The following is a 144,179-nucleotide window of genomic DNA, read 5'->3' on the forward strand; positions in this document are numbered from 1 at the left end:
CAAGAAATTGTTGTCTTCCCTTGTACCTCTAGGCTTTGTGCAGGTTTGCATGACTTGATCTCCTATGGATCCTGAAGAGTGGAGATGCTATGGCTATGGGTAAAACAGTAGTGGATGAAAAAAGTATTGACATTCACATTTTTACAGTAACATTCTAATTCCTATAAAATTGCTAATAAGAATGTGTCCATTATCCGTCCACTGTGTCCGCATTGTGAGCAGATTTCCTAGTCCCTCCTTATATGCAAGTTATTTGACAGATATACTTTCAAAATAATATATATGTTGACACATATTGATGACATAAGTCAATGGTGACACCTGTCAATGATTTTAGAGGGCAGAATAATGATGATTGAAATGATTTCACAGTCCAGGTCCATCGAAATCAGATCGTAATGATCACATTTTTTGACAGGTGTAGACAATCAAAAGACACTTTGCCTGCATTTACACAGGCAGCCCAATTCTGACCTTTTTTTTCTATTTTTTTGGTCTTTTGAACATTCAGATCAGCTCTAAAAAGTATCTGATGTCAAAAGATGCGATTGGTCAAAAGACCAATTAGAGGAAAGAAGTTCAGAATTGGGCTGCCTGTGTAAACGTAGCCAACATGTCTTTTGATTTCTACACCTGTCTAAAAAATGTGTGCATTATCAGAATGTGGACAAGGTTAGGACAAAGAACACATGTTAGAACCAGTTATAAACAGGGCTTTTCTCTCTCTCTCTCTCTCTCTCTCTCTCTCTCTCTCTCTCTCTCTCTCTCTCTCTCTCTCTCTCTCTCTCTCTCTCTCTCTCTCTCTCTCTTTTTTTGACTAGGGTCAGCAAACATTCTCCTGTGCTTCCTCATGGATGCAATCCAGGCTGAAACACCACATATGCTAGGTGGTTGGGAAAGATGCTGACGGTGGTGTAAAAGCACGGAGCCCTGTAGAGCACATCTGTGATTTCAGACCTCTACGAGGCCATGTCACACCGCAAAAACATTCACCCACTCAAGTCATCATGCAAACTGTATAAGCGGTTTTTATTAGTTTGTATGCATTGTCAGATACGTTTTTTTAATGGTTTATTGAGGATTTGATACACTTGTAATAAGCCAATTGTAAGCCAAACTTTGATTTAGATAAATGAAACTTAGCAAGCTAGGAAGGAAGTCAGGCATCCCCAAAAAATGTACAAATACCGAAATCTCTTTGTGTTTCATAATTTTCCTTTAATTAGCAAGAGGCTGAATGACTGTATCACACTGGAGAAAGCATCCCAAGCGAGCGAAACAGCTCCCCTCTATCTCAGTATGTGTAGCCCATCTATCTGATGCTGTCTGGTCAAAAAGAGCATGACATTGTTGCCGCCGGGAGCATTGAATGCAAGTGATGCCAGTAAGAATTTAGCCTCCCTTTATATCGTTTTGTAGAATAATAGCCAATCAGCATTGAGCTCAACTGTGAATGGCCTTGGCACACCCCAAAAAATTGTTACGGGAAGCCAAGTTTGTATTTGACATCATACCAATCTCATCACATCAAAAGCAAAACGTCATTGACAGAAAACACTTGTTGCATCTCAGTGTGTCTAGGGCAACAAAAGCTAACAGTATGTACTGTATGACAGAGTCATAGACCATTTCGAGAATATGAAAGAGAGGAGGATGGCATTGGCATCTCTCTTCAAGTAAGGTGAGTCAACATGTTTTTTCTACTTGCACGCACACACGCACACACACACACACACACACACACACACACACACACACACACACACACACACACACACACACACACACACACACACACACAGATAAATAAGAACCATGGACAGCTACACCATGTTCAGCTGATGTTGATTGGACTAAATAGTTTTTGGTATCTTTTATTTGTCACTGTATTAGACTAAGCATAAGTGATTTGATGATGTTGAAATGTTGAAGATGGTGCTGGAATAGTGCAGGCAGCTCCTCCCGGTAACTTTCTGTGGTTCTAAATCAATAGTTGTTTCGTAGTCTGAAAATGTCTGAAACATTTCCTTGCTTGTCCATGCTGTAGGTTATGTAACTGTTTGTTACATGCAAAATGCTTTGTGGAGTTCACTGGACAGATGTTGCTCTCTGGTTTTGTGATGAAAATAAGGTGTGGTTGAATTTATTCTGCCAGTGTGTCTTCTTATTGTCTCGGCCATTGGCCTATATTTCACGGTGGCAAGGCATATTAACTAACAGGTTATAGAGCAAATAATTATCCCAACACAGGTTGTAGTATGGCTTTTCCTTCTGGCTCCACTTCCCCAGTGATTTTATTCACGCACCACTACTGCAGGTGAATAGCCCAACATTTAAATGACACTTTAGACCACTGTGGACAAAATGTACGCCATATTTTGCCTGCCTTTCCCTTGATTAGTATGCAAAGTGTTTGTCTGTCTTTCCCTTGATTAGTATGCAAAGTGTTTGTCTGTCTTTGGCATGTGCTGTGTTATTGCACCCTATTAGAGTGGGACCACTTGTCTTGGGGAGGGAATGAACAGAACTTAAGCCAAGCACCCTGCAATTCAATTTAGAGGCGGGCAGGATGTCTGAAATTCTCAGCACACTCTAAGGTAAAGTCTCATCAATAAAGAACAAAATCACTATTAAGCCATTAGATGTGGTACTATCAGTAAATGAGTGTTCCTGGCTGTGCATGTGCATTTTGATTGTGACTGATTTGACCATAGCTGGCAGTAAAAGCATGCAGATGTAGTGGAACATGCATACCAACTCATCTCAACATCGGATATTAGATACAACTGAATGTTCATGGTCAGTACTGCAACATTTTACAGAATGGCAATCTCTTTTCAAATGTAGAAATGCTGTTGTCCATTCTCGTTATGCTCTAATGTATATAAATGGATAAACTGTAACTGAACTATAGTGTAATCATCATTGAAAGCCCTCACCGTAACCATTCTACCATGATATTGTGTTAGGGTTGAGGCATTGTTCATTCAATACAATTGTGCGGGACTATGAGCATGGGATGTTTGCCACTACTTAATTGATAGTGTCATTATAGAGATAGAGCAGCTTATTTGGTTTTCATTTCGATAACGCCCCCATGAAAAAAAGTAGCTGATTATGACTTTTTCTTCCATGAGTCCACTCTATGTGTTTTAGGCACTCAATGTCTGCTCTCTCTAATTAAATGAGGTGAAACAGCCTTGTGTTGCACTTTTATGTTTCAATTTTGTCAGCATCTTTCCAAATGCACCCATCTGAATTTCAAGTGATAAATGTAAATATAAAGTCTACTCTCAGAGAAGCAATTACATTAAAGGCTACATTATGGAAATAAAGACAAAAACCTACAATGTGTAATTTCATTCCCTGCATTTAGTTCCTCATAGGGATATGAAGAAAATAACATTTATTCAATTTGCTAATATTTAAGTCCTTAGACTTCCCTGAAAAACCACATTATTGCTGGAATAAATGAAATATTTGCACTGTGCATTTTTAGATTTTCTTTTTTTTACTACAGTTATTACATTTGAATCGAGGATACCTCATAGTTTTGAATTGGACTTATTTTAACATTAACCTTATGACCTCAGACAGGATAATATTTCATTTTTTTGGCAAATATTTAACCGAAGGACTGTAGTTGCATGTAGCCTTGTAAAAATTCTGTCAAATTAACTCCTATTCCTCTTCGGTCTAACAGCGAATTTAACTTGCATGTGATTCCCAGGTGTGTCAAAAAATTTTGTACAACTCATATGTTGCTGAAGTTCATTAATAAGTTGATCGTTAACTTTATTACCAAAGATCCATAAATATTGGGAAACTCATTCCTAAAGAGTTAAAAATGCTTGGGAAAATATAACTGATAGCATTGGCTGACCAAAACCTCTCTAAGATACAGAAGGCGACCTGTCAAAACAGATGAATGAAATTCAGACACATGACTGAATAATCTGTAAATCATACTAGAAGCCATTCCTAGAGATAATTTTTCCATGCATGGTTCCAACAGCGTTGGTATTAGCGGACATATGGATCACAGCCTGCAGGAATGCTTCAGTCTCACTGCAGAATCATTACATAGATAAACGGAACCAGGTTACAAATAGGCTCATAGAGTTCTTGGGTGGCTCTCTTTTTGTTTCCAGACACCCTTTTGTTTTATTGATCTGAATCTGTGTAGCCATAGCTGCATGTCCTAAGCAAGGGACATGCACTCCAGTTCTCCAGTTCTGGTCTACTGCCTAGTACACCAATTTCAAATTATAGCACATTCCAAAACTATCTAAGTGATCAGTTTGTACTTGTGCTGTCTAGCTGCCAGGGACACTTTATGAATGAATCATTTGATATAGGCTCATAGAGTTCTTGGGTGGCTCTCTTTTTGTTTCCAGACACCCTTTTGTTTTATTGATCTGAATCTGTGTAGCCATAGCTGCATGTCCTAAGCAAGGGACATGCACTCCAGTTCTCCAGTTCTGGTCTACTGCCTAGTACACCAATTTCAAATTATAGCACATTCCAAAACTATCTAAGTGATCAGTTTGTACTTGTGCTGTCTAGCTGCCAGGGACACTTTATGAATGAATCATTTGAGGTCACTATGAATACAATATACACTGATGCATCTAACAGGCTATGCAGTATGCTTAACGTCACTTCACTATTTCCACCAGTAAATGTTAACACTGACTTGTCCTTCAACTGCAGGTTCAGAGAGCAGTCAATTGTGTTTAAGTACAATATCTGCTCAACATTTGTTTGAAAGATAACTTGCATTTGCTAAACAACTAAGGACAAACTTAATTTATCGCAGTTAGTGGACTTCTAGTCTACGTATTGCTCAGTTTTTTGTTTTTATGTTTGAAAGATAACTTGTTCTGATCTGTCTTTTATTCCTTTACAGAAGATAATTCATTCTGACCAATATTCGACAGCTGAGAAGTTTGACCTTGGGCCCCAACTGTACAGCTATGTTTGCAGTTGGTGTAAATAAACACCATTCTAATCTGACGTGCATAGAACCTGAACATCTGCCTGGCTTATCAGAGGCACTCCTTATGAGAGAGAGTTGTACAAATGACCTGATAGTGTTCACTTGTTGAATATCTTCTGGGATAGAAAGTGCAATCCCTGCTTTACCTAACACTAACATCCTTATATACATATTGGAAATCCATTCAATGAGTTCAATGACAAAACAGCTTGACATCATACTTGAGGATGAATCCCATTGATGTGGCATTTGAGCAACGAATAAACCAATAAGCGAGACTAATTGGGTAAAAGAAATCGACACGTTAACATACATTGGAGTGGAGGTCTTTGGATGGGCACTGCAGGGAATTTGGGCATAATTGGGAGGAGTAAGTCTGTCTGTATCCGTCAGTCAGCAGCTGAGTGGAGAAGCAAAAGGTAGAGCTCACAGTGTCAGAGAGAAGTGCTGAGGAAAGTCCCAGGGTCCCCTGGGACATAATTAGGTCTAAAAAGGCTAATCATCTGATGTAAAATACAACCTTTCTTCCTGTAATTCCACGTGAACTCCCCTAGCTACATGGGAACAGGGATCACTCAGTCGCAATAATAATTTTGTTCTGTGTCAAATGGGTCTAAAAGAAAGTGCAAGAACATCCATACCTGTTAATCTCAATCAATTATTTTGATGTTGTCACATTAAACTTTTTTGAAAGTGTTTGAAATGCTCGCACCGGAGTGAAAATGTCAATGTGAAAAAATTGGCATTAGGCAGGTTATTCTACTCCTAGGGCAGAATAACCTGCCTAAGTATGAGAGGAAGGATATGTTTGGATTTTCCAAACTTGTGCGTAGGTCCAGTGGATAAACATTCTTAATATTAGCCCAATGCTGAGGTAACAGCCTGGGTTTAAACTGAAATTCTCATGCAGTTTCACAGCCTCTATCAGTGTCTGTTTACGTTGTAGGAAACTTCCCTAATATCTTTCAGTCTAATTAGCTTGGCTTGCGAGCTTGTTCTCAATGCATTTGGACTGAGATCTGACACAGTTCTATTTGAGTGGTCCCTCTGCTCCCATTGAAAAGGAAGTATCAACCAATCAGCTCACAGGGGTGTCTTTGGTAAACCTCCCACTGGACATCCCACTTAAAAATGGATTTACTTTGAGGGTGAATTCAGTTGATAACCTTGATCTTCATCTACACATATTGTTTTAGGGAAATGAAGCTTTCAAGTTGTCAGAATTACCTGTAATGTGATGTAAGATGAACTATAAAATTAGGAACACCTGTTCTATGACATAGATTGACTAGTTAAATCTAGGTGACAGCTATGAGCCCTTATTGATGGTACTTGTTAAATCAACTTTAATCAGTGTTGATGAAGGTGACGAGACAGGTTAAAACTTCTTGCGGCTGAAATCCCGTTAACGGGATCGATTTGACAACAGCCAGTGAAAGTGCAGGGCACCAAATTCAAACAACAGAAATCTCATAATTAAAATTCCTCACACATACAAGTATTATACACCATTTTAAAGATAAACTTGTTGTTAATCCCACCACAGTGTCCGATTTCAAAAAGGCTTTACAACGAAAGCATACCATGCGATTTTGTTAGGTCAGTAGAGATAAAGAAATAGAGATAAAATTAATCACTAACCTTTGATGATCTTCTTCAGATGACACTCATAGGACTTCATGTTACACAATACATGTATGTTTGGTTCGATAAAGTTCATATTTATATCCAAAAATCTCAGTTTACATTGGCGCGTTATGTTCAGTAATGTTTTGCTTCCAAAACATCCGGTGATTTTGCAGAGAGCCACATAATTTTACAGAAATACTCATCATAAATGTTGATGTAAATACAAGTGTTAGACATGGAATTAAAGATATACTTCTCCTTAACTTTTTATGGCTGCAGGGGCAGTATTGAGTAGCTTGGATGAAAAGGTGCCCATTGTAAACGGCAAGGTCCTCCGTCTAATTTGCTAATATATGCATATTATTATTATTATTGGATAGAAAACACTCAAAAGTTTCCAAAACTGTCAAAATATTGTCTGTGAGTATAACAGAACTGATATGGCAGGCGAAACCCTGAGGAAAATCAAAACAGGAAGTGGCTTTTATTTTGAAAACTCCATGTTCCATAGCCTCCCTTTGCTGGATTTAAAGGGATATGAAGCAGATTCCTTTTCCTATCGCTTTCACAAGGTGTCAACAGTCTTCAGACATAGTTCCAGGCTTTTATTTTGAAAAATGAGCCAAAACGATAACATCGCGTCAAGTGGTCACATGAGTTTTGCTCGCGCAACAGAGTTTGGATAGGTATTGCCTTTCCCTCTCCTACTGTGAAAGACATTTGCGGTTGATATATTATCGATTATATATTTTAAAAACAACCTGAGGATTGATAATAAAAAACGTTTGAAATGTTTCTGTGGACATTATGGAAACTATTTGGAATTTTTGTCTGCATTGTCGTGACCGCTCTTTCCTGTGGATTTCTGAACATAACACGCCACATAATCATCTTTATGGAACAAAAGGAACATTTGTCGTGTAACTGGGAGTCTCATGAGTGAAAACATCCGAATATCATCAAAGGTAAACGATTCATTTGATTGCTTTTCTGATTTTCGTGACCAAGCTACCTGATGCTAAGTGTACTTAATGTTTTGTCGTGCAATCAATAAATTTACACAAATGCTTGGAATGCTTTCGCTGTAAAGCATAATTTCAAAATCTGATACGACAGCTGTCAGATTAAGGCTAAACTGTGTTTTCCTATATTGCACTTGTGATTTCATGAATATAAATATTTTTAGTAATATTTATTGTGTGTAGCGCTATGCTATTCAGCGGTTGTTGATGACACTTATCCTGTTAGTGGGATTGCAGCCATAACAAGTTAATGCAACCGCTGTGTCAGATTTCAAAAAAGCTTTATGGAAAAAGCACACCATGCAATAATCTGAGTACAGCGCTCAGGCACCAAAACAAGCCATACAGATACCAGCCATGTTGTGGAGTCAACAGAAGCCAGAAATAGCATTATAAATATTCACTTACCTTTGATGATCTTCATCGGAATGCACTCCCAGGAATCCCAGTTCCACAATAAATGTTTGTTTTGTTCGATAATGTCCATCATTTATGTCCAAATATCTCCTTTTTGTTTGCCCGTTTAGTTCACAAATCCAAATTCAATATAGTGGAAGCCTTAGGAAGTGCAATGAGACCAAAGTTTACACTGTATATTGGATAGGCAAAGACTTGAAAACCTACAATCCTCAGATTTTCCACTTCTGGATGTTTTCTCAGGTTTTTGCCTGACATATTTGTTCTGTTATACTCACAGACATCAGAGTGTTTTCTATCCAAATCTACTAATAATATGCATATGTTAGCTTCTGGGCCTGAGTAGCAGGCAGTTTACTCTGGGCACCTTATTCATCCAAGCTACTCAATACTGCCCCCCAGCCACAAGAAGTTGATTTTTAAGCCTTGAGACAACTGAGACGTGGATTGTGTATGTGTGACATTCAGAGGGTGAATGGGCAAGACAAAATATTTAATTGCCTTTGAAAAGGGTATGGTAGTAGGTGCCAGGCACACTGGGTTTTTCGCGTTTAACAATTTCCCGTGTGTATCAAGAATGGTCCACCCCCCAATGGACATCCAGCCAACTTGTGGGAAGCATTGGCGTCAACATGGGCCAGCATCCCTGTGGAATAATTTCGACACCTTGTAGAGTCCATGTCCCAATTAATTGAGGCGCTTCTGAGGGTAAGAAAAATGCAGTATTAGGATGGTTTACTTAATGTTTTGTAAACTCACTGTACAGTTTTTTATATATATATATATATATATATATATATATATATATATATATATATATATATATATATATATATATATATATTATTGTGATATTTTGGAATCGTGTGTGAACTCTGTTTCAGCACAGCAGGGCATACATTAAATGCACTGGCTGTTACATCTTATTGCCTTGTCAAGACACATACCCACTTTGCAATCAATTATCCCACACTCTAAATTTAATTCTGCACCTTTTTTTCTCCTTTGAATGCTAGGGCAAAATATCAACTTTACACTAATGCGAGTTATTTTTTGCAGACATCTGCATGACTTGCAGATAGCAATTAGATTGGGGGATATGTCTGCCTCGGTGTCCACAATAGCAATCCTCAGGTTTTAATCTTAAATCTACAACTTGTTATCAAAAGAGGAAGGTAAATACCAGGCTCTCTATATTGTCCTTCCTTTCTCTCTCTATTTCTATCTTCTACCTCTGCCTCTCAAAATACAATATTTATCCCAGTCTGTTTGAGTTCACTCACCCTGATCATTGGGTCTACTCGCTCTGGCTCTCAGGTGGATTAGTATAGGACTCATTGACATTACATTGATCATGAAATATGCATGACACTATCAACGGCGAGGGGAGAGTGAGGCTGCATCTCAACAAGAGCTCTCAGCCCGAAGTTGATGCAACTCATTCAATAATAAAGAACTCGGAACCATGCACTACTATGGACTACAATGATAAAGATTGAGCCTTTCTAAAAATCAGAAAGGTTAACACACTTTTAAATGTATGAATTAATTACAAGTGTGGCACAAGAACTATTGATTTTGTACAGCGCTTTCAGAAATTATTCACACCCTTTGACTTTTTCCACATTTTGTTGTGTGACATACTGAATTTAAAATGGATTTCATTTAGATTTTTGCTCAATACCCCATGATGTCAAAGTGGAATTTTGTTTTTTGAAATGTTTACAAATTAATTAAAATTTTTAATTAAGAGCTGAAATGTCTTGAGTCAAAAGGATTTCAGCCCCTTTGTTATGGCAAGGGTAAATAAATATCAGGAGTAAAAAGTTGCTTAACAAGTCACATAGTAAGTTGCATGGACTCACTCTGTGTGCAGCATGATTATGTTTAACATGAATATTTAATGAATACCTCATCTCTGTACCCCACGCATACAATTATCTGTAAGTTATGTCAGTCAAGCAGTGTATTTCAAATACAGATTCAACCACTAAGACCAGGGAGGTTTTCCAATGCCTCACAAAGAATGAGACTTATTTGTAGATGCACAAAATTAATATATTTTCCTTTAAGCGTGGTGAAGTTATTAATTACACTTTGGATGCTGTATACACCCAGTCACTACAATACACCCAGTCACTGCAAAGATACAGGCATCCTTCTGAACTAAGTTGCCAGAAAGGAAGGAAACCACTCAGGGATTTCACCATGAGGCCAATGGTGACTTTAAAACACTTACAGTTAAAAGCTGTGATAGGAGAAAACTGAGGATGGATCAACAACATTGTAGTTAATCCAAAGTACTAACCTAATTGACAGAGTGAAAAGAAAGAAGCCTGTACAGAATAAAAATGTTCCAAAACTAATTCAAATTGCAAATAATGTGGCAAACACATCACTGAGTAGCACTCTTAATATTTTCAAGAGTGGTGGAGGCTGCATCATGTTATGGATATGCTTGTCATTGGCAAGGACTAGGAAGTTTTTGATTATGAAAATAAACGGAATAGAACTAAGCACATGTAAAATCCTAGAATAACCTGGTTCAGTCTACTTTCCAACAAACACTGGGAGAAAAATTCACCTTTCAGCAGGACAATAACCTAAATCACAAGGCCAAATATACACCGGAGTTGCTTACCAAGATGACATTGAATGTTCCCGAGTGGCCAATTTTCAGCTTTGACTTAAATCGGCTTGAAAATCTATTGTAAGACTTGAAAATGGCTGTCAACAACCAATTTGACAGAGCTGTGATGAATAAAAATATATATAACGCGCAAATATTGTACAATCCAGGAGTGCAAAGCTGTAATCTATCTAATCAAGATATATTAGTGCTTTATTTTTCAAACATTACGGGTTTTTAAAAAAGTTTTCTTTCACTTAGACATCACAGAGTATTTTGTGTGTATTGTTGACAAAAACAATTACAATCAAATCCATTAAAGAACAGATTGTCAGAATTAATGCCTTTGGTATTTTCTTCCATTTCGGGTGAACCTGTAATGGCAGATTTCCTCCTCTTCGTCCGAAGAGGAGTAAGGATCAGACCAAGATGCAGCGTCGTAAGTGTCCATGATGATTTTAATAAGAAAAGCCTGAACACTATGAAATACAAAACAATAAACGGTAACGTGAAATAAACAAACCAAAACCGTCCCGTGTGGCACAATCACTGACACAGGAAACAAACACCCACAACCCAGCAGTGAAACCCAGGCTACCTAAATATGGTTCTCAATCAGGCACAATGATAAACAGCTGCCTCTGATTTAAGAACCATATCAGGCCAAACACAGAAATAGAAAAACATAGAAACACAAACATAGACTGCCCAAACCAACTCACGCCCTGACCATACTAAATAAAGACAGAACAAAGGCAAATAAAGGTCAGAAAGTGACAGTACCCCCCCTCCCCAAAGGTGCGGACTCCGGCCGCAAAACCTGAACCTATAGGGGAGGGTCTGGGTGGGCATCTGTCCGCTGTGGCGGTTCTGGTGCGGGACGTGGACCCCACTTCACCATAGTTCTAATGCGCCTCTTCGCCCGCCTCCGTGGCCTCTTTGGAACAGCGACCCTCGCCACCGACATTGGACAGGGAACCCTAGACATGGGTCCCGAATGGACGGGGGATTCCGGTAGCGCCGGACAGGTGGGAGACTCCGGCAGCGCCGGACAGGCGGGAGAATCCGGCAGCTCCAGAGTGAAGGGCGATTCTGGCATCGCCTGGCTGACTGACGGCTCTGGCAGATCCTGGCTGACTGACGACTCTGGCAGCTCCTAGCTGGCTGGCGGCTCTGGCAGCTCCTGGCTGGCTGGCGGCTCTGGCAGCTACTGGCTGGTTGGCGGCTCTGGCAGCTCCTGGCTGGCTGGCGGCTCTGGCAGCTACTGGCTGGTTGGCGGCTCTGGCAGCTCCTGGCTGACTGACAGCTCTGGCAGCTCCTGGCTGACTGACAGCTCAGGACAGACTGGCGGCTCTAGCAGCTCAGGACAGACAGGAGACTCTAGCAGCTCAGGACAGATGTGAGACTCTAGCAGCTCTGGACAGACGGGAGACTCTAGCAGCTCTGGACAGCCAGGAGCCGCCAGAGCCGTCAACCAGTCCGGAGCTGGTGGGGGGGGGGGTACTGTCACGCCCTGACCATAGTTTGCTTTGTATGTTTATATGTTTTCTTTGGTCAGGGTGTGATCTGAGTGGGCATTCTATGTTGGATGTCTAGTTTGTCTGTTTCTGTGTTTGGCCTGATATGGTTCTCAATCAGAGGCAGGTGTTAGGCGTTGTCTCTGATTGGGAACCATATTTAGGTAGCCTGTTTTGTCATTGTGGGTTGTGGGTGATTGTCTATGTTAGTTGCTTGTGTCAGCACAGTTCTTATTATAGCTTCACGGTCGTTATTCGTTTATTGTTTTGTACAGTTTACTTTGTGTTTTTCGTCATCTATTAAAATGATGCATTCACACCACGCTGTGCTTTGGTCCGCTTCTTACAACGATCATGACAGAACCGCTTAGAAATTACAGCACTTCTTGTACATTGTCCCCCAATTTTAGGGGACAAAACGTATTGGAACAAATTCACTTATGTGGATTAAAGTAGGAAACAAGCTAAATATTTGGTCCCATATTCATAGCATGCAATGACTTCATCAAAATTGTGACTCTATACCTTTTTGAGATGCATTTTCTGTTTGTTTTGGTTGTGTTTCAGATTTGTGCCCAATCGAAATTAATGGTAGATAATGTATTGTGTCATTTCAGAGTCACTTTTATTGTCAATAATAATAGAATATGTTTTCAAACACTTCTACATGAATGTGGATGCTACCATGATTACAGCTAATCCCGAATTAATCGTGAATAATGATGAGTGAGAAAGTTACAGATGCAGATGCACTAAAATATCATACCCCCAAAAATGCTAGCGTCCCCTGTTATGGTAATGGTGATAGGTTAGCATGTCTTGGGGGTATGATATTTGTGCATCTGTAACTTTCCACTCATTATTATTCAGGATTCATTCAGGATTATCAGTAATGGTCCCCCAAAATGGGAGGACGGTGTACAAAAAGTGCTGTAATTTCTAAACGGTTCACCGATATGGATGAAAATACCCTTTAAATTAAAGCTGACAGTCCGCACTTCAATTTTATCATTTCAAATCCAAAGTGATGTAGTACAGAGGCAAAACAACAACAAAAATTGTCACAGTACCAATACTTTTTAAACTCACTGTACTGTATATCCGGAACACTCTACCACCGTACTTAGACTAGTGTCCCTAGTGTTACCTGGAATCCCATAAAGATGACGTAATTCCTTGTCAACCTGACCAACCAGTTGGATCTCTCCAGTGGGGCTCGTGCATGATCTTTCTAGAGATAAAATAAAGTCAATGCAAAGAGAGTGTAGGATTCAATTGATGGAGTTGGATCAATGTCTCAATTTAATCACGGATGGTGTGAGGCATCTTATCTTCGTCAAGTTGATAAAATATAGTGACAGCAAGATGAACTAAGTTCTGTAAATAAAAAGTAGTTAAATCTTTTGTGGTTTGGGCCACGGACCCACCCTCAGTCATTTAAAGGGCTCTTGAACTGGAGTAAGTGCTGCAAAAGAGCTCTGACCAGACACTATTGATTTCCAGCATACTGCTCTTGTGAAGTGGTCGAGCTATATATCTGACTTGCAGCAAAAACTGAGACTGCTTGCTTTATATCTCTCCCCATCTCTTGTGGATTCGATCAGAAATGCATTTCAATTAACAGGTGTGCCTTGTTAAAAGTTAATCTGTATAATTTCTTTCCATCTTAATGCGTTTGAGCCAATCAGATGTGTTATGACAAGGTAGGGGTGGTAAACAGAAGATTGCCTTACTTGGTAAAAGACCAAGTCCATTTTATGGCAAGAACAGCTCAAATAAGCAAAGCGAAATGACAGTCCATCATTACTTTAAGACATGAAGACCAGTCAATCTGTAAAATTTCATGAGTTTCTGCAATTGCAGTCGCAAAAACCATCAAGCGCTATGATAAAACTGGCTCTCATGAGCACCATCACAGGAAAGGAAGACCCAGAGTTACCTCTGCTGCAGAGGATAAGTTCATTAGTTACCAACAGTGGTGGAAAAAGTACTCAATTGTCATACTTGAGTAAAAGTTAAGATACCTTAATAGAAAATGACCCAAGCAAAAGTGAAAGTCACCCAGTAAATAGTAAAGTAAAGTAAAGTGCAGATACCCCCAAAAAACTACATGAGTAGTAATTTTTTGTTCTTAAGTACTTTACACAGCTGGTTGCCAGCCTCAGAAATTGCAGCCAAATAAATGCTTCATAAAGTTCACATTTTATTTTTATTTAACCCTTATTTAACTAGGAAAGTCAGTTAAGAACAAATTCTTATTTACAATGACGACCTACTAAAAGGCATCCTGTGGGGACGGGGCTGGGATTTAAAAAAATATATATAAATAAATAAATATTGGACAAAACACTACATGAAGAGAGACCTACGACATGGCAGCAATACATGACAACCCAGCATAGTTCTCGTTGTCTGGTCCTCTCTACATATTCGTCGTCGAACCCACTGGCTCCAGGTCATTAACAAGGCTTTGCTAGGTAATGCTCCTCCTTATCTCAGCTCACTGGTCATCATAGCAACACAACACCCACTCATTTGACTTCCGGCGCCTACAGATATGGCCGCCTCACTTTGCATTCCTAGGAAACTGTGCAGTATTTTGTTTTTTAAGTGTTATTTCTTACATTGGTACCCCAGGTAATCTTAGGTTTCATTACATACAGTCGGGAGGAACTACTGAATATAAGAGCAACGTCAACTCACCATCATTACGACCAGGAATATGACTTTCCCGAGGTGGATCCTGTGTTCTGCCTTCCACCCAGGACAATGGATCGGATCCCAGCCGGCGACCCAAAACAACGACGTCGTAAAAGAGGCAAATGATTATCGAGATGTGGTGTGATCATAACAACATACAGGAACTCAAGTCCTTCTGTTGACCTGACTTAGAATTCCTCACAATCAAATGTCGACCGCATTATCTACCAAGGGAATTCTCTTCGATTATAATCACAGCCGTATATATTCCCCCCCAAGCAGACACATCGATGGCCCTGAACGAACTTTATTTGACTCTATGCAAACTGGAAACCACATATCCTGAGGCTGCATTCATTGTAGCTGGGGATTTTAACAAGGCTAATCTGAAAACAAGACTCCCTAAATTGTATCAGCATATCGATTGCGCAACCAGGGCTGGTAAAAACCCTAGGTCAAGCAGGTTTTCCTACTTACAAAGCATGTAGAGGACTGTCATTTTTATCATAGGTACACTTCAACTGTGAGAGACGGAATCTAAAACAAAAATCCAGAAAATCACATTGTATGATTTTTAAGTAATTAATTTGCATTTTATTGCATGACATAAGTATTTCATACATCAGAAAAGCAGAACTTAATATTTGGTACAGAAACTTTTGTTTGCAATTACAGAGATCATACATTTCCTGTAGTTCTTGACCAGGTTTGCACACACTGCAGGAGGGATTTTGACCCACATCTCCATACAGACCATCTCCAGATCCTTCAGGTTTCGGGGCTGTCGCTGGGCAATACGGACTTTCAGCTCCCTCCAAATATTTTCTATTGGGTTCAGGTCTGGAGACTGGCTAGGCCACTCCAGGACCTTGAGATGCTTCTTACGGAGCCACTCCTTAGTTGCCCTGGCTGTGTGTTTCAGGTCGTTGTCATGCTGGAAGACCCAGCCACGACCCATCTTCAATGCTCTTACTGAGGGAAGGAGGTTGTTGGCCAAGATCTCGCGATACATGGCCCCATCCATCCTCCCCTCAATACGGTGCAGTCGTCCTGTCCCCTTTGCAGAAAAGCATCCCCAAAGAATGATGTTTACACCTTTTATTGCATGACATACAGTAAATTTTTGATACATCATTGGGATGGTGTTCTTGGGGTTGTACTCATCCTTCTTCTTCCTCCAAACACGGCAAGTCGAGTTTAGACCAAAAAGCTCTATTTTTGTCTCATCAGACCACATGACCTTCTCCCATTCCTCCTCTGGATCATCTAGATGGTCATTGGCAAACTTCAGACGGGCCTGGACATGCGCTGGCTTGAGCAGGGGGACCTTGCGTGCGCTGCAGTATTTTAATCCATGACGGCGTAGTGTGTTACTAATGGTTTTCTTTACTAATGGTTTTCTTTGAGACGGTGGTCACAGCTCTCTTCAGGTCACTGACCAGGTCCTGCTGTGTAGTTCTAGGCTGATCCCTCACCTTCCTCATGATCATTGATGCCCAACGAGGTGAGATCTTGCATGGAGCCCCAGACCGAGGGTGATTGACCGTCATCTTGAACTTCTTCCATTTCCTAATAATTGCGCCAACAGTTGTTGCCTTCTCACCAAGCTGCTTGCCTATTGTCCTGTAGCCCATCCCAGCCTTGTGCAGGTCTACAATTTATCCCTGATGTCCTTACACAGCTCTCTAGTCTTGGCCATTGTGGAGAGGTTGGAGTCTGTTTGACTGAGTGTGTGGACAGGAGTCTTTTATACAGGAAACAAGTTCAAACAGGTGCAGTTAATACAGGTAATGAGTGGAGAACAGGAGGGCTTCTTAAAGAAAAACTTACAGGTCTGTGAGAGCCGGAATTCTTACTGGTTGGTAGGTGATCAAATACTTGCAAATTAATTACTTAAAAATCATACAATGTGATTTTCTGGATTTTTGTTTTAGATTCCGTCTCTCACAGTTGAAGTGTACTTATGATAAAAATTGCAGACCTCTACATGCTTTGTAAGTAGGAAAACCTGCAAAATCGGCAGTGTATCAAATACTTGTTCTCCCCACTGTATATACTGTACTCTATATAATCTACTGCATCTTTATGTAATACATGTATAACTAGCCACTTTAAACTATGCCACTTTGTTTACATACCCTACATTACTCATCTCATATGTATATACTGTACTCTATACCATCTACTGCATCTTGCCTATGCCGTTCTGTACCATCACTCATTCATATATCTTTATGTACATATTCTTTATCCCTTTACACTTGTGTGTATAAGGTAGTAGTTTTGGAATTGTTAGGTTAGATTACTAGTTGATTATTACTGCATTGTCGGAACTAGAAGCACAAGCATTTTGCTACACTCGCATTAACATCTGCTAACCATGTGTATGTGACAAATAAATTTGATTTGATTTGACCCGTAGCACGCTCTCGGGCAGGTATATTTCACTGGTCATCCCCAAAGCCAACACTTCTTTTGGCCGCCTTTTTTTCCAGTTCTCTGGAACAATGACTGGAACGAATTGCAAAAATCACTGAAGTTGGAGACTTATATCTCCCTCACTAACTTTAAATGTCAGCTGTCAGAGCAGATTACCGATCGCTGCAGCTGTACATAGCCCATCTGTAAGTAGCTCATCCAACCAACTACCTACCTCATTCCCATATTTGTTTTTGTTTTTATGCTCTTTTGCACACCAGTATTTCTACTTGCACATCCTCATCTGCACATATCACTCCAGTGTACATTGCTAAATTGTAATTACTTTGCCACTATTGGCTATTTATTGCCTTACCTCTTTACTTCATTTGCACACACTGTATACAGATTTTTCTAATGTGTTATTGAATGTATGTTTGTTTACCCCATGTGTAACTCTGTGTTGTTGTTTTTGTCGCACTGCTTCGCTTTATCTTGGCCAGGTCGCAGTTGTAAATGAGAACTTGTTATCAACTGGCCTACCTGGTTAAATAAAGGTGAAATAAAGAAATACATTTTTTTAAATAGTAGCAACACAATATGACAACAACATGGTAGCTACAACATGGCAGCAGCACAACATGGTAGCAGCACAAAACATGGTACAACCATTATTGCACAAAGACAACAGCATAAAGGGCAAGAAGGTAGAGATAACAATACCTCAGGCAAAGCAGCCACAACTGTCAGTAAGAGTGTCCATGAATGAGTCTTTGAATGAAGAGATTGCAAGAAACTGTCCAGTTTGAAAGTTTTTTGCAGCTAGTTCCAGTCGCTAGCTGCAGCGAACTGAAAAGACAAGTGACCCAGGGATGTATGTGCTTTGGGGACCTTTAACAGAATGTGACTGGCAGAACGGGTGTTGTATGTGGAGGATTGGGGCTGCAGTAGGTATCTCAGATAGGGGGGAGTGAGGCCTTATTAATAAGGTTTAAAAATAAGCATCCAAAAGTGGTTCTTGCAACGGGTATACAGAGATGACCAGTTTACAGAGGAGTATAGAGTGCAGTGATGTATCCTATAAGGAGCATTGGTGGCAAATCTGATGGCTGAATGGTAAAGAACATATTGCCGCTCGAGAGCACCCTTACCTGCCGATCTATAAATGAAATCTCCGTAATCTAACATGGGTAGGATGGTCATCTGAATCATGGTTAGTTAGGCTGCTGGGGTGGAAGAGGAGTGATTATGATAGAGGAAACCAAGTCTAGATTTAACCTTAGCCTGAAGCTTTGATATTTGCTAAGAGAAGGACAGTGCACCGTGTAGCCATACTCAAAAGTAGTTGTATGAGGTGACTACCTCAATCTCTAAACCCTCAGAGGTAGTAATCACACCGGTGGGGAGAGGGGTATTCTTCTTAAACAAACCATATGACTTTTGTTTTGGAGGTGTTCAGAACAAGGTTAAAACCACTTACAGATAGGGGGCAGTATTTCCACTTTGGATGAATTGCGTGCCCATAGTGAACTGCATCAAAATCTGTATTTCTGTTGACTCCAACATGGCAGAGAAATATTGCTACGTCTGAGCGCCGTCTCAGATTATTGCAATGTTAGGCTTTTTCCAAAACGTTTTTAAAAAATGTGACACAGCGGTTGCATTAAGAACCAGTGTATCTTTAATTATATGTAGAACATGTATCTTTAGTCAAAGTTTATGATGAGTATTTCTGTTATCTGGCGTAGCTTTCTATAATTCCTCCGGATATTTTGGAGGATTTTCTGAACATGGCGTCAATGTAAACCAAGATTTATGGATATAAAATGCATATTATCGAACAAAACATAGATGTACTGTGTAACATGTCATATGACTGTCATCTGATGAAGATTTTCAAGAGGTTAGTGATTGATTTTTTTTTATCCTGCTTTTGTGATTTTTATCTTTTGCTGGAAAATGGCTACGTTTTTTCTTTGGTTTGGTGGTGGTCTAACATAAATATATGTTGTGTTTTCGCCGTAAAACATTTTAAAAATCTGACACGCTGGGTAGATGAACAAGGTGTTTATCTTTCATTTGAGGTATTGGACTTGTTAATGTGTGGAGGTTAAATATTTCTAAAGAATATTTTTGCATTCCCTGCACCACCTTTTCAGCTGAACGGGGGGGTGGAGTTCCTGTAGGGGGACCCCTCGCCTCAACAGGTTCTTCTTGGTGACAGGGGGCAGTATTTTCACGTCCGGATGAAATGCATGCCAAATTCAACTGCCTGCTACTCATCCCCAGAAGATAAGATATGCATATTATTAGATTTGGATAGAAAACACTCTGAAGTTTCTTAAACTGTTTGAATCGTGTCTGTGTATAACAGAACTTATGAGGCAGGCGAAACCCCGAGGACAAACCATTCAGATTTTTTTTTTGAGGTCACTGTCTTTTCATGACCAGAAAGGTAGCGTCAGTTTTGTTTTCTTCCTGTATTGAACACAGATCATCCCTTCTTCAATTTTAGCGATTATTTACTTTAAAAAATACCTAAAGTGGTATTACAAAAGTAGTTTTAAATGTTTTGGCAAAGTTTACAAGTAACTTTTGAGATATTTTGTAGTCACATTGCGCAATTTGGAACCGGTGTTTTTCTGGATCAAACGTGCCAAATAAATTGACATTTTGGATATATATATCGTCAGAATTAATCGAACAAAAGGACAATTTGTGATGTTTATGGGACATATTGGACTGCCAAGAAAAGAAGCTTATCAAAGGTAAGGCATGATTTATATTTTTATTTCTGCATCTTGTGTCGCGCCTGCAGGGTTGAAATATGTTTTCTCTCTTTGTTTACGGTGGTGCTAGCCTCAGATAATAGCATTGTTTGCTTTCGCCGAAAAGCATTTTTGAAATCTGACATGTTGGCTGGATTCACAACACGTGTAGCTCTATTTTGGTATCTTACATGTGTGATTTCACCAAAGTTTGATTTTTATAGTAATTTATTTGAATTTGGCGCTCTGCATGTTCACTGGCTTTTGGCCAGGTGGGACGCTAGCGTTCCACATATCCCAGAGAGGTTAAATAAAGGATGCACTGTGGCTGCAATAGGAACCTCCCCAGAGAGGAGAGTCAAGTTAAGGTCAGAGATATGCTTGGTGATGATAAGGGCAGCAACCTTAAAACCTCTTAGGGATCAAATCCCGTTAACAGGATCGATTTGACAACATCCGGGGAAATGGCAGAGCACCAAATTCAAATTAAATTATTAGAAATATTTAACTTTCATACAATCACAAGTGCAATACACAAAATCAAAGCTTTACTTCTTGTTAATCCAGCCACAGTGATTTCAAAAAGGCTTTACGGCAAAAGCTAACCATGCTATTATCTGAGGACAGCACCCCATCAAACAAACACATGACAATCATATTTCAACCTGCCAGGCGCTACACAAAACTCAGAAATAACTATAAGAAATAACTATATAATTCATGCCTTACCTTTGAAGAGCTTATTCTGTTGGCACTCCAATATGTCCCATAAACATCACAAATTGTCCATTTTGTTTGATAAATTCCATTGTTATATCTCCAAAATGTAAATTTCTTTGCGTGTTTGATTCAGAAAAACACCGGTTCCAACTCTCCCAACATGACTACACATTATCTAATAGGTTACCTGTAAACTTTTACCAAACATTTCAAACAACTCAAGGGCTTTGACATCTCTCACTTCACACCTCAGTGCTAATTGATCAGATCTGTTCTGTTCTAGCAAACTTGGTAGCCCTAACTTAGCAGTCAACCTTATAAAGTAAATTATATCATTGTAATGTATTTTTCTTCTTGGGTTCAAAAGTAGGTTCAGACTAAACATTACTACCTCAATTCTAGGTTGGATGGAGATTTCAGGTTTCTAGTGCTTCTTTTGCTGGTCGATGGTTTGCCAGAGCATTTGCTGTATAGACCTTGGAAAAAATGATATTTTTAAGTAGGAATTCTTCCCAGGTAATTTTGTCCAAAATCAGGCTGTAGGTTTGGAGATTTGATTTGGAGTGAATGTTATGTCGTGGAGGGTAATATCCTGTAAATGTCCTTGCAGATAAACTTTTTCTAACTCTAAATCTACAGTACCAGTCAAAAGTTTAAACACACCTACTCATTCAAGGGTTTTTCTTTATCTGTACTATTTTCTACATTGTAGAATGATAGTGAAGACATTAAATAACACATGTGGAATCATGTAGTAGCCAAAAAAGTGCTAAACAAATCAAAATATATTTTATATTTGAGATTCTTCAAAGTAGCCACCCTTTAACTTGATGACAGCTTTGCACACTCTTGGCATTCTCTCAATGAGCTTCACCTGGAAAGCAAAAATGTCATATCTGGACTCATCAGACCAAAGGACAGATTTGCACCGGTCGAATGTCCATTTCTCGTGTTTCTTGGCCCAAGGAAGTAACTTCTTCTTATTTATGTCCTTTAGTAGTGGTTTCTTTGCAGAAATTCTACCATGAAGGCCTGATTCATGCAGTCTACACTGAACTGTTGATGTTGAGATGTGTCTGTTACTTGAAATCTGTGAAGCATTTATTTGTGCAATTCCATGCGAGAAATTGCCAAGACACTGAAGATCTCGAACAAAGCTGTGTACTCCTCCCTTCACAGAACAGTGCAAACTGGCTCTCACAACTGAGCAATAGGACAAGTACATTAGGGTCTAGATTTAGATATGTTACTCTAAGTGTGGAAAGCTTAAATATCTTTATCATCACATTCATCTGTTTCTCAAACTAGACACTTTAATGTACTTGTCCTCTTGCTCAGTTGTGCACTGGGGCCTCCCATTTCTCAGAACAAGAATAGACTGACGAGTTTCAGAAGAAAGTTCTTTCATCTGGCCATTTTGAGTGTGTAATCGAACCAACAAATGCTGATGCTCCAGATACTCAACTTGTCAAAAGAAGGCCAGTTTTTTTGCTTCTTTCATCAGCACTACAGTTTTCAGCTGTGCTAACATGATTGCAAAATGGTTTTCAAATGATCAATTAGCCTTTTAAAATTATAAACTTGGATTAGCTAACACAACGTGCCATTGGAACACAGGAGTGATGGTTGCTGATAATTGGCCTCTGTTTGCCGATGTAGATATTCCATAAAAAAACATTTTTTCCATTAAAATAACATCAAATCTATATATGGATATTGGCTGTACCTTTTTACTGATGCAGTTGTATGTGATAGAAAATAAAGGCAATAAACCCAATTTTGCCATTCCATCACCCCAAACTTCCTGACCTGGAACAGCAAGTTTGTTGTTCTCTATAGCATTGATACTGCTAGATACAAGGTCATGGATATTGCAAATGTCTACTGATACGGTTTCCTTATGTTGTGCCAATATAATTAAATTATGGACAACTATGATGATGTTCCAGTATTAAGTATTACACTGGTCAGCTTCCAAGGTTGTAAAGTTTCGATACGTATCCAATTTAGATTTTTTTTTTTGGTAATGCTGCCCAAGTCTTAGAATTTGATTGTCCAGGACATGTATTACAGAAATTAAATGTTTAAATATCTTCAAGTTCAACAAACTTCTTTGTACTCAAGTGCAAAGTGAACATTGACGAAAGGGCACAAAGAACAAAGAGGTTTGAAGAAACTGTGATGCAAATGTACATTTGCTTTATTTACGGGTATCACTGATACTGATACGGTCACTGATACTGGCTCTCGCAGAGAAAAGCCACTGCAGCCAAAGTAGCCAGATAGTTTTCATGTGGCTCACTGTAGAAGTGACAGCAGTGCACAGTCCAAACTACAGGACATCCAGGTTCAGCCGTGCTACCTGCCAACAGAGGTGCTAATTAATGCTAATTACACGAGTGGGTCAATTTCGCACTCCACAGTGCATGATCAGCCCCACTATATTACGGCATTACCAATAACCACAACCCTGCTCTTAAAAATAGATTCAATCAAAACATTCACATTAAATAATAAATTAAAATTGACCGTGACGAAAGGTAAAATGCTCTTAATCATATAATGAATGCTACAATTATAATGTGGTCAATTTAAACTTAGTCTTGGCATTTGAAGACGTAGCAACCAACTACTACAAACAGTATTTTTTTGATGTTGTGAGACGTCTATATATTGTAAACACTAATTAACTGCTTAACATGAAACCACATTACAGCACTGGCCTAGGTGTCTGCTGTGACTGCACTGACTATGAATGAGCCTTTTCATATTTAGTAATAACATCCATCCTGTGATTGGATCTGTGCCCACATCCGGTGAAATCCGGTCACAGTAGGCAGGATCTAGTAATATCACCTTCCCCAGTTGGGCTATGAGGCATTCTGGTCATTATAATGCCAAGTGTAAAGAAACCGGGGATAGAAAGAATGGTAGTGATGGTAATGATAATATCAGTATAAATGTGGTTTATGGACAGTCAGACAGAAGAGTCATGACAAAGGTCATGAAGACAGATAAAGCAAAACAAAATGCAAAAACAGACTATATAATTAAGCTGCAGACTAACATATTCTTACATTTGCATGTGTTGCAGGTTTTAATGATAGAAGGCAGCACTTTTGGCAACGTAGTTACAGTTTCCCCACACCATCAGGAGCCACGAGACAGTATTTAAACTCAGTAGAGAACATGTGCAAGGTTGTCACCAGAGGGGCACTTCCATTACGTGACAAAAGTGGGAAGATAATTAGATTTGCTGTTTAGTTAAGCAGCCTGTGTCAGACCTGCAGAAAAAAAACATAACTGTGACTGGAGGAACTGGGACTTCATGAACCGTGACTGCAAATGAGCCGGTTGGTCTGCCGGGGTCACACATGTTGGATTCACTTTTCTTGCGGAGTATGTCAAAACTTTAAGAAATATGAATCAAGGAGGCAAACCTCCTTTCTAAATAAACTGAACAAAAATATAAACACAGAATGCAACAATTTCAAATATTTTACTGAGTTACAGATCATACAAAGAAATCAGTCAATTGAAACAAATTCATTAGGCCCTAATCTATGGATTTCACATGACTGTGCAGGGGCGAAGCCATGGGAGGGCCTGGGAAGGCATTGGCCAACCCACTTGGGAGCCAGACTCGCTCACTGGGGAGCCAGGACCTGCCAATCAAAATGAGTTTTTCCCAACAAAATTGCTTTTTTAGACAGAAATACTCCTCAGTTTCATCAGCCGGTCTCAGACGATCACGCAGGTGAAGAAGCCGGATGTGGAGGTTCTGGGCTGGCAAGGTTACTTGTGCTCTGCGATTGTGAAACCGGTTGGACGTACTGCCAAATTCTCTAAAATTACGTTAGAAGCAGCTTATGGTAGAGAAATGAACATTGCATTTTCTGGCAAAAGCTCTGGTGGACATTCCTGCAGTCAGTGTGCATAAAATTTGAGAGAAATAAGCTTTTTGTGCATATGGAACATTTCTGTGATCTTTTATTTCAACTCATGAAACATGGGACCAACACTTTACATGTTGCGTTTATATTTTTGTTCAGTATAATTTCCTGTAAAGTATACTAGTATTGCAATATGCAGTTGGGAAAAATGCATGTAAAAGAACACAATTTCATTGAGTGCACAATGTGGACCCCACTACACATGTACATTACATATGTGGTGTTCGGGTCCACTGGACCTAAGGGTAATAAAAGTGTGGAAAAGTGTGTGTGTAGGTGAAAACAAGTAAAAATTAAACAAAAAGGTTTGCTGCATGCATTCACTCTGTCTTCCTCCTCCCTGGGCTTGCTGTTTCAACATAGCACCAATAACCTGTTTGTCTCTCTGCCTGTCTGCCTGTCTACAGCTTTTCTCGCAACTCTTTACCCTTTGTATTGTGTGAAACTACACAAGGTCTTGCGGATCCTGCACAATGCTATTACAATACATTACTTAGATACATTATTTTGATACATTGTAGAACAATTCAGTGTTTTCCCACACTCTACCCCAGTCACGTGCAAATTGGGGGAGGGACACAATAAATAAAAAGCTTTTGCATGTGTGGCTCCTTACCATAATCAATCAGTATGGCAAAAATAATCTTTGCTCAGAGGGCGTTAGAACTATTTTCTGCAGAGAGAGAAGCTAGTGTGGATGGAGCGTCTTCCACTTTGAATTTTCCGAGTATGAGGATCATGTCTCTATCAACTCGGAGTCTGACAGTGAGTTAGAAGAAGAAGATGAGATTGACCCTCAGCCAGCCCCAGGACCAGCCCGTCAACAACCAGCCCATCAGCAGCCTACAGGAGGAGCAATATGGATGTCAAAAAATTGTGAAATTGAATGGTCTTCTTCCCCAAGGAATGGCTGCCAATGTGATAAGGATGCAACCAGGGCCGACGCGGATGGCGGTTAGTCATGTTATAAAGTCTTCTTTTGAACTGTTCATCCCAGACACCATCCAGAAAATCATTCTGGACTGCACTAATTTGGTGGGAAGGTGTGTTTTTTGAGGGAGATGGAAGGCGATGGACCAAACTAATTTACATGCAAACATTGGGGTTCTTATCCTTGCTGGTGTTCTCAGATCTATTGGGGAATCCATAGAATTCCTGTGGGATGCAGAAACTGGCAGAGAACTTTTCCATGCAAAAATGTCTCTGAAAAATGTCCACATTATTTCCAGGATTATCCGCTTCGATATCCGAGACCCCAGACCAGATTGGCGGCAGAGAGACAAGCTAGCTGCAATCGGGTCAGTGTTGTACAAGTGGGTGGACGGCTTTCCCCTGTTTTACAACCCTGAGCCCAGCGTTACTGTTGGTGAGCAGTTTATGACATTTAGGGGCCACTGCCCCTTCAGGCTGTACATACCGTCTTCACAGGCTAAATATAGAATCAAGATTTGGGCTGCCTGTGATGCTGCTTCATCATATACGTGGAACTTGCAAGTGTATACAGGGCAGCCAGATGGAGGAGCCCCTGAGAAGAACCACGGGATGCGGGTTGTCCTGGACGTGACACAGGGACTGTGGCAACAACATCACATGCGATAACTTTTTTTCTTCGCACAAGCTGGGACAGGAGCTCCTCAAGAGGAAGCTGACGATGGTAGGAACAGTACAAAAAAAGTCAGAGTCCCACCTCAGCTGTTGAATACATGGAACAGGCCTATTCCTCTAAGTTTGTGTAGACACGTCCCTAGTGTCCTACGTGCCAAAGAAAAGCAAAAATGTGGTACTCATGAGTACTCTATATAGGGATGGGAGAATCTGTGACCAGAAACATCAAAAACCAGAAATCATAATGGATTACAATGCCACAAAAGGAGGGGTGGACAATTTAGACAAGCTGGTGACTGGCTATAGCTGCAAAAGAAGAACCCTACGCTGGTCACTTGTGATATTCTTCAATATCTTGGACATCTCGAGTACAACACATTAGTCATCTGGATGGCATTGAACCTAGATTGGAACTGAGGGAAGCTACAGAGGAGAAGGCTCTTTGTCGAGACCCCAGCTTCCGCAGCCATCGTGAGAAGGATTCAGGAGGAGGATGCTGGTGCCCTATCCGCCCGACCCACAGAACCAACAACTCCAACACCCGAAGTACGTGTGAGTGATGTTGTTGCATGCGTGTGTGTTCTAGGGCATGTTCTAGGGCTGTATGTAAAATTTGTCCTCCCAATTTGTTCAATTCAAAGCAATAAATATCAGTTGTGATGAAAACCTTGTTTAATTTATATTTGTTCAAGATAAACATGATTTATTCCACCCATGAATTGATTTTTGTTTTAAAGGCAGCACTTTTGGCAACGTAGTTACAGTTTCCAAGTTAAAGCCTTCTCCTCTCTCACTCTTCTTTTGTTTTAAAATCACATTCTATCCGAAAATACTAATAGCACTTGTATTGATAAATGTGATCTAGCAGAGGAAAATGGCAAATATTAACAATGTATGCTGCCTATATTGCTTGTAATTGATATAAGTCCACATCTAAGTAAATTGTTATGGCTGTATTGTTTTTAAAAACACAATAATTTGTGGGTCCATCAGACCCGCGAACATTGGGTGAATAACAAAAACATGAACACCACACAAGTGTTAATGGTGAACTTCTACAGTATATCCACATTTCTAACTGCCCATGAAGTATATGGGATTCAAATAAATAAAGACAGGAATAAATGATCCCCCCACTCTCTTTCTGTGTAACAATATATAAATTAATTCAAGCACAGTCAGTAATCGACAAGATCAAGTTATTTTGTTATTCATGAAGAGTCGTTACAATATCAGATAAGATTGAACTCTAATCTTTCAGCAGGATTAACCACGAGAGAAGCTGATTCTCAAAATAAATCTGTCTGTTTAAGAAGATGTGAGTAAAAAAGGGAAAATTGCAATGCCTCTAAGCCTTTCTTTTGTTTGTTAACACAATGAGGGACAGACTATTATTACTATATAACACACAGTTATACAATGGAATTCAATTTAATTAATATAATCAAGGCCTATTCATTCCATGAGAAACCTTTTTACATGAGTAGGTAACTTTCCGAGACAGAATGTTGTTGGGTTCACTTTCTTTGAAGAGAAATGAGTGGTGAGAGGGTATACATAAAGAACATCTGTTCAGTCTAATTGAAAAACATATTTGTTTAATTAACATAGATTGCTGACAACCCGTGGGAAGCCATAGGAATGGCATCCAGAGAGCTAATTTTCAATATGACCTTACTCTTCTAAGAGTATGGCCTCTCCAAAAAAAACAATTGGTTGGTTTTTCTTCAGATATTATCCTACCATATCATTTGTGTTATATTCTCCTACATTATTTTAACATTTCTTCAAAGTGTTTTCTTTCCAATGGTTCCAATTATATGCATATCCTGGCTTCAGGGCCTGGGCTACAGGCAGTTTACTTTGGGCACGTCATTCAGACAGGAAGTGGAGAAAAAAGGGGCCTAGCCCTAAGATGTTTTAATTGTATATAGTTTACTTTTTAAAATAAATATATTTGTGTTATTCCTTGATCTCCACGTTGTCTCCCTCTTTGTTACGGATTGCGAGCCAGTTCATGACACAAGGAGAATGGTCTAATGCCTCCCATCAAAATGAGCTGGCCCAAGCAAGCGCAGGTTACACCTGAAGCATGAGGACTTGCAGCAAGTGGTTAACTTCATCAACAACTATGCAGAGGATAATGAAATAGTGTTACCAGGACGACACCCAGTACACAAACACTTTGGTGGAAAGCTGCTGCCATCCCATGTGACAAAAGCAGCAGTGTGGTGCCTCTACAAGGAATCGATGACAACACTTGGTATGTAAAGCATAAACAACACATTTTGATTATTTAATTGACCTACATCATGATTGGCACTACTTTTATTGATTTCACATTATTTCTGTATTTTCCAGAGGTATGTGTAGTCGTGCTGTCTTCCTTCAGGAATCTGTGGGGAAAATTGCTGCCCCAGATCTCAAGCACTAAGCCCAGGACAGACCTGTGCTAGCAGTGCCAGAGGAACAACTATCAGGTCTTCAGATCTGCCATTCTGCCAGAAGCTGTTAAGTCAGCCAAGCTGAAGAAGCAAGAGCAGCATCTCCTGCTTGTTCAGAGTGAGCGGTCTGTCTACCGGAAGATGGTTGCTGACTGCAAGACCACCTGTGAAGACCTGCAGTTGTCTCTGGGGGCCCCTACTGAACTAGCAAGCAAAGACATCAGGATGCATTATAGCTTTGATTTTGCTCAACAAGTGAGCAACATTTCCTCCTTTATACTGATTAAGGACATAGATTTTTTCAGTGTATATCTATCACCAATATTGTTATTGTTCTTGTACATACTGTGTATTATTTTATTTATATTGACACTATCTATTTCTGATATAGCTACTATGCAAGTAACCATATGGCTGTATCGTTTTCACCTTCTGCAGAGACCCATACTTAGCAAGATGTGGCTGGGGGTTATAGCATTCCTTTCACATGACCCATCATTTTAGACAAGTGTGTCTGGGTAAGTGGCATCTAACATTTAAACAATATTTGTATCTGGACACTTTCTGTTTACCTCGATTTTTTCCTGATTGTAGGCTACTACTTTTACCACTTTTAGTCTTCATCTTTACTACACTACTCACTGTTTAGCACATGATCTTAGTTAGATGTGAATCCTTAAAGAGATGGATTGGGCTGACTTAAGAGGGTGTGAACAATGCTGAATAAGTGTAGACAAATGAGAGCTCTCCAGTAGATACAGTACCAAAACATTCAACGGCCATTTTCTGAAAAATGAGTTTACAAGTTTATCAACTTTCAAAGCAGAATTACTTGCCCATTGTTCCTCAAATACAGTGTATGATATACCATTTTGTTGCTCTGAGTCTCTACCTTATCCAATGTATGAAACACAATTTCAAATGTAAGACCGATTTGAGCCGGTCAGTCACAAATGGGGCCTAATTAGACAATAACAATTTAGTCATTCCAGTGAGATACTAAGTTGCTTGAACAAGATACTAAGGGCTTCGGGGCTTCTGGACTCATCTTTATCAAGGGTTCCAATAATTTCCCTGACTGTAGGTTTCAAAACCATTCATTGCATCAACTACCAAATAAATAATTTCTAATTATAAGATATGTGACTTGTTGATATAGGTACTTACTGATGCACAATGAGGAACATAGACAATTCAAGTAGGAACTATGCAAATCTCTCTTATTCCAAACATTTTAGCTGCTAAAGAAAGGCAAACTCATTCAGCAATATTTATAAAAATATATTTCACAAAGTAGGAAACAATACAGGGTATCTTAGATTACATTACAGGGAGTGAATAATTAAACATACACATTTATAAGCATTAAAGCACAGTAGAAAATATGATCTGCATGTAACACTATTTCATATATATTGTTAAGTCTACTGAGAACTGCCATATACTGTATCAGTACAAATTGAGTATGCACGCAGCTGTAGTGCCATTTTAGATTCTCATGTGCAAGAGCTAACGTGCATAGACAAAACCTACCACCTCAATGAAAGCTACGGATATTATCAGTAACTATGTACATGTATTTTTTGTCTAATAATATACAGTGTAGCACAATATGCAAGAGCCTGTATTTTATTTTTATGGGTTTTGTTACCAGTGGTTCCTAAATGAAATTGAAAATTGAGGGGTCGAATATTCACATCAATTAAATTATCCCAGCTATTGTGCTTAAATGGTCACTGGTAACTCTGTATACAGAATAATGATAAACAGTATACATTTTGTATGTGTAAAAGTTCCCTTTCCATCCAATCTTTTACTTTTCAGTAATTCCTGTTCTCTGTATACTTTATTAACAGCAATATCTAAACAACAAGTTCAGCTGTGATGAAATAGCTTCAGCGGTGGAAAGAACAGTTGAGAAAAGGGATCATTCTAAACTCTCACTCACTTATAACCTGAAGCACAGAAACAAACGCAAATAAGAACAGATATATAAAAAACGAATCATACAACGATAATGAAGAATCAAGACGATCATTTTCGAAAACATTTGAATACAATTGCATTTAATGCTTGCTTCTGTAAAAAGAAGGCCTCAAAGTTTCTACATTTCTCTTTTTTTGTCTTTCGCTTTAGTCTTTTATAGGCTAATAATATTTGCAAACCACACTTGGAGCGTGTAAATACAAATAGTTGTATAAAGCAAGCTGTCTGGCTCAGACAGACATTTATAAATGTGGCCACCTGGTATCAAATGATATCTAAACAAATTCATTTTAAAGCCAATATTGTAGTGGTTCTCATTTTGCTTTTTCAAATCATACATACATTCAACATTGTATTGTAGACCAAATATTGCTTTTTCTTTTAGTTTCCTATTTTATCTCTGATTATCTGGGTGGTGGGTAGAGATCTGAGATGAGGGCCACTCAGTAGTACAATTGTTCTGTGGTTGAATCCCAAGAAGGCTGTAGAACGTCACACAATCCCTCTATTCTTTCATCAGGCAACCACCAAGAATCCAGGTCTTTATGCTTCTGGCAGTCACAGAGAATGACACATACCCAAAATACTGCTAGACACTCCACAACGGAATCTAAATTACACTCCACAAGAATCCTAGACCTCCTAATATATCGACATTGTTAAGTTTGGCTCAACAATACAAAGCGCTTAACGTGATAGATGATGAACGCTATACTTCACTCTAAGAGTACAAAAGGTGGCCCCCTTTTTTAAACAGCTGTTTCTATAAGCCGGCAAACCCTAGCATAATACACAAGTATGTGGACAAAATCAAAGGGTATCTGCTGATCAAAGGTCAAGTCTCCTTATCACTTTCACCCACTGAGTAGAGCTCCCCAAGTCTTCTGAAACGCGGACCCCACTCTCTGAGGTAGTCATAGTTCTGGTCTGAGTCTGAGGACGCAGTCTCGAGGGAGCTCAGAGACCCAGCAATGGAGCCCCGGCCCTCATAGCCATAGATCTGAATTGAGTCGTAGGGAGGGGCTGTGGGGTCGTTGTCCGCCTCGTGGAGTCTGACATTGATGAACTCATCCACGTCCACACCGTTAGGGCCACCACTCTGCCTTGGCATGAACTGCAGGTCTGGCTTGATATCCTTGCGGGGCAGGTAACCATTGATTCCATCAGGGTTCTGCAGTGTGGCAATGTCGAAGGCCTCAGTGTCTTCTTCTCCACCCCCCTCATCGTCATACCGGATGATGTTCTCCCTCACATCTTCGTCATCTTTGATGATAAGTGGCTTGTTCTTGTGTCTTCTCAGCGTCACAAACAGCACCACTATAACTGCCGAAAAAGAGGACATGTCAAAGTCATGTGCTCTCACAGAGACAGAGTTTGTAGATTTTTGTTACATGTCTATTTTTCAGATGTAATCAAATTGCATTAAGTATCAGTATTATCTTACCTAAAAGTAGTATTATGCAGGCCAGAATGGCAATCAAAGCTCCCATGCTGAGGCCAATGGGTAGGACATAGGCCTCCACGTTGCATGACTGGACTATTCCCTCCCTGCTGCATCCACACACCCGGATGGTCAACGTGTTAGTGCTGCTCATTGGAGGATTTCCATTGTCAGTCACAATTATGGGCAGGAAATACATCTCCTGTTTCTGGCGCCGGAAGGTGTCATGCTTGGCTAAAACACTGATGGAGTTGTCTGTGGGGAGAGAAAGTAGTTGTAAAAATAAATAAAAACTAGCTTCTGCTGAGTAAGAGCATGTTTTTTCGTAGAGTGACAAACCAAAATGTTTTGCCATCCAGTAAAAAAATAAAAAATGAAATGAGGTTGAGGTGATGACACTAGAAAAACAGCAGTTGCACTGGCTGCCAAGTGGTTTGTGGTCTCAGATTTATATTCTGTTGATGGCTTTCAGTCACCTTCCTCCTCAACATATTCCAATAGCAGAACTCTGTAAGAGATTGAACCCTATTTTGTCATACCCTCACTAAGATGTGGAAATGAAGCGACGTGAGTGCGACACTGACTTAGAAGATGGTACAAGGCAACGCTGAGCGGTGCCAGGGGCTCTTTGATGACACTTCTGTGAGCTCTGTGTTCATTATCTAGCTAATCATATCCACTCACACGCATATTGTCAAACACCTTTATTCCTGTTAGAGTCTACTCAAGCCGGTGTAGTAGAAAATGTGTTTCTTGTCACATGTTATCACATTAACTTCACATGAGATCACGTGATCACATGAAAACGTGTTTTTAGAACACTTCACATGGGAAATGAATAAGGTAAGTTCAATTGTCTACCCTCTGTCTGAGCATGCATGGCAGAGAAACGTGAAACATTAGCAATAAAGCCTAAAGGAAACATGTTGTCCATTACATTGTAGCATCTTCATACCAAAAGTGTGAAAAAAATGATAATATTGATTCAACATGTGCTGAACCCTATGTGGCTCTGGTCAACAGTAGTCCACTATACAGTAAGTCAGTATACAGAGAGTGTAGAAAACACTAAGAACACCTTCCTAATATTGCACACCCTTTGCCCTCAGAACATCCTCAATGTGTCGGGGTATGGACTACAAGATGTCAAAAGCATTCCACGGGGATGCTGGTCCATGTTGACTCCAATGCATCCCACAGTCGTGTCAAGTTGGCTGGATGTCCTTTGGGTGGTGGACCATTCTTGATACACACAGGAAACTATTGAGCATGAAAAAACCCAGCAGCGTGGCAGTTCTTTACACACTCAAACCGGTGCACCTGGTATCTACTACCATACCCCATTCAAAGGCACTTCAATCTTTTGTCTTCCCTATTCACCTTCTGAATGGCACACACACACAGTCCACGTCTCAAATGTCTCAAGGCTTAAAAATCCTTATTTAACCTCTCTCTTCCCCTTCATTGACACTGATTGAAGTGGATTTAACAGGTGACATCAATAAGGGATCATAGTTTTCACCTGGTCAATCTGTCTTGTTTTGTAGACTCAGCGTACGTCTGTTGGTAGAGCATTTCACTTACAACGCCAGGGTTTTGGGTTCAATTCCCACAGGAGACCAGTACAAAAAATATAATTATGTTTGCACTCACTATTGTAAGTCGCTTTAGATAAGAGCATCTGGTAAAATGCTGGTTCCTATCGTGTCAATCGTTAGTGCAATCAATACAGCAGTATTACATTGATCACAATATATACCTGAAAGTTTCTCAGAGGTATTTTAACTTAAGACTATGAGGTTAAAGCCTAAACAGCTTGTGTACAGTAGCATATCCTAGCTGGCTGACCCTGTTCCCTAGCCCTGGCTAACCCTATCCTCTCCACAGCACATTCACTGCAATTAGAGTCATCATCACAAACAAACCAGCACACACAGGTTCAGAAGGTCTACTACTCTTCGCTGGAGTGGCTCTGCCTGCAGTATGCAGACGGAAATAGTCATACACGTGCTGTGCTTATATTTCTCATGTAGAATACTGACAGTTCATAACAGCTAGGTGTAGACTTTAACAAGAACAGTGATTTCTTAAACTATCCCATTTTTGCTGAGAAAATGTGAATGTCAAATTTGTAAAAACCTGTCTCTACTGTTAGTGATAAGTATATATTTGTATTAGTTCGTAGCAGTTTAATTCATATCTTAATGATATCTAGATGTGAAAATATTGCTTCGATGTTGCCTATGTTTTTTTTTTGTTGCCTATGGTTTAATTCCTCTAGATTCAGGAACGTATCCTATTTGTCTCCTAATACACCTGTTTCCATGGTGGCAGGTTTCCATTTAGATAAAGAGGCTGGTGCATTTAATGTCCTGATTCTATATTTTCCTTTTACTAACAACTAGACACAGCAGTTCCTCTTGCCTGCAGCCTTCGCATCAAAACAGACGGACAGAACCAGATGAAGATTCTTCGCCCCAAGCTCTTTGAAAACATTACGCAACAACATCAGGATGAGCGTGGGCTCTTCAGTGAGAGTAATGGAAAAGAGCAGGGGAGGGGGAGAAAGTAGACCAGAAAGCCTGCTAAACCAATCACCGTATTTAGCAAACAAATGTAGTGCCATCTGCCATGCGGCAACAGCTCTCAGGAAGTCACCCTACATTGAGCTGCAAGACTACCCGCATACTATTTGGATTCAACTAATTGACTTTCTTTCAAAATCCACTGGGGAGTAAAAGTAGCTGATGACCAGGCTATTGCGCATCTGCTAACTCCTGGGTACGGTATTCCAACCAGATTTAATCTTCGATTGGACTAATATGCCGAAGGATAGAAGACATTTTTTTGTCATTCTCTCTCACGTTCTGTCCTTACCTCCATTGTTTTTTATTGTGAAATTAGGATTGTTTAGCATCTCTGGGATGAGGCGGTATTCAAAGTAGTGTCCCTGTATTGGGTCATCCTTGTCGACGGCACTGACCGTCTGTATCACCTGTAGAAACAGACAGAAAGAGAGGAGCCCAATGCCATTAGAGAGAGAGGTCATCCATTACTTTATTTTTGCCATCACGAAAAGCCTGACCGTGACATTGGCTCAGAGAAAATGAAAAATATCCTCCATTCATTCCAGGAATTTGAAATTGTTATATGTGGTGCTGTCTCATCTGGCACACTTTTGGTTCCTGGGTTCATCTATTTATCTGCCATCATAGTTCTTATCAAGCTGTATGTCTGTGATTGATTAGAAACGAAAATTCAGCTATCTTGGTCATTGGTGTTTTTTTATTTTATTGTAGTTGTCTGAATGAATAGGATTGATGTGAAGGAGAATGCAAAGCACTTGTGCAGAATTTTGGCAAGAGATCCATTGTGCCATCTGGAGGAGGACATGAAAGACAACTCTGAATTATGATTCACTCTGATCAATGCTGACTGCTCTCATTTTCCCTCAGTCTCTGTGTGTTGTGTCAGGGGAGGAGTCTCAGAGAAAGGCCACACTCCTGCCTCTGTACTTTCCCATTGAAATAAATAGGCTATAATTCACCATGGGTGATCATTACTGAGGAGATGCAGGGGGAGACAACAATGACAGCCTTGATGAATGCCCCGTACCTGGCCAGGTTTGCCATTTTCACACAGGAAAGCCTCGTATTCCGTCGCAAACTCTGGGGCGTTGTCATTTATGTCCAGCACTCGGATGGCCACGATAGCCCGTGATATCTGGCTGTGGTTTCCTGATAAACAAAACCCAACATCAGACAATGAATACAATAACATTGGATACTGTACAGCGGGAAATTAAATACCAGGTAAATTTCATGACCCAGATACATTTTTTTCTGTTATTTTATTTAATTCCCTAGGCTGATAAAGACAGATGAGAAGCCACATCAATCTGAGTTTTAGCTGATATCAAGAATGCAAAACAGGAGTGGTGAGAAAAAAAAATCACATTCAAAGTGCTTTTGAAATCCCCTGAACACGCTCATGTTTTATGCATGAGGGTTAAAAAAATACATATTAATGAATCAACGGCAGCAGAAGTCTAAAAAGATAATAAAGGGCCATTTAATTAGATTAGATTTTTATTGGGATTATTCATCGCCTGTAATTGACAGTCCCTTTTGAGTTAAATTATTGTATTTAAGTGTTGCAACCACTAACTTGGAGCTATTAATTTGGTCCATAGAGCAATAGATGTCGCTCTAGATGTTGACACCTTTCCTTTCTTTGTATGTTTGTGAGACCATACTGATAGCTAACATTCAAAACAATGATGTACATGATGCATATTGTCACATAAAAAAAAACAGAAAATGTTTTTGATATATGGTTGTGAGATACAAGGTTGTGATATAAGCACCCCTTAGCTCACTCACATAATACTGCAGTAAGTGGAGGATTCTACACTTAATTTTAAGAATGCTTCAGGACAAAATGCCCAGAGGTGAGCATAAGAGAGGAGAAAAAGAGTGGGAAACAGAGAGAAACTAAAATAGACAGTTTGCTAGAAGGTGATGGATGGACAGAGTGGGAAAAAAAAAGAAGTGTCCACGTTTTCCTTGTGCTCTGTTAATGTGACTTTCACTCCACCACAAGCAAGCATTGCCATCTGATTAGTCAGATGTCAACTGGTGCAAGCAGCAGAACGCCACACCGTTTGGGTGGCAAATGACAACGGAATTGGACTGGGAATGCAATTCTTCCTCTTCACGCCAGAGAGGATTCCTGCTTGCCTCCAATCCACAAAGAATAGTAAACAGACATATTTATTTTGGTAAATTTCTATTAAGTGTGTTCAGTGATTCTGCTGTCTTGAGTCACAGTCAGTTTAGCAAAAGTCATGAAAAGCACAGTGAGATGTATAAGACCAGGCTTGACAAAGCTAGCATGAATATCAACAGAGACACATTGCATTTACAATAACATGCTACGAATGTATGCTCTACAGCATTTAAAAAAAAATGGTTGTGGCAATTAGTGTGTTTCACTTTGATTATGAAAGGTGAGGGAGAGCAAGTTACAAGTATTGTACATTTCTCATTCAATAGCTTCAAGGTGTACATGACATTTTATCGCAACATACAGTCCCCCTGAAACAATCTGTATGCAAATATAGTTTTACACACGGTTTGAGTTGTTTGTAGTACTACCTCAAATATGTTGTATAGTCAGTCAGTTTCCTGGATCACAGGTGTTGCTGTATCTGTAATGGAAGCTGGCATTGGTGCATACAACGTCGGTATTTGTGTTTACAACTGTTTATTTGATACTTCTTAAAATGTACTCGCACTTCCACAAATTGACTACTGAGCTGTTTAATTCAATCAAAATTCTGCAGATTCACATATTTTCCACGCCTGTGAATTCAAACTCTAATTATTTGTACCACACTACGGCCATTAACATCAGATAGGTTACAAGTGCGAGACTATTTTATCGAGGATTATGAAAGCCAGTCAGTCCTTTGTTGGAGGCAGCAATGAAGTTGTTCAAACTGTGTTAGTAAACAGATCTGAATGTTCACAAGCAGCTGTCTTCCCCCTGAGTTTACACTTGTCCTTCATCATTGCACTGATTTGAAAAGGAAATTGAATTGAGTTAATTATGTAGTAGACCACAAACAGCGTTTAGAAATATCTATTGGAAATGTTACTTACTGATTTCAGTGGCTGTTACTGTGATGTTGTGCCACATATCTGTCTCTCGGTCCAGCGGTTTGGCCAACGTTATTTTCCCATCATCTACGTTAATATTGAACTGCCTCTCCAGATCAGTGTGGCGATCAATAAAGTACCTACAAAAAAAGAGTAAATCATGAGGAGTTCTACATGCAGCACACAACTAACCGTTCTCGATAATCCCTTGGGTGCACTGACTAATGGAGACGTTTCCATCAAGAGGTTCCTGTGGATGAATGTATGGGAAAAAAACAGTAGGAAGTCAATTTATCAACAAAGGATTAATTACAGGCCTCAGATTAGCAAGAAAGGACATTAAAAGCACAATACGGTTTAGGAGGCTCTTTAAAAACTAAAGTGGACGTGAGTCTGGTTTGGTCTCCAAACAGTGGCTCCTTAATGTTCCCCTCCCTACAAATAGGTAATTTACTGTTGTTTTATTTCTTTACTTACCCACACACACACACACACACATACTTGTTTCTCTCTCCGCACTATTGGTTAGAGCCTGTAAGTAAGCATTTCACTGTAATGTCTACACCTGTTGTATTCGGCGCACGTGACAAATAAACTTTTATTTTTATTTTTTTGATTAGTGAAGTCTGCAGGGCCCAGTAGGATCAGCACCATCATCCTTCTTTACATTCTCTCCTTTCCTTTTGACTTTACCTTGACCTCATTTGAAAACTTCACAGGGTTCAATCTAAGGAGGGGTGGGAAAGTCACAAGGTAGAAGGGATACAATGTAAAGTTGCATTTAAATTCAAATCCAAATCGACCATCCTCGTTTACTCTGATGTCCCTGTACTGTGGATTGAAGCAAGACGGAAGGAGCAGTTCAAGGGCAACAACCTTATATATAATTCAACAACCTCACCAATAGCAACAACATGATGAAACATTGACCATTAAAAAAGCCTCAAGTTAATATTTATATGGATTTCTAAAATCATTGTAACTTTAGACCTGGATTTGTCACAATGCATTGTGTGGTGCCAATTCCTCAAACGCTTTCAGAAAGGACACACGTGCACACTTGGCATGTGAAAAACATGTTATTGATGTGAAAAGTGTTGTTTTATTTATGTTTATTTGAATGTGTACATTCAATAATTAAATGCACTCAATACCATACATCATGTTATCAACAAATATGAATTGCCCTAAATTAAGGCTGCCCATCAGAAAAATCTAAGTCACCAAGAGCAACAAGGCCTTTAAAAGGTATTTTATATGTGATCCGATTCAGGAAACCGGGCATATGTCACAAGTCACGACTTCACAGGAGAGCCCATTGAACATTAAAAAAAAAATGTTTTCATCAAAATGCGTTTTTTGACAGAAATGCCTTCTCGAATATGTGAACTTTCATGTGCTTTAATAACGAACTTGTATGCCATCTGTAAATATAAATAACATTGTTAAATTACATGCCTTGTTGGTTAAGCCACAGAAAAAATCAGCAACCTTCCTGCTAGCCATGATTGGCTGAGATAATGAGTAGACTGGATATACCGAGCGAGGATTTTGGATTGGTCTGCCATATAGAAGACTTCTGTCTATTTGAGCTGGTCAGTCTGTGTTGGTAATCCTGTCGAACGCAGCTTTTTTTAAAGTTTTGTGTAGTGGATCTGAATAGCTAAGTGTTGCTCTCCACTCTCTGGAGAATCAAGTTTTGAAATCAGTGGAATTAGACTATGATAGCTAAAGAGATGGAGAAAACACCTGTCTCCGGACTACATCTTCAACCTAAGGGCAACTGTGGCAGGGCATCCATGACAGGGAGACTATCATGCATGATAGACCATCATGCATGATGATGTGTTCAGGTAAGATATTGTAGCGTTAGCTAGCTACATTGTCAGATATGAAACGTTTCTAATTTTGACCGAAAGTGGTTTCATATCAAGCTAAAGTGCACTGTTAGCTAGCTAGCTAATGTTAGCTGGCTGGCTCCCTAGCTGACATTATTATTTGAATCCCACAGCTGTTTGCTTCGCTAGTTAGAGCCTAATGGTAGCTAGCTAACAGTGAACCTGGATGGTTAGCTCCCAGCATATTCATGAATGGTAGTAACGACATGATTTTGCACGATGTTCATTGTTGTTTAACTAGCTAATGTTAGCTGGCTGACTCGTTAGCTAACGCTACGTGACATGTGAGATCTTACATGTTGTTTACCTAGCTAGGTTCATTGTTTACCTAGCTAGCTACAGCTGAAGTCGGAAGTTTACATACACTTAGGTTGGAGTCATTTTCAACCACTCCACAAATTTCTTGCTAACAAACCATAGTTTTAGCAAGTCGGTTAGGACATCTACTTTGTGCATGACACAAGTAATTTTTCCAACAATCGTTTAAAGACAGATTATTTCACTTATAATTCACTGTATCACAACTCCAGTGGGTCAGAACATTATATACACTAAGTTGACTGTGCCTTTCAACAGCTTGGAAAATTCCAGATGATGTAATGGCTTTAGAAGCTTCTGATAGGCTAATTGACATCATTTGAGTCAATTGAGGATGTATTTCAAGGCCTAACTTCAAACTCAGTGCCTCTTTGCTTGACATCATGGGAAAATCAAATGATATTAACCAAGACCTCAGAAAACAGTCTGGTTCATCTTTGGGAGCAATTTCCAAATGCCTGAAGGTACCACGTTCATCTGTACAAACAATTGTACGCCAGTATAAACAACATGGGACCACGCAGCCGTCATACCGCTCAGGAAGGAGATGCATCCTGTCTCCTAGAGATTAAAGTATGTTGGTGCGAAAAGTGCAAATCTATCCCAGAACAACAGCAAAAGACCTTGTAAAGATGCTGGAGGAAATAGGTACAAAAGTATCTATATCTACAGTAAAATGAGTCCTATATTGACATAACCTGAAAGGGCGCTCAGCAAGGAAGAAGCCACTGCTCCAAAACCGCCATAAAAAAGCCAGACTACGGTTTGCAACTGCACATGGGGACAAAGATCATACTTTTAGAAAAATGTCCTCTGGTCTGATGAAACAAAAATAGAACTGTTTGGCCATAATGAGGAGGAAAAGGGGGAGGCTTGCAAGCCAAAGAAAACCATCCCAACCGTGAAGCACGGGGGTGGCAGCATCATGTTGTGGGGGTGCTTTGCTGCAGGAGGGACTGGGGCTTTTCACAAAATAAATGGCATCATGAGCACTATGCCAAACTTCACCCAACTTATTGTGGCAAGCTTGTGGAGGGCTTCCCGAAACATTTGACGCAAGTTAAACAATTTAAAGGCAATGCTTCAAAATACTAATTGAGTGTAATGTAAACTTCTGACCCACTGGGAATGTGATGAAAGAAATAAAAGCTGAAATAAATCATTCTCTCTGCTCTGCACACTCTTGAGGGTGAAAAAAAGATGGGTGGGGCTCAAGCTTAAGAGGATGTGAACGATGCTGAATGGGTGTAGACAAATAGCTCCTCACCAGATACCAAAACATTCAAAGGCCATTTTCTGAAAAGTGAGTTAACAAGTTGATCAACTTTCAAAGCAGAATTACTGTCCCATTGTTCCTCAAAAATGCAGTATGATATACCATTTTGTAGCTCTGAGTCTCTACCTTTATCGAATGTAAAAATAAAATAAAAACACAATTTGAAATGTTGCTATATAAGACATAATCCAGGTGGTGAGTCACATAAGCATGTGAATGCATGCATTCATTATTTGAATGCACTCAATGACACACAGAACATACATGTATATCCCTTTAAACTAAATGTCCCTCCCTGTAAACATAGCCTCTCTCAAAGCAAGTCAAAAGTTTGGCCAATGCCTTGCTTTTTCAGTAATATAATTCTCCAATGTGCTTTGCAAACCTCCTCCAACCACCCTCCCAACCCCATCTCCCTTTACACACGACCTTGGGTCTCATCCTACTTCACTGTGGAACTGCTCATCCCTATCAGCACAGACCTGTTGACAGACCCATGTATTTTCTGCATGAGAAATAGGGGAGAAAAAAAACAATGACCAAATAATAATAATAATGAAAACAACGAGCTAACACAAAATTAAATAAATAAGCCATTGCCCTAGATTCCAACTGTGGGAGACGTATTGAGCCATGACATTTCTTTTTTTTGTTGATGAAATTGTGTAAATCCTCAGACGACAGGCGGGAGGTCCAGGAGGACCTCTCTACAGACGCAGAGCACTTTCAAGACAGGCAGACAGCCCAAACCACCTGGGAGAAGTCTCCAGGAGAAGGAGTGGATTCCAGGCAGGCTTTGACAGCTTCACGTGGAGGGAGACCGACCCTGAAATGTTCTGCCACGTGTCAATCAAACTGACAATGTGATGTGAAAAGAATTAAAGCAAATACAATTATCAGATGTTCCTTGCAAGAGATGGGTGCTGACTGTCAAAGGTGTGAGGATGTGTTTGGGAGCGGACCACTGGATGGGAATAATACAATGCCGGGAAAGGACGATGCAAATTAGCACCTGATACTTTTCACTCCTTCAATACCTGACTCAAATTACATTGGGCAGCCCTCCCCTAAACACATCTTTCTCATTCAATCACATGACATTTATAACTTTTACATACTGTCTTAATATTATTTTAGGATTGAACACTACATTTACTAAGCTGTTCTCCAGGTCACAAACAGGAATGTTATAAGTGATAGTTAAAATGTGCTGGTTATAAGCCATAAAGCCAGTAATATGTGTGAGTGTGAGACAGAGAACAAATGTATGACATTTCTGTCTTATATAAGGTCAGTAATTCTATTGGGAGGATCACAGATGTAGAACTAATTTCGCTGGCCTCCGCATGCTAACCAGCTCTTTGTAAGGACAGATGTATTCCTGTTTTCCCTGAACATGTCCTGAACTTGTTTCTCGACAAGAAAGTCTACTTGACATTAAATTTACATTCATTTTACATAATCTCTTTTACATGACTCCTTGTATTAACATTTGCAACATGTCAGCTGTCAAGGTAAGTAAATGATGTAGCGGGGCCTGAAGAAAGGCAGACAAGCTTACACAGTCACCTGACAGACCTGGCTCTCATTACCCATAAACTTTTGTAGTCCTATGATCCTCTTCTAAACCCTCAGTGCTGTGTGCATGTCCCACTCAACTCCACCAATGTACAAATGTTTCTCTAGATGGTGTTTTGAGCAACTACCTAGGTTAGCCATAATGTATTATTAAAAGGCATCATCAACACCAGGTACTGTAATGAGACCCTTGATTGGCTCTTACTTTAGCCTTCAAAGCAATAGTGTCCATGTGACGCCCAAGGTCTGGAGCATAATGATCATTCAAGAATAAAATCCTATTCACAGAGTATGGGAGGACGCTGAAGGAATTGTGTTGCATTTTAGTCCACCTGAAACCTTGGTTGAATGCATAAAGTATAGCTTGAGGGTTGAGGTCTAAGTGAGGAAACAGGCCTTGAGTCATCCTGGTCAGACTGAGAGACTGTGAGTCATTTCGGTGTGAGAGTGTTTTACTCACAACCTGGATTCAGGGGTAGACGTAACATAGTGAATGTAAATCTGTCTCCCTCCATTCAGTATGATATGTTACATTTCATATGGTGTAAATGTGTGGATGTCCATCATCTATTTCGTATTATAGAATCCAAATGACAATTTGTATGATATGTTACGAATCGCAATTCATAGAATGTTAATATTTTGCAAAACTTTATGATATGTTATCAATACTAATTTGTTGTGGCTAATGTTTGCTTGGTGTCTAGGTTGTTAATGCTAACGTTAGCTTGGAGGATAATGTTAGCTAGGCTAGGAGTTGGGGTTAAGATTAGGGTTTAGGTTAGGAATTAGGTTAAACGGTTAAGGTTATGATAATGGGAAGGGGAATGGTTAGCTAACATGCTAGTAGTTGCAAAGTAGCTAAAAATTAATAAGTAGTTGCAAAGTTGCTAATGCTAAACTTGTCCGTGATGAGATTCAAACATGCAACCTTCAGGTTGCTAGACGTTCGCATCTACCTGGTTTCGTCTAGTCTATGAGATCAGGCTCAGGCTAAGGTTAGCTAAGACTAACAATGTTCAGCCTATTACCTCTACAATGGTCACAACATTGCTTATTATCACTCCATAGAGAGGCACTCTATCCAAAGCATTTTATGTCAAGGATAGCGTTTGTCTGGGCATCCTCTGCCTGGTGGTACCTTACAATGAGAATGTAACACTTTGTGGCAACATACAAAGACAGTATGCTAATTAAAACATGATAAAAACAGGATGAGACTTCCATTGGTTGTCTCTTCATTAGGTCTCTGAGAGACAGTACTATGATGACACATTACCGCACATTCAAAATTACACATGAAATAATGTAAATAGATCACTTTAAAATGATAGAATCTCAAGGAGATTAAAATAAATTTAATAAATTTAACTGTCAATGGTAATATTGTATGCCATGTTTTGTGTGGTGAAAAGCACTTGACATACAGGTACATTATAGATCTGACACATCATGAAAACATACAGGGAAAATGTCTTGACTTTTGATCGAAATAAAACTGAAATTGTGAAAATTATGATAATGCCCTTTTAGTGCTCTTGAACAACAACAAAGACATGCCTACAATTGTATTTGCATATGTATCCTCGCACTTTGTATGTAGGATAGGTTCTAGAGCAGGGATGGGCAATGTTGATGGGGGTTGGGGCACTAGTGTAAGAGCTGTTTGAAAAGACCACCTGAAATTTCAATCTATTTTGGTCGGATGAAGTTTTGGCCTGCCTGGTGACATCACCAGTTATGCCTGGTGACATAAATCAGATAATAGACCAATAAGAAAGAGAATTCCAAACCCCTCTGCCAATAAAATATAGTTGTCAGTCCCCCCCCCCCTACTCAGACCACTCCCAGACAGTCCTTGCAAAATTATTTTTTGAGAAACTGCTATTTTTGACCAATTTAATTTAAAACAATCACAGTAAGGTGCTTAATTGTTACCAATAAACACTTTGATATTGAGATGAAAACTGCTGCATTGAACTTTAATAAGACGCTGACTGAATTCCTACAAATGGAAGGCAAGTTCCCCATCCCTGCTCTAGAGTCTAGACTCTAGATCATGGGTCTCCAACAGGTTGATGACGAGCTACCAGTATCTCTCAGCCCACCCATGAGTAGCTTGCAATTCATTGCTCAACTGAGGGACCTTACAGGTAATTGTATGTGTGGGGTACAGAGATGAGGTAGTCATTCAAAAATGAAATACAGAACTCATTCAAAAAATGACTACTGCACATAGAGTGAGTCCATGCAACATATTATGTGACTTGTTATTAAGCCGATTTGTGACTCATTTCAGGAAACTAGGCGTATGTTGCACATCACTACTTCACAGGAGCGGCATTTGAATGTAAACATACATTTTTGATCAAAATGCATTTTTGGCAGAAATGTCTTCTGGAACATGTGAACTTTGATGTGCCTTAATAACTAACTTGGATTCCATCCATAAATAGGAATAAAATAGTTAAATTACGAGCCAAGTTGGTTTAGCCATGGAAAAAGTTGGGAACCTTCCGGCTAGCCATGATTGGCTGAGATAATGGTTGGGCTGGACATGCTGAGAGGTGAGTTTGGATAGGTCTGCCATGTAGCATGCTTCTGTCTATAACGTGAGCTGTTCAGTATGTGTTGACAGTCCTTTCTACCACACCGTTTTTGAAAGATAAAATGTTAGCCATCAAGAACTACAAAAATGTTGCTACTTTTCTCAACAACATTGACGCCCTGAATTTAGCAGGCGCAATCGACAGATCAGTTGGAAAAAGTGATGGGCAACTTTATGCACACGCCACGGTCAGTGTGACCCGGAGTGACTTGATACAACGCTGGCCAAACAAGATGCAGCTACAAACAAAACTGAGTTAAATGGTTCCAGTCTGCCGTGAAGCATTCATCCATGTATACAGGTAAGGGTCTAGCTACATTTTCAGATATAAGGTTCAGAAAGTCGTTTTTATTGCAAGTTAAAGCGTACTGTTAGTTAGCTAGCAAACGTTAGATACATGTCTAAACGAAAGACCCCACTTCGGCCCGATTATTACATGACCCATCAAATTAGCCAGGTGTGTCTGGGGGTGATTACAGCCATCCATTATATTTCATGTACATGTGTACATGTTTAGACAATAGTGACCCATCCACTTAGCTAGATGTGGCGTGGGGGTGTTTATAGCATTTTCTTCCCATGACCCATCAATTTAGACAATTGTGTCAGGAAAGTGTCATCTAACAATTCTAAAATATTTCTAAAATATTTTTTTTCTGGACACATTCTGTTTTTGATATTGCTACTATGCAAGTAACCACTTCACTATACCGTTTACACCTTCTGTATCCTGTGCATGTGACAAATAAGCATAGAAGTTATTTGACATAGGGTGTGTTTACCACATGGCCTCACATGTGAGTCCTTAAAAATATGGGTGGGGCTAATGCTTAAGAGGGTGTGAACGATGCTGAATGGGTGTCGACAAAGAGGAGCTCTTCAGTAGGTGAACCAAAATATTCAAGGCCATTTTCTCAAAAGTGGGTTTATCCACTGTCAAAGCATAATTACTTTCCCATTGTTGATTAACTGCTGTGTATGATATACTACTTGTATCCAATGTAAAAATTTAAAAATCAAAATTTCAAATGTTGCTACATAAGACCAAATCGAGGCAGTCATTCACATTTTTACTCCAGAAACTCCTTATTTAGGCTTGCCATAACAAAGGGGTTAAATACTTATTGACTCAAGACATTTTATCTTTTAATTTTTAATTAATTTGTTAACATTTCAAAAAACATAATTCCACTTTGACATGATGTCTTATGTATGTATTAAATAGTGTGTGTAGGCCAGTGACACAAAATCTGAATGTAATTAATTTTACATTCGGGCTGTACCACAACAAAATGTGGAAAAAGTCAAGGGGTATGAATACTTTCTAAAGGCGCTGAAGCCACAATTGGCTTGAAAAGCCAAACGTAACACAATATCTGCCTATTTATATCCATAAATATTGCCCCTGTAAGTCTGTTAGCCATAAGGATATCTGTCTTCTGGGTAGACAGAAAGAATTTCCCAAAAACCTTCTCAGTAAAATGTTGATGACAATGTAGGCTTACCTGGCAGAATTATATCATGATTATTTGTATCAATCTCATGTCATGACATAATGCAGCAGCAAAAACATCGCTTAGACCAGCACGTTCCTCTTTCTAAAGGTGTATTACACTCAAAAAGTATATTCTGATGGGATTTAAGCATTGACATGGACCCCCAACATCCAATTTCATTGTTTCTCTATGAGTAATTCAAAAATGTTGAGACAAAAACTGAAAAAAATCCCAAACCAGCTAAATTAAAAGTGAGAAAATGTATGATTAGCTCGCAACATGTTCCATAATTTAAAAGTAGCTCTCATGCTGGAAAAGGTCGGAGGCCCCTGGTCTAGGTGATCCTATCCGCCAATCAGGGCTGTGTATGTACATATATTAACATTTGTGTCAAGAAGACATGATCAGACTGAGCATTTCAATGGCCGCTCAGGGAAAAGAATGATAAATATTTTGGAAATTATTTTCATGAAATAAACACACACAGTGATTTATTAGACATACAGTGGTGAATAATAATTTTAAAAAGACTGCATGGGACTTTAAAGGTACATTCCATCTTGCTGTGGAGCAAATGATCAGTATTGGGAAAAAACACAAGATGGCAGGAACATCTCAAGCTGTGTATTAGCCATTCCCTTCCTCCCCTTAACAGAATGGCTTTACTGTTGAATGCCTTCATTGACATTGGCAGACATGGGAAGCAATGTGACATTAACCACTTACGTACAGAAAATCACTACTTTCCTCTGGCTTCAAACTCTTACAGCCTCTAAGTAGGTTCCGTAAAGCGTCCTCTAACTCTGATTGCTTGAAAGCTTTCGGACAGCCTTACAAACACTGGCATAATATCCTACAGTCTCAATTCACTTATCGAAATGTGTAATCTTATCCACAAAATAGTAAATACATGAAGTGCTCTTTCATTCAAAACAGAAAACAAGGAATTAGAAATAAACACCAAAAAGTATATTTTCAGTGAGAAAGTCCAGATTGAAAAAACAACCTAATACATCATTACACAGGAAGAAAATGTTATTCCTAATTTCCAGTCTGAGATGTCAATATAGTACAATATAGTACATGTATGACAATTATTTCAATCACTTGGACAGACATGTTCACATACAAATGAAATAGGGCAGTGCTTATCACACATAGATCAGCAGAATAATATATACCACATATCTACACACTACACACATCAATAAAAACGCACTCGCAGCGCAGTGATAATGAAAAACTTTGTGAAAGTGCAACATAAAAGAACATTGGGGTCACAGAAGAAGAAAAAAAAGAACGAAATGAAAGAGACACCCAAACATGAGAACAGGTTACATTATATTGGTATGCCTATTTTTTTTTAAATGATGGAGATGGAACCAGGTTGAATTCCCCTGCTTTGGCAATAGCCAATAAATGATTCCCAGCTCACACTCTGTTCACCATGAAATTACACAACCTGTTGAGTGTTGTCCGGGGAAAGCGGCAAGTCACTGGAGAATTAATGAAATGACGTAGTGGATGGAGAGAAATTGCCTGTATAACCTATACAAGGTGCCCTTGTGAAATGTCTAAGAATAAGTCGCACAACTGAAACACAGCAGACAAAGTCACCACTAAGAGAAGTCTACCTGTGCTGTTTTTTCAAGTTTACTACATTGTGCTCCTAAGGAAACAAGCGCAGCCATCGGCTCACATTTCACCTCCAAAGGAACATGCACAGTGGGAAGACTATATTTTAAAAATATATATGTGATTCCATGGCAATATGTGAATATCATCTTGTTTCTTACCTGACTAGACTGCCAGTGACATCAGGATCGCGGGCTGTGACTGTTCCTATAACCGTGTTGATGGGGGCATTCTCATCCACCTGCAGGACAAATGTGGGCTTGGAGAAGACTGGGGGTTCATCTGAATCTTCCACTGCAATCTTCACCGTGGCTGTATCCTTGAAGGGGGCACCACTGCTGGGATCAAATCGAATGTTGGCCGCCTCCACCTTCAGTGTATATGACTTTTTAGTCTCGAAGTTCAGGGGCTGTGGAAAATGACAGAAACAAATACTTTCGGAGTTGAAATTTAATAGTGTGATCTCTGATCCTATCAAAAACATTTAAGGAAATAATCCAAGCACAGGGTGGAACAACATTTGTAATTATTAGCAATAACCACAATCTCACCTCAAGTAATCCATGTGTTACCACATCTGCTTTAGGATAGAATAAGGCTGTAAATAAGATTAATCTAATCTAGTATCACACCAATCTGGTTCAAATGTGTTAGGAAATCATTAAAATAATGTTATTTGTAGGTTTGTGCTACCTGAAAATATAATTTTGTTGGTAGTGCACGATAACACTGTTACAAAAATTTTGCCGGCAATCATTTGAAGGATAGCAATTATTGAGGCATTATCATCACATGAATAGAAGTGGATGTGTATTCAGGAATTCTAACATAATAATGACATTTCCTAGGGGGAATTGCATACCTATGAGTGCTTCTGTGGCAAGAAACGTACCCCTGAAATTACAGATGGTCTCTTTCAATGTCCACTACTTTTTTACACATCATTGAATATTTGCAACATTTAAAAACACCACCATTTAACTCTCTGGTGTCTTAGCAGCCATCCCAGACTCTCACAATTGTATTTTGAATCACCTCTGGCCACTCTTATAATACTCAAATAATGGGATCAAGTCACTTCCACGCTCAAAAACCAGGATTTATAGGGAAATCAAAACTGGGCCTTGCCGCTTGAGGGGATCTGAGTTGGCTTTGGGAATGAGAGGGGTTAGCAGAGGGATCAAAAAATGTATTCCAGCTTTTCACAAAGAAATAAAAAGAATCCAATGGTCCCCTAGGCTGGGTCGGGCCAGCGCTGGGGCAGTGCCGGCAGCAGGCCCAGCTGTGAGAGAAAAGCAGCTGGGGACGGGGACTGACAGGGGGCTTTGAAGTCCACACGTCTGGCGTCAGGGCACCCGTATGGAGAAGGCCCTGCAGCCCAGTCTTCCGCTGTCTGAGAAGCTATTTGGAGCATTTTCATTATTAACCGCCCTTCCTCTCTCTTCTCTCCCCACCTTCTTCTCCTCCTCCTCTATGTTGAGAGGAGTGAACAGCTGGACCAAGAGCAAACATTGGTTTCAAAGGATTCCAGCTTAATACCAAGTATAAAGGAGCCCAGGGCTAAAAGTGTACAGGGGTCAATTGTCAGATTGATTACACCGCAGGTAAAGAAAGGAATACCACAATAGTTAAACTATTCAGCACCACTTCCTGATCACCACTATTCTGTTTTTGTATTCGATTAACAACAACAATTAACAAGTCAGACTCCATACTGCATTGCTGTTATGTTTGTACTTTTAAAATCTTATGCACAATTGACCATAATTGACCATACCTTATAACAAAGCAGTATGTTTTTTTGTCTCTTAACACTGCATGATCGTTTCGACAAGCGACTCTACCTCAACAGTTTTACCTCAGAATAGAACTTTGAAGACAATATTCCTATTCGCATCCTCTCAAATGATCCTCAATGACATCTGACCTCTCCACTGAGTCAGCCATATTTGAATTGGCCCTCTATGCCACTCTGCCATTACTCATTGTTTTGGGGGAGGTCAATTCATGCAGCACTTGACTCTCTATAATCCGGAGAGCAGCACTTTGGTTTTCATATTGATGGAACATGGTAGTGGAAGTGTTAGACCGGCTTGTGTTGCTACAGTATGTGCACATGAAGATGGGGCAGCTTTTTCACTCCATTTTCCCCATGCTTGCCCCTTGTTGATGTCCCCACCTCAGAGCCCTCCTGTGCCATGCATCAAATTCCCATGAGCCTCAGGATAGGATCTGTATGTATACACACAGGCCATTTAGAGACATCAAAGTTCAGTGCTGGCTGGTGGAGGAAGCAGAACTTCCCACTAACATCCCCTGATAGGCCTGAGGGGTGGAAGATAAAAAGCTTAGACCCAAAACAACAAAGCCACTTCCTAGTTTGTGTTTCTGCAGTCATGTTTAGATCAATATTTTTTAACCTTGCCGCAAAGAATCTTTAATAATTTGCACTTGGTATTTGACAGCAGTTTATTGAGCTATTTTTGTTGCTGTGGGTGTGGTGGTGCTTTTTGCTCCATTTCATCCTTTGTTATTCCACATTGGCTAAGAAAAACTCTACAAGCTGGTGCAACAGGGCTCTGAAACCAAGAATATGTTGTTCAGAGTGCGGAACGGAAGCAGAAATACCAGTTCTGCTAAAGTAATCTGAACTTCACCATCTGGAGATGTAGAGGTGAGAAGAGAGTAGGCAGTTGACTTCCTGTTTTTCACATGCAATCTCATCCATCATGCTATTAGCAATGCAGGCAACAGATTCCAGGCCAAGTATACGAGAATAAAGTGACGAGGCAGAGCCACAGCACTGCTGTCACTGTGAAATACTAGAGGGAAGTATCTCAAAGGTCTTATTGATCATGTCTAGTTTGTTCTCAAGCCGTCTGTTTTGTTTAGTAGAGTATAATCTATTCAAGGCAGATCATCAGAAAAAATATTATTTCATTTCATCCAATAGCTTGTTCATAGTTACAGGAAGACACAGTGGATGTCCTAATGTGATGTCATTTAGAATCCAAACGCAATGACATACTATCGCGCATGAATGATCTATAGCTCTAACTCTAGACATTAAACTAACCATGAGTCAAGACGTGAGCACACATCCATCACTCATGTATACACTTGAATACTTCAGGCCTGAAGTAGCTCCTTCTTCTATCATCGCAGTTCTACAGAAAATGTGTGATACTGTATATTGCTGTGTAACAGTAAACATTTAGATTGCTGGAGGCAAACATGACATATAATTTGTTTTCCCTTTCGTACATTTAATCATCTACCAAATCAACAGTGTACATTTGGTAGCTGTTGTTGATATAGTCTTATAGATCAATTCAATGGTGCATTAATGGGGGTCGCCATCTTTATGCATCTTCGCCATTGAAACTGCTTTGCATGATATATGTAGTACAATAGCATTTTTTCCCCATGGTCAATTTAAATGAAATCATTCTAGATATACAGTTCTGACCTGTAGCCTGTGTGAACAACCTTCCTCCTTTGATACCCCGTCTTGCAATCTAGTATTTGGGCCTTGTTTAAGTTGAAGCTGTTAAAGATATGAAGTGGTTGTTGGTGGAACCCTAGGGCAAAGCAGTTTGCATCAGGTCCTTACCTTCTTCAGACGAAGGATCCCCTCTTGAGTCTGGGCATCTGTAGTGATCTCGAAGACGTCCTTCTCATCACCGTCAATGATGTTGTACGTTGATTTGGCGTTCTCGCCAATGTCCCTATCATTTGCCTTTACCTTGCCACCAGGTTGACCAATGCCAAGCTCCTCTGGGATCACAAACTCGTACAGACCTGAAGAATAGGACACCATGATTATTTCACCCTAACAGTAGATGTTTCCTTATCTATGCATCATTATATCTAGTACAATTCTGATTATTGTGGAAATTCATGAAAAAACACAACGCAGCAAAACAACAACAAATACATTCAGATTTGCCAATAATGGTTTCTAACTATAGTGTATGGAAAGAGAATTGGACATTTTGTTTACTTTTTGAGAATTTTGGCGGGTTATCGTTGACATCTGTTAGTGTGACAGTAACTGTTGTTGTCCCTGACAACCCTCCCATATGACCACCCATGTCTTTTGCTTGAATGACGACCAGGTACTCCTCTCGCATCTCTCGATCCATCCCATGTAAAGCAATTTTAATGATCGCTGAAAGCAAAAAAAAAAAGAAAATCAAATATATTGTTATTGCAAAAAATCAACATACACATAAATTAACAGAATGGGGTATACAAAGACATTCATAACGCTTGACATGATTGCTTCACTGCACCTTTAAGAGTGTTGCAGTATCCTTCATTACAACCTTTAAGCATTTATTTTATTAAACAGTGGTGGAATTTCTGACAGAACACCTGGAGAGAAGCTCTGATCCTGTGGATAGCATTGCAAATCAATGTCTTTGATTGCTGAAGTGTTGTACTGCTGTCTGCAAGTAATTTGTGCTCTGATTGAATGGAAATTACGCTGTCCAGGTGCGTAAATGCACCCTGAAAATCTGAAGGGACACCAAGTACATGAGGATGGCTGGGGGGTGGAGAATTTAGCTTTTTTTTAAACAGCTGAAACAGTTTTTACCTGAAATCTAGAGTCATCATTTTTATACTTAATTGTATGTAAAAAAAAAAAAAAAGTTTATTTCTGCACATCTAAGCATACCTTTTGAGCTGTCTGTATCCTCCTGACTGGTGTTTCAATTTTTTTTAAATAAGCTAAATATGATTCTCTGCATCTCTGTAAAAGATTCAATGTCTTATTCAGTGCATTTAGTATTTTGCTTGCTTTTCTAAAGTCTACCAACCTTGCCAGCAGGCATGCCAGCTAAGATAGTTAGACAAGCTAGCTGCTCTAACTTGATTGATAGCCTGAAATGTCTTTGTGCTAGCTAGTTATGGGAGATAGGTTCCCAATCTGGCATAGCTAAAGCCAATATTATAAAATTGCTAAGTGGCTTTTTGTATTACAGAGAATAAAAAATATACAGTACCAGTCAAAAGTTTGGACACACCTACTCATTCAAGGGTTTTCTTTATTTGTACTATTTTCTACATTGTAATAGTGAAGACATCAAAACTACATCAAAACTATGAAATAACACACATGGAATCACCTAGTAACCAAAAAAGTGTTAAGCAAATCTAAATTTATTTTAGATTTTAGATTCTTCAAAGTAGCCACCCTTTGCCTTGATGACAGCTTTGCACACTCTTGGCATTTGCTCAACCATCTTCACCTGGAATGCTTTTCCAAAAGTCTTGAAGTAGTTCCCACATGTAATGAGCAATTGTTGGCTGCTTTTCCCTCACTCTGTGGTCCAACTCATCCCAAATCTCAATTGGGTAGAGGTCAGGTAATTGTGGAGGCCAGGTCATCTAATGCAGCACTCCATCACTCTCCTTCTTCGGTCAAAAAGCCCTTGCATAGCCTGGAGGTGTGTTTTGGGTCATTGTCCTGTTGAAAAACAAATGATAGTCCCACTAAGCTCAAACCAGATGGGATGGCTTATTGCTGCAGAACGCTGTGGTAGCCATGCTGGTTAAATGTGCCTTGAATTCTAAATAAATAACAGACAGTGTTACCAGCAAAGCACCCCCACACAATCACACCTCCTCCTCCGTGCTTCACAGTGGGAACCACACATGCGTAGATCATCCTTTCACCAACTCTGCGTCTCACAAAGACACGGCGGTTGTAACCAAAAATCTCACATTTGGACTCAACAGAGCAAAGGACAGATTTCCACCGGTCTAATGTCCATTACTCATGTTTCTTGGCCCAAGTGGTTTCTTTGCAGCAATTTGACCATGTAGGCCTGATTCACGCAGTCTCCTCTGAACAGTTGATGTTGAGATGTGTCTGTTACTTGAACTCTGTGAACTGTTTATTTTGGCTTTCAATCTGAGGTGCAGTTCGTTCTAATGAACGTATCCTCTGCAGCAGAGGTAACTCTGGGTCTTCCTTTTCTGTGGCGTCCTCATGACAGCCAGTTTCATCATAGCACTTGATGGTTTTAGAGACTACACTTGAAAAAAACTTTCAATGTTCTTGAAATTTTCCACATTGACTGACCTTCATGTCTTAAATTAACGATGGACTGTCACTTCTTGTTGCTTATTTGTCTTGGTCTTTTACCAGATAGGGCTATATTTTGTATACCACCCCTACCTTGTCACAACACAACTGATTCTTTGAAGAATCTTAAACATAAAGTATATTTTGATTTGCTTAATACTTTTTTGGTTAATACGTGTTTCTATATGAGTTATTTCATAGTGATGATGTTTTCACTATTATTCTACAATGTAGAAAAAAAATAAGAAAAACCCTGGAAGGAGTTAGTTTGTCCAAACTTTTGACTGGTACAGTATTTATAAAAACAATGTTTATGCAGAATGGACCTTATTGACTGCAGTGGGAAAGTGCAGAATATGAACAGCTCAGGGCAAGGATAATCCGCTCAGAAAACAGAGGCCGGTAGAATAATCGAATAAATAATCAACACTTAATACAGGTCTGCTTTAGCCTGACACACTTGGCATATTATACCAGATGGGGGGGGATTTAGACTCTATTATCAGAGAAATAACTTTTATGCTACACTGTCTTGAATAAACGTTTTTTACACTACGCAAATGACTTTGAAGCAGGTAAGAACAACTCTCCCTAAAAGAAGTGCTCACACACACACAAACTCACACGTATGCACTTCAGTTATCCTCTGTTGCTCACTCTACTGTCATCTCTGTTGATCATCGTTAGCTATTCAAATTAATTCCTAATCACGGAAAAGGATGGAAAGACAAACACTCATTTCCATAGATATTTTCTAGGATTTTTTTCTACCGTCCATTAACCAAGTGATGGATTGGGGCATGATGTTTATTTATTTATCAAATGCCTTTAATTTCCTTCATGGTGTTGGAAGTGTCAAATGGATTATAATGTTTGTTTTTCCCTTACCTTTTATTTGTCATTAACATTCATTAAAACATCTGGCTCACTTGAATGAGCCATCTGCATGTGCTCAGTAATCATGCAAAGCGTACACGCTGATCCTCAAATTGTCCTTTGATAGATAGATTCAATATACCTTCTCCATTTTATTGTGGTAGATGTGAGTGATTAAAATGCATAATATTGTTGAGGAGGAAACAGGGTTTCTACATGTAGAAATATGTCTTCATATGTGTTATGTACATAGAGTTTTGACGTTCTTGGAGCTTGTTTATTGTATGTTGTTTTTCCAAATTGTGAGCAGCTGATTTCCATCTCATTGCTTATTAATGTAATTTCACCATTATTTAATCATGTTGCTTACAGACACACTGTTAACAAGTCGGCTGAAAATGCAATTAGGAAAACAACAAAGTCAAGGTTGAAGAATAAGCAGACGGCAGATGGAATTAAAAAAGATAGCACTGTCATTTATATGTAACAGCCCTTGAATATCTTGTTGGGAGTTATATCCTCAAAATGCAAATATAATCTGTATGCTGAGTAATTGTCTATGTATGGATAATATGCATTCGATCTGTAAATGTAGCTGAAACAACACTTGTTTTGACTGCAATCGAATCATGAAAAAGGAGTGTATCTGTTCAGGGTCAACAACTTTACATGCCATGACCCTGAAAGTTACATTTATTTTGCACTGTTGAGGAAAGAGCTGCAAGTAAGCATTTCACTGTATAGTTTACACATGCTGGTTCCTGTACATGTGACGAATAAACTTTCATTTGATTTAGTATTTCACCATGGCAATCCACTCACCAGTGTTGGGGTCTATGGAGAAGTAGGGCTGTCCTTCCAGTATGCTGTACACAAGTTTAGCACTGTTTCCATAGACTGGGTCATCTGCGTCTGTTGCCGTCACCCTAGTGACTGAGGTACCTGTACGTGAGAAAGGGCACATTATTAAAAATAGAGTGGACTTCTGACACCCATAATCACTCCTTACAGCTAGCTTCTCCCCTTGTAATCTTCCTGGTTCCACTATAAAGCCAGAGGTACTTATTGGTAAGGTTAAAGACAAGCTTATTGCCAGACACATGAATGACACAGCATACTGTGCTACAACGTCCCAACAGAGAACACTATCGTACAGTGAAGGCATTGAAAAATGAACAATAAAGAGCAGGGTTGATGCTGATGCCCAACTCGTCATTAGTCTGTGGCTCAGGTGGGAAGAGAATAAAAGGAGGAAAGCTGTTCGTAGGAAGCAACTTGACAGTACAGATGGTATGGTAATTTTTTTGTTGTAAAATATGTTCTCAGGTGTTCTGACAACATCGGTAAATGTTCATGGTTACAGAAGGCATCAGGCCTAGCCACAGGTATCCAGGCCTGTTGTCTACAGGAGACAGAATGGGTCATAGTGGGGGACAACACTAGTTAAGGCCACCTCTGTGCCTGTCATTAGGCTGTGCCATTAATCTGGCACAAACAAAGTAATAACACCAGGCCAGTTTAACATGGTGCTTCTCAGTTTTAATGTAAGGATGCTGACTTTTTTTCTATTCTAGTTGATTTCTCTGCTGATTGTTGCAAGGACCATTGAAAGAAAAGTTGTGGAATACAGGTGGAGATGTTTCCCTCATGCAGCTGCTGGCAAGGAATACACAGTCTGTTGGCCCAAACTCCTCTGTTGTACCTTGTATTACCTGGCTTTGGGGCTTGGCAAATGTTTTTGAGGCTGAGAGCATGAGTTGTGCCTTTGTAGATACAGACATTCTGCAGTTCAGAATATGTGGTGCTCATCATCAGTTTTACAGGTACACTGAATAATATTCTCATGAGCCTGTTCATATGACATGTTACAGAATAAAGACCCACTCCAGTAGAATTTCAAGACTGTTTCATGAGAGAGGGTCATTAAATATTGCACATGTGGGGAATGCATTTCCTGTTTATACAGCCCAAACATGTCAAGCAATGATTAATAGTAACCCTGTCCTCCCTTTTACAAAAGCAAAACAAAGCATCATTGCACTTTGACTCAAAAACCTGCTTTGCTATTGCTACCCAATTATTTCACATAGAGAGCCTCAAGTGGCCCTTTGAGACATGTGTTTGTTGGTAATGTATGTGCTGTGATGACCCTTACTGTTGCCAGGGCTTACCTTTACATTTCATACTGCTTATTATTTATGTGTGGCTGTGTGTGTTTGTGTGTGTGTGTGTGTGTGTGTGTGTGTGTGTGTGTGTGTGTGTGTGTGTGTGTGTGTGTGTGTGTGTGTGTGTGTGTGTGTGTGTGTGTGTGTGTGAGAGAGTGTGTACATGTATGCATGCTGGAGATGGGCTATGATGTATCAAACCCTTTCATGACATTTTATGCAATATCATTCATATAGACTGTTTTCCCTGTGGTCGAAAATTGCAGAACAGCTTCAAATACTGTTACAATACCAGAACTGTAGTAAACCTAGATTAATTGAAAGTGTCACAAAGTCTTTGTTTAGGGAATGGGCAGGGAATGTATGGAACTAATACAAATTAATTACAAATGAAGTACTATTGATGTATTCAACAATACAAATTAATCTATTCCTGCAAAGCTGGTTGTGAATAATGTATATGGTATATGCTATAGGTATTTGCCAATTGTCAAATGAAATTAAGACAGGACAGGAAATTGCTCCACTTTTCAGAGATAATAAGTCTTATCTGCCTAAAAGTTAAATTGCTAATACTACAATGGCAGTGGGAAAATGGAGCCATATTTGCATTTAATTATGAAAGCACCTTCATACTTCTGATTGCTTGAAAGGTGTGTCTGCAGCAAATAGCAAATCCAAACTATGTGACAATACATAGGGATTGAAGTGTGGAACAAAACAGTGGAACTAGTGGGCCATGAAATAGCCCACTCTACCTTTTTCCTTACAGAGGTGTACATTCTCCACTCCTCTGATAAAAAAAATATGAGGGATTAAAAAAGCTTCTGTTTGGCACGGTTTCAAATCAGTAAAGATTAGCTTGTCCTTCCTGGATATTGTACTGAGAATTCGGGGACACTCATGACTGCAGAGTTGGATGCACCTCTGGGCCCTTGGTCGAGGAAACTCAATTGTGGGAATATTGTCTCTGGTTTGATTTGATGCCTGTAGCCCACCGGTGCAATTACAAAGATGTAATACCTATCAACTTTAGGAGATGAAAAATAACAATCGCTTATAAAAATGAAATTCCAAAGCTGATTTGGGTCTGTGACAAAACCTCTGCAGGTTAGAGGCCTAAATCGACTGATGTGTGCAGTCACACTACTGACATTAATTCTCAAACAAATGTCACTTACAGTATGTGGTAGTATCTGAACTACCTTTGAGATGATTGAATGAATCCATACGATTCCCCTGTCTAAAGACGTGTCATGGACTTTGTTTTCTTCCAGTAGCCCACAAACACCCAGAGATGCTACAGGTTGTGTTCTTGTGGTAAACCTAATGTAATCTCATTAATATTAACTAGAGTACTGAGGACTTATTGCTACACAAATTATGAAAACAAATGTTATGCCCACAGGTTATGAAGCTATTAAGCAATTAGGAGTTATGGTCATGGTCTTTATGATGTGAAAGCTAGCGTTTCAAGAGCAAGGGCGGGATAAAGATGTTGGGGTATATCCTTTTGTCTCGTCAAATGAAAAACTAAGAGGGCACCTCCCATTTACTGTGTACACTGCTACAGTGATAGAAAATCAATAGGAATCTTCCTTGAAAACTGGAGAGGGGATAAATCCAGAGGCTTAGTGATGTCAGTTGTGGCACTGTGGCAGTGGGAGTGGGAGCTCTTGGTTAGTGCAATGGCTTTGTTTCCCAGTGTCATAATTGTTTCAGTCTTGCCAGGGACCCATGAGGCTAACAGGACGCCAGACAGGCTATCCTGGTTGGCTCGCCACTGACAGTGAGGGAGAATGGGGCTCTGTGGCCACGTGTACATGTATGCAGTCACTGAGACATACGGAAAGTAGTATCCGACTGTAAAACCTTGGATACACCAGTGCTGTTATCTCACTGTGTCTGCACTGTGGGGTGCACATAGACTACGGTGTCTGTCTCCAAGAACACCATGCTCAGTGGTTAGAATGGCAGAATTATTCACGTCTTGCCTCATCGAAATGTACCACATTTTCTATCTGAGATTGCAAATAATATACAAATAAATATTATGAAAAGAATGTCCTTGAAAGAATTACTCATTCACATCTTTACATATTTATACTCAAACGTATTGAATAATACAGTATGTGAATTAGGTTTCAATGACTCATCAGGTTGATGAATGGATGTTCCCCAGGTCCATCATCTCCTCTGGTTTCTAGGTCAAATCAAATGAGTGCCAGTCCTCAACTGGCTGACCGGTAGTCAATGGTCTATGAATGCACTAGCCTTGTGACAAGAGAATGACCATGTATTGATTGCCATCAGATAGATATTGGCACTGTTATCTTTTGTGGCTATGCCACGATAAAAAAAAATAGCTCGTGGTCAGACTAAGAGACTCATGTGGATTGGCTAGCTTGCTGTGGTGAATGCTGCTGCTGTGTGACCCAGTTGATTGAAATGCATAGACTGGGAAACACATTAAGCACTCTCAGTCCTGTTGTCAAATGAAAATAGCAGGCCAAAGCTCTTGAATATAGAAATAGGATAAACAAGGTTCAGTAGACAACCATCTACTGTAGGTGCAATGCCATACTTGGAAAGCTACCAATGTATTATCAGAGTTGTCAACCAGGTTCTATATGGGTTAGAGGCAGATGGATCTGATGGAAATTCTGAAACAAATCAGTATGGAAATGACTTGAAAGTGTCAACTTTGTCATCTGCCATTCAACATGGAAGTCCAATTTCCCACCCAATGTTCAATCCAGTATGATTTACAACTAGCACTGTCATTGAAAATGGTGTTACAAGCACATGCCATATTGCTCATAAGGAGACATGAGCATGTGGTAAAAGTCTAACAAGAAATAATAATCAGTCAGTAAAACATTGTCTCCCTCAACAGATCACTCATCATAACCCTGGTCATGCGTACTAATGCTTAACATTGTGTGCGAGTAGGGCTACTTTAATGGATATGAGGAAGAAATAAAAGACAGCACGGTCAGGGCAGTCTGAATCTATGAGGATCAAAATCCATGTGTTTACATCAAAGAAGTGTTGAATATCAGAGAGATACTGTGTAGGCCCAGACAGGAAACTAGAGAATATCCCCCCAAAATTGCTCCCCTGAGCCAGTGATGGATAGGGTACGTCATGCTTGTGAAGTGTAAGGGACTGTCACACATAACCACTTACATTGTCATTTTTGCAGTACAATTAATGGTATTTTTCTAAGACACAGAGGAAGCCTTCACTGAGAAACTAGAAGGGTGTGTGTGTGTGTGTGTGTCGGTGTGTGTGTGTGTGTGTGTGTGTGTGTGTGTGTGTGTGTGTGTGTGTGTGTGTGTGTGTGTGTGTGTGTGTGTGTGTGTGTGTGTGTGTGTGTGTGTGTGTGTGTGTGTGTGTGTGTGTGTGTGTGTGTGTGTGTGTGTGTGTGTGTGTGTGTGTGTGTGTGTTGTAGGGGGAGTGACAAGGAAACCTTACATAACAAGCAGGCTGTGGAGTGTGAGCCATGACAAGCCGTTTACAGGAACCACAGGAACAAAACAATTAAGAGTGTCCTTTGTTCACCACGGATGGCTGTGACATATGCCGCCATTTTAAAGTGTTGTGTCATTGATTCACTTTAATTAGTTCTTAGGAGATGTGTGCAACATGCAGATAGTTCAGGGAAGAAAGTTAGAGACAGAATGGGACACTTCACATATTTAATTGCTCCCAGGACAGATATAATGGCTGGGCAATAACAAATGAAAAGTCATGGTATATGTTCTAATGAATATATTCATCCTGAGTAAGTGACCATAATGGTGTTCTTTCCAATACTCTAACAGCAAGGGGTGTAAATATTTAGTACACATTATGTTTTCGAAAAACAAGTTACAATATGCTGTAGGAACAGTTCTGGAAAGTGATAGTGTGGTTAAGGTTTATTCAATAGACTGAAACTGGCCATGGTCAACAGAGACTTGAAACCAAGAATGACAGTGTTACAATAATGTCCAATGCAGTACACTGACACAGACAAATAGAGTGTAGCACACTGTTTTTACATACCTAGATTTGCATTGTAAATTGTCTTTGTCTTGTAAAATGTATCCAAATGACCCCTACGTCGCACTACAACGCTGTAGTCAAAGGTCCCATAACCTGGGGGGCAGCAGCTGAGGGTGAGCCTGGGACTTTTGAATGGCACATAGGACCAACTACCACAGGTATAACCTTTGACATGGGTCTGACACCTACTAGAGAACTGTATCAAAACATGCACCTTGTACTCAGAGGCAATGTGAGGGTAAGAGGGAACACCGGAGAACCTATCGTTGAGTCAAAAGGGTTAACATGCTTCCCGGAGGAATCTGAGAGGTAAGACCAAAAGCACTGTACGTGACTTGTGACTCAATGCATCAGTCAGGCATATGGAGTATTTCTACTGCCTCCTGACGAGCAATCCATCATTGGGAACACACAGAAGCTTGTGGGCACTTACACTACGTCCCTATAAAATGCATACGCACGCATACACACACACAAAAACATACAACAGTTGGATCTCACAAAGAAGAGAGCAAATACAATGGAAAGCGCCTCCAAACTCCAAGTCATCTCCTGCTTTGTTTACACTCCGTGAAGTGAGGTGAAATTTTAAAGGGCAGCCAATTACCCAGAAGCCCTTATGTGAGATAGTCATACCTGTTCACTGACTGGTGCTGGATTGACTACTGTGGACACCAGCCTATGACTGTGGAGAAACCACAGACTGGTTAAATCGATACTCCGGTGTAAGGAGCAATGCAACTGTCAATATTTTACTAACAGTGAAACTGGAATATGGCACTGTGCTGCAGAAAAAAACAAGCCAAATACCAACAAGAGCAGGGAGGTGAAGAAGAAAAACACTCCTCAAATAATAATCATCATCTACACAACATATAACAGGCTGAGTGCTGTTTAAAGGTTTCCACACACAGGTTAGAGAAGTGGTGGAGAAAGCATGAGCAGAGGCAGTGTAACAGAACATTGGCTTTGGTTAATGGGACAGGCATCTGTGAGGATCACAAAGGCTCCACATACAGGAGATTTACCACTTGATCTCACGTTCTTATGTTTCTTTTTCAAATGACCTTGCTGCAAGGACTTTTATGCCTTCCCTTTATTCTCTGCTGTGATTGGATGGGCATCTTTGCTCAAGTCTCTGCCACCTTGATGAATGTGTGTTCCCTCCCATTTATGTGTCTTTGTGGAATCCCTGCCACCAGCCATGCCACATGAATCTTCTGCTGGGCCCGTTCAGGAAGTGTTAGCAGAGGAGTACCACTCTCACCCACACAAAAAAAACTCATACATGTGTGTTTACTGAAGTGATACTCAGAAAGCTCTTTACTTTTGTGTGTGTTCTCCACTTGTGTTCTCCAAGAGGAGATGCATACTTAAGTTACTGTGGGTAGAATCATGGACCTTTTTCTTCTCTAGTAAGTGTTGACTTTGTGTACTGTCTTTAAGCCTTTTGAAATGACTATAAAGATAAAGTGTTTGTTTTTTTCTCCACAGGATGCAATCAGTGCTTTTTAATTTGGGAGAGCACGGTTGTGCGCCTGTGGGGACCAAACAACTAGGGTTTGTACCTATGACAATTAATAATGCAGACAGAGAAAGATGGGAGGGCATAGGATCCTGCACTCACTGCTGAGTACTCTACAATCACCAGGAGCAAGAAGAGCATGAGCATAGACAACTGTTCCCCCAACACACACACACACACACACACACACACACACACACACATAACACACATAGGAAAGAGTTTGGGGGTGGAAAACAAGTGAAATATAGTGAGAGAGATACACAGAGATAGCGGGGAAAAGAGGCAGGGAGTAAAAAGAGCAAGAGCAAGAGCGAGAGGGAGAGCTGTAGAGAACATTACATTATCTGCAGCTCTCCTCCTGCATAATTAATGGGTGGAGCAATATTTTGAACTGAAGAATGTCTGTGAGAAAGCAACCCCAGCAGATATGAATAAGCATGGCCAATGCTGGGGTGCGAATTAGAACACTTTCGCATTCAGCAATCACTCCCCGCCTCACTCCCACCCATCATGCAGCCTTTGGGTTTCCCTGTTCACCTCCAGTCAATTCATAATAGGGTTGGGTCGGTATCCAGATTTTCATACCGTTTCTGCACTATACTGGGGTATACGGTATTACCTAATGTGCACACAAGGGGCGCTATAAAAATAAAACACTAAACAATTTAGGCGACAGGGATCTTGATCCAGTAGGGGATTGCATATCTCTGCTGTAACCAAGAACTTTGATCTTGACATCTAGCCACTAGCTAGCAAGTTAGCAAACCAAATGCATAGCTGGAGCACTGAGCTGGATATCAATTATTTGACACATCTTAGATTTCTTATAGTTATACTTAACGTAAAGTTATATTCAGTGGCTTGCTCACAAAACCGAAAAAATAAAAACATATAAATATAGTTTAAAATCATACCTTCAATTTCACAATACTCCGGCCGGTATACAGTACAAACGGCCTAATTCATAATATGCTCAATAAAACTTTGCGCATGTAAAGCTGCACTCTCACATTGTCATCTCTTCCATGCAAATGTCAATAATGTTAATGAACATCTGCTTCCAACTCACACTCTCAAACACGTAGATCCCCTGAACGCAGCTCACTCTCCAGATCCCAATCCCCTGAATTCTGATCACCCGTTCACACACCTGTATGTCATTATCACACACTACTTAGTTCAGTTCTTTGCACCCCATCATTGTGAGGTATTGTTTGTTTAGTGACACACTTCTATGCGGAGCACTGTTTTTTCCCCGTAATTTAATCCTCCTGTGTATGATAGTTTCGTTACTAGCCTTTTCCCTGCCTTTCCTTTTGCCTTTTTGGACCCCCTGTGTATGACCTTCTGCCTGCCCCTGGACCCAGCTACCTGCCTCCTCCTGTGGTCCTTTACCAATAAACACCTGCTGTGCCCTGTACTTGAAACCAGCTCTCTGTCTCCCATTGTGTTCATTACAACATCAAAATATATATACATGTTAGGAAGGTGACATGAGCACCTCACTGTGTTTTTACATGTGGAAACTGGACTACTCTTGCCAGCTAAATTAAGTATGTAAAAAGCTAGGCAGCATGAATGTAATATCAATGTAAATCATATGACGGCAGCTACGGTATACACTGGGCCTTGATTAGGCCTGTAGTATCACATATAGCATGTTCCATTCTCAGCATGCTCTCCATTCCTCCCTTCTCCATCATGAGAGGGATAATGTCAGTGTCGAGCATCGTACTGATTACCTTGTCAAAGGGGATCAGTCGCATCACTCCAGCCGACACAATGCTGCCCAGACCCATTAGCACTGGCCTTGGGTGTTTATGTACCTTCCTCTCACCACAAGAGCTGCCCGGACAAAAATACACTTCAGCTCATTCATTTCCCTCTCTTTTATCACATGTTGTCTCTTATCTCTTCTTCGTTTTTTGGGGATTCATGGCCGGGTGACTTTTGAAAAGCGCCAGTCGGGGGTTTTGTCTTTCGTGTCATTGAGCTCTTTACCATTCATCCGCAGAGCCAATCTTATGCAGAACATATTGAAGGGCATCATTACCTGGGAGCCTGTAGTTTTTGTTCACTCACCAAGGAAGACCAAGCTGAGTTATTAGAGAGGGAGAGATCAGGCTCAGCCACACAGGGGAGCAGGACAAATGACACGCAAACAACAACAAGTTTGGAACTGCAGGGCACAGTTGTATTAATGCAGTTGTTGGTATGTTAGGTGTGCCACAGAGTGCATGCTACATAGAAAGCCTACATACCGTATGCTACAAAGAACAAATGCCTTAGGAGGCTTTGAAAGACCAGAGACTCATCATATTACATGCATAATTCAGAGTTACGCTGGATAATAAATAACGTGATGAATAAGTCATGTGTGAGTCAGTGTGTGTGTGTGTGTGCGTGTGTGCGTGTGTGTGTGTGTGTGTGTGTGTGTGTGTGTGTGTGTGTGTGTGTGTGTGTGTGTGTGTGTGTGTGTGTGCGTGTGTGTGTGTGCTCTTTCATTATTTTGGTACAACCCGACAGATGCGGCAGCTAGGTGATTGATTCAACTGAATGATGGCAGAACCAGTCCAGACATGCCTGTTGTCTCTGAATATTCACACTGTTTGTCTGACAAAACAACAAATTCCCAAAACTTGAAATTGTTTTCCATCATCCAACAAGCCATATCAAAAGCCTGTTTCAGAAGAGGAATATAGATTTGTATGTAAGCATAGGTAACCATATATATATATATATATATATATATATATATATATATATATATATATATATATATATATAGAGAGAGAGAGAGAGAGAGAGAGAGAGAGAGAGAGAGAGAGAGAGAGAGAGAGAGAGAGAAAGAGAAAGAGAGAGAGAGAGAACACTCCAAATGCAGAATGAGGTGAAATAGAAGGAGCAAGTTATTTACAGCTAGGCCCAGCTTGTCTGTGATGTCCCCTCTGCCTTGGACTCCTGTCCTGTCCCTATTTAGCAGCACCGAATGGGCTGGCTGGGCTGAGAGAGTCACTCCAGGTTCACTGGCCTGACCCCTGCCTCAGCTGAGGCCATGGGCCTTCTACAGCACCGTGCCTGGCCTGCACGGCAGATGTGACTCTGCTATGGCCCAGCTGCACACAGTGTTAAAGGCCCACAACCTCCTGCCTCCTTGCCCATCTGCCAGAACCTAGAGTCCTGAATCAGAAAGGCGAGTCACACCAGACAGAAGCCCTGTACCAATGTTCTCCACCAAGTTGTTACAGTTGAAGACCATGGTCTAAAAATGTATGTTTTCAAAGATAAGACTATGACCCTCCAACTACTCCAAAGCCACGGTTTTGTTCAGAATTGACAGCAAGATCAGCGTTATACAACAAAGATCTGATCATGTGTTTGATGTCATCAAGCAAGGAAAATGTATAACACATCTGGCCTAAATGGAGCGTGGAATGGTATCAAAATAGCCCTGCTGTCATGATATAGATCTGACACCTGTAATGTGTTGAAATAGTGTGTGTAAGAGCATCTCACAGTTGACTAATGTAACCCATACTGTATCTGGGTCTTCACCTATGTCCCTTCGCTTTTTTCACTTGTGATCGATATCTCTCCTCACATGCTTTGATATAAAAACGTGTTATGTTTCACTCTGTATATGTTTCATTTATGAAGTTGTGTTAATATTAAAATGAGGTGTCTAATGTACGTATACTGTATGATAATGTGCCCAATGGAAGTCTGCATGTAGCACTCATTTCCATACGTCTCTCCTTGATCAAGTCAAAATCAATGATGACAACTCTTTACTTATTTCCCAAGCTGCCATCATTGATCAATGCATAATCAGAAATATCATTAGAGCCACAGACCGTGCCTGTTAGTCCTGTTACCGATGTTCATAATAACTTTCAAAATGCAAATGAACTCCAGGTAATCTATTAATGTCACTTCAATTTCATGTCTTTGCTCCAATTTAGCAGATCCTGACACGTTTGCACGCCTGGTGCTTTTGTACACAGGCTCATTTTACAGGGGGTTGAGAGCGGCCGCGCTGCGAGGAGAGGAGGGCTGAGGAGCGACATGCCATCTGTCTCTCCACCAGTTTATTAATCGCCTTGATAATGAAGCAGGCACAGGCAAGGCTCCCGAGGCTTCACGTTGGAGTTTTAGGTGGCAAAACAACTTTCCAAGTTTATTTCTCTGTGTAGCAATTATTGTCATTCACACCCTTTCTTTGGTAGAGAGGAGGGTCGGACGACCTGATTCTAATTACCTGAATCGTCACTTCAAGCAGACTCTGTAATTTAAACTACATCACAATCCCCTTGTTAGCTCCAGAAGGCAGGGAGCTCTATAATTCCAGCGTATGGTTGGAGGACCTAGTGGGGGAATTTGCTTGCTTGTCTTGGCCTTAAAGTCAAAGACCCCATCAACAAGAAAACAGATCCAATAATCCAATGAGATTTGTCCAATCCGTGCAAATGATGCACAATTCCCCTTGTGAGAAGACCTATACCAATAAGTAGCAAACTCATTTAGAATTTAAGACAAATTGAAATAAAGAAATATCATGAATATAGATACAGCATTTTCACACTTCCAGTATCATAAAATGAATGGATGAGTATAGTGTATTAAATATTAATAATATAAAACCTTTAACAGGATATTTGGTGCTTGTTCAAAAATGTATTTGCCCACACTCAAAGGCTGATAGGAAGATGTAATAAAAATGAATACGACAGACACCCCAATAACGTCCCGTTTGAGATAATGTTGAAGACATGCAGTCCGGTATGAAAAATACAGAATTCCCCCCCAAAAAATGTTGTTCTCTAATGTCCTCTTAGAATGAGATCATTAAGTGTTACTATCAGGGAACCAGATCAGAGTAAGAAAACAGGAGAATCTCATATAGGTTGAATGCACACGAGTAAAATAAACGTCATGACATGTACTCTGCACTCTTTTGTCTTACAGTGGAGAATGTTAGTATACCAATAACAAAAACCAAAACTGTGAATGCTTTTATTTGATTTGTTACTCAATAAATTGCTGTAATATGAAGCGAACAAAGCTACGATTCTTATCCAGCTCACCTTCAGAGAGAACAAGGCATTCTGCTGCATGTTTTATTAACCTTCGTGTTCGCCTGCACACAGGAAACATGAAGACCTTACCTGCACACGTCACCTATATTTTCTTCTCGTGGTAACTGCCTGCCAAGGTTGTGATGACACTGGGGCATTGTATAGCCTATATTTGAATGTGTACTATGAGAGGCATGTCAGCCCAAACATTTTAAAAAGCTATCCTTTATTTGATAAAGCTCCAAATAACAGCTTACTGTTTTGGAATTGACCTTTTTAATACTTTTGAGTTACATGTTTTTGTCAGAAATCCAACAGTCTCTACGTTAATAAGAGTTTATTTTCCTCTGTTTCCGCAATAGGCTTTATTGGAATTTCAAAGCACAACATGAAAATAGAGAGTTCTATATAAAATCTCATTTTAGTGTGATAGAAATTAAACACAAAAGATTGATGAATATGAGACGGAAGATGAAAAAAAAACCCACTGAATGTTTGTTTCTGTCTTTATGTCCAGAGCATTTGATTCCTTCCATAACACCACAACACATAAAAACTTAACAAGACAGAAACAAGTCGTTTCAAAAAGCCTTTCAAGCTAACAAGAGAACATTGGTGAATGTTTAATTAATCATCAGTGATCCAAAAAAAAAAGAAGTAACAAAAGCCACAAACTTCCATTTTTATATTGTATTCCCATTGGCAAATTCCAGTCTCTGCAGTCAACTAGCACTTTGCTTTTCACCCCACGACTAGCAATTCCCCTCACTTCACTGTCAAAACTCATGGATAAATACAATGAGCATTTCAATTGAGAACAGCACACTCCAGTTAATTCAGAAGCCATTCAAACCCCATCACTTTTTTTCATATTATGTTACAATACAGCCTTATTCTAAAAATGATTAAAAAAATAATAATTCATCATCAATCCACACACAATACCCCATAATGACAAAGCGAAAACAGGTTTTTAGATTTTTTTTTGCAAATATATTAAAAACAGAAATACCGTATTTACATATGTTTTCAGACCCTTTGCTATGAGACTCAAAATTGAGAATTGAATTTGTCACGTAAGTTCTGTTTCCATTGATCATCCTTGAGATGTTTCTAGAACTTGATTTGAGTCCACCTGTGGTGAATTCAATTGATTGGACATGATTTGGAAAGGCACACACCTGTCTATATAAGGTTCCACAGTTGACAGTGCATGTCAGAGCAAAAACCAAGCCATGAGGTCGATGGAATTGTCAATAGAGCTCCCAGACAGGATTGTGTCGAGGCACAGATCTAAGGAAGGGTATAAAAGAAATGGCTGCAGCATTGAAGGTCCCCAAGAACACAGTTGCCTCCATCATTCTTCAATGGAATAAGCTTGGAACCACCAAGACTCTTCCTAGAGCTGGCCGCCTGGCCAAATTGAGCAATCGGGGGAGAAGAGCCTTGGTTCGGAATGGTCACTCTGGCAGAGCTCCAGAGTTCCTCTGTAGAGATGGGAGAACCTTCCAGAAGGACAACCATCTCTGCAGCACTCCACCAATCAGGCCTTTGTGGTAGAGTGGCCATACGGAAACCACTCCTCAGAAAAAGGCAAATGACAGCCCATTTGGAGTTTGCCAAAAGGCAGCTAAAGGATTCTCAGACCATGAGAAACAAAATTCTCTGGTCTGATGAAACAAAGATTGAACACTTTGACCTGAATGCCAAGCGCCACGTCTGGTGGAAACCTGGCATCGTACCTACGGAGAAGCACGATGGTGGAAGCGTCATGCTGTGGGGATATTTTTCAGTGGCAGGGACTGGGAGACTAGTCAGAATTGAGGGAAATATTAACCAAGCAAAGTACAGAAAACCTGCTCCAGAGTGCTCAGGACCTCAGACTGGGTGAAGGTTCACCTTCCAACAAGACAATGCCCCTAAGCACACAGCCAGTTCAAAGCAGGAGTGGCTTCGGGACAAGTCTCTGAATGTCCTTGAGTGGTCCAGCCAGAGCCCGGACTTGAACCCGATCTAACAGCTCTGGAGAGACCAGAAAATAGCTGTGCAGCGACGCTCCCCATGTAACCTGACAGAGCTTGAGAGGATCTGCAGAGAAGAATGGGAGAAACTCCCAAAATACAGGTGTGCCAAGCTTGTAGCATCACAGCCAAGAAAATTCGAGGCTGTAATTGCTGCCAAAGGAGTTTCCACAAAGTACAGAATAAAGGGTCTGAATACCTATATAAATGTGATATTTCTGGGGGGTTTATTTATACATTTGCTACTTTATAAAAAATTGTTTTTGCTTTGTCATTATGGGTTATTGTGTTTAGATTGACGAGGGGAAAACATCTATTTAATCCAACTTTTGACTGGTACTGTATATGGTATCCCCTTGCAGGAATTGTTACTATTCAACGCTGAGGACCATATTTAATATGACAACATGGAATTCATGATAGTAACACGTAATTGAAAAGTCAGGCAAAAATCTGTTCTATGTTTGTATTATAATGACGTCCAATGTTGTCATCAGTATACATCCCCCCCCAAAAAATTGGGTTATTAAATATCACAATAGTTACCTAAATACCCTACAATTACACATAAATAAAGATTATATTATCAAATGATGTAGAGATGGGTTTTATGCCTACAGAAAGAGAAGTGAAGGCCTTTACTTGACTTACCCACTTGAGACATCTCTGGGACAGAGGCCCGGTAGGGGCCTTCAACGAACTGTGGCGGATTGTCGTTTATATCCTGCACCTTTATGATGAACTCCGAGGGCGGTTCCAGGGGTTGATCGGTGTCTCTGTTAGTGACTTGTGCTGTAAGAGTGTACTCTGCCTTCTCCTCTCTGTCCAGTCTCTTCATGGCGTGAATATCTCCCGTAATCTCATTGATGGCAAAGATGGTACCCGCCCCTTCACCAGCCAGGACATACTTTATTGGTGTGCTGCCAACATCCAAATCTGTGTGTAGCTGAAAAAAAGGAATGAATTGGTAAGTTTCACAATGTATTCTGTTATCATTGGCATAATCTTTAAGTTAACTGATAAGAGTTTTATGAATGTTGAAAACCAATGTTGGCGCAACTGGCGTGGTCATAAACATGTTTCTTTGTATATATTGATAACTAAGGCCCACTGAGAACAAAACATATGGTCAACTGATACACAATAGAAAGTGGGTCATGTCTGCTTTATTATCTTATCATGAAGCACACTATACAAATAACAATGCCAGCACACATTAGTGTGAAAAATATTCTATGGCCAGAGGTTTTTGTTCTAACCAACATCAAACACTTTCATTGCCTATATGTACAGTGGTGTAAAGTACTTAAGTAATTAACAAAAACTTTTGGGGGTATCTGTACTTTACCTTACTATTTATATTTTTGACAACTTTTAGTTTTACTCCACCATATTCCCAAATGAAATATGTACTTTGTACTCAATACATTTTATCTGACACCCAAAAGTATTTACATTTTGAATGCTTAGCACGATAGGGAAATTGTCTAATTCACACACTTATCAAGAGAAAATCTCTGGCCATCCCTACTGCATCTGATCTGGCGGACTCACTAATCACAAATGCTTTGTTTATAAATGATGTCTAAGTGTTGGAGTGCGCCCCTGGCTATCCGGTACATTTAAAAAACAAGAAAATTGTGCATTCTGGTTTGATGTATATTTTAGAAATAACATTTACTTTTGATACTAACGTTTATTTAAAACGTAAGACTTTTACTCAGTATCTTACTGGGTGACGTTCACTTTTACTTGAGTCATTTTCTATTAAAGTACCTTTACTTTTACTCAAGTACGAGATTTGGGTACTTTTCCCACCACTACATATAGAGTCACCTGTCAAGGTCTTTGACACTGCAGTCTGCCAAGCGAGCACACATTGTGTGAACAGTAGCGGATTCAAGTACAGACAACCCTTTTCATGTTTCAAACGACTAAAGAGATTCATAGGGAATAAGACGATAACAGAAATGGAGCTCCAAGGTAAGAGACAGTTTTTTTCTTCAAATGAGGAGCGGATATGGCTGGTTTTTATTCTATCCTTATATTAGGAACTTGATCCCAAAGGTAAGTGACTAAGGATTGAAGGGGGGAGGGGACCATAGAGTAGAACATTTGCAAATTGGACAATGTTCAGCATCGGTCTAAAACATGTCCAGAAGCGGTGCTCTTTCTAATTTGTATTTTTGTAAAGATCTTGCACCAGAACATCCTATTCAGCAACTTCCATTTCATTTTCTGCCCTGAAATTTGCCAGAGGTATTCCTTTGAGACCATGTTTGGGGACAGAGTAAAACGGTAAAATGTGTGTACAAAAATCCAAACCTCTATAAAGCCTTCATGATTGTTTTATAAAACCGTTTTATGCATATACTGTCTCAAAGGTGCTGTTCACAGACACTGACAAAGCACATTCACTTAAATTGTCACACCTTGCACTTTTGTTTTCCTAATTGTGCCATCGTTTCACATGAAAGATGTGGCTCATTAACACAACAGCTTCACATCATTCCACACACTACAAAACCCCTTAAATGAGCCCAAATGAATGTCTGTCAGTTTACTTGGAGGCTATCTCTATGTGTGTGTGTGTGCGTGTGTGTGTGTGTGTGTGTGTGTGTGTGTGTGTGTGTGTGTGTGTGTGTGTGTGTGTGTGTGTGTGTGTGTGTGTGTGCGTGCGTGCAAGTGTGTGTGCTTATATGTCTTAAAATACAAAGCTGGCAAAGAAAAATCATACACGATATGAAGTCTTCCTTGCATAATTTAATCCATTATTCTAATCTTGGAACAAAAATAAATATCAGTCGCCCCCCCCCATCATATGAATAAATGTATGTATAGTAAGCAGTGAGAAACCTACTCTCACCAGAATGTTTCTAGATACAGTGCATACTGTCCAATGAAAATGGTGCCTCTTTCCCTCTCATAAGATGATCTTTGCACCACAATGCACAAGTGATCATCAGAGAGGAGAATTAAAGAAAAGGGGCTGACAAGGCTGTCTATCATTATCCAAGTTAGCAAGGCAACAAAATTGCACCGGCAAACAATGACATTCTGGGAACACTTAACCTTAACCGTTTTGTGTTCATTAAAACTGTTCTGTCCACGTTTGCAATTGCAACGATAACGTTATATGGTACAGACACTCAACCACTCAAACCCTCAAACTGCACTTAAGACCAAGTCTGCACTAAATAAGCATAAGTAGATTAATGAGTGGGAAATAACCCAATAGCAATGTCACAACCGCAGCCTTGCATGATAATGAAAACTGCTCACATATCCGGACTTCCCATCACGCCATCTATTTATCTATGTTTATTAGAAACCCCTCTGCATGTAAGAACTCAGACATCACGCTTATTGGCCTGCATTATAGTTCACTGCTTCATTATGAATCTCAATGCACAATGAGGGGAATCAGACCCTCTTCCTACTGTACCCCCAATCAATGCCACATGGGGCTGCTTTTACTGTCAAGCTCAGGAGAAAATATGTCACTCCATACTCAAGATGAGCTTTTATAGCAATCGGAGGAACAATAGTGCATCCTAATGAGGAACATCTCATTCCCCTCGGCCTCAGGCTCCACACTTAAGTGTGGCGTTAAGCCCTACATGGCGAATTAATGATTTTGCTCCTTGTCAGGGCAAGTGGTGGAGAGGGCATGTGCTGCTCCTCTCTGCAGGGAGAGGGAGTATGAGGGAGAGGGCTTCCTGTCACCCTGTAAGACTGGGTGTCAGCTGGCGTCTAGCATGTCAGAGCAGTTCCCCATCTGAATCTCATCGCAAGGCTCAATTAGGCAGGATTTCTTTGTGCTGTTCGCCCTGGAAGCTTAAATCCTTATATGCTGATTTGTGTGGTGAAATTCATCCCAAAATACTTGCTTTTTTTCTAAAAATGAGGATGTGGGCAATCTGTGTGTGGGTAGCCAACTGATACAGTTGAAGGTGGAAGTTTACATACACTTATTATGGAGTCATTAAAAATTGTTTTTCAACTACTCCACAAATTTCTTGTGAACAAACTATAGTTTTGGCAAGTCGGTTAGGACATCTACTTTGTGAAGACGGCTGCAAGTGGAGATGACACAAATCATTTTTCCAACAATTGTTTACAGACAGATTACTTCACTTATAATTCACTGTATCACAGTTCCAGTGGGTCACAGATTTACATACACTAAGTTGACTGTGGCTTTAATTAAAAAGCTTGGAAAATTCCAGAAAATGATGTCATGGCTTTAGAAGCTTCTGATAGGCTAATTTACATTATTTGAGTCAAATGAAGGTGTACCTGTGGATGTATTTCAAGGCCTACCTTCAAACTCAGTGCCTCTTTGTTTGACATCATGAAAAAGTCAAAATAAATCAGCCAAGACCTCAGAAAAAAAATTGTAGACCTCCACAAGTCTGGTTCATCCTTGGGAGCAATTTCTAAACGCATGAAGGTACCACGGTCATCTGTACAAACAATAGTATGCAAGTATAAACACCATGGGACCACGCAGCCGTCATACCGCACAGGAAGGAGACGGGTTCGGTCTCCTAGAGATTAATGTACTTTGGTGCAAAAAGTGCAAATCAATCCCAGAACAACAGCATAGGACCTTGTGAAGATGCTGGAGGAAACAGGTACAAAAGTATTTATATCCACAGTAAAACGAGTCCTATATCGACATAAACTGAAAGGCCGCTCAGCAAGGAAGAAGCCCCTACTCCAAAACCACATTATAAAAAGACAGACTACGTTTTGCAACTGCACATGGGGACAAAGATCATACTTTTTGGAGAAATGTCCTCTGGTCTGCTGAAACAAAAATAGAACTGTTTGGTCGTAATGACCATCGCTATGTTTGGAGGAAAAAGGGGGCGGCTTGCAAGCCGAAGAACACCATCCCAACCGTGAATCACAGGGGTGGCAGCATCATGTTGTGGGGGTGCTTTACTGCAGGAGGGACTGGTGTAATTCACAAAATAGATGGCATCATGAGGATGGACATTGCGTGGATATATTGAAACAACATCTGTAGACATCAATCAGGAAGTTAAAGCTTGGTCGCAAATGGGTCTTCCAAATGGACAATGACCCCAAGCATGCTTCCAAAGTTGTGGCAAAATGGCTTAAGGACAACAAAGTCAAAGTATTGGAGTGGCCATCACAAAGCCCTGACCAAAATCCTACAGAACATTTGTGGGCAGAACTGAAAAAGTGTGTGCGAGTAAGGAGGCCTACAAACCTGACTCAGTTACACCAGCTCTGTCAAGAGGAATGGGCCAAAATTCACCCAAGTTATTGTGGGAAGCTTGTGGAAGGCTACCTGAAATGTTTGAACAAAGTTAAACAATTTAAAGGCAATGCTACCAAATACTAATTGAGTGTATGTAAACGTCTGACCCACTGGGAATGTGATAAAATAAATAAAAGCTGAAATAAATCATTCTCTCTACTATTATTCTGACATTACACATTCTTAAAATAAAGTGGTGATCCTAACTGACCTAAGACAGGGAATTTTTACTCGGATTAAATGTCAGGAGTTGTGAAAAACTGAGTTTAAATGTATTTGGCTAAGGTGTATGTAAACTTCTGACTACAACTGTATGCAACGCAACATGTGAGCAAGTGTGAACAAACTGAAACCCTGTTTACAGCTGGTATGATAATGAGGATTACTAATTCCTAGTTGAATTACTATTTACTAGTTCTCATATGGTCAGATCACAATCAGATAAAGGGGTCAGAAACGATGTCCACATTGCTCACTGTAATAATTTCTCACTGTATGAGGTCACAGATACCATCATAGGGGCTGTAGTACTAAAAACATGGCATCATATGTATATAAAGTATATTCCACTTACCTTAAGACTACACTAAGGAATTACTTTAGGGGCGGCAGGGTAGCCTAGTGGTTAGAGCGTTGGACTAGTAACCAGAAGGTTGCAAGTTCAAATCCCCGAGCTGACAAGGTACAAATCTGTCTTTCCGCCCCTGAACAGGCAGTTAACCCACTGGTCCTAGGCCGTCATTGAAAATAAGAATTTGTTCTTAACTGACTTGCCTAGTTAAATAAAAAAAAAATAACAACTTAATGTAGTTTCTTGATCCTGAGCAAAAAGTCTAGCAATTTATATAGACACTTTTTCATTAGAAAGATTTAATTAGTTAATTACACCTACATGAATAATCTGTAATTCTAAATATTGCAATAACATTTGGAATTTAAGGAACAGATGGCTCGATGCATGATATATGATACACTTAGCTATTCTTGGGGACAATTTTCCCTGCAGTCCATCCCATGAAAGTACCATTTTAATCAAATCTGACAAAAATGTCCTCAGTGAGAACCACACTACTCCACCAATGAGAGGTACAATAATTACAGTCAGATCCACTGTCTTGAATGGTGCAACCTCTCAATGCAGAACCCTATGGAGGAAGAGAAGAGGAAGAAATGGCAGCCATTGTGTTATTGTTGAGCCAGACTATTGCTTCACAAGATTAATTCAAAGGCAAAAAGATCACAGAGCAAATGACTCGGCTACCTTTAGTCTAAGAGGCCAATGCAATTAGATGTGCTCATCCATGAAAATATGTTGTTTGTGAGTGTGTGTGTGTGTGTGTGTGTGTGTGTGTGTGTGTGTGTGTGTGTGTGTGTGTGTGTGCACATGCGTGCGGTTGTGGTGTGTGAGGAGGGTGTAATGTGTATGTGTTTGTGTGTGTGTGTGTGTGAGGAATTTGTAGTGTGTGTGTGCGTGTGTGTCCGTGCGTGCATCCATATGTGTGTGTGTGAGGAGGGTGTACGTCAGGCTGCCCGCCTGCTGAGAGTACACTTTAAAGCCTTACCTGCTATAGTGAGGGAATAACCTTTGTTATGTAAGAAACTATATCTATAGAGTCATTCCCACTGTTCATTTAATTTCTTACAATTTCCCACACTGAGCCAATCAATCTGCTACTGACATCTTCACAAGTGTGCTATAAAAAATATTTAACTATAAAGTAAAGTCAAGGCACTTGACACAATAAGTATCTCTATCCATCGTATAGCCTATTCCATATGCATTCTCTGAGAATCTGTGTAAACAGGTCTAAGCCCAAGCAGAAACCTCTGCATTATGTAGAGTGCAGAGACAAAGAAGCCGTAGCAGTAAAAATTAATTAGGAGATGGATGCCGCGCGGTGTTCTAAACGGGGGTAGGTTTTAGCTTTAACCTCCGCCATAGTATGATTAGCCTACCTATGAGCCTAAATATATACACCAGAAGCCAGGGGAGAAGCCAGAACAAAACAACAATAATCAAGGAGCAAATTGTTTTATTTTTTCACGCAGCTGACCTACTCAAATCAGAATGAGATTGATTTCGCAAGGTACAGATGGAACCTGTAGCAAGTCTAATTTGATGCATAATTTCGTTATGATAGATTAATATTGCTGTCCAGATGGCGCTGCTTGGGTTTGTAATTCACATTTCAACATTCTTTTGTTTTTTAATTATTGAACAGCTGAATGAATTAGCTAGAAGATAGAAGATAGGCATCTCACTCTCCAGTACAACATGCAATGTGATATTGTAAATGACACCACTACAAGCAACACATTGTTACATGGTAAGTGCTTATCAGAGTCCAAAAACATTTACGCATCCTTTCATACTTTTCAAATTCTTGGCACGTCTCAAGCCATTTCTCCAACCGTCACCAGGTCGGTTAGGAATGTTGGGGAGGTGCGTGGTCGGGCTGTGCGTCCAGCGGACGGTGGTTGCAAAAGTCAGATTAATATTTCACAATGGACCACAGAGCTATCCGCAGCTTTGGACTCTGAATTGCGCCTTAGACATTTGAGCTGCTGTTCTTCATGTTGGACTGTTGAGATGGCCTACTCTAATTTACAGAGTATTATTATACTATCGATCTTCAGAGTTCGCACTGTTAGGTGACCTAAACTGGGACATGCTTAACACCCTGGCCATTCTACAATCTAAGCTAGATGCCCTCAATCTCACACAAATGATCAAGGAACCTACCAGGTAAAACCCTAAATCCGTAACCATGGGTATCCTCTTAGATATTATTCTGACCAACTTGCCCTCTAAATACACCTCTGCTGTCTTCAACCAGGATCTCAGCGATAACTGCCTCATTGCCTGTGTGCGTAATGTGTCCGCGGTCAAACAACCCCCCCCATCACTGTCAAACGCTCCCTAAAACACTTCACCGAGCAGGCTTTTCTAATTGACCTGGCCTGGAATGATATTGACCTCATCCCGTCAGCAGAGGATGCTCGGTTGCTCTTCAAAAGTGCTTCCCTCACCATCTTCAATAAGCATGCCCCATTCAGAACTAAGTAGAACTAAGAACAGATATAGCCCATGGTTCACCCCAGACATGACTGCCCTTAACCAGCACAAAAACATCCTGTGGCGTTCTACATTAGCATCGAATAGCACCCGCGATAAGCAACTTTTCAGGGAAGTCAGAAACCAATATACTCAGTCAGTTGGGAAAGTTAATGCTAGCTTTTTCAAACAGATTTTTGCTTCCTGAAGCACTAATTCCAAAAGTTTTGGGACACTGTAAAGTCCATGGAGAATAAGAGCACCTTCTCCGAGCTGCCCACTGCACTGAGGATAGGAAACACTGTCACCACTGATATATCTACGATAATAGGTCAATTCAATAAGCATTTTTCTATGGCTGGCCATGCTTTCCACCTGGCTAACCCTACCCCGGGCAACATCTCAGCAACCCTTGCAGCAACTTGACCAAGCCTCCCTCCCCCCAACCCCGCTTCTCCTTCACCCAAATCCAAAGAAAGAACTACAAAATCTGTATCCCTACAAATAACCTGGACTAGACAATCTGGACCCTCACTTTCTAAAATAATCTGCCGAAATTGTTGCAACCCCTATTACTAGCCTATTCAACCCTTCTTTTGTATCGTCTGAGATCCCCAAAGATTGGAAAGATGCCGTGGTCATCCCCCTCTTCAAAGGGGGAGACACTCTAGACCCAAACTGTTATAGACCTATATCCATCCTGCCCTGCTTTTCTAAAATCTTCGAAAGCCAAGTTAACAAACAGATTACTGACCATTTCAAATCCCACTGTACCTTCTCTACTATGCAATCTGGTTTCCGAGCTGGTCATGGGTGCACCTCAGCCACGCTCAAGGTCCTAAACGATATCATAACTGCCATCGATAAAAGACAGTACTGTGCAGCCGTCTTCATCAACCTGGCCAAGGCTTTTGACTCTGTCAGTCACCGCATTCTTATCGGCAGACTCAATAGCCTTGGCCTCTCAAATGACTGCTACGTCTGGTTCACCAACTACTTCGCAGATAGAGTTCAGTGTGTCAAATCGGAGGGCCTGTAGTCTGGACCTCTGGCAGTCTCTATGGGGGTGCCACAGGGTTCAATTCTCAGGCCGACTCCTTTTTCTGTATATATCAATGATGTCACTTTTGCTGCTGGTGATTCTCTGATCAACCTCTACGCAGACGACACCATTCTGTATACATCTGGCCCTTCTTTAGACACTGTGCTAACAAAGCTTCAAACGAGCTTCAATGCCACACAACACTCCTTCTTTGGCCTCCAACTGCTTTTAAATGCTAGTAAAACTAAGTGCATGTTCTTCAACCGATTGCTGCCCACACCCACCTGCCAGACTAGCATCCCTACTCTGGACGGTTCAGACCTAGAATATGTGCACAACTACAAATACCTAGGTGTCTGGTTAGACTGTAAACTCTCCTTCCAGACTCACATTAAGCATCTCCAATCCAAAATTAGATCTAGAATCGGCTTCCTATTTCGCAACAAAGCCTCCTCCACTCATGCTACCAAATACACCCTCGTAAAACTGACTATCCTACCGATCCTTGACTTTGGCGATGTCATTTACAAAATAGCCCCCAACACTCTACTCCACAAACTGGAAGTAGTCTATCACAGTGCCATCCATTTTGTCACCAAATCCCCATATACTACTCACTACTGCGAACTGTATGCTCTCATTGGCTGGCCCTCGCTACATATTCGTCACTCCAAACCCACTGTCTCCAGGTCATCTATAAGTCTTTGCTATGTAAAGCCCCGCCTTATCTCAGCCTACTGGTCACCAGAGCAACACCCACCCGTAGAACGTGCTCCAGCAGGTATATTTCACTGATCATCCCCATAGCCAACACTTCTTTTGGCCGCCTTTTCTTCCAGTTCTCTGCTGCCAATGACTGGAACAAATTGCAAAAATGACTGAAGCTGGAGTCTTATATCTCTCTCTCTAAATTTAAACATCAGCTGTCAGAGCAGCTTAGCGATCATTGTACCTGTACAAAGCCAATCTGTAAATAGCACACCCAACTACCTCATCCCCATATTATTACTTACTCTCTTGCTATATTGCACCCCAGTATCTCTACTTCCACACCATCATCATATGCACATCTATCACTCCAGTGTTAATGCTAAATTGTAGTTATTTCACCTCTATGGCCTATCTCCCTACTCTTCTACATTTGCACACACTGTACATAGATTTTTCAAAAAATGTTCTATTGGGTAATTGACTGTACATTTGTTTATGTGTAACTCTGTGTTGTTGTTTTTGTCACATTGCTTTGCAGGTCGCAGTTGTAAATGAGAACTTGTTCTCAACTGGCCTACCTGGTTAAATAAAGGTGAAATAAAAAATACATTTAAAAATGTTAAATTTTTTAAATTTTTCACAGAACATGGTCAACAATGAAACACACACTATTATTAAGTCATATGTCTATTAAACACAAATACTATGTTTTAAATTGTCTGCCAAGATTTTCCAGCACACAGCTTTGACCTACTACAGTAGCTATGTAACCAATGTGAAATGGCTAGCTAGTTAGTGGTGTTGCGCGCTAATAGCGTTTAAATCGGTGACGTCACTCGCTTTGAGACCTTGAAATAGTGGTTCCCCTTGCTCGCAAGGGCCACGGCTTTTGTGGAGCGATGGGTAATGATGCTTCATGGATGTCAGTTGTTGATTTGTGCAGAAGGTCCCTGGTTCGAGCTCAGGTTGGGGCGAGGAGAGGGACGGAAGCTATACTGTTACAGCTACATATGTTGGTCTATTGTACTTCAAACAATGTGTAAGCAGGTTGCTTAGGATTCAAACCTTCTCGAACAGCCTATCAACCAATCACCATGCTAATAGGCTAATGATACGTAATAATTCCACTAAAATCATTGAATCTTATTCTGTGATAAGTTTAACCAGCACACTTCTAGATGACTATACCCCCATGTTCTGTACAATGAGTCATGACATACATTACGAAGCACTAAGAGAGACATGCAATGCAACAACCTTTATTTAGAGCTCCTTCCCACGGGGAAAAAGAAGTCAGACCATTGTGACTGCAGATGCCCACCTGTGCAACATCTCAATAACAAAAGAATAGACTTTGAGTGCTTGAGCAAGTGTCATGGACAACTTCAGTTAGAGTTTTCTCTGTAAGTATGTCCTACTGAATAATACAGTGCCTTGCTAAAGTATTCGGCCCCCTTGAACTTTGCGACCTTTTGCCACATTTCAGGCTTCAAACATAAAGATATAAAACTGTATTTTTTTGTGAAGAAGTAGATAGTTGCAGTGGTCTGATACTCCTTCCATTTCAATATTATCGCTTGCACAGTGCTCCTTGGGATGTTTGAAGCTTGGGAAATCTTTTTGTATCCAAATCCGGCTTTAAACTTCTTCACAACAGTATCTCGGACCTGCCTGGTGTGTTCCTTGTTCTTCATGATGCTCTCTGCGCTTTTAACGGACCTCTGAGACTATCACAGTGCAGGTGCATTTATACGGAGACTTGATTACACACAGGTGGATTGTATTTATCATCATTAGTCATTTAGGTCAACATTGGATCATTCAGAGATCCTCACTGAACTTCTGGAGAGAGTTTGCTGCACTGAAAGTAAAGGGGCTGAATAATTTTGCACGCCCAGTTTTTCAGTTTTTGATTTGTTAAAAAAGTTTGAAATATCCAATAAATGTCGTTCCACTTCATGATTGTGTCCCACTTGTTGTTGATTCTTCACAAAAAAATACAGTTTTATATCTTTATGGTTGAAGCCTGAAATGTGGCAAAAGGTCGCAAAGTTCAAGGGGGCCGAATACTTTCGCAAGGCACTGTATGTCACAAGTGCACTAATAACAAGAATCTGTACCCTGTGGCTAGCAGGAATATTAAACTAAGTTGAACATCCAGCAATAAACACACAGGAACAGCTGTATTTTCTATAGAAACATGGCTGCATATCTCTCCATTTGGGATATTTAATGTATAGGTATCAGAGAGAAATTTATCTGGAGGCATGTAATAAATCTGCAAACATTGCTGTTATTGGTCCGATTGACATTTTTCCTCCCTTAAGAAGCTTGGCTTTTCGATTGTCATTAGATATGCAAATAACAGCTCCATTTTATGTTCCTAGGTGAACAAAAGAAAAGGATGCATTGCTGTAGCGGGAAAACAATTAAGCAGTGCTCTTCACAGCAGCAGCTGGCAGCTCCCTTCAGATAGCTAGGGGAGAGAAAAGGTCCCTCACTTAGGCAGCACCGTCAACGCAGATAGTCTAGTTGAATGTGGAATTACACAAAGCTGTGTTTGAAGATGTCACATCACCTCTGAGTGGACTGTCTGTGTGAGTCATGCTTGTGTGTATGTGCTTCACACTGCCGAGAAAAAGGAACCATTGACTAGGGAAAGAGACATCACCATACCCCCCCCACCCCCACCCCCCCCCCCCCCCCACCCCCACCCCCCACCCCCACCCCTACAGACAGCAGTGATGCTGTTTTTTCTTTCTTTAGAAACTCAGTCATCTAAGTGCATTATCATTGTAGCTCTGAGACACAGTTCACAATGCTCTGCCACTTGAGACAAAATACGCAGGATTACATAACTTTATCCCATGGCAAAACGGCTGACCTTTTATATCACACTGCACCACTCAAAAGAATGTAGCAAAATAACAGACAAGGTCCTGAACATTCATATAAAGTGCTCCCATTTTAGTCCAGCACTTCACTCTAGATAATCTCAACTAAATATTGTTATATGCTACAGAAAGATAGTAATTTATTTCTCCCTACGGTGCCAAAGCACCTGGAAATCGCTTCATGTAACTCATCCTCGCAACCTCACTTCATTTGAAAGTTATCTATTTTTCTTTCCCCATCAAATCTGGAAAATATCTTAGTCTATTTAAAGGTTACCCACGAAAAAAAAAAAGAAAACAGGTTAGGTCTTTGTGGTATTGTAAATGTAAGAACGAGCAGTTAAATTAGTTATTTTTATAACTAGTTAATGTCAGGGATGGTATCCTTAGTGCTGCAAATTCAGTTCCATAGCAGAGGAGACAGGAGTCAAAGCGGACTTTTTGAATTGTTCATGTGTCTTTTTTTCTCTCTCGGTCTGGAATTGCCTATGGGTAATGTCAACAGAGATTTCACGGCACACTGCTGGTACCGTACATCAGCCAGGCTCAGATTCCCCTTACCTGTGATTTACATCAGAGCTGAGCCACAAAGGGATTTTCCATGCCACTGACAGGGCTACACTCCAGGGCTCCGGAGTTACGCACTCGAACAATGCTGCTCGGCCACACGGCATAGAGATGCTTTTATCTCCAAGAGAGAGACTCTGCATCACTGCATTTAGTCACTTTCCCTACTACAGTATTAAATAACTTAAATATGATATGCTGAAAATACCCTATGAAACAGAGCTTGTCTTGTAGTGTTATCTTGGGATAAAGCACAGTACATTTCAGAATATACATGCATTACCTTATAACATATTCATGCAAATATACTACATCACCAAAAGTGTGTGGACACCCCTTCAAATGAGTGCATTCGGCTATTTCAGCCACACCCGTTGCTGACAGCTGTATAAAATGTAGCACACAGCCATAGACAAACATTGGCAGTAGAATGGCCCATACTGAAGAGCTCAATGACTTTCAACGTGGCACCATCATAGGATGCCACCTTTCCAACAAGTCAGTTCGTAAAATGTCTGCCCTGCTAGAGCTGCCCCGGTCAACTTTTGTTATTGCTGTTATTGTGAAGTGGAAACATCTAGGAGCAACAACGTCTCAGCCTCAAAGTGGTAGTTCACACAAGCTCACAGAATGGGGCGGTCGAGTGCTGAAGCACGTAGCGCGTAAAAATCGTCTGTCCCCGGTTGCATCACTCACTACCAAGTTCCGAACTGCCTTTGGAAGCAATGTCAGCACAAGAGCTGTTCGTCGGGAGCTTCAAGAAATGAGTTTCCATGGCCGAGCAGCTGCACACAAGCCTGAGAACACCATGCACAATGCCAAGCGTCAGCTGGAGTGGTGTAAAGCTCGCAGCCATTGGACTCTGGAGCAGTGGAAACACGTTCTTTGGAGTGATGAATAACGCTTCATCAACTGGCAGTTCAACGGACAAATCTGGGTTTGGTGGATGCCAGGAGAACACTACCTGCCCCAATGCATAGTGCCAACTGTAATGTTTGGTGGAGGAGGTATAACGCTCTGGGGCTGTTTATCATGGTTCGGGCTCGGCCCCTTAGTTCCAGTGAAGGGGATTCTTTGTGGCAATAGTTTGAGGAAGGCCCTTTCCTGTTTCAGCATGACAACGCCCCCGTGCACAAAGCAAGATCCATACAGTGAAGCAAATAGTGTCCTTCCTGGAATGGTGGCTATAACAGGAAGGGTGGGGGGTTGTCCCTGTATGAGTGCCCCTCCCTATTACCCCTGACTGGGAGATGGATTCTGGCTGTCACACCTGCCTGACTCTGTTCCTGCCAGATGCGGAAGGGTCACAGGGAAAGCACCCAAACACTCATCAATCTCACCATTGTCCAATGCTCCTCTGGCTTCTATAACAGGTTCCAATATCCATTTAGTCGCTCCAGATGCTTACAAAAATGCTTACATACACAGAAATGGGGTGGTGAAATCTATTGACCTGAAATACCTGTGTGGGTAGATAAAAAAACAAATATGGAGGGAGAGATAAGAAGAGTTAAATGCCATATTTTGTTACATTTAGAGCAAATGAATGGAGATATAGAGATACTTCTTCCAATACATTTTAAAGCCAGAAACTATCAATTCCAAGTATTTTAGGTCAAAAACTAGCTCTTATTTGGGGTCTGTTGTGGTTATAATAGAGGAAGAACAGCGTTTCCTTGAGCGATGTATAATTTGTCTAACATTGTTCCTGCTGTAAAAAGGCTCTGCAACAATAATGGTGTGAAAATATTGTATTTTTCCCTCTCCCCACCCTTTAGTTCCCTCTCTTCATTTTGAATTCTCTCAACTCCTTGCTCTCCAGGGGTTGAGAATAATGTACACAAGCACCACAGCAGAATTGAGAAGTGCTCGTGTTGTTTGTGCCTGGTGAAAGAAATCCTCACCGCATTTTCTTTCCCCAAACAGACTTAATTGCAAAGAATCAGAAAGTTGGAGAATTCCCCCAGTATGCAGATCCACTTTGATTCTGTCACTCATACTGTGGAGCTTTTGATTAGCCATTGTTCAACACAGCCTTTTCATGACCATGAACGGTTACCAGGCGCCCGCCATTAAACTAACTTACAGTAACTTCATGCCCTTCTCTAACTGGGGCACCAGCTAGACCTCAAACAGCTTGTTATTGGAGGGATCACAACATAATACAACTTCTATTCAAGAGAACATGCTGGTAGAAAGAAAACTAGCAAAAAAACAGGGATAATTCAGTGACAAATTGGAAACCAATAGGTTTCTGGTACCTACATGAGGCATAGCAATAATACATGACATACAATAGATACAGTCAATTTAGTTGAAGTCACAATGGGGCAAATCGCATCATGTCCTAATCAGATGATCAGAAGTCAATATATAAATTCCCCTGACAACAAATCAACAAATCCACTCACAAAATCTGCCATGATTTGTTGAAAATGGATTGTTATTTTCTGAGCTTGCTGTATATGGCAGATGGTGCTAGACTAACCCCGTCTTCATAGCCACCAGTCTATGTACTTGTGTGTGTGTGTGTGTGTGTGCCGCACGCGCGTGTGTGTGTGTGGGGGGGAGAAAGCGAGAGTGTGTTTGCGAGAAAAAGAGAGGAAAAGAGAGAGCCCATGAGACTTTCCCGCTAACACCTACTCCTCATGCTGTACAGAGGGAGTCCTTGCCTGAGGACAACTTTTACAGTGTCAGTGTCAGAGCAGACGGATGACTTGTTCTTCAGTGGCTTGCTAGTCCTCTCAGACAGTGAAGTCACACTGCCTGGCATTCCCAGAGCTGCTTGCCAGAGTGCCTGGCCCGACCTAGCTCCCTGATTTACACACATCAGAGGGCTAGGCCAGTTGGGATCGTCACTTTAACTGCCTGCAGAAGCCTTCTCCCAGGCTAAGTGACTAACTCCACAAGATTGGATTCATATGCTAAAGGTCAGGACAGTAGATCATAAGGCCTACATGGTCTGAGCCGGAAATGAATCCCAAGGCATCAGTAGTAGGATAAATTAAGCTATCCCGAAATGTGTTTTCCTCAACACTATTGTTAATTACTACCACAAAACGACAAGTGAATCGAGAAGGAAATAAACAAAAACTATTGACTAATTAATGTGTTTGGGGGATGGAACTTGTTTTTGCTAATTGGCATTCATATTTTAAAGGGACACTTTCTGCTCATGGTGACGAATGGCTCATAACACAATGCTTCCTAAGAGGATACTTGTATTATTTGACAGGTTTTATCTTCTATATTCTACCCTTCCACAAATGCAGAGACATTTCCACTCCAATTAAATATGTAAAGAACTGTAACTGTGCAAAGACACTATAATTAACCATTTTGTCATTTCTTTGCAAAAATGCTCTATTTGTTTTCAGATATACTTTTCTGGTCATTGAACATGAAGACAAAAACAATGATTTGTCCTGAGGCACTAATTGTATGCCTTCCATAACTTTCACCACTAGTCATTAATACAACAGTTGTAACCACAGCCAGACAATGACGATAAGCAGCTCACTAGTGTTTGTGCATCATAAGGATTGGGGTATAAACAAGAAAACTAAATCAGACATAAAACAAATTCAGCCCCAAGACAGAATGCAACAAACAGAATATTTCGACAAAATGGATGGGGATAAACATATCTTGCCTGGAGAATTCCAGATTTGCCAATATACAAGCACTCTATAAATCAAAGTTTTCCTCCAATTTGCACTTGTTCAGATATCTGGGGGGACTGTGTTTGTTTATTTTCCCCTCAGAGTCTGGCAGTTAACCACTTTGAAATTAAGCCTGTGACAAAACATAGAGACGTATTGTATGGGAAAGCAGGCATGTCAGCTTTGGAGAACACGATTTATACTCATACATTATATTCTATTTACAAACCGCATTAACGCCCATGGCAAAATCCCCTCTCCCATAAATCTAGGGTATCCCTTCTTCTCCTAGTATCTGACTGGCCCGCAGTTTTCCATTTCTGGAGCAAGAAAAGGACAGAGGTATAAAGCTCTTTCGACTGTTACATCTGTTCTACTTTATTACCAGTCTTTTGGGAAAATAGGAGGACAAGCTTTACAGCCAGCGATCTGTTTACATTTTCTCTACAACACTATATTGGAATTATAATTGTGTTCTATGGTGCCTTCTTTTGGTGCATAGGTCTGTTTAAAGGTCCTGTGGTGCCAGAGAAATGAAGAAAAATGAAACCATTTTTGAGGGATTCGATTACTTGGTAGAAAGCTCAGCTGCACAGATTTCTTCTCTCTTTTTCTTTCTTCATGGTGCCACTCTCGCGGGAAGGATGATATTTAAGGGGGAATGGGGCTGATGCAAACACATTGAAAATATTTAGCAATTAAGGCTGATGCAGACAAAGGAAATATTATTATTGATGGAGGATTATGAATGAGATAATTACAACGGATCTAATGTTCACAGTCACAATTTTAAGTGCCTGGCCAAAGTGATATTAATTGCTTATTGACTTTCGTGACTCCCAATGTTCGAGGTCACAGGGGGTCACCGTGTTCAAGGTTACATGGTGCATTTGGTTGTTTAGAGGTGCCTTGGAGTCCAGCCATCACCAGATTGGATATGTGAGCCTGGCAAACAGGCCTTGGTGAATAAAACATTGGTGAATAAAACAAACATTATTTTGTGCGCATTTTCTTCGCACGCATTTGATTCTCAACTGTTCATAAAGATTGTATGCATGTTAGGAGGTTGAGTATCTTCAGGATAAAAATGTACATTACTTTAGTGAAACAGTGTTACCAACCAACTTTGGCCTGCATTTGAAGGTGGACGGGAGGTTGATAATGATGATGAGTCTCAACACGAGGTGAATCTGAAGCAGCACAAAGTTAATTATTCAGTCTAGATTGGCAGTGCTCTCGCTCTCTCTCAACTCATGTCCACCTATTGATTAAGCAGAGGTTTTCAACTTGGCCCCGTTTCCACCTCATGTTATAATTTCCTCCAAAATATGAGTCTGTCAATAAGTAATTACTTGCTTGGCAATTTGCAAAATGCAAAATGTTCATCGGAGAGTGGAAGATCCATATCAATTGTTCATTTACATATGCAAATGAATCTAGCAGGAGGAAAACCAACATCAGTGCCATCAACATTTGAATGCGAGTGCTAAAAAGCCAAGGTGCTACAACAGAGAAAAACAAAGGTCTACAGAGTGAATTTGGAGAAATGTCAAAAGCCCGAAACGTATGTTAGGGTGTAATTTCAGTGGGGAACAAATGTGTCCAGATTTGATCACTCTTGTAAGCAGTTCCGTATGTGTGGCATACATTAGTGGGAGATGGACTCTTAGCTGCTCCATTAGTCTTCCCCAGATAATGCAACACATTTTAGCCCCCGTTTACTTAACATGCAGGATCCGGCCCCTCTATTTGCTCTAATCAACTGATAAGACGAAAGCCCTTTCTCCAACCCCTGGAGGGTGAAAACGGAACTCCTAATGGTCATTAGTAGTAATTATGTTCCGTAACTGGCACATCCAGCCCCTTTACTGTGTTGATCCCAGTCGGGCACAGGGGACCCAGATAGCTGATCCAAGGCACTTCTGGGCATGCCGTTATCTGCCAGGCAGACCGCAGCTCGTAAGATAAAAGTCAAGTTAACTTTCCGGTGTGATGAGACATGCTGTGTTGGTTGGGCCAACGTGATTTGAGCAACACTGTTTCTTTTGTTTGGAAAAGTGTGCTGAGGTGTGTGTGTGGGTGTATGTGGATCGAGCAAGAAGAAAGATTTAGCACTGTATCACCATTGTATGAGCTAATTGTTGACAAACGTATCCTGAGGACACAATAAGCTAGGCTAAGTCCAGGGCTGGGCATGTAACAATAGCCTCAATCAGCTGACACAGCCTTTTTCAAAATGGTTTCTGTGGAGTTGTGATTTTATGCAATCCGTTTTCCTCTCCTTTCTCAGATCAAACGCCTCTGCCCTAATCCCAAGAGCCGAACCTGTGGAGCGTGATCCTTATCGACAAGTGCAAAGCTAGTGCAGACAGAGTGGGATTCAATTACATATGCACAGACCTTTTCAGAATACAGCATCCTTGCTACTAGTGATGCAACAAAGGATGGAATCTCCTTACTCTTGCATTGTAAACGTTTGATAATCCAATCCAAAAGACTCATCCCGATTCTTCAAAGGTCCGACCTTTCAGATGTGATGAGATTAACCTGTTCAGTCAGTTGATGAGCAGGCTACCTTGAAATTAGTATCTCTCACTAAGTACATTGTTGAAAAGGTTATTGAATTCATATTTTAATGTCTGAACATCATTGCCATGATTAAATGAAAAGAACAGAAATGAACATGAATAATACAACAGCCATTGTCAGCTAGTCATAATCTCAGTGTTAATTGGCTTTGCTTTTTATCCTACTTGATATAAATCAGATGTAGTGATAGAGCTGTATTATTGCAACGCCCACATGTTCCATTTTTGCCCTTATTAATGAAATACGATGATGATATGTAACTCAACAGCCTTAAAGTGAACCTAAATCAAGGCCGAATATGTTCCACTGAAGATGCATCTTTAAGCGATAGCTTAATCAAAAGCAATAGGAACTGTGTGAAGAGAGGACGGCATACGGGGAATCATCTTTGTATATACAAGACAACGGGAGTGTGTCTCCTACCCGCCGGCTGTGACGAAGCAGGCCATTGTCAGAAAACTAATAAAGAGGCTCCATGTGTTGTAGTGCGGTAATTACACAGCCTGGGATATCGGTACGCTATTTATGAAAACATTGTGCATCAACAAAAAGAAAAGGTCATCAACATGGAAACACCACTAGCATTAGCATTTTCACAGCCCACACTGTGTACCTCTATAAATGGGAGATAAGAAAACATGACATTCTTTTTTTTTGCGTGCAAGAAAACATTGATAAACATGGCACATTTTAGCAGTGGGGATACAGGCTACTGTGATTGGAGCAAACATCACCAGGTAGGGGGATATACAAATAGTGAAATATACGGTGCTGTGTGGCAGCATCAATCCAGAGGTCGCACTCGGTTTGCTAGGTCATCCCCTATGAGTGAGTGTGATACATTTTAAGATCAATGAAGATATGAAGTGATGAAACTATCACAGCAACTGTAAATATAGGTACACTCCTTCCCCGGGTACCTGTTCCTCATAGGTCAATGATCAATAAACATCATACATCTACAATGTGAGTAGTTCCCAAAAGATGTATCTGTGATTGACATTGGTTGTGCTATTTAAATGATCATGCGCATGAGGTAGTACCATTTCTCACTATGTGGTGGAGCAGGTGAACTCCTTGATGTTTATTCACAGTTCCAGGGTAACCAGATGAGCTCGGGATATGGGGCTCAAGTTAAACGTCAGTCCACATGGGCAGTGATGTCAAAAGACTTTGTACAATATGTACATTTGATCGTTGGACCCTCTTCTATTGATAACAAAACAAAAATATGCATATCGTAACTGTTCATTGTACGATAGAACGGTAGAGAGTGAGGAAAAAAAATAAAAAATAAATTCAGACTTATCTTGTGAATCTCTATGGACACTATCATACATGTCCTTCCCAGTTGCATAACCAAACTGATGATATACCATTATAGCTACGCCCCAAGAATAATGCATTTCACTGTACTGCAAGTCATAGCTTTTCACACAATTGTTGGCTTACTCGTATTCCTCCCATCCCTCTTGCTTACTATCAGCCAAGGGCACATGTCTGAACAACACAATACAGCGAAGAGATGCTGTATAACGGCATGTGTGTGTCTAAAACAGAAGCCCATTACCAACACAATTGGCGGCTAACAAAGAAAGCCATCCCTCTTTGAGCACTATTCCACAACCCTACATGTTCAGTCCTGATTTCCATTAAGGATTCATGACGGATCTGGATTTTATATTACAGCGTTCTGAATTTTTCATGCACGCACCCACCCACCCCCCACCCCGTCATCCAAAAGAAAAGGGAGAAAAAAACTGAAAAATCGTCAAATATTTTATATCCATAGGTTTCACACATTTCACTGCATTGCCACGACTACCTGCCAGTAGGTCCTTTCTATATGATGGACGTTAAATCTTTATTTGTATGCTTTGCTGTTGAATCATGAACACCATTGAGATGCAAATACAGCCAAACACATTGGCAAAGGATATGAGTTTGTATGTGCACTGGGTTGTTGAGAAAGTCTGCTAGGTTGCCCTTTTAAGGTGTTTTATTCTTTCAGCAATTATTTCAGCTATTTCTTTCTTTTTGCAAAAAGGATCATTAAACAGAAATAATTCATTTGTGATAAAGGTCAGAGGCACAGTCTGTTGGCTGAGGCAGTGTCACTGAGAAACGCCTGGGCCATTGATTCTCCATGGATACTTTCTTTTACAATTTTTCCTGCTCAACTCACCATAATAGCTACAAAACAGTGACTAAGGTTAGCACCTTTTTTCCCTTTCACTCTGCTATGATTATCATCATCTTTGCAAGTGGAGATGGGTCTTCAAGGAGAAGAAATGGGTCTTCAAGCAAATGTCAGCGCCATTGTTGATTTCAGCTTTGTTGTTATTTTGGTACAGGAGTGTGAGGTGCGAGGGGGAAGGGGGGCGGATTCTGTCATCTTAGAGAATTCCAGAAATAGGCTTTCCTCCCACCCCTTCCCATTGTCTTCTTCCGGCAGCCCACATGTGCTCCTAGCTAACCATGAAGCCAAATGCACAATAACAACATCCATTCTTAACAAGATTACTTTGTAGTCCCAGTTTTGCTCCTAGGCTGTGTATGGGAGTAGAGGCACAGGGATAAGCTGTGCTGCCTGCAGCTACTCATGCTGAGGATGCCATCCATAGGAGAGAGATGGAGAGCTGAGCCAAACATCTACTGGCTCAAAGGGTATCTTAGCTGCCCACGATCACTGAAAGAGGCCAATTAGTAGGTTTTAGATCATTATAATCGTAGATTTGAATAATCAGATTTGGATCATTTGTAACCTCAATTATGGCAAATTGATCCTGCCTGCCCAATGTTTAGTGCATGTCTTGAATGAATATAGGCCGACATTACATTCACCCATAGAGGGTGACATAAAGGTCACATCCCAACATGTCTCCATAATGAGCTCTCTATAGTGGTACACATACGGTGCATGTATAATATCCCCAGAATAATTGGGGTTAGTTAACTGGCATATCTAGAAGACAATGAATGATGGAATGTCAATAAAAGACTGTGAGACTGAAAGCATTAAGCCTGTTAGGATTAAACAAATGGCTTTTTGGGTTGGGGAAAAGTGAGAAACCCAAAAAAGAGATGATTTAGCCAAAGCAATGCACAAGCAAAGCATTAGAGGTGAACTGCTTAATTCCAATTATTAGTTTGAGCAGAGTTCACGGCACTTTGCCAGCCGACTCCATTCAGCCGCTCATTGCACCAATACCACATCTACAGATCGAGCCGGGGCCAGGATGCAGGAAGCAGAGCCGCCAGTCGCTAGAGAAGAGGTTAATATCACATATCAGCTCGCTAACACTGACATGGGAGCACTAATCACTGCAAGCCTTTCCAAGGTTATATCACAAAATACCCATTTATTATGAATCTGCACTAAATCCTGAAAATACCCATAAGTAGCTGTATGAATCTGGTCATACACTCACTAACCCAGCACCTTGGTGTGAACAATGGCTACCTTGTCATATAGTCAGGGTTTCTGTGGCAACAGACTTGGACACTGTATGCATATACTGTAATATTTGATGCATGTATAGGGAACAATTGTCTCACTCTATATAATACAGTATATGAGTATAAGAGTATAGAGTATATATCAGAGTATATATCACTGCGTTTGAGGGATTGTGGCATCTCCTGCTTCCTACATCTTGCCTGACGATATATGCATGCTGTTCATTGTGCAATCTCACAGTCAGTCAAAAGGTAACAATGAGAGAGGAAATAGAGTATGTGTGTGTATGTGCACGTACTGTATGTGATTTACACAGGCACCATCTCAGTGTTATTGCCATAAGACAAGGTGTAGGTGTGCATGGTGGTGTATCTGAGAGAGCGACAGAAAGAAAGAAAGAAAGAAAGAAAGAAAGAAAGAAAGAAAGAAAGAAAGAAAGAAAGAAAGAAAGAAAGAAAGAAAGAAAGAAAGAAAGAAAGAAAGAAAGAAAGACAGACAGACAGAGAGGGAAAAAGAAAGAGAGACAGAGAGAAAGAGAGAAAGAGAGAAAAAGAGAGAGAGAGAGAGAGAGAGAGAGACAGACAGACAGACAGACAGACAGACAGACAGACAGACAGACAGACAGACAGACAGACAGACAGACAGACAGACAGACAGACAGACAGACAGACAGACAACAGACAGACAGAAAGAAAGAATTGAATTGAATTGAAAGAGAAAGAGAGAGAGAGAGAGAGAGAGAGAAAAAGAAAGAAAGAAAGAATCAAAGAAAGAAAGAGAGAGAGAGAGAGCGAGAGACAGACAGAGGGAAAAAGAAAGAGAGAGAAAGAGAGAAAGAGAGACAGAGAGACAGAGAGAGAGAGAGAGACAGACAGACAGACAGACAGACAGACAGACAGACAGACAGACAGACAGACAGACAGACAGACAGACAGACAGACAGACAGACAGACAGAGAGACAGACAGAGAGAGAGCGAGCGAGTGACAGACAGAGAGAGAGAGAGGGAGAGAGAGAGAGAGAGAGACCTAGAGAAGAGCATGAAGAGAAATAGAACGCCAGCATTTATTTAAGTCCTGCATTGTATGCATTTTTAATGATACAGCACCTGGTCAAAAGCAATTGCAATGGGACTTTTACAATTGCACTCATATCATGACTGTGGTGTTTTAGATTATACTTCCTACTCATTTTTGGTTTTGTCCCTGTGCCCCTCCACACCACACACATACACCTTGTTAATGGGGAGCAAAACGACAACACAGAGCAATAGACAACCTGTCAACCTCTTCCAAGGAAGCAATAATGTGATCCCACAGCTCAATCAGACTCAATGCTGGGGCCTGGTGTTTTATTACAGTCACTGTAGAAATGGAATGGGGGACTGGGCTCATGTTCCAATGATATAAAGGCCTCCATGATATATACTAGCAGTAACAGAGTAAGATAACCCACAGCAGAGAGACATACAAGGAGAAAATATTTGTTAGAAATGTTATAGACTGATTCTGTAGTCAATACCTATCATTTTGGTCTCCACATTAGCGTTCATTAATGAGGAGTAATACTCGTGTTCACTCCTACTCCGAAGCCTTCAATCAAGGGCGAAGATCAATATCCACTCGACCCTGCACTGACTCCGTCCTAACCTAAGCAAATGCAGGGTAACGCGTGGGATCTTCTCAGATCACAGTTCACTTTGGCAGGGCTGAATTTGATCTACTAAAAAAAAAAATTGTCAGGAAGCTCAGAGGAGGACGTCGTCTGTAGCAGCACCAACACCCAGAGAGAGCTTGCCGCCACGCGTTATTGAAGTCGAATACGACGAAACTTGAACACTGTCAGCCCCCCCCCCACACACACACACTCCATCGCCCATGAGGACAAGCTTTCCAGGACTCAAGAGTCCCTCTCACTTTACAAAGCCTATCATACAGAAGGAGAGAGCGAACTGACAGGTGAATAGGAGTAAAACTTCAGTCAGCTCCTTGGTACTCTTATGGGATAAACAAACATCTGGGACTTGCCTGGATACCCGATGAGTGTCTCTTCACCTGTGAGGAGCAGTGCACTAAGAGTGGTTGTCACTTAGTGAAATATTCTATGAGAATATTTCAAAATGATAGTGATGGTGAGAAGCTTTTGATCAAACAATTAATATCAATATATGGGTGATTTTAATCAAATCAGTTGCTAACCAAAGAAAAGTTAGTAGGGATGTGAGATACAGGATCTATATCCAAGCCCACACTTTTGCAGGCCTTGCATGCTAACCATCTTATGGTTACAGATATCTTGTTTTGAACAGCAAAAGGAAACATCTGCTTCAAAAAAGAATATATATAAAACGTTCCTTTCTGCATTAATAATCAAACCCAATCTCTTTATTACTGTCAGTCCTCACAATCTTGTAGCTCAGTATGAATTGTTGAATATTAATTGCTTATTATCAATTCTCTTTGTGCAAAACACATACAATTGAATCAGAGATAAAAGCATCGGACAATAAGAAACAGGATCATTTGGATACATCTGCACCACAATGGGAAGAATGGAGTCCATTCTTATCCATTCTTCAAAACATTAAAATACATGAGATCAAATGAAAAGGGAAATGAAAGTTGCATCAGCGCTATGTGAGACACAGCACACTGTAACACAGGCTATAATCAATTTGACGCTTTACAAACAGTCTAATTTTCTTTGGTTGGGAAAAAAAATGTTGATTTGCTGAATATGTATCTCTCCTTTCAGTGTAATGTTTGGTTTTGTGGATTAAAATGACTGTGCACTTTGCAACATTAAATGATTAAACTCACAGAGAGTTCAACTCACAGAGAGTTCAACTCACAGAGAGTTAAATCCAAGGATGAAAAGTTTTTTAAAAAGTCACCATGAAAACGTACTTTCCTGGCTTAGACTAGGATTTGTGAGATGTTTGGACAGTAGTCTGAGGAAGACTTAGTAAAATTAGAAAAAACAAAAACAATTTAACGTCATGCCAGAATATACACTTTATGCCGTTAATATGACATTCTACAAATCAAATCTCCCACCTGCACTCACATTGCTCTTAATGAGTTGTTATTTTGTAGACATTGCTCAATCAGGGTTCATCTTAAAATCCTCCGCACACCACTTCTACATTGGAGCAACAAGCTTTTACAGCTGTCTCGTCAGCTTCGGTTTTACAGGCACTGCGTTCCCTTCAAATGGGAGTGACACAGGGTAACGCAGATCCAGCTCAGTGAATCACAATGTCAGAATGGCGGTGCTGTAAAGAACAGCAAGGATGACGCTGTCTCGCATTGTGACCATCTCACACTCCCACACCGCTCACTTTTACATTTATGCTAATAGTCTCCTTCCAATGCCAGCAGGAACTCAAGGGGATCTTGGTCGCTGAAAAGACAGGAGATCTATGTATAATTAAACATCAGAGTGCCGCACAATGAAATGTAAAGGATGGAATGAGTCTAATCTCGGCCTGGGGTTCCTCGATAATCAACACACAACCACAGGCTGCACTGAAAAACTGAGATCTGAATCACACCTCCCACTTCCATTTGATTCATTTTTTAATTAAGCATGAGAAAGAGAGAGCCAGAGTGTGAGTGAGAGACAGAGAGAGAGAGAGAGACATCATCGTAGGATCTTAATTTGACCAGTTTCTCACAGCAGGAAAATAATCCTGCAGCAACAGGTTTTAATGTGTGGATTAAAATTAATGGACATTTTTGTTGAGGTTGATACATTTTTTTGTGAGGAAATCAAAAAATGTTATAATCCTTTTTAAACCTTGAATACCCCACAAGTGAGCATTTCCTGCTGCACAGGACATTTCCTGCAACAACAGCGTGATCAAATGAAGATCCTACACCTGTATCTTACTGCAACATTGAACTTATCTTTGCTCTGCCAGCCATGCTCATGAGTACTTAACCTTGTGAATAATAATGCAACTCATCAACACTGTCTCTCAAATGCGAGACAAATCCATCCTCAACCAAACTAACTCCTACAATCCTTGCAATGTCCTTCAGCCTACACATGCTAATTATTTTGAGTGAGAACGGCTAAATATGCTTAAAACAATCCCCGACTAAGAACAGTGCTATCCTTATTTGCCATGAACCCTGCTGGCAATTCTCTCCAGCAGTGTGACCAACTCTATATGCATGCCAAAAGCTGCATCAATCTAATTCAAAGATACACCTTGGAGATCATTACAGGGATACGAAGAGTCATTAGAGGATCCGACAGAGACTGTTTAACTGAAACTCGTGAAATATGAATGCTGCACTTATCTATATTTTGGTGTTTGTATGGTAGTTGGAAAACACATGTGTAAACACCGCATTTGAGCATGTGATTTAATGATATACCCATGTGACAATAATCCCCCCAAAAAATCAAGTTAGAGTGCTAAATTAGGTGACATCCTGCCAAACTTTAGGCTTTCAGACAGTACTGTTTAGGGCTTCATTTTCCACCTCATGAATATTTAGAGACTTCTACCAAACCATGAAGCCCTTGCTTTATAGTACCATTGTGCTATTAATTATGATCATCATGAATTCCTTCTTTATCGCTGTTATGTTTCGCAATGATTGAACATAAAACTATGTGTTTTTCATATTGCAATGGTGGGATAGGGATTGAGATATAGGTGCAGCAATCATTCAAACAACATAATAGCTGTCTTGTCATTTCAGCATGCCCCCAACTACTAGTAGTATATGTCATGACAGCATTAAGGTACAAAATATACAGCAAGAAATAACCTCATCAATAAATCGATAAACAGCTGCAGTACGGTATGTGTAAATCATGCTACTGTGGGGTCAAATATTATCCTTGATGGCATATTCTGTTGCATGTGCTAGAGTGGTTGGGTAATGGTCAGAGGTGGTAGCTGCCAGGTTGAGACTCCCCAGGTGTGTTCTTGCAATGAGCTGTGAACAAGCTGCTTTGGCCTGCCTCGTCAACAACCCTCACTGGGCCCTGGGCCCTGCTCCTTGGCCCGGCCACGTCTACACAGGCCAGGTACCAGGTGTCCCTCATCCTTTGGATTATAGGGCTCTTTCAAATGCTCAACAATGAAATGTTGCAAAAATTCCCCCTTTTTATCCTTGTGTTCCTATGACAAATACTTCAAAGGAAAACCACACCCAAAACCCTGGCCAACAAAAGAACGAAAACCGAAAATGGAAAAGAAAAAGATAGAATAAAACAACGAGTAGATATTTCCACTGTACACATGGTTGTACTGTAGGTCATTCCACTGCAATGTAACGCATCATTAGTTATTCATTTTCACTCTGTTATTCCATATTTCAGGGACACTACACAAAACGCCTCAGCGCAGAATTTGGTAGCTGTGGATTTATTTGTTCTCTCCAAAACCCTGCATGAGATCAGGCCAGTGTGTGTCTCTCTCTCCAGCACTAAAACTAGCCCACAAAAATGTTTAAAAAAACAATTGTGGAGCATTTAAATGGCTGAATTAATGTTTCTACATGATAAGCAAGCTTAATATACAGCTGACAATTACAGTACTCACCCTGCCAACTAGAATTGGATCTGGTCCAGAGAACTCCTCCAACACAAACATTTGATTCCAAACCCATCCTCTCTTGGCTCGACTAAGTATTCTTTGTCCTTCGACGAGGCCACGTAGGAGCGCAGTGGAACCAGTTTGTAAACTTTTGGATTGGCTGATGATGGGGGTCATGGATGTATAAGGAACACACGTAATCCACACAAGCAACAAGGAAGTCCACACGTCTGTCAGCATCTCCTCGGACCGTTTGGGCATTGTTATGACACTTATTTTCCCAAGATCAACAGCTCTCCCTTAGATGATAAACAAAGGTTACTTCTTCCTTCTTTGAGCGTCAGAGCTTGAATTCATTGTGCGATGAAGGTCACTCACATGGCTTCATTTGCCTCCATTGCAAATGGTGAGGGGATGTACTACTCAATACACCATCCATTTAGTGTTCCAGCAGTGTGAACGATCTAAAAGGGAGAAAACAGAGGTGATCTGTTTTAATCGTATAAATTACAAGGCAACTCCAGTATTCAAAGGAAGGAACCCGAGAGAGCGAAATCAAGGTCCTCACTTTAGATCAGTGGTACCTGACTTTTAAAACAATATTTAATATTTAACTCGTACAAACAATCACCAGAGTTAGTTAATGGTAATCAATGGACGATAACAATGATATCAACCATTTATTAATCAAAGAAAATGACAGGAGCAGGAAGAGCTGAAGAGGCAGTCCTCTTCATTACAAATGGTATGAAGCAGCAGAAAGCATTACCCTGTGTGATCCTGTGCTCATATCAGACTACTACAATGTAGGGTAAATGATTGTGTCTCTGGTCTTATACATCTGGTCCAGTCTGATACATGAGATTGCCTATCTTTAATCTGATGTTCTGGAGATTATCCTTGAAAGATTTTGAGCAATTACAAGTTGGTTATGATAATTGTTTTCATATTGCTTTGGATCAAATGCATTTACTAATATGCTTTTCATCAAATACCATAGCCATATGAGTCAAATGTCCCACATATAACTGTAATTGAGGCTTGAAAAGATCAGAGCAGGTCATCTATTTCAGTAAGTACTTATATCCCTGATGAGATCATGCCTGGAGTAATATGATATAATCTTGCTTATCAACTCATCTACTACTTCTATACAAGTGATTGAATGAAAATCAACTATTATTTTGACTGTAAAGAGAGAAATCAGTGTTAACATTGTGGTACATAAACTGTTTTAGAAATATACCATTCATGGTACTTAAATCTAATATACAAGAAATGTCTACAGAACTTGATGTTCATTTACTAGAAAAAGTAAAAGAGTGGCATGTTGCAATGTGCATACAGATGCCAATTTTAGTCCTGCAATCATAGAATTCATAGGATTTTAAATAGCCTATACAGACCAATGAGGGAATCTTCCACATTATGTCAATTGAGATTAAACAATATGAAATGGGAAACGACCAATCATTCTCCTCATTAATAAAATAATGTAAAAATCTCATGGGCAAATGCAAACACTCAAAAACGGTCTCTCCATTTATCAAAGTTGTTAAAGAAAAAAGACAGCAGTGACAGCATTGGAGTTCATAAGGATTTCTTGATAAAGGCCTGTGTACGACATAGCTATTAGAAATTACTCAAATAAACTGTGATAAACAAGTCAGGGATAAAAGCAAGGCTGAGGCGGATACCGACATTTCACAGACAGTAGACAGACATAATCCCTCTATGAACTGGGTGGATTTCAAATACCTACTGTTAGTGCCAAGTAAAACATGACAACATTCTCTGTGCCAAATATTAATTGAATATAGTCAACGTGGTTATTACAGTTGAATGTGTATATAGTTATATATATATATATATATATATTATATACACATACAATGTGTGTGTGTGTATATATATATATATATATATATATATATATATATATATATATATATATATATATATATATATATATATACACATACATATATATGTGTGTGTGTGTGTGTGTGTGTGTATATACATATATATATATATATATATATATATATATATATATATATATATATATACACATACATATATATATATATATGTGTGTGTGTGTGTGTGTGTGTGTATATATAGCCATAGCATGTTTGAATGTGGACGACATGGCAAGTTTACATTGAAACATGCTATGGCTATGTTAATTATACACCCCAGAAGCCTAACAATGCGTCTGTATGTCTGCTGCCTAATCACGTTCACTTGCTGTTATTGGAATAAAGGAATAAAGGAATAGAAACATCATAAACATCCAAACATTGAAATTATGCTTATTAATGATGACTGAAACCCTCATTGAATTACATGAAGACCGGTGCCGTATTAGCTCGTTGCCGGCTGGTTTCAGCACCACTCAGAGTGGATAGCGCCACATGAGGTAACGTTGGGCTTCAACTACCGTACTAGCCTACACCTAGCCTGCATCGTCGAGAAACAAAATAGACTACAACACGTAGGCAATAAGTAATTCAGAATAAATGTCCAGTGACAACATAACGCCTGGTCAACAATGTATGATTTTCTCATTAATTTGAAATGGTTGGTAACCACACAAAAAACGAAGACAAGTTGCTAAGTTAAACTACTTACATACTATGGTTTCACTGCAAATGGACAGCACGTCGTCTCAACTGCACTGCCTGGAAGTTAAGCATTCAACACATGTAGTTTCCTTTTCTATCCATCGAAGAGAGATAAAAATACACGGAGCTGAAAATAGACTACGACATTGGAAAGCTGCACTTCTTAAATAGTTTTCACATAGATAGTTAGCCGGTCATTTGTCAACCTTTCTTTCGACTCATTGTGGTGTCCTCATCCACAAGCTAATCTCTGAGTTGTTTTGATATGCAGAACGATATGCAAACATGCAATAGAAGATCAAACAAAAGCCCCGTTCTCTCCCAAACATTTTCATAAACCTGTTAATATATTTTCCTTGTTACTTACTACAGTATCTCGCATCCTTGTGCTTGCACCATTTGACCCTTTCAAAAATGGATTAAAAGCATTGCAATTGCGTTTCTCTTTTCATTCAAGGAGAGACGTTTACAAATGAAAAAATATAACAAAAAGTGTGAAGACACGGTGGAAATCCTTACAGTTTAGTAACCCCGCAGTGGCACTACTTATTGTAGCTCCGACAGGCTTGCTTGCTGACTAGAAAAGTGAGGAGATGGAGGAGAAATGTTCGGTGTGAAGAGCCTCCCCTTTTGCTGCGCTCATTGGACTGATGAAGAGGCAGGTCAACAGCCTCGGAAATGTATGCACGCGCTCAGACACCACACAACGTTTATGGTCGGGTCGGTGGTAGAGTATTGTTTCAAATATACACTACATGACCAAAAGTATATGGACACCTGCTCATCGAAAATCTCATTCCAAAATCATAGACATTAATATGGAGTTGGACCCCCCTTTGCTGCTACTACAGCCTCCACTCTTCTGTGAAGGCTTTCCACTAGATGTTGAAACACTGCTTTCTGGGCTTGCTTCAAGAGCATTCATGAGGTGGGGCACTGATGTTGGGCGATTAGGCCTGTTTGGAAGCACCGAATAATCTAGAATATCATTGTATGCTGTTGCGTTAAGATTTTCCTTCACTGGAATTAAGGGGCCTGGCTCGAACTATGAAAAACAGCCCCTGACCATTAGTCCTCCTCCACCAAACTTTACAGTTGGCACTATGCATTGGGGAAGGTAGCGTTCTCCTGGCATCCGCCAAACCCAGATTTGTCTATCGGACTGCCAGATGGTAAAGCGTGATTCATCACTCCAGAGAACGCATTTCCACTGCTCCAGAGTCCAATGAATGTCGACGAGCTTTACACCACTCCAGCTGATGCTTGGCATTGTGCATGGTGATCTAAGGCTTGTGTGCGGCTGCTCGGCCATGGAAACCCATTTCACGAAGCTCCCTACAAAAAAGTTATTGTGCTGACGTTGCTTCCTAAGGCAGTTTGGAACTTGGTAGTGAGTGTTGCAACCGAGGACAGACGATTTTTATGAGCTACGCACTTCAGCACTCGGCTTCCCATACTGTGAGCTTGTGTGGCCTAGCACATTTCCACTTCACAATAACAGCACAGTTGCCCGGGGCAGCTCTAGCACGGCAGAAATTTGACAAACTGACTTATTGGAATGGTGGAATCCTATGATGGTGCCAAGTTGAAAGTCACTGAGCACTTCAGTAAGGCCATTCTACTGACAGTTTGTCTATGGAGATTGCATGGTTGTGTGCTCATTTTTATACACATGTCAGCAACAGGTATGGTGGAAATAGGAAAATCCACAAATTCGAAGGGGTGTCCACATACTTGTGTGTAGATAGTGTATCTGTATCTTACACTGTTTTCAGTCGAACAAAGCAATAGAAACAAATGGACTTCAATTAGTTGCTTCAATCCAGTTATATGAGCTCACAGAGCATTTGTTGTTGGGTTTTCCTCCCCCCATCCATTCCAATAGTGAAATTAAATATATCAATTAACCCGCTACTCATTTAGGCAGGCCTGCACGGTCACCTGATACACAAGCAGGTAAGTCGCGAGAAGTTGTGAGAAATGTACTTTGTAAATTTGCAGCATGCATGGTGAAGATGCATTTAGCCAAATACTTATACTTTTTAATTTAATAGAAACCATGTCCAGGGACATGTTTGTATTTTTCAAAATGTGGGCTTACTGCCGTGTTTTGCCTCAGTTATAGGTGCTTATGTAGAAATGTGTTCATACAGACAATTTCCTTAAAATGCTTATTCATGTCTAAGCAACACTTTCCTTTGACTAAAAACACTGTTTGCTTCAGAAGGTTACTCACTCTCAATTATTTGCAGCCAGAGGTGCTGAAATGATGGAGAGAAAACAACATTTATTGAATTGTGTTGCTTGAAGTCCTTCATCAAAATAACATAAACAATTATTATCAAAAGAAAAATGGTCTTCTTTGAAAAACCTAGATGTAGGTAATATGAGCAGGCTATAACAAAAGGTATATGCATAATTATATTGTCATAGAGTATGTTTTCACTGAAAGGGCACTCTATTTGCTTGACTAAGGATGAAATAGTCGCTGTACTCATACAATACAAAACACAAGGGATAGTATTGCATTCTTGCTTCATGCAAAGCTATTGTTGCATGGAAACAGTAGCTGAAGGGTAAAACAACAGATAAACTACTACCACTGCTAACTTAACCACAACTTCCATTGTTACTGGTAGTGGTCACGCTGTAGATTATGATATAGAGCACTCCATGTTTAATGTGAGATATAGGCCTGTGCACTAGCAGAATAGGTCTGCAATGTAGTGTCTCAGTGAAACAGAGTAACAGTGAGAGCCCTCTAGTGTTCAGCAGCCTATTAAGCTGCAACTTTGACAGAGAGAGACACCGACTGGTCAGTCCTTCAGGCCTTCAGGGAATGGGCTTTATTAGTCAGAGTGGATAAACACTCAGGGACATGTCTGTGTTTTTCAATTGTGAGACCTCCTTATTAAACATCTGTGCTGCACATAATGCATTAATGCTTATAGGCCCTACTGTTCCTCTGATATTCGTGTCAGGACTGGGATTACATTGACACAATTTCCCAGTCTAATTCAATATCATTTATCAATATTATTGATTCATACTTAATAGTAATAGTAGTTGTAAAAGTAGCAGTAATAGTGGTAGAAGTCAATCTATATTTTACCAGACATTAATTTCTGGGAAACTCAAAATGTTTTACACTACATGATTTCTCTTTATCCGCTAAAAATGTTTCCCCTGACTCACTACTTAGGGCCTTTGACCGAGATGCCATAGATCCCAATTAGCAAAGATATCAACTCTACTATTATTTTTTATGAGCCATTTAATTTCCCGCCCACTCACACTTTGATGTTGCAGCATATTTCAGATGGGAATTCAAAACTGATATTTTTAAGAGCCTCTGCTATGTAGGAATATTTTCCTTATTTTATGTTCAAGCCATTTGCATTTGCTTATGCTACAGTATGCCATTTAACATTGGAGCATCTATTTAAAATTAAGAGTCACACATCTTTATGCTTATGTTATGCTTTATGGAATCTCATCTGTATTATCTTCTGTGACAGAACTTTGGACTGATGTAACTTGCTTGGGACCAGTGAGAGGATGAAGTTTTCGTGTTTAGACTCCGTCTTCTTAAATAATCTTGATAAGGATTTTTGTGCATATACCAGTGGTTGTCATACTTGAGTAAAAGTAAAGATACCTTAATAGAAAATAACTACAGTAAAATTCTACTTGAGTAAATGTGTAAAAGTATTTGGTTTTAAATATACTTACGTAAGTATCAAAAGTGTAAATACTTTTAAAAAATCCTTATATTAAGCAAACCAGAGAGGCACTATTTTCTTGTTTTTTATTTTATTTGCAGATAACCAGGGGCACAATCCAGCACTCAGACATCATTTACAAATGAAGCATGTCTTTAGTGAGTCTGCCAGATCAGAGACATTAGGGATGACCAGGGATGTTCAAATCAAATCCAATTGTATTTGTCACATGCGCCGAATAAAACAGGTGTAGACCTTACAGTGAAATGCTTACCTACAAGTACCTTAACCAACAATGCAGTTTTAAGAAAATACCCCCCAAAAAGTAAGAGATAAAAATAACAAATGATTAAAGAGCAGCAGTAAATAACAATAGCAGAGCCATATACAAGGGGTGTTGGTACAGAGTCAATGTGCGGGGGAACCAGTGTCGAGGTAATTGCGGTAATATGTACATGTAGGTAGAGTTATTAAAGTGACTGCATAGACAATAACAGAGAGTAGCAGCTATGTTCCAGAGGGGGGTGGTGGGTGGGGGGGACAATGCAAATAGTCAGGGTAACCATTTGACTAGCTGTTCAGGAGTCTTATGTCCTGGGGGTAGAATTTATTTAGGAGCCTCTTGGACCTAGACTTGGCGCTCCGGTACCGCTTGCCGTGCGGAAGCAGAGAGAACAGTCTATGACTAGGGTGGCTGGAGTCTCTGACAATTTTTAGGGCCTTCCTGTTCTCTTGATAAGCACATGAATTGGACCATTATCCTGTCCAGCTAAGCATTTAAAAAGTAACAAATAATTTTGTGTGTTGGGATACATGTATGGAGTAAAAAGTACATTATTTTCTTTAGGAATGTAGTGAAGTAAAAGTAAAAGTAGTAAAAATATAAATAGTAAAGTAAAGTACAGATACTCCAAAAAACGACTTAAGTAGTATTTCAAAGTGTTTTTACGTAAGTACTTTACACCACTGGCATGTAACCAATATTTGTCTCCACACTAGGTGAAGGTAATGATGGTTTTAAATAAGATTAACATCCTACACTTTTTTCCAGATAAAATTAAATATAATGAAATAAGTGAACATCATCTTAGAAATCACTAAAACACTGTATACTCTCTAAATGAGGACAGGCTATTGCTTAGATTTAAATATGTGAGTAATTGTACTGACATGGCCCTAACTGGTGATCAAAATATCAGATGACTTTGAAAAAGGCAAAGTAAGTGAAGGGGAAATGGTCTTTAGGGCATCTTCAATCAATCATTAGTTACTGCTTTGTCAGAGGAATTAATCACAGAGCCATTGCAGTGTGTACAACTGGCATCCTAGACGGGGACTTCAGCATGTCACCACTGCAGGCCTAAATTAGGGCGCTCCATTAGCACACAGGAAACAAACCATTCTTTGATAATCAAATCAAATCCACATGCTTTGTAAACAACAGGTTTAGACTAACAGTGAAATGCTTGCTTATGGGGCCCTTCCCAACAATGCAGAGAGAAAGAAATAGAGAAATAATAGAAAAGTAAAACACATAATAATAAAAGTAATAATAAATACACAATTAGTAATTATAACATGCCTATATACACGTGGCACCAGTACCAAGTCGATGTGCAGGGGTACGAGGTAATTGATGTAGATATGTTCAGTTGAAGTTTGAAATTTACATACAACCGTAGCCAAATACATTTAAACTCAGTTTTCCACAATTCCTGACATTAAATTCAAGTAAAAATTCCCTGTCTTAGGTCAGTTAGGATCACCACTTTATTTTAAGAATGTGAAATGTCAGAATAATAGTAGAGATAATTATTTATTTCAGATTTTATTTCTTTCATCACATTTCCAGTGGGTCAGAAGTTTACATACACCCAATTAGTATTTGGTAGGATTGCCTTTAAATTGTTTAACTTTGGTCAAATGTTTTGGGTAGCCTTCCACAAGCTTCCCACAATAAGTTCCTGACAGAGCTGGTGTAACTGAATCAGGTTTGTAGGCCTCCTTGTTCGCACAAGCTTTTCAGTTTCTGCCCACAAATTTTCTATAGGATTGAGGTCATGGCTTTGTGATGGCCACTCCAATACCTTGACTTTGTTGTCCTTAAAACTTCTCAAGGGTAGGGGGCAGCATTCAGAATTTTGGATGAAAAGCGTGCCCAAATTAAACTGCCTGCTACTCAGGCCCAGAAGATAGGATATGCATATAATTGGTAGATTTTGATAGAAAACACTCAAAAGTTTCCAAAACTGTTAAAATAGTGTCTGTGAATATAACAGAACTGATTTGGCAGGCGAAAACCTGAGAAAAATCAATTCAGGGAGTAGGATTTTTTTTGTTTGTTTGTTTTCTATTCAATGCCAATACAGTATCCATTGACTTAGGACTCAAATTGCAGTTCCTATGCCTTCCAATAGATGTCAACAGTCAATAGAAATAGTTTCAGGCTTGTATTCTGAAAAATGAGGGAGTAAGAGCAGTCTGAATGAGTGTACCCAGCTGTGTCACAGAGCTTTTTCATGCGCGCGACTGAGAGAGAGCCTTGTCCGGTTGAAATATTATCGATTATTTAGGCTAAAAACAATTGAATTTGAATAAACCTAATTGTCATTGAATATAAACATCGTTTGACATGTTTCTATGAACTTTACGAATACAAATTGGATTTTTTTTGTCTGTCTGTTGTGACTGCGTTTGAGCCTGTGGATTACTGAAGAAAACGCGCAAACAAAACTGAGGTTTTTGGATATAAAGAGAGACTTTATCGAACAAAAGGAACATTTATTGAGTAAATGAATGTCTTCTGATTTCAACCATACGAAGATCATCAAAGGTAAGTGATTCATTTTATCTCTATTTCTGACTTGTGTAACTCTTCTACTTGGCTGGTTACTGTTTGTAATAATTTGTCTGCTGGGCGATGTTCTCAAATAATCGTAAGGTATGCTTTCGACGTAAAGCATTTTTAAAATCTGACACCGTGGTTGGATTTACAATAAGTTCATCTTTAAACCTATGTAAAATACTTGTATGTTTTCTGAATTTTTATAATGAGTATTTCTGTATCTGAATTTGGCGCTCTGCAATCTCACTGGATGTCGGCCTAGTGAGGTTTTAAGCCATTTTGCCACAACTTTGGAAGTATGCTTGGGGTCATTGTCCATTTGGAAGACACAAGCTTTAACTTCCTGACTGATGTCTTGAGATGTTGCTTCAATATTTCCACATAATTGTCCTGCCTAATGATGCCATCTATTTTGTGAATTGCACCAGTCCCTCCTGCAGCAAAGCACCCCCAAAACATGATGCTGCCACCCAGTGCTTCACGGTTGGGATGGTGTTCTTCGGCTTGCTGTTGTTCTGGGATTGAATTGCACTTCTTGCACCAAAGTACGTTCATCTCTAGGAGACAGAACGCATCTCCTTCCTGAGCGGTATGATGGCTGTGTGGTCCCATGGTGTTTATACTTACGTACTATTTTTTGTACAGATGAACATGGTACCTTCAGGCATTTGAACATTTCTCTTGATGAACCAGGATGAACCAGACTTGTGGAGGTCTACAATTTTTTTCTGAGTTCTTGGCTGATTTCTTTTGATTTTCCCATGATGTCAAGCAAAGAGGCACTGAGTTTGAAGGTTTGCCTTGAAATACATCCACAGGTACACCTCCAATTGACTCAAATTATGTCAATTAGCTTGTTTGGGATAGGGGGCAGCATTTTCACTTTTGGATGAATAGCATGCCCAGAGTGAACTGCCTCCGACTCAGTCCCAGATGCTAATATATGCATATTGGATAGAAAACACAAGTTTCTAAAACTGTTTGAATGATGTCTGTGAGTATAACAGAACTCATATGGCAGTCAAAAACCTGAGAACAAATCCAAACAGGAAGTGGGAAATCTGAGGTTTGTAGTTTTTGAACCCCTATCGAATACACTGTGGGATATGGGTTATTTTGCACTTCCTAAGGCTTCCACTAGATGTCAACAGTAGAAGCTGTTCAGGTTTCTGTTGGTTCCAGACTTGGTGCATTGGTACCGCTTGCCATGTGGTAGCAGAGTGAACTGTCTATGACCTGGGTGGCTGGAGTGTTTTAACAATTGTTAGGACTTTCCTCTGACCACCAGGTATAGATGTTATGGATGGCAGGGAGCTGGGCCCCAGAGATGAACTGGGCCATACGCACTACCCTCTATACTGTCTTGAGGTCATATGCCATGCAGTTGCCATACCAAGTGGTGACGCAGCCAGCCAAGATGCTCTCAATGATGCAACTGTAGATCTTTTTTAGGATCTGAGGGCCTATACGAAATCTTTTCAGCCCCCTGAGGGGGAAGAGGCATTGTTGTGCCCTCTTCATGACTGTTTTGGTGTGGGAGGGGACCATGAAAGATCCTTAGTGATGTGGACACCGAGGAAGTTGAAGCTCTCGACCCGCTTCACTACAGCCACATCAATTTGAATGGGGGCAAGCTCGGCCTTCCATTTCATGTAGTCCACAATTAGACTTGTTGTCTTGCTGACATTTAGGGACTGGTTGTTGTCTTGGCACCACACTGCCAAGTATCTGATCTCCTCCCTATACGCTGTCTCATCATCGTTGGTGATCAGGCCTACCAGCGTCGTGTCGTCAGCAAACTTAATGATGGTGTTGGAGTTGGAGTTCTGGGCGGCCACGCGGTCGTGAGTGAACAGGGAGTACAGGAGGGACTAAGCATTCACCCTGAAGTGGACCCCATGTTTAGGGTCAGCATGGCGGATGTGTTGTTGCCTACCCTCACTACCTGGGGGGCGGCCCATCAGTTCGTCCAGGATCAAGTTGCAGAGGGAGGTGGTTAGTCCCAGGGTTCTTAGCTTAGTGATGAGCTTGGAGGGCACTATGGTGTTGAACACTGAGCAGTATTCAATGAACAGCATTCTCAAGTTCCTTTTGTCCAGATGGGAAAGGGCAGTGTGGAGCACAATAGAGATCGCATCATCTGTGGATCTGTTGCGATATTTAATTTTAATTTTTTTTTTTTAACCTTTATTTAACTAGGCAAGTCAGTTAAGAACAAATTCTTATTTCCAATGACAGCCTAGGAACAGTGGGTTAACTGCCTGTTTAGGGGCAGAATGACAGATTTGTACCTTGTCAGCTCAGGGGTTTGAACTTGCAACCTTCCGGTTACTAGTCCAACGCTCTAACCACTAGGCTACCCTGCTGCCCCTGCCACTGGACGGTTTGGGAATTGGAGTGGTTCCAAAGTATCTGGGATGATGGTGTTCATGTGATCCATGACCAGCCTTTCAGAGCATTTAAAAAATACGGATGTGTGCTATGGGGCGATAGTTACTTAGACAGGTTACCTTGAAGTTCTTGGGCACAGAGACTATAGTGGTCTGCTTGAAATACAGTATTACAAACTTGGTCAGGAAGAGGTTGAAAATGTCAGTGAAAACACTTGCCAGCTGGTCAGCGCATGCTCTGAGTCCGCGTCCTGGTAATCCGTATTGCCCTGCAGCCTTGTGAATGTTAACCTGTTTAAAGGTCTTACTCACATCGGCTATGGAGAGTGCGATCGCACAGTCATCTGGAACAGCTGGTGCTCTCATTAATGGTTCAGTGTTGCTTGCCTCGAAGCGAGCATAGAAGGTATTTATCTTCCTATGAGCGTCAGTGGGATTTGATCTTATTCCTGTTTTGATGCTTTGCCTGTTTGATGGCTCTAGGTGGCTCAAGGTTGTAGCGGGATTTCTTATGAACATCTGGATTAGTGTCTTGCTCAGTGCGAATGTTGACTCTAATCCATGGCTTCTGGTTGAGATATGTGCATACGGTCACTATAAGGAAGACATCATCAATACACTTACAGTATTAATGAAGCCAGTGACTGATGTGGTAAACTCCTCAATGCCATCGGATGAATCCCAGAACATATTCCCAGCTGTACTAGTGAAACAGCCCTGTAGCTTAGCATCTGCTTCATTGTACCACTTCCGTATTGAGTGTGTAAGCAGGAATCAGGAGGATAGAGTTCTGGAATGATTTGCCAAGTGGAGGGCGAGTGAGAGCTTTGTATGTGTTTCTCTGTGTGGAGTAAAGGTGATCTAGAGTTTTGTCTCCTCTAGTTGCACAGGTGACATGGTGGTAGAAGCTGGGTAAGATGGATTCCAGCATTAAAATCATTGGCCACTAGGAGAAACGCCTCTGGATGAGCATTTTATTGTTTGCTTATGGCCTTATACAGCTCGTTGAGTGCAATCTTAGCGACATTATCTGTTTGTGGTGGTAAAAATATATAGATGAAAACTCTCTTAGCAAATATTATGATCTGCAGCTTATCATTAAGTATTGTAACTCAGACGAGCAGAACTTTTAGACTTCATTAATATTAGTATTAGAGATAGTAGCTGTTGTTAATAAAGAGACACACACCTCCCACTTTGAGCTTACCTACTCGATACTGCCAATCAATCCTGCTGTTGCATAGAAAAACCAGCTAGATGTACAGTATATTACTCATGTCCCTGTTCAGCCTCAACTCCGGGAAACATATATTACAGTCCTTTAGGTCCTGAAAGTCTTGAAAGGTGCTCGTCCAATTTGTTCTCCAGTGATTGTACATTCACCAATAGAACAGAGGGTAGAGGCAGATTATTTATTAGCCAACATAATTTTGTCAGGGTGCCCGCATGTCGGCCTTTCTTACTCCATCTTTTCATTTTCTGTGTCTCTGGGATTAGTGCCTGGTCTGGAGTGAGCATTATGTCCTGGGCCACTGACTCGTTTAAATAGCAATGCCGAAGTTACACAGTATCTCTTTTTCCAAACATCAAATTAAATCACAGAATGGACTTTGTCTATGAAAACCTACAACTATTACCAGGATGACCCCTATCACAGGTACACTTTCACATTTCAGAATGAGAAAAGTGTGGTTGAATATTGTAAATAAAGGATTTGAAGAAAAATAACACATCCGCCCCATGTGGGATTAGAATTTGCAACCATTGAACTTTGAGCCAACTGGTTAAGTGGATAGTGTCGATAGTGTGCAACTAAAAATCAAATCAAATCCTATTTTGTCACATCCGCCGAATACAACATCAACCGAATTTCACCTTACCGTGAAATGCTTACTTACAAGCCTTTAGCCAACAATGCAGTTTTAAGAAAAATAAGATTTAAGAAAATATTTCTTAAATTAAACTAAAGTAAAATAGAAAAGAAAAGAGTAACAATAAAATAAAAATGTTTCACTTTTTTTAACCAGGTAGGCTAGTTGAGAACAAGTTCTCATTTGCAACTGCGACCTGGCCAAGCTAAAGCGTAGCAATTCGACACATACAACAACACAGAGTTCCACATGGAATAAACAAAACATACAGTCAATAATACAGTAGAAAAAAAAGAAAACAAAAAGTCTATATGCAGTGAGTGCAAATGAGGTAAGTAAGTTAAGGAAATAAATAGGGCAAGGTGGCGAAGTAATTACAATATAGCAATTAAACACTGGAATGGTAGATCGGCAGAAGGTGAATCTGCAGGTAGAGATACTGGGGTGCAAAGGAGCAAAATAAATAAATAAATACCAGTATGGGGATGAGGTAGGTAGATAGATGGGTTGTTTACAGATAGGCTATGTACAGGTGCAGTGATCTGTAAGCTGCTCTGACAGCTGGTGCTTAAAGCTAGTGAGGGAGATGTGAGTCTACAGCTTCAGAGATTTTTGCAATTCGTTCCAGTCATGGGCAGCAGAGAACAGGAAGGAAAGACGACCAAAGGAGGAATTGGCTTTGGGCATGACCAGTGAGATATACCTTCTGGAGCGCATGCTACGAGTGGGTGCTGCTATGGTGACCAGTGAGCTGAGATAAGGCGGGGCTTTACCTAGCAGAGACTTGTAGATGACCCGTAGCCAGTGGGTTTGGCGATGAGTATGAAGCGAGTGCCAACCAACGAGAGCGTACAGGTCGCAATGGTGGGTAGTGTATGGGGCTTTGGTGACAAAACGGATGGCACTGTGATAGACTACATCCAATATGTTGAGTAGAGTGTTGGAGGCTATTTTAAAGATGACATCACCGAAGTCGAGGATCGGTAGGATTGTCAGTTTTACGAGGGTATGTTTGGCAGCATGAGTGAAGGATGCTTTGTTGCGATATAGGAAGCCAATTCTAGATTTAATTTTGGATTAGAGATGCTTAATGTGAGTCTGGAAGGAGAGTTTACAGTCTAACCAGACACCCAGGTATTTGTAGTTGTCCACGTATTCTAAGTCAGAGCCGTCCAGTGTAGTGAAGCTGGACGGGCAAGCAAGTGCGGGCAGTCATCGATTGAATAGCATGCATTTAGTTTTACTTGCATTTAAGAGCAGTTGGAGGCCACGGAAGGAGAGTTGTATGGCATTGAAGCTTGTCTGGAGGTTAGTAAACACAGTGTCCAAGGAGGGGCCAGAAGTATACAGAATGGTGTCGTCTGTGTAGAGGTGGATCATAGAATCACCAGCAGCAAGAGCAACATCATTAATGTATACAGAAAAGAGAGTCGGCCCGAGAATTTAACCCTGTGGTACACCCATAGAGACTGTCAGAGGTCCGGACAACAGGCCCTCCGATTTGACACACTGAACTCTATCAGAGAAGTAGTTGGTAAACCAGGCGAGGCAATCATTTGAGAAACCAAGGCTGTTGAGTCTGCCAATAAGAATGTTGTGATTGACAGAGTCGAAAGCCTTGGCCAGGTCAATGAATACAGCTGCACAGCAATGTCTCTTATCGATGGTGGTTATGATGTTTAGAACCTTGAGCGTGGCTGAGGTGCACCCATGACCAGCTCTGAAACCAGATTGCACAGCGGAGAAGGTATGGTGGGATTCGAAATGGTCAGTAATCTGTTTGTTAACTTGGCTTTCGAAGACCTTAGAAAGACAGGGTAGGATAGATATAGGTCTGTAGCAGTTTGGGTCTAGAGTGTTACCCCCTTTGAAGAGAGGGATGACTGCGGCAGCTTTGCAATCTTTGGGAATCTCAGACGATATGAAAGAGAGGTTGAAGAGGCTAGTAATAGGGGTTGCAACAATTTCTGCAGATAATTTTAGAAAGAGAGGGTCCAGATTACCCAGATGATTTGTAGGCTCCAGATTTTGCAGCTCTTTCAGAACATCAGCTATCTGGAATTGGGTAAACGAGAAATGGTGGGGGCTTCTGCGGGTTGCTGTGGAGGGTGCCCCGGGCAGTTGACCGAGGTAGGGGTAGCCATGTGGAAAGCATGGCCAGCCGTAGAGAAATACTTATTGAAATTCTCAATTATAGTGGATTTATCAGTGGTGACAGTGTTTCCTAGCCTCAGAGCAGTAGGCAGCTGGGAGGAGGTGTTCTTATTCTCCATGGACTTTACAGTGTCCCAGAACTTTTTTGAGTTAGTACTACAGGATGCAAATTTCTGTTTGAAAAAGCTTGCCTTAGCTTTTCTAACTGCCTGCGTATATTTGTTCCTGACTTCCCTGAAAAGTTGCATATCATGGGGGCTATTCGATGCTAATGCAGAACGCCACATGATGTTTTTGTGTTGGTCAAGGGCAGACAGGTCTGGAGTGAACCAAGGACTATATCTATTCCTAGTTCTACATTTTTTGAGAGGGGCATGCTTGTGTAAGATGGTGAGGAAGGCACTTTTAAAGAATAGCCAGGCATCATCTACTGACGGGAAGAGGTCAATGTCATTCCAGGATACCCCGGCCAGGTCGATTAGAAAGGCCTGCTCGCAGAAGTGTTTCAGGGAGCGTTTGACAGTGATGAGGGGTGGTCGTTTGGTCGCAGACTCATTACGAATGCAGGCGATGAGGCAGTGATCGCTGAGATCTTGATTGAAAACAGCTGAGATGTATTTGGAGGGCGAATTAGTTAGGTGGACATCTATGAGGGTGTCCGTGTTTACTGATTTGGGGTTGTACCTGGTAGGTTCATTGATAATTTGTGTGAGATTGAGGGCATCAAGCTTAGTTTGTAGGATGGCCAGGGTGTTAAGCATGTCCCAGTTTAGGTCACCTAGTAGCACGAGCTCAGAAGATAGATGAGGGGGCAATCAATTCACATATGGTATCGAGGGCACAGCAGGGGGAAGAGGGAGGTCTATAGCAAGCGGCAACAGTGAGAGACTTGTTTCTGGAAAGGTGAATTTTTAGAAGTAGAAGCTCAAATTGTTTGGGTACAGATGTAGACAGCCTGCAGAGTTCTGTATTACTATCTTTGCAGTATATTGCAACACCGCCCTCTTTGGCAGTTCTATCTTGGCGGAAAACATTATAGTTAGGAATGGATATTTCAAGGTTTTTGGTGGTTTTCCTAAGCCAGGATTCAGACCCGGCTAAGACATCTGGGTTAGCAGAGTGTGCTAAAACACGTGAGTAAAACAAACCTAATGTCAACATGCATGAAACCAAGGCTTTTACATTTACAGAAGTCAACAAATGAGGGCACCTGGGGGGTGGGAGTTGAGCTAGGCACTGCAGGACCTGGATTAACCTCCACATCACCAAAGGAACAGAGGAGAAGTAGGATAAGGGTACGGTTAAAGACTATACGAACTGGCCGTCTAGCACGTTCAGAACAGAGAGTAAAAGGAGCAGGTTTCTGGGCACGATAGCATAGATTCAAGGCATAGTGTACAGACAAGGTAGGATGTGAGTACATTGGAGGTAAACCTAGGCATTGAGTAATGAAGAGAGATCTCTAGAGATGTTTAAACCAGGTGATGTCATCGCATATGTAGGAGGTGCAACAACATGGTTGGTTAAGGCATATTGAGCAGGGCTAGAGGCTCTACAGTGAAATAAGACAGTAATCACTAACCAGGACAGTAATGGACAAGGCATATTGATATTAGAGAGAGGCATGCGTAGCCAGGTGAGCATATGGGTCCAGTGAGTGGTTGGGCTGGCTGGGGACACAGCGATTCAGACAGTTAGCAGGCTAACAAGCTAACAGTTAGTAGGCCAGGGCTAAACAAGCTAGCAGGTAGTAGACCGGGGCAAGCTAGCAGTTAGCAGGCCGGGTTAGCAAGCAAGCAGTTAGCATGGGCTAGCAGTTATAGACCGGGCAGGTAAGCTAGCAGTTAGCAGGCCGGGTCCGGCAGCTAGCAGTTAGTAGACCAGGGCAAGCTAGCAGTTAGCAGGCCGGGTTAGCAAGCAGTTAGCAGGGGCTAGCAGTTAGCAGACCGGTTTAGCTAGCAAGCAGTTAGCAGACCGGGCAGGCAAGCTAGCAGTTAGCAGACCGGGCCCGGCAAGCTAGCAGTTAGCAGACCGGGTTAGCAAGCAAGCAGATAGCAGGGGCTAGAAAGTTAGCCTTTGGGGGACGTCGCAATGTTAGCCTTTGGGGGACGTCTGTTTTTGCCTCTTCATGCGGTGACGTCGATAGACCAGTCGTGGAATTAGTAGGGTTCCAAGTAGCTCTAGGTAGCTAGCTGGCCTAGCTGGTTACCATAATGGGCCTTCAGCAGACGTCGCGCCTGAGGGGCCTGTTGGAGTCCTCGGGCAGATTATGTCGGTATTCCGGTGGTAGGGGATCTGCGGGGTTCCATACCCCGTACCGGCTGTAGAAGGGGTCCGGATATTGTAGCCCAGGAGTATACTTCAGTGGTAGCACAGGAGCCCTGGCCGGGCTAGCTTCAAGCTAATTGGTGCTTGCTCTGGGATGGAAACGCTGGCCAGGAGTAGTCATCCGAGATTGCGGTTAGCTAGTTGTGAAGATCCAGATGAAAATGTTCAGTTTGCAGTAGGAATCCGTGGATAAAAATAACAGGTCCGTTATGCTCTGGTTAGAGTCACGTTGTTCGAACCGACGAGAGCTTTCCGAGCTGAAGGTTAGCTGATGACCGCTGGCAATGGTTTGCTGACTGATAGCTGGTAGTTAGCTGTCTAGCTTCAGTTGAGGGATTCCGGATCCGAAGTAAATATAAATACTTTAGGAAAAAAAACACGTCCATGCCACATTGGGTGAGGTGGGTTGCAGGAGAATATTTAGATGTTGAGGTTTGCAAAATAATTTAAAGGATATGCGACGAAAAATATATAAAACGATATATACAAGGGACACGACAGGACAAAAACGTCTGAATGCTACGCCATCTTGGATATAATATAATAATATATAATAACAATAACAAGGCTATATACAGGGGGTACTGGTACTGAGTCAATGTGCGGGGGTACAGGTTAGTCGAGGTCATTGAGGTAATATGTACATGTAGGTAGGGGTAAAGTGACTATGCATACTGTGGATAATAAACAGTGATTAGCTTTTCGGCAGTCTTTTCAGCAGTCTTATGGCTTGGGGGTAGAAGCTGTTAAGAAGCCTTTTGGTCCTAGATATGGTGCTCTGGTAAGGCTTGCTTACAATTCGAGGCGTTCCTGCATGTGGGCATTCCTGCATCTGCAGGAACAACCCCCCTCGTGCATCCCATTTGTTTCTTCATGAACATCCCTCTCAATCATTCCATTTGTTCCTGCATGAATGCCCCCCCTCGAGCACCCCATTGGTTCCTGCATGAATGCACAACATCTTCATGCTTGTTTGAATGTGGGTCAAAAGGGAAATGAATTATTATCTGAGTTTTTGACCCCCCCCACTTCCCAGAGTCCCCCTTGCTATCTAGCGGGAGCGACACCGGTAGACAGTGTCATTCGCTCTCGCCTGGGGGAGCACCTGCTCTCACCGTCGTTAACACAACTGCATTAAAACAGTGCCCAACGGGGGGAGAAGGACATTGTCTACCGGTCATCCCAGCAGGTGGGAGGCTGTGGTGCGGCCTGCTGTGAACCAAAGAAAACCGTGGCTGACAGGCGGGTGCGAAGGACACTGTCTACTGGTCGCCCCCACATCCAGCTAGCACAGCAGGTTGGAGGCTAGGGCGACACTAGGGCGACACTGTGCTAGATTGCTAGTTAGGGACACTATGTGCTAGCTATCTAGCTGCCCCCGCCTCCCGCCGGCTGTGTACCGGACTAGCTGGTTAAGCTATACAGCTGGTTAAGCTATCCTTCGCTCCCGCCTTTCGAAAACCTTCCCTCTCCATTTTTAACATAACTGTGGGAAAACAGCGCCTAACAGGCAGGGACGAAGGACACTGTCTACCGGTGTATGGGTAGCTAGCTACCGCTTTCGCCCTCGCCCCTTCTTCTGCGGGGTTCATCGATAGCTGGCATCCAACGTTATTGTGCATTAACGCCACCTACTGTACTGGAGCGTCCCCGCCTCCTAGCTTAAAAATTGACAAATTTAATTATAAAGAGGGGTTCCTGCAGATGCAGGAATGCCCACATACAGCAATGCCCCAAATAGCAGGCCACAATTGCACCCTTCTTGACTCCGCTATCAATGATTCATAGCGGTTAGGTAAAAAATACAGAGTTGACATGACCACCATTGTCATCGATTTCATGTTCTGATGGATGTAGCTACAGATATGAGCAAATAATCCTCATAATGTACATACTTTTTTTCTTTGTATATTAGCGATGTGTATGAAACAATCAAAACAATGAAACAATATGTATGAAATGATCAAACCGCTGAATTTGGTCATTTGCGGAAATGTACCGCACTGCCTTTTGAATTGAGTACAATGTTAGTAATCAAGGTAGCGTCATGCAAAATATATTGGTACACTCCACTTACCAAGACCATTGCCAAATAAGCCGAGCTAAATATATTGGTACACTCCACTTACCAAGACCATTGCCAAATAAGCCGAGCTAAATATATTGGTACACTCCACTTACCAAGACCATTGCCAAATAAGGCGAGCTGTCACCTGCTTTTATAGTAAGCCTTGAGGTGGTGCCACCCAGTCATACCGAACCCCTCCCTCAAGACGACGTAGAGGTGCCTCTGCATCACGATTTCAATGGCAGAGTTGAACCACTAGGGCCAAAAAGAGATTTACTACTAAAATACACTGAGTGTACAGAACATTAGGAACAGCTGCTCTTTCCATGACATAGACTGACCAGGCGAATCCAGGTGAAAGCTATGATCCCTATGTTATGTCACTTGTTAAATCCACTTAAATCTGTGTAAATGAAGGGAAGACAGGAGACAGGTTAAAGAATGATTTTTAAGCCTTGAGACAATTGAGACATGGATTGTGTATGTGTCCCAGTCACAGGGTGAATATTTTTGTGCATTTGAAAGGGGTATGGTAGTAGGTGCCAGGTGCACCTGTTTGAGTAGGTCAAGAACTGTAACGCTGCTGGGTTTTTCACTTTCAACAGTTTCCTGTGTGTATAAAGAATGGGCCACGGGAATAATGTTCATAATATCAGGAAGGTTTTGTACACTCAGTGTATATCACTTTTGCAACAAACTGTCAAAATTAACAACAGAATTGACGTGTTTCACTTTAACTAAACGTAAAACATCTGGTTTTCAATAATTAAAAAAGCTTAATGAAAGTTACTCTGCAAGTATCTAAATTCAAAGTAAAAGTATAAATGATTTCAAATTCCGTATATTAAACAAACCAGAAGACACCATTGTATTTTGTTTTTATTTATTTTTATTTACGACACTCCAACACTCAGATATAATTTACAAACAAAGCAAGTGTGTTTAGTGAGTCTGCCAGATCAGAGTCCTTAGGAATGACCAGGGATGTTCTCTTGATAAGTGAATGAATGTGATCATTTTCCTGTCCTGCTAAGCAATGAGTATATTTGGGTGTCAGGGAAAACGTATGGAGTAAAAAGTACATCATTTTCTTTAGGAATGAAGTGAAGTAAAAGTTGTCAAAAAATATAAATAGTAAAAGTGCAGATACCCCAGAAAACGACTTAAGTGGTACTTTAAAGTATTTTTACTTAAGCACTTTATACCACTGGAAACATTGTAAAAAAAACGTTAAGATCAGCGTCTAAAAAGGAGCCAGTAAAACGGCAGCTATCCATTGCAGTGCCAGCCTGTCACCATGCATTGCTAACTAATGTGACACTCCATGTTGCTTGCAGATTGTTGATAAACCATGTATGTTTCCTACATACCTATCCCACGGTTCCTAAGATATTTTCTACTTAGTTGTCAACATACTTTTCAGTGCCCAGCACTGCAACTTCGAGTATCGAGTCTGAAATGTGAAACTGCTCTTGAAAGTCTTATTAGTAAACATGTCACAACGTGTTCAACAAATCCCACTAAAATCACTCACATCATTTTACCCATCAACCCTCCAGTGCATAGTGCCAAATGTACTCTCTATTCCACCTGACCCAAAACAAGATACAAAAAACACACAATAGAGATAGGGAACACTGCATAAGAGTAATATTTATGCTAGTTGAAGTGCCTCCTTCTTACACGCATATCTGCATACTCACACAGAGGGCTTTGGGCGACATATGTGTTTAAAAAAGCAGCATTGGTATAGCATAATTCCTGGCAGATTAACATTCTTAAAAATCACATTTTAATTGATAGCAAATTAAAGTTAATTGTTTTAGTGTTGATGGTTGTAAAGCCCCACAGATAATTAAGTGCAGTGTTGAGATTTTTGATAAGTTGACATTTTCAGAATGAACTACCTGTAACGTAAATGAACAACATAACTAACATCTTAATCATGCAAATTGAAAAACACAGCAGATTTAATTATCATGGGTTTTTAGATTGGTCCCCATATTAATTATATGCCCCTTATTTATTCATATCCACATATCTATTCACTTATTTCCCAATTATGTGGCCAACATTGACTTTCCTCTCTGTCTCATCAGTGAGTGTACGTTATTGTGGCAATGAGGTGACATGTGTATCCACTGTCATAACATTAATTAACAACCCACTATCACAAATTATCATGAAATAGACACAAATTACTTATGCGAAATTCGTGACAGACAGATGAACAAATTTAATAATTAATGTCCACCACACGATTTTGAATGACAGATGAAGGCAGTAGGTTACTTAAGACAGAAACGATAGGATGGAGGTTGGTCGGGGAGGATGGGTGGGTGTATAATGCGAAGGTGTAGCAATTCAAACATTATGTATTCGAATCATATGATGGACAACTTAAGCATTTCAGCTAATTTGCAACTACTTACTACTTTTTAACTAGCATGTTAGCTAACCCTAACCTTAACCCTTTAACTATTTAGCTAGCATGTTACCTATCCCTACCCCTAACCCTCATACCTAACCTTAACACCAAACCCTAACTTTAACCCCTAACTTGAACCCCTAACCTTAACCTTTAGACTAGCTAACGTTAGTCACTTAGCTAACATAGCTAACATTAGCCACAAGTAGAAAATTGTGTCATGGACACAAATTCATTCATAAGAAGATTGTGTGGTAGACACGAAAAATAATTTACTGGACACAAATGCAATATGAAGAAAATCGTATGGTGGACACGAAACAATTAACTTTTTTGTTTCTATATATTTCGTGATCATCTGTGATAGTGTGTTGCACATTAACTAATATGTAGTTGCATACTATTATGCATGCAAACTGTTAACCGTCAAAGGGTTTATATCTAGGTACAGTGTACGAGCTGTATTAGACCACACCTAAAACCGAAACACACTGTGCTTTGGTTTGAATCAGATAAAAGACTAGTTAAAGTGAGCCTTAGAGGTACATATCCATATTAAATTTGGTATTTTGATGAATATGACAGCCTGCTGTACAGCCTACAGTTACAAAAGTCAGATTTAGGATTTAGGAAGTAATTGGACATTCATATATGGTAATGGAGTTTTATGTGACACTGAGTGTTGAGATCTGTTCTAAAAGTAGACATTGATGGTCGTAATAAATAGAAGCGGTACTGTAATAATGACTTGCGTTACCTTTAATAGCACTCATTAAGAGAGACAGTCACTCGGTTATGGAGGATGGGATATGCCATCTGTCTTCTTGCAAAATGAGAGATTATTGTCAATTTATTTTGTGGACAAAAGATGAAAATGAAAGGTGTGGAAAATGGTGAAGCTTTTTTTTCCAAAGCAATATGAACAGTGACAAAATACGACACAGATGTTAACAAAAAAGCCTCAAATATAATATCCAATTTGGTTGAAATTATGTAACATTGAAATTATTTTTCAAACTGAACTAAACTAGCTAGCTACCTACTAGCTCACATTAACATATGGACTTGGTAGACAACATCCAAGTCTATGACACTGTATAAGTGCATGCTTGATCTCCAATCAAAATGTAGTTGAAGACAAGTTCAAAGATAGGTCAAGGTTGCACTCAACACACTAATACTTATGATGTATTAAAATGCTAAATGTTTGTATGGCGATCTCATGCTGGTGCTTAAACCAAATCCTGCATTTGAAGATTAAACTTAATTTTGCTTGGTACCTGGGGGATTGCTGTCACGCCCTGACCTTAGATATCTCTGTTTTCTTTATATTTTGGTTAGGTTAGGGCGTGACTAGGGTGGGTAAGCTAGTTTTTGTATTGTCTAGGGTTTTCTGTATGTCTAGGGTTTTTGTAGGTCTAGGTGATTTGTATGTCTATGGTGGCCTGATATGGTTCCCAATCAGAGGCAGCTGTTTATCGTTGTCTCTGATTGTGGATCATATTTAGGTAGCCATTCTCCTTTGGTATTTGTGGGATCTTGTCTATGTGCCTGTCAGCACTAGTTTGTATAGCTTCACAGTTTGTTTTGTTATTTTGTTAGTTTGTTCAGTGTTCATTCTTTAAATAAATAAGAATGTACGTATACCACGCTGAGACTTGGTCCGATCCTTATAACGAACGTGACAGAAGATCCCACCATAAAAAGGGGAGTGGAGAAGAGGAGTGGACATCCCGGGCCTGGGAGAAAGATGAATAGAGGACATCCTGGACCTGGGAGAAGGTAATGGCAGGGGACAAGACCCTGCCATGGAAGCAGGTGGAGATAGCGCAGGAGGAACGGCCATGATACAAGGGGACACGGCTAGCACGGAAGCCCGAGAGGCAGCTCCAAAAAATGTTTGGGAGGCGGCACACGGGGAGATTGGCAGAGTCAGGGGTTAGACCTGAGCCAACTCCCCGTGCTTACCGTGGTGAGCGTGTGACTGGTCAGACACCGTGTTACGCAGTGATGCGCACGGTGTTTCCAGTTCGCATTCATAGCCCGGTGCGCTCTCGCATTTCCTGGGCTAGAATGGGCATCCAGCCAGGACGGATGGTGCCAGCACAGCGCTCCTGGTCTCCAGTACACCTCATTGGACCAGGATATCCTGTGCCGGCTCTGCATACTGTGTCCCCGGTGCATCTGCACAGCCCAGTGTGTCCTGTGTTAGCGCCCCGCACTTGCCGGGCTCAAGTGAGCATCCAGCCCGGTACCACCAGTGCCGGCACCACGCACCAGACCTCCAGTGCGCCTCCACAATCCAGTACATCCTGTGCCTCCTCTCCGCACTCGCCCTGAGGTGCGTGTCTTCTGCCCGGTGCCACCTGTACCGGTCCCACGCACCAAGCCTCCAGTGTGCCTCCAGAGTCCAGTACGCAAAATTGTATTAAACTGCAAAATGTTTGTATGGCGATCTTATGGTGGTGCTTAAAACCAAATCCTGCATTTCAAGATTAGACTTCATTTTGCTTGGTACCTGGGGGATTGCATATTTTACATTCTTACCAAGAAGTAATCCCAATGGGATTCCACCACTCTAATTAATAATTGGTGTATGTGGCTGACATCCCATCATATTATTTGAAAAGTCATTAGAAAATACCCACTCCATCTCATATACAGATAGTATGAAGGAGCCCAAGGGTCCAGGGGGATTGCTCCGCCGCACCAAAAGTGTTTTGTCCTAAAATTGTAATTGCACCATCCACAAACTTTCTCCTGTGAGAATTACAATATAATGATTCTGTTCTAACATGAAATTAAAAGGAAAAAGCTTTTCTTTGAGTTGAGATAATATTAATGGAACAACATTATAAAGCTCATAGTCCTGCTTTACTTTAAGTCTTACATAAATTGTTTGATGAAAAAAAACACTGGTCTTGACTTTCACTCAAATGCCATCAGTACCTCATTTTTGCTTTCTTGCTAGTGCTCACTTTTGAAATGCTATTAATCCTTGCCTGCATCTAAACTTGCATTGTAGTTTCCAATAGCAAGAATCATAGACACAAACATTTCCAAGAGGAACCATGCAGCCAAAATCAATGAAATAATTTAGGCATAAAATGAATAAATGTCTGTACACAGTACACATACTTATAATGAAATTCCTTGAGGAATGCATGTAACTTATGCTTACACGATAACTGTTTAACTAACAGCATTTTTTCATCCCATCGCTATACATGTTGTACATGAAATCCCAGTGTGTCCAAAAACAAATGGAAATAATCGCTCTCATCTAGGCCTGTGCAATGTTTGATACATAAACCAAAAATTATAGCTACAGACGGATGGGAAGAGATAGGAGTTTACTATGTGAACACATTCATATAGCTTGATAAGAATAGAAAGAATTGAAAGCGCTAAGTCAAACAAATCCTAGATATTGATTTATTGGGGAGTATAGTCTCAGTGACGGGTGCAAGATTGATCAAATGGAAGGTTATCCTTATTCACAGAGGCAAGCTGTTTGCCAATATCCATCACTGAAAATTCTAAATGGTTAGAATAGCCCTTGACAATCCACCACACTAATGAACAAGTAGTGGGCATATAAAGAGGTGGGAACCTGATGGCCTCAACTACAGGCGCAGGCAGATTTACACCCATAGGCTGTAACCAACACAATATGTTATCTGTCATAGGAGCGAGATTGAGTTATGCCAAGGACAGCCTTGTGTGCCTCTGATTGTGTACTGCTTTATCACAAGTTGTATTATAAAAGAGAAACATGCACTCAAAGCTATATGATTTTGTGATTCAACACATCAATAACTTCATAAACATGTGTACATCATATCTGCTGAGATAGAGGCACATATAGCTGTCTTTTGCATATTTAACTTTGTTGTGTTTTTGCCTCTTGGCGAAGTTGTCAATGCAAATAAGAATTAGTTCTCTAGTGACCTCTCTGCCTGTTCTCTCTAACCAAGTAAAGGTTAAATATTACAAACAGCATGATATTTACCAAACTATATTACGCTAGGAAGTATGAATAATATGAATATACAGTACATGCTAATGTATATTTACATTCATGCCGAATACGAATTTACATGCTAGCTGTGGTAGCTACATCTCCTCAGAAAACTCCTTTATAAACAGTAGACCATGCATAAGGCATCAGGGGGCATGTATTGCTTTGGGGTAGTGTCAGACAACTAGCATCTATGTACGTATACACACTGACACACTGTCACCACAATGTGAAGGAAAACACAATGAATATCTCAGAGCTAAAATAGACCAGATTCTGACCATCTCCTTCCTTCGCCCAAGTCCAGAGACATCTTCTCCGGGGAGATTGCTTGTTGAAAGTCTATTAATTTCCCTCTGTATGTGTTGACAAAAATTGCCACCAGGTTTACGGCTGTGAATATCTCATCTGTTAGGGGGAGCAGGAAAATGAGACATAATTAATCCCTGTGAACCAAAATCTACTTCATCCATTAATCTTTTATTGTAACGGCGTAAAGTAATTGAGGCAGCGGCAGGTTTTCAGGGGAAGAGTGATACTAAGGGGATGCACTCTAGAGGCCTTTCACTGATTGAGCATAACATATCTAACAAACATAAATTATCCTTCATAATTTTCTTACATTTTCTATCATTCTTAACTCCAAGGGATTTAACTGCAGTGCCAGTGGCAACTCAGAGTATTGCTCAAAAAGAAGAATGGACGCTAGGTAGATGACTAGATAATGTGTTGAATCTTGACCAAATATTTAGTAGTGTTTTTTAGTGATCCTTTATCTTTGTCCATGTATGTATTGCCTTGTATGTATAGCAGTTATCATTGATTACATTAGTACTATTCATGGTGTTGCACCTGATTCAACTAATCATCAACCCCTTGATGTTACTACTTATACTGTTAACACCTGGTTGCTAAGGAGTTTTGAAGAACAAGTGTTTCAAAGTTGTATGTCTTAGAATTGTCAAAAACTCATAACTGATCAAGTACAGTACAGTGAGACTTTACCCCTCCTATATCTATATTATTCTAAGTTGAGTTGTTTAAATTTTAATTGGCCCCTTTAAATTGTGGCGTGGAGTGTAAGATAAGCAAAAATATTAGTTTTATAAAGAAAGAGGAGAATGACATGGGCATTGTGATGTGAGCATTTATTCATTGAATTCCTTACATGACATGTTATCTGGGTGTCAAGGCCATATCAGATCCAATAATAACACAGCTCATACTGCAGGCAACACTGTCATGCTGATCACCCTTGATAGCTGATACACTGTTACTCAATCTGGTCATTTGAGAGTAAATTGTGCAATTATTGTTGTCCAACGTACCGACCATAATGCACAATTGTCACTTAGCTATCTGTATTCAATAATCTTGTTAATCCTTTGGGATATTAGAACATTAAATTCAAATGTTTGCTTCAAATAGTCAGTACAGCAAGGGGTTATATTTATGAAGAAAAAAATTCCAGCACCTGAAGAATGGAGACCACAAACAGTAGTAATAATTTTGTAGAATTTAAATTACTGTACAAACAACCATGAAAAATACATTTGTGGCCAGTTCAACCACCCACATAATCACAATTTAACCACAGAATACAAAAAAATAAATACATGTCTTACTAGCACTGAAATTGCTGATAGCTACTTATTGATGAAGTTGTTTTACTTACTATGACTGTGATGTGCGGTAGTCTATCTTAGCTACCTTAAGATAAAGCATCAATTACAGTAGTAAGTCGCTCTGGATAAGAGCATCTACTAAATTATTAAAATGTAAATGTAAACATGTGTGACATGGTACTGTTTTCAAAGAATCGGTTATACTACCATCCCAATGTATGTTTCTTTAGATTTCTGGTGACAATGATTGAAATAAATGCTTGTTTAGGATATAGAGGTTGGACATTATGGTCATAAGAGGCTTTGGGAGAAAAAAAAACTCTCCCTTATTCCTTCACACTTTACTGCAAACCTGTCCATTTCTGAGGTTTATAAATAGTGTAAAGTCTGGACTTGGCTCTTGACTCTTGACTCTGTCCAAGTTTATGATCAGTTTGAGTGGCGGTTGTCACAGACAATTTATGTCATACTATTATTAAACGAAAAAGAAAATAAAAAATATATAAAATACTTTGAGGGGATTATGCTTTTGTTGGAGGAACATTTAGAATAGCAACTGTAATCCAAATGTACAGAGATTATAATTCATAATTCCTCCTGCCACACCAAGTTAATGTTGTAAAATCCTGTTTTATATATTCCTCATGCTTCCTTGCTTCTCCATTAATTTAAAGGGATTTAAAGTTTCATGACTGTGCGACAGCCTGCGATACCCACATACAACATTTAACCTAGTATACAACCAAAGCTAACATATGTGACTCGTTTCAGGAAACTAGGCGTATGTTGCGCATCACCATTTCACAGGAGAGGCATTTTAACTTAAACATACATTTTTTATCAAAATGCGTTTTCAGGCCGAAATGCCTTCTGGAACATGTGAACTTTTATGTGCCTTAATAACAAACTGGTATGCTAGCTCTAAATACAAATACAATTACGAGCCTAGTTGGTTTAGCCACGGAAATAGTCAGGGACCTTCCCACTAGCTGTGATTGGCTGAGATAATGGCTGGATTGGACAGGCTGAGATAATGGCTGGACTGGACGTGCCGTGAGATGAGTTCGGATTGGTCTGCGATGTATCATGCTTCTGTCTATAACACGAGCTGCTCAGTATGTGTAGGTAATTCTTTCTAGCGCTTCTTTTAAAAAAAAGATATCACTAAGAACTGCAAAAGTGTTGCTAATGCTCTCCACTTTAGAAAAGGACTAGTATTTCACCCAGTAAAATACTACTTGAGTAAAAGTCTAAAATAATTTGGTTTTAAATATACTTAAGTTTCATAAGTAAACGTAATTGCTAAAATATACTTAATTATCAAAAGTAAAATTAATTATAATTCCAGATAGACTTTGGTTTTTAATGTAAAGATATAATTGAATTGTATTATTATAAGTAGTAGAAAGTAATGGGTTAGAAGAAGCCTTCATAACCAACCCATAAAGTAAAATGTAACTATACAGTATATGGCCAGATATGTAAATTTGAACATTGATTTATACTGCAATAGATGTCGTTCAATTGGTAACATACATTTTTATCTTCTTCTAATGCCTCTTAAGGGGAAAGTAATCTAAAAGTAACTGCATGTAATCAGATTATGTTACTGAGTTTGGGTAATCCAAAAGTTACAATACTGATTACAATTTTGGACAGAAAACTAGTAACTGTAACTGATTACATTTAGAAAGTAACCTATCCAACCCTGTTCGTATGCAGATGGCTACTCCCACACATTATGAAATGTGTTTACTATGCTAATGGTAGTACTTTTATTTTATTTTATTATTCCTGTATAATGGAAAATTCAACAAAAACAAACTGTAAACAAATCACAATACCCCGCTGGAACATTTGATTAAGCACCCTACATACAATCTGACAGGCATCACTGAATTTGAGCTCACCATGCCAATGCCTCCTAGACATAATACAGAAGAAACGGATGCTTTAATTGGCTGTAACTGTTTTGCTTCCGAGGCCCTGTTTCTGTGAAGGTTGTTAATGTACTGCTCACATTGAGCAGCAACTTTAGAATAGCCTGCTTTGTGTCAGGAAATATTATATGGAATTATCTCTTGCTCGTGCAACATTGTTACCCATAGGTGTATGTACTGTATGCCTTAAGATAGACTGTTTTTATACCCCTGAAACCACCTGTTTCCATCTCCCAACATGTTCTCAACTTAGTTATACGGTCTCCTTTTTACAGATGTGTTGATTGTGGAAATTAATTCAAATGTAATAATCATTTACCTCTCATTTTGATGAGAGGTGCCTATAAACTGATAAGACAAACAACAAACTGACATTTAGATTTGGCATCTAGAGGAAAAGGTAGACCAAACACAGAAATATGTTTCTTCCTCCTCATCCCTTCTTCTTCACTCATCTAAGTTTAACCAAGACCTAGAGACACATACAAGATCTCCATATAGTGTATTCTGTCCTGAACGCCAACTATATCTTCAAAGTTGTTCATTCAATAGTACAATGAATTTAAAAGGAGAGAACCTGGTTCTCGCCACAATAAGATCACGTCTATGTTCATATTGACCGCTAACCCTCCTCTGACTGTTCTCTCTGACTGTGATTGTTACTTCTCCTCACCTACTAAGTTACATCAACCCTTCAGTCACCCCTCACTCTCACTCTCAATGAGAAGAGTGGGGTATTTGTTGTTCATTATAACAGAGACAACACTTATTATCCATCTAACATCCCACCCTACCTGTTACTTTTTAGTTTTTATGTACAGAAGAATACGAAATGCTCTGAGACCAGGTTGGAATAATGCACCTTAACCTCTTCCTGTCTGACCTCCTAAATTTGGACTACTTGCTCCATGTTAAAAAGAATAAGCAGTGGAGTGTGCTGGGGTGATGATGCCTTAATGAAGATGAATATTCAGGTGCTTTAGAAAGGTTCCTGGAACACTTCCCAGCCTGCACTTGGTCTCAGTCAAATTGGCAGCAGAATGAGGAGAGGGTTAGAATCGTGAAATAAAGGTAGCAGACATGCTTGCATGCACATCAACACACACACACCTCTCTCACAAACCAACTAAAGCTCTGTGCTTGATGAGAGATCAGCCCAAGTACCACGCCTTTTATTCAAATTAAGTTAGATGGGTGACGTGTCATTGGAGTTGCGAGAGAGTGGAGAGAAGGGAAACTATGAAAATTAAATAAAAATGGGTGATAATCAAAAAATCTGTGTTCAGAGATTAATGTCCTTCCATGTGCTGTTAGTGTCCAGAACAACACATTGTCCATGACTGTGAGCCATTGATGCCAGGTGGGGAGAAAGAGAAAAGCTTGTGCTAATTAGAAGTGTTGAGTTTAGATGTGAGTAGAGTGGCAACGAGCAGCATATTTTTCCACACTGTTGGATAGGACAGCTTGTGTGTGAAGTAGAGACGGAATGTTGACGTTCAAGTCCTGCACTTGGATGACCAGGAGAGCTCATTGATTAACTACATTTTTTTTTCCTGACAGACAACCACACTTGTTAGTTTGGCTGCTCCCAAAGCAGGAAAGCAATCCATAAATCGAGCTGTACTGGAAACAACTCCAATGCTCTTAACAAGAGAGTTGTTCATACTGTATGGTTGACATGGAAAGGATGCAGCATATGCAATATTGCCACACAGTGATGGACCTCCCATGGTTCTACCTGCTACACAATTATATAAAATTAATGACCTCTGTTCTACCATAACCACTCAACTGAAGGATGCTTTAGACTATGGGTCATAGTTAATTAATTATATGAATGATACCACCCTATTGGATTTACATTTTTAGAGAAAAATTATTACATAGTGAAACATTAAGAGAAGGCACACATACCAATGCAAGCAGTCACTCCTCACATGCTACCTCTTAAACTTCTCATCTTCCTCTCCAACAGTTTTACTGTTAACTGCTGATCCAGCTCTTGGGGATGAGAGGTTGGGAGACTTAGCTTTTTTTTGTTGGTTCCGCATTTCTGTGTAGGGAATTGGCAGATTATTTGGTCAACCTCGATCAGTTCCACCACAGTCTATAAGTATACATGCTCTCTGATAAATAAAGTCCAAAGTCAGAGGGCTTGTCCCTTATGAAACTCATGTTCCATTAAGCACTAGCAAGCCAAAACGATCACATCCAAACAGACAGATTCAGTCTACAATAAATTCAGCTGTTTCCATATGTCAAACATTAAAAAATAACTACTAAAGCATGTCTACTGATATCTTTTGAAAGACTGATCCAATGAAATGCAGTTTTTTTTCGCAGATTTACCATTGCCAAAATAAGAATGTGACGAAGGGGGTTTATTCTACTGCATAGTGTAACGGTTTTCTAGTGGTGATGAAGGAGAGTCGGACCAAACTGCAGCGTGTCGATTGAGATTCATGTTTAATCAAATAAAGAAACACTACACAAAACAATAATCGAAACAGCCTATCTAGTGCAAACTAACCGAGAGTACACATAGGACACTAAGGACAATCACCCACGACAAACTCAAAGAATATGGCTGCCTAAATATGGTTCCCAATCAGAGACAACGATAAGCACCTGCCTCTGATTGAGAACCATTCCAGACAGCCATAGACTTTGCTAGATAACCTACTAAGCTACAATCCCAATACCACCACCAAAACCCCAAGACAAACACACCACAATTACAAAAACCCCATGCCACACCCTGGCCTGACCAAATACATAAAGATAAACACAAAATACTTTGACCAGGGCGTGACAGAACCCCCCCCCCCCTAAGGTGTGGACTCCCGAACGCACAACCTAAACCTGTAGGGGAGGGTCTGGGTGGGCATCTGTCCGCGGTGGCGGCTCTGGTGCTGGACGTGGACCCCACTCCATAATTGTCTTAGTCCACCTCCTTAGTGTCCCTTGAGTGGCCCTCGCCGCTAACCTTGGCCTAGGAAACCTAACAACGGGCCCCACTGGACTGAGGTAGCTCGGGACCGAGGGGAAGCTCGGGACCGAGGGGAAGCTCGGGAGTGAGAGGAAGCTCAGGCAGGTTGATGGATCTACCAGATCCTGGCTGGCTGGTGGGTCCGGCAGATCCTGGCTGACTGGCACTTCTGGCGGATCCTGGCTGACTGGTGGATCCTGGCAGACTGGCGGATCCTGGCAGACTGGCGGATCCTGGCAGACTGGCGGATCCTGGCAGACTGGCGGATCCTGGCAGACTGGCGGATCTAACTGGGCCGACTGGCGGATCCTGGCAGACTGGCGGATCCTGGCAGATCCTGGCGGACTGGCTGATCCTGGCCGACTGGCAGATCCTGGCCGACTGGCAGATCCTGGCCGACTGGCAGATCCTGGCCGACTGGCAGATCCTGGCGGATCCTGGCAGACTGGCGGATCCTGGCAGACTGGCGGATCCTGGCAGACTGGCGGATCCTGGCAGACTGGCGGATCCTGGCAGACTGGCGGATCTAACTGATCCTGGCCGACTGGCAGATCCTGGCCGACTGGCAGATCCTGGCCGACTGGCAGATCCTGGCCGACTGGCAGATCCTGGCGGATCTGGCAGACTGGCGGATCCTGGCAGACTGGCGGATCCTGGCAGACTGGCGGATCCTGGCAGACTGGCAGTTCTGGCGGATCCTGGCTGACTGGCGGATCCTGGCTGACTGGCGGATCCTGGCAGACTGGCGGATCCTGGCGGATCCTGGCCGACTGGCGGATCCTGGTTGACTGGCGGATCTGGAAGAGTCTGATTGACTGGCAGATCTGGAAGAGTCTGGTTGACTGGCAGATCTGGAAGAGTCTGGTTGACTGGCAGATCTGGAAGAGTCTGGTTGACTGGCAGATCTGGAAGAGTCTGGTTGACTGGCAGATCTGGAAGAGTCTGGTTGACTGGCAGATCTGGAAGAGTCTGGTTGACTGGCAGATCTGGAAGAGTCTGGTTGACTGGCAGATCTGGAAGAGTCTGGTTGACTGGCAGAGTCTGGTTGACTGGCAGATCTGGAAGAGTCTGGCTGACTGGCAGATCTGGCGGCGCTGGGCAGCCTGGCGGTGCTGGGCAGACTGGCGGCGCTGGGCAGACGGGGGGGCACTGGCGGCGCTGGGCAGACTGGTGGCACTAGCTGCTCCATATAGGCTGACAGCTCTGGCGGCTTCTTACAGACTGACAGCTCTGGCGGCTGACTGGCTGCTGAGCTGGCTGCTCCTTGCAGCCTGGCAGCTCCTTGCAGACTGACAGCTCCGTGCAGACTGACAGCTCCGTGCAGACTGACAGCTCCGTGCAGACTGACAGCTCCGTGCAGACTGGCTGCTCTATGCAGACTGACATCTCTGGCTGCTTCATGCAGACTGACAGCTCTGGCTGCTCCATGTAGGCTGACAGCTCTGGCGGCTCCGTGCAGACTGGCAGCTCCTTACAGACTGGCAGCTCCGTGCAGACTGGCAGCTCCGTGCAGACTGACAGCTCCGTGCAGACTGACAGCTCCATGCAGACTGACAGCTCCGTGCAGACTGACAGCTCCATGCAGACTGACAGCTCCTTGCAGACTGACAGCTCCATGCAGACTGACAGCTCCTTGCAGACTGACAGCTCCTTGCAGACTGACATCTCTGGCTGCTTCATGCAGACTGACAGCTCTGGCTGCTCCATGTAGGCTGACAGCTCTGGCGGCTTCTTGTAGACTGGCAGCTCTGGCGGCTCCGTGCAGACTGGCAGCTCCTTACAGACTGGCAGCTCCTTACAGACTGGCAGCTCCTTGCAGACTGGCAGCTCCTTACAGACTGGCAGCTCCGTGCAGACTGGCAGCTCCGTGCAGACTGGCAGCTCCGTGCAGACTGGCAGCTCCGTGCAGACTGGCAGCTCCTTGCAGACTGACTGCGCTGAACAGGCGGGAGACTCCAGCAGCGCTGTAGAGGAGAAAGGCTCCGGCAGCGCTGAACAGGTGGGACGCACTGTAGGCCTGATGCGTGGTGCTGGCACTGGTATGCCGTGCATGCTATGCCAAGCCCACACCTTTCTTTCTACTCTGTCCAATACATCCTCCACACTCTCAGACTCAGCACTCTGCTTCGCCGACAGCTCCAATTCCATCCATGGCTCTGCCCAGGGTCCTTGTCCGTCAAGGATCTCCTCCCAAGTCCATTTATCCAAAGAGTGCAGCCTCTCCCAATGCCGCTGCTGCCTCTGTTGCTTCTCCTGCTGCTGCCTTTGCTGCTGCTGCTGCCTTTGCTGCTGCTGCTGCCTTTGCTGCTGCCGCTGCCTTTGCTGCTGCCGCTGCCTTTGCTGCTGCCGCTGCCTTTGCTGCTGCCGCTGCCTTTGCTGCTGCTGCCTTTGCTGCTGCTGCTGCCTTTGCTGCTGCTGCTGCCTTTGCTGCTGCTGCTGCCTTTGCTGCTGCTGCTGCCTTTGCTGCTGCTGCTGTTGCTCCTGCTGCACCTGTCGCTTCTCCTGCTGCTGCTGCCTCTGTTTACCACGCCGCTTGGTCCTTGGTTGGTGGGTGATTCTGTAACGGTTTTCTAGTGGTGATGAAGGAGAGTCGGACCAAACTGCAGCGTGTCGATTGAGATTCATGTTTAATCAAATAAAGAAACACGAACACTACACAAAACAATAAACGTAATCGAAACAGCCTATCTAGTGCGAACTAACCGAGAGTACACATAGGACACTAAGGACAATCACCCACGACAAACTCAAAGAATATGGCTGCCTAAATATGGTTCCCAATCAGAGACAACGATAAGCACCTGCCTCTGATTGAGAACCATTCCAGACAGCCATAGACTTTGCTAGATAACCCACTAAGCTACAATCCCAATACCACCACCAAAACCCCAAGACAAACACACCACAATTACAAAAACCCCATGCCACACCCTGGCCTGACCAAATACATAAAGATAAACACAAAATACTTTGACCAGGGCGTGACACATAGACCCCATATTGCTTAGAATGAAACACATTCCTGCTAACCCCTGTGCAATTGTGTCAATTGCAAAGGGATATGTGTCCAGGGAAAATCTGAAAACTCAAAACATATCAAATGTATCACTCTCACCTAAGAAACTAACATCCCCTTATAATTGCTAATAGTCAATAATAATTAACCCCAGGGTTGCCTTAGGTAAATCAATTATTCTTCCTTATTTTGAGATCAATGTATTATGTTAAAGTTCAAAGTAGGAGACATTCATTAAACATGCCATGGAGTCTAAATTAGTGATGTTTGTAAAGCGTTCTAAGCAGCTGTGGTTATGGGAGACGATGGTCTAGCACTCTAAATTTCAGCTCTGTTCCCTTTTGAGGTTGTACATATCCAATGCATGAGCATTTCTGCATTCCTGCATTAGAAGAAAAAAGGAATCTTCTTCTGATAAACAATACAATATATGTCAGCTGCCAAGCAAATCGCTACCTGTCATTGGAATCTGGCTCCGAGAAGCATTCCTCTGAGACAAGGCCATACCCCAAAGTATTTTATAAAACTCCATATTGCATTCTGTCATTCATTTAAAACCTCTTAAGGATCTGACCCTTTTTTTCAATTTTCGCCTAAAATGACATACCCAAATCTAACTGCCTGTAGCTCATGCCCTGAAGCAAGGATAAGCATATTCTTTATATAATTTGAAAGGAAACACTTTGAAGTTTGTAGGAGAGTGTAACACAAATTATCTGGTAAAAGATAATACAAAGAAAAAACAACAAATCTTTTTGTACAATCATCTTTGAAATGCAAGAGAAAGGCCATAATGTATTATTCCAGCCCAGGTGCAATTTAGATATTGGCCACTAGAAGGCAGCAGTGTATGTGCAAAGTTTTAGTCTGATCCAATGAACCATTGCATTTCTGTTAAAAAATGTGTGTCAAGACTGCTCGAATCTGCCTAATTTGTTTATTAATAAACTTTTCATGTTTAAAACTGTGCACTCTCCTCAAACAATAGCATGCTATTATTTCACTGTAATAGTTACTGTAAAATGGACAGTGCAGTTAGATTAACAAGAATTTAAGCTTTCTGCCAATATCAGATATGTCTATGTCCTGGGAAATGTTCTTGTTACTTACAACCTCATGCTAATCGCATTAGCTTACATTAGCTCAACCGTCCCGCAAGGGACCCACCAATTCTGAAGAAGTTTTAACCCTTTGAGCTAACCCTTCCCCTAACCCTAACCTTAACCCTTTAACCTAACTCCTAACTCCTAACCTTAACCCTAACCTGAACAATAACAACGTTATCAACAACCAATATGAATTCGGAACATATCATACATTTAGAAAATGCGTAACGTATTGTACTTTTGCATATTTATAATAATTAATACGAATTGTAATATGTAACATATCGTACAAAATGAATGATGGAATCCACAAATTAATACATACCATATGAAACGTAACATATCATACTAAATGGAAGGTCTCGGATATACGTATAGAATCATACGTAATGCTTTGAGACCAGGTTGCCATTGGGGGGGGCATCGATTTCGTCTGGCACTAATTAAGAGTACTCTCATTTGCAACATATCCTCTGTTACTGTTCGGGTTGTTTTCTTCCTCTCCACTTTGATCATTGTTTATCTTGCTTTCCTCTCCATGTTGAGATGTCTCATGCTCTCTGATCACAGTGAACATCAAGGACACTGTTGTTCAACCACCCATGGTTAAACTGCTGCGGTCCAAAGCTCCTCTCGCACTGTATCACCCACGATTGCTGATAGTATCTAACCTAACATTACACTATAAATGGGTTACAATCAGTGGCGGTCGGTTCCGTTTAAGATGAGGGAGGACGCAATTTTTTTTTATGACCATGGCCTTATTTCTATTACAGCATATTGGATGACTGTCATTCATATTCCATTCACCCAGCTCAATGTAACATCGATAGGTTTAGGCTACTACATGATACTCAAATTTCCCTATACCCATCATGAGGCTGCTACAACCTAGCCTATGAATGAATTTACAACAAATGTGCACAGCTTGAGTGACATTTGAGTAATCAAGGTGACAGACATTGACACATTCAATACTGCCTTGCACACTCTAGCCTGCATCTAGCTGATCTAGGGTGTAATCGTTAGTCCAAAAGTTGTCAATGAGAGTTTATATTGGACAAATTCAGGTATGTTTATCCCCGTTTCGTTCCGTTTGCTTACGTTTAAGAAACTTTTTTCAACAGAATCGGCAGAATGAATACACCCCTGATCAAACATAGGTCACTTTCATAGCAGCCACATAAAAAAGCATGATCCTTTTGTTTGTTGTATTACTTCTCAAATCTACGCGCTCAGCTCTCACCTTTTTACTTCGTTTGTGGACTTCCGTGCACAACACATCAGCTTTTTGAGACCAGGCGAATAAAAAACGTTCTAAGCCAAACCTTCATATCATAACCACTACACACAGCCTACATAGTTTTCACCACATTAACATCATACTCAACATAGCTACTACTAATGTGTTAGTAAACCCCTACAATCATGCAGTACAATGTACAGTCAGCAGCAAGCAGTTTAGCAGTTACACCGGCAGGCCAAAGTGGCAATAAATTAATAAAATCAAAAGCTTACCCTAACTTGGAAGAGTTCCAGTGTCTGACAGCCTGAGCCAGCTAGCTAACATAGCATCCCTCTCTGTTTGAACCAGGTGTTTGAATAGGCTAAACTAGCTAGCTGCATTCAAGCTAGCTAAGTAAGTGAAAGTTAAAGTGAAAAAAGAATACAACAAATAATCTCTCTCCCTCTCTGGCTTCTCCTTCATGTTTTAAGAAATAAAATCAAAATATTTGTTCAAAACTGTTCAAGTATTGTCCTTCTCTCTCTTTGAGTCAACTACTCATCATATTTTATGCACTGCAGTTCTAGCTATCTGTAGCTTATGCTTTCAGTACTAGATTAATTCTCTGATCCTTTGATTGGGTGGACAACATGTCAGTTCATGCTGCAAGAGCTCTGATAGGTTGGAGGACGTCCTCCGGAAGCTGTCATAATAACTGTGTAAGTCTATGGAAAGGGTTGAGAACCACAAGTCTCCTAGGTTTTGTATTGAAGTCAATGTACCCAGAGGAAGACGGAAGTTAGCTGTCCTCTGGCTACACAACCTACAGAGTGCTTTTGAGGCTACTTTAGACCTTTATTGCAAAACAGTGTGTTTTAATATATTATTTGGTGACGTGAATATATATAGTATAGTTTTATCTAAAACGGATAACTTTTTAATTCTTTCACTGTTTTTATTTTTATGAAATTCAGTGAGGAGGATGGTCCTCCCCTTCCTCCTCTGAGGAGCCTCATCTGGTTACATTATGGGTGGCAATATGTGTGGTATTTTGACAGGACAAAACACTGTTTTATTTGTAATATCGCTGCTAAACACTGACAAAACAGACCAACTTCTTAAGGATAGGGGGCAGTATTTCCCCTTTGGATGAATTGCGTGCCCATAGTGAACTGCATCAAAATCTATCCTAAATTGCTAATATATGCATATTATTGTTATTATTGGATAGAAAACACTTATTATTGGATAGAAAACAAACCGTTCGAATTATGTCTGTGAGTATAACAGAACTACAGAACTAACAGTATAACAATCTTCCAAACTAGTTTTGGAATCCTGAAAGTTAGGGCAACTTTGGCATCATCGCCCCCTCCCTTCCCAACAAGTTATGGATCTGGAAACACTTCCTATGTCTTCCACTAGATGTCCTCATTCAGTAGAAAGTGTAATCGAGCATTTGCTGTGAACTTTGACCTAATGGGGAGGAATTTGCTACAGTGTCACAAAAGATTCACGTGCTTGAGGGCGCATATTGAGGACTGCTTTGTCCGTTCCAGTCAGCCCCAGATGAACTAGGATTGTCCGGTTGGAATGCCATTCGTTTTGTACGTTTATAACATCCTGAAGATTGATTCTGCACTTAGTTTGACCAGTTTCGTCGACCTGTAATATGTCATTTGGAAGTTTTGATGCAAAATTATTCTGGACCAGAAGTCATTTTTTGGGCATTTGAGCTGAAAGTGGTAGCAGATGCTACTGCATGGACACTAGAATTGAACATTATGAAACAAAACGATTTATTGTTGAAGTAGGACTCCTTCCACTACATTCTGATCAAAGACCATCAAAGGTAAGGGAATATTTATGTTGTAATTTTGTATTTCTGTTGACTCTAACATAGAGGAGAAATATTGTTACGTCTGAGCGCTGTCTCAGATTATTGCATGGTAGGCTAATTCCGTAACGTAAAAAAAAAATGTGACACAGCGGTTGCAGTAAGAACCAGTGTATCTTTTTAATTATATGTAGAACATGTATCTTTAGTCAAAGTTTATGATGAGTATTTCTGTTATCTGGCACAGCTTTCTATCATTTCTCCGGACATTTTTGAGAATTTTCTGAACATGGCGTCAATGTAAACCGAGATTTATGGATATAAAATGCATATTATCGAACAAAACATAAATGTACTGTGTAACATGTCATATGACTGTCATCTGATGAAGATTTTCAAGAGGTTAGTGAATGATATTTCTTTTAATCCTGCTTTTGTGATTGTATCTTTTGTTCTACAAAATGGCTGCCTATTGTCTTTGTTTTGGTGGTGGTCTAACATAAATATGTGCTATGTTTTCGCCGTAAAACATTTTAAAAATCTGACACGCTGGGTAGATGAACAAGGTGTTTATCTTTCATTTGAGGTATTGGGCTTGTTAATGTGTGGAGGTTAAATATTTCTAATAATATTTTTGCATTCCCTGCGCCACCGTTTCAGCTCAACGAGGGGGTGTAGTTCCCGTATGGGAACCCATAGGCACAATAGGTAATTCAGTGAATGCTGCTACATGTACTGGCAAAACATACATTACCTTGCGAAACTTGCACCATACATTTGTGTAGGTAAATTGGACCTAATGTTTTTTAGGACAACCAATACTGTTTGATTCTCCTATTGACATTATGTACACTGAATAAAAATATAAACACAACATGCAAAAATGTAAAAGATTTTTCTGTTACAGTTCATTTAAGGAAATCAGTCAATTGAAGAAAAAAAAATTAGACCCTAATCTATGGATTTCACATGACTGGGAATATAGATATGCATCTGTTGGTCACAGATACCGTTAAAAAAAGTTGGGCTTAGATCAGAAAACCATTCAGTATCTGGTGTGACCACCATTTGCCACATGCAGCATGACACATCTCCTTCGCATGGAGTTGATCAGGCTGTTGATTGTGGTCTGTGGAATCGTCCTCAATGGATATGCAAATTGCTGGATATTGGCGGGAACTGGAACAAGCTGTTATACACGTCAATCCAGAGCAACCCAATCATGCTCAATGGGTGAAATGTCGGGTATGTAGGCCATGGAAGAACTGGGACATTTTCAGCTTCCAGGAATTGTGTGCAGATCCTTGCAACATGGGGCTGTGCATTATCATGCTGAATCATGAGGTGAAGGTGGCGGATGCATGGCACGACAATGAGCCTCATTATCTCGTCAAGGTATTTCTGTACATTCAAATTGCCATCGATAAAAATGCAATTGTGTTCGATGTCCGTAGCTTATGCCTGCCCATAGCATAATCACACCGCCACTATGGGACATTCTGTTCACAATGTTGACATCACTTTACCGCTCACCCACACAACGCCATACACGCTGGCTGCCAGTTGAAACCAGGATTCAATACGTTGTCGTGACGTTGTATTAGTTAATGTGACGACTGTTGCTCATCGAATGATTACAAGTTTCTAATTACGTGATTAACTGAATCAAACAATTATTAACTCATTAACCTGGGGCACCATGGGAAAACTAGTTTTTATTGAGTTTCTATTTCCCAAATTAACTCAAAGTATATCAGAATATCGATTTTACCACAGCCACTAATTAACCAGTTGCCTATATCAGTCTAATAACATAAATGTCGTATAGCCCTTGAATCTGTACGGACCCGGGTCCCACGAATGAATTCGCACCACACCAATCTTAGTTGAATATTTATTTACTAAAAAGCTAAAATGATGATAAAAGATACACATAGACAAAACACATTATAGGCTATTGATTAGAACTTAGTATAACGGGCCAACACAATATGGCAGCTGTTACCCACAATGGGAATTTCAAAAGAGAGAGAGAAAAAAGAAGTGCACAAGTACACAAGATAAATATTCATTTGGTGAATTTGTCAGCTATGCTATTCTAACCCTAGCCTTGCCTCAAACTACCGCTCTTGTGGGTCAGAATATAATGATGTAATTACGTGGTGATGATCTCCGGGGATTCTCTGCGTGGACCGTTCCGCTGTTAGATGACGCACTTCTCCTGCGCACCTCCCTGCTCGTCCTCCGGATGTCAGTGTCCTTTTGGCTTAGGAGTCTGTTCCCTCACCCCTTTCTCTGGAAGGGGTCTTCTGAGGCCAGACAGCTCTGTAGCTCAGAGCTCATAGCATAGGAATGAAACCCTTTACCACGATTCGATGGGAGATGGAGGCTAGGTGGTTCGACTTGAATTCACCCGCTTAGACACAGCTACTCATCCGTAGCTTGGGTAGAAAAGGATTTCTTTGTCCTCAAACTTGCGTTGCGTTCTGGGTTGGTTAACTTTTCAGACCGTGCTGCAGCTGGGGTCACGTAGTCCTGTCTTAAATTCTATACTCACAGGTTTTATACCCTTGGGTCAGAAGTGGGCGTAACCGCCTTTAGGGCCATTCTCTGGGCGTACCAAGTTAATGAGGCAAGGGCTAGGTTTTTCTCAAATCCAATTTTAGACACTTCACATGTCATCGTTACCAAAACATTCTCTTTGATTTGGATATTTTCCATACAACGTCCAATGTATAATCATCAAACATATACTAGGAAAACCCTTCACATTACAATGTTTTCGTAATAACGTCATCTATTAACCTTTAATAACAGAACAAAAATGACATACCTTTTCATAGTCCATCTATCGTCATGACCACCATTGTGGCTGACGGAAACCATTGTTCCAAAGTCCCTTTATTTCATGTTTAATGTTCTGAGTCTGGTTCTTCATAGTGACAGGACAAAGGAATTTGTCTGTGGCCTGAGATTTACCAGGGCGTGGGGGCCGTAAAACCCCCCACGTCTTCAGACCCCTAGATCTCTCCTCCTCTGTTGGGGTTGAGAGATAATCTGTAGGGTTGTGGTCTCCTGTAACCTGACCTGATCAAGACAGTCATGACAACGTAAAGAGCACATTTCTCCAGCATGTGCAGGAAAATATTATTTTTAGTTCGTATGGAACATTTCTCTGATCTTATATTTCAGCTCATGAAACATGGGACAAAACTTTAAATCTTGCATTTCAATTTTTGTTCAGTGTTTTTTTTTCGGGTTCAGAATAAACAGTTCAACAACAGCAGTGGTACATTATCCTGGTTTGGTACTCAACTCTGTAATGACACTCTGTAAGGACATTTCCTGCAATATTTAATTTAAAAAAATCTTAAGGATAAGTTGTATTTTTATCGGCAAGGTAATGATAAACAAATAATGAGCTTTACAAAAAGCCCTTAATTTGCAATAAGAAGAGTTTTCATCAACAGAGTAAACTGTAGATAAACAGACCAATTTTCTCTGTATTGCATAGTTTGCTCCCAAGGCTTAGTGGTGGGATTTAATATGAATGACATAATGAGAGACTCGTGCCCCAATCTCAGCCAAACTGACTATCACTGAAAGGGATTGGAGCAGAAGCATCTCACATCCATTTAGGAATGCAATCTGTATTATACCCACTTCTTCTTACCCGCCTTATTGATCCAGCCAACTGTCGGCATCCTCACTCTGTTTGTTCCTGTTGCCAGGCTAAATATACGTTACTGGTTCATGGTTCTGGTTGGTATGGAAATCTACGTTTGTGGTTACCACTTACAAGGTCGCTAGATTGTTTTTTAAATTTGAATGCACAGTTTGTATATCATTAATTCCTCAGATATGCTTTGTCATTTATTGTACATCGTAATTACAGAAGTAATGTGCTCTAACATCGCAAGTTGATCTCTCTCTCTCTTTCTCTGTCTGACACAAATGTCCACAGCAACACAGACTTTTTGTCTTATTTTGAGGTCAGTTGCTGCAGGTAAGTAGACATGCACGTCTCAGGACTGCCGATTTCACCATCCAGAGTTGAGTGGTATGTGCTTGTCACCATAGCCAGCTCTGACTGTGTTCAGCCATCGGCAGCACATGAAGCTGAGTTGAATGCACAGCCCGCAACAATATGAACTCGTAGCAAAAAGTTAATGAAGCACCACAAAGCTTGTGGGGTGTACCAGGCGAGCACAGTTGCATCAAAGCCCTCCATCGGAAGCTGCCGCATGCTTAAGTGAACAAACTACATCCTGAGGGTGAAAATAGACAAAATCCATTGCTATGAATTTGAGTCAGTGTAGAAATAACAAAAAATAAGTAAAGAAAACAAGATTCCATAAAATACATACATCATCCAAGTGGTGATACATGATCTGTTCAGAAACATCTCTATTTGGAGACAAACTTCTCCAAGACTTATTTGTATGCTTAATCTCTGACATTTTCTAATAAACAGTGTTTGTGACTCTCTCTTTAAATGACGGTAAATACAAGTGGAAATCTTCAGCTGTATTAATTATAATCTATTCCTTTCCAAAGAAGTCTACCTTTGTTTTGTGAACGTCGGCTATTCCCCTAATCGCAAATTCTGTCCTGTTACCCATGCAGGTGTTG

General features: G+C 40.7%; 1 protein-coding gene across 2 annotated transcripts; it reads right to left on the minus strand.

Moving 5' to 3' along the window:
* Positions 1-30,087: 30,087 nt before the first annotated feature.
* On the minus strand, positions 30,088-102,593 carry LOC112249088 (cadherin-8). 2 transcript variants are annotated; one of them, XM_024418733.2, is made up of 12 exons: positions 102,350-102,593; positions 99,362-99,819; positions 71,178-71,472; positions 56,510-56,629; positions 52,721-52,888; positions 52,331-52,518; positions 48,879-49,126; positions 37,912-38,048; positions 35,864-35,985; positions 35,126-35,243; positions 32,252-32,503; positions 30,088-32,124 (listed from the first exon to the last, which is right to left on the minus strand). In XM_024418733.2, the coding sequence occupies exons 2-12, from the start codon at positions 99,614-99,616 to the stop codon at positions 31,643-31,645; spliced, it is 2,385 nt and encodes a 794-aa protein (XP_024274501.2). In that variant the 5' UTR covers positions 99,617-99,819; positions 102,350-102,593; the 3' UTR covers positions 30,088-31,642. The 2 variants fall into 2 exon arrangements, with proteins under 2 accessions (XP_024274501.2, XP_024274500.2); XM_024418732.2 differs by having other exon boundaries at positions 30,088-32,130; positions 102,350-102,592.
* Between the last annotated feature and the right edge of the window lie 41,586 nt (positions 102,594-144,179).

The sequence above is a fragment of the Oncorhynchus tshawytscha genome, linkage group LG04 (assembly GCF_018296145.1).
Source record: "Oncorhynchus tshawytscha isolate Ot180627B linkage group LG04, Otsh_v2.0, whole genome shotgun sequence".
Lineage (NCBI taxonomy): Eukaryota > Metazoa > Chordata > Actinopteri > Salmoniformes > Salmonidae > Oncorhynchus > Oncorhynchus tshawytscha.

Bases quoted from the DNA above. Each gene is read 5' to 3' on its own strand.
- LOC112249088 (XM_024418732.2), bottom strand. From the start codon at position 99,616: ATGCCCAAACGGTCCGAGGAGATGCTGACAGACGTGTGGACTTCCTTG. The intron at 71,473-99,361 runs GTGAGTACTGTA...CCTTTTTTTCAG, and splicing joins ATCCAATTCTAGTTGGCAGG to CTACACACAGATTTGGATGT. The intron at 52,889-56,509 runs GTGAGTGGATTG...TTTTGCTTTCAG, and splicing joins CTCCATAGACCCCAACACTG to CGATCATTAAAATTGCTTTA.